This window comes from Amia ocellicauda, chromosome 23, assembly GCF_036373705.1.
Source record: "Amia ocellicauda isolate fAmiCal2 chromosome 23, fAmiCal2.hap1, whole genome shotgun sequence".
In the NCBI taxonomy this organism is placed as follows: domain Eukaryota; kingdom Metazoa; phylum Chordata; class Actinopteri; order Amiiformes; family Amiidae; genus Amia; species Amia ocellicauda.
Window position 1 is genome coordinate 20,643,780 of NC_089872.1, and position 144,179 is coordinate 20,787,958.

Genomic DNA, 144,179 nt, shown 5'->3' on the forward strand with positions numbered 1-144,179 from the left:
TTATATTTGTGTGCAGTAAACACTGCAATAAGGTGGGAGAGCTTGTCTACTTCATGTTAATGATCTTTCCTGCTCTGATCGTCAGTGCGTGACATTTCATTGAGGATCGCTCTCAAAAGCTTTTGGGCTCCAGTTCCAGAGACAGGTATGAACGTCGGAATCCAAAAGCCAACTCGACAGCTTTAATGGATCGTCCTCAGAGCAACAGTCTGCCAGGGCGAAAGAAGCCGAAATACAGAAATTCAGACAGACAGGAATGCGATCACGTTAACTGTGTGAAAATAGTGTTTGGCTTCCCCTCGCTGGAATGCACCGGGGCGGCGGCGCGGAGTCGGGGGGGCGCTCTCAGTGGGTCACCGGGGCCTCATGGGCGGGAATCCCGGCTGACCGCGCACCCCAGCAATGTCACATTTGTCCGGCAGCTGGCTCTCCTGGCCCCTCGGCCCCTAATGCAGGTTGATGTGCTTAACCTGACAAATATGAGAGTAATTTGAGGAATGGCGGCAGGAGAATGCAACGAGCGAGAACTACTGAATCGAGCAGTTAAAATAAGACTGTGATTTATGTTAAAAAATATACGTAATAGCGTCAATAAATCTCCGCCGTCTGGAGATAGACTGTTCCAGTTAGGTTTAAAGCAGCTGCTTGCTCACATATTGCCGGGGGATCTTGAAACACACAGTTTGGAAATTAATTGGAAGTTATTTGTATTTATTTAAATCGTTAAGCGAGAGGATATTTATTGAGCTATCGAATGTCTCGGTAATGACTAACGTTCGAACGCACCAGTAAACTGTCAGGGGACAAACGAGGCAGATTAAGATGTTTAATCTAATTAAAAGGCAAAATTGTTGGTTGTCTACTTCATCTGAAATAAGTACATGAACCACAAAACACATGCTAAGCAAGCCAAGTTCCCCTCGGTTTATTTATTTAATTTTATATTCTAGATGTTTTTTTTCCCCAGTGTTAAACGCCTGGGTTACCCAGACAGGCGGGGTCATATCCTTTTCTGTTTTCTTTTCGTGTATCTAATTTTACTGACTGAACAATACCATCTATTTATCTGCAGACGTCGAGATATTTCACTTTCACGTCGGCCGGCCGTGTTTGCTCAAGGAAAACACAACTTAAAGGGCAAGGGATTGTTTGTTTTGTTGTCTTTGAGACGCTCTTCACTGGGCCGACGGCTTTATCTGTGTATGACTCATAAACATGTATTTCAGTGCGCTAAACTGTCCTGTGATATCGTGAGATAATGTGTTTACTTAGCACTTTGACCTTTTAGCAGTGACAGTTTCACGGCAGATATAAATATAGGCAGGACTTAAATCACTTACTGTCACTCAAGGTAACCAGATCTGCCTGTCTGTCAGAGCTCAGCTGCGGTCACATGGCCGAGACCAGCCTAAAGGGGAACACAGATCTGCGCCAGAGATATTTTTATGGGACACTTGTTTGCGGAGATGCCATCTGTAGAGGCAATGGAAACTGGATCTCAGGCCTGCGCTAATAACTCTAAAATTGTGATAATTCATCTAATAATTATCGGGTGTTAACGCGAGGTGATTGGGTTCTCTGTTCCTCGCCGGAGGGATACCCCCGTCCCGTGCTATTCTCAGTCGAATGTGAAGACGTTTGTGTGAGAGCGTGTTTATAAAAGCGCTGCCAGGGCTGGGTGATGCAACGGCAGTGTGGTCACATGCTGCGTGTCTGTTTACACGCATGCTTGCCTGCCCGGGCACGGAGCTGAGGTGAGGTTCTGGTCTGTTTTTATTGGTGCTTCGCTGTCAACAACTGAAGTGGGGCATCGATTTACCAGTGTCACAAGAACAGTGCAGATCCCTCTACATTTACATTCACAAAGTATTTTATTCAGGAAGATTATTATTATTATTGGAATGTTCTTTATTATTGATATTTTAACTGTGCTTATTATAGAGGACGAGGTTTACAGTATAATATCTAAAGGAAGATTACAAGTGACATCCAACTTGTGTAAATAGTGCCGCCTGGCTGTAGCCCTCAGCACACCCACAACCGGACCCAACGGGGGTGTCTGCCTGCCCGCCAATCACAGTCCTGTACCTTGTCGCATTGTTATTTTTACTCTAAAGTAGGAGGGAAGTCAAAGTTTTGATCCGGTCGAGGCCCTGAACCCCTTCTGGTCTGCGTTGCTGGACTTGGAGAAGTGCAAGGGTGTGCAGAGAGACCAGCCCAGCTCAGGGTCTGAAGCCCAGGGGACCCCAGTGGCCTTCCCTCGGACTCGGACCCTCAGAGAGACCGTGGCACCGTTCCCTGGGAGTCTGGAGTCGCCAACCAGCGCCGTCACTGCATCGTGGAGATCTTTCCCCTCCCAAGAACACATTTAATTTTTTCTTGGTTTGACTGCTTTTAAAAACAGTCCCTTCCTTTCTGTGTTTGCGAGTCGCACTCATAATTTCCAGCTCAGGATTGTGAATGCCAACACTGGGCTGAACAAACAGCCGCTGCCTCCTAGTGTTCCTGTTTCCTCACAGTTTGGGTTCCTTCCCTCCCTTCGATCTTTAAACCTGGACACATTCAGGAATTAGAAACAAACAGCAATTTAAAAGAAAAAAACTCTCAGTCACTAATTTGTTCTTGCTTTACTTGAACGTTTAAAACAATATTGCTATGTCGTGTGTTTGTATGTTTGGGCTCATGTCTTAATACCGGTTAGAAAATCAATATACTATTTTAATCTGGTTTGCAGTAACAGTTTTTCTGATGTAGTCACATATTTTAAGGTCTTGCTCACGTCTTAACCGAGCTGTGACTCAGGTGGCCATGATTAATATATAGTCCTTGTGATACCCCGCATGACAGTACAGAAGTGCAGTGAAGCTTCTGCTCTGTCTGAGACTCTCCCAGCCGGCGGAGACCCACACTTCCCAGCAGAGGGCTTTGAGCTGCATCCCTCGGTGCGACTCATTCAGAGCTGCTTCACTGAGGACCAGCGACAGTGTGAACATGTTACTGTCAGGAAACCGGTGGCTTTTTTTATTTTTCTCATCATCTCTGGACTGCAGGAGGAAGCAGTTCGAAAGCCCAGGCCCTCGTAGTCTGCCGTCCTCTCGCAGATGGAGAGAGAGGTCGGGAGGCAGCAGATTCGAGAGCCCAGGCGACGGGGGGAGTGGGAGAGCTCAGATCGTCTCTGTGAGGATCGCTGGGCTCTCGAGCTCCAGGCCCGTGCCAGACAGGCCTCCGTTGTTCTCAGGGCTCCTTGTTGACCACGGATGGTTCTCCTTTTCATAAAGGAAGCCCCCCAGTCCTAAACCGCTCTCACGGGCACCCCTCTCTGCCCCCGCGGCTCTTCCCTCGCCCAGCGATCTCTCCAAACATGGCCCGGGCAGCAGATGGGAGCGGCTGCCCTCGTTGCCCCTCCCTGGGTGGTCAGGCTGGTCGCAGTGTCTCACCCCCCAGGGGCGGAGAGGGTGGAAGTCACGGAGGGTTTGCTCAGCACAGGGTGAGGCCTCTCTCAGGCTCCTCGGGCTCTTTCTCCATTGAAGAGGAAACGACAGAGAGGTAAACCCAAAATAGGAGATCACCTTCCTTTCCACACACAAAAGGAAGGCATTGTTCAACTCATTTAACCTCTTCCTGGTTTGGGTGGCTGCCATGAATACTTGGGGAGGCTGCATTGGAATAGTTGTGTTGCAGATCTGAGTCTGTGATAAAGCACTGTGATTAAGAGCCAGCTGTCAAGAGCGAAGCCGGTTACACTTGCGCCACAGTTCATTAAGTTCTCACCAGGTGTGATATTAATCAACGCCAGCGGCTTCTGCAACATAATCTCCGTCTGGCTTGCAGAGACACCTACGCCACGGCCACGGACAACGATGCCCAGAGGAGAGGGGAACAGGACCCAGGTGAGCTGGTGAAGAGAGAGCCGGATGACTTATTGTTCTGCTCGCTAGACTGATGAAGTGCCGGTCAGGATGAGTGACAGCTGAGAAGCTGGAGTTTGCACTTTCCCAGATACAGTCGTGTCCTGGCCAACCCCCGACCACGGCGTCTGCTGTCTGACAAAACCTTCACCTGCTCCTCCATCCGCTGTATTTGTGTACCGACGTGCTTTTCTCCTCCGCTGCCAGTTCCCCTCAGTGTGCGGACCTCTGCCTGATTTACCCACAGCAGAGAGCGCCAGTAACTTTCACTGTAACACATTTCTCTTGTGGAAATAAGAGAAGTATGAGCCTTTGACACTCCTGTCCCACAAGATTGACTTTGCACATTCTTCATTCTTTCCTTTTTTCATTACACAACAAACTTGGTAGTTGCATTATTTTTCAAAGATGTTTTTCTTTCTTCTTGATTTTTCAACCCCATATCCAGTTACCAAGCTGCTAGTGCCAAAACAGACAGAGAGAGAGAGATAGAGAGATCCCCTTTTTACTCTTAAAACTTTAACTTATAATCTGCAAATTACAATGGCAAACAAAACAACACCAAATCAGAGAAAGAGAGAAGCTATTCCTTGAACTACAAAGTGAGAAACAATTTCCATCCCAGCGCTGTCACATCTGTGTCTTAAACGCCTAGCGTTCTTCCTTCCCAGTCAGGTTCCTATCGGACATCATCATAGACGACAGTGCTGTCCCACACATCGGGACACGGTCTGTTCCTGGTCCACTGAACGCCGAGGCAGTGCTGGGGCACACAGACAGGCCCCGCTTTCACAGACATGGGTTCATTGGAAAATGAAGTTTTTATAAATAAAGCTATAAACCGTATTAAGTGTCCTACTATTTCAGGCCCATGACCAAATCTAAGCATCCCAGTGAGTGTATTCTGAATGCCTTGCACTTTACTGTACTGTACCCGAGTGCCACCTGATCTGCCCACCGACCTTTTTAATTGTTCTGAATCCCATGGAAGCAGCAGGAGATACAGAATGAACCGAGTTGGAACAGACTGCATATGTGTCACAGTATTTGTTTCGGGCCAAGTACATTTAATTCATTCCCTGCCCCCCAATTGTCTCAAGAACTGTCTACGGTTCTACGAATGGACAAATATGGTTGTGAACTGAGAAATAATAACAGAAAACCCCTTGAACACTTAATAGATAAAGCCTCCTATGAAAGAGGAAAAGTGATTTCTGGTCACATTCATATGATGTCACTGTCGTCTGATGTCTTTGATAAATGTTGGTCTTTTTCAAAGGCTCAAATCCGTATGGAATTCCTTTTCCTCTTCTTTTATGAATAACAGTTCATTTCTAATATCATGGAAGACATTAGTGCTGGTGTTTCCTAGACGGCCTTCCCAAACCCCACTGAGAGATTTATCTCTTGGGAGAAACATCTGCTTGCCATTGGAGAGTATTGAGGGGCTGTCAAAGCACATTTCTTTGATGAAACTGATGGGAGTTGTAATTTGAGTTAATTTGAAAGCTGCGGCTTCATCGTTACAGGAGTTCAGATACACTTTGTGATTGCTTAAAGAAAAACAAAAAAATGATTTAGAGTTTTCGTTAAATCAATCAATGAAATGGTTGTGCATTCTTAATATTCAGCATCCGCAGAAGGTTCTCGTTTCACAGAAGAGTGGCTCACGATCAGAAGTAATCTGCTTCATTGTCAAAAATTAGTTTTGCCAAGGCGTTTTTGGGCGGTATACAGACTGCACTCACCGACTCCTGAGCCCTGCAGGGCTGAGCTGGCCTGCGTACATTGTTTTCTGTGTAAGGCACTGTATCAGGTTACCAGAAGAGAAATTTAAAACTCTTCAGAAACCTTGGGAAGAGAGGAAGACATAACCGAGAGGCGGGGTTTTGCTGTCAGTGCGCAGGAGGGAGATAGGTCTAAACGCAGAGCACCGCCAGCCTCCTCTACACACGTCCAGAGGAGATGGGGGTTGGGGCGGACAGATAAAGAGAGCATGAATGGCCCAGAGCAGGAACGTCACTCGTCTGACAAGGGGAGGTTCAGCAGGAAGCGCCCACTGCCGTGTCGGCGGTGCACACAGCTTCTATTTCACAGAGACACAGACTATTCCCCGCTGACGGCCGCCTGCACTTTTCAATCCTGCACAAGATTTCCTTCTGTCTGAAAGCGTAAGTCCTGCTGCAGTCAAGCCTGTGCATGTGCCTCCCAGCTGCTCTGCTCTTTGGGGTGGCTGGAGGGGGCGGGGATCCGGTGAAGAAATAGAAAGACATTTAAAAGAACAAGAAAAGACGGATCACCCTTCACTTGCAAGCAGTCTTTTCATTTCATCATCACTGGAAAGAAATACTCACACAAACACACACAGAGAAGGAAATATTCATTCATGCATCCATTCACTCATTTGTTGAGTAAACACGGGCTGGATGTGCTCGTGTTTTCCACGCCTGTGTCCAGTACAGGTGCCTCCTGCTCTCACGGGATGCGGCGCTCAGATTTACTGCTTATTAACGGACCCAGAGCCAGCGCACTGGCGGGCTTCTCAGAGATGTTTCAGCCTGGGCAGAAAGACCCGATTACTCAGCGGCCCCACTGTGCTCATACGATGACATAAGCCCTTTCCCATGATCTCGTCCCCCTCATAGAGAAAAATTAAGAGCGTAGGGGAGGCTCGAAATGGTACCACTTCCTTCCGCACTTCACATGCTCTCATTCTCTCCGATGATCTATAAAATCACACCAGCTGAGCGAGGGAAACAAAGAGTCTCGCACAACACCAGAAGAGCTCAGCCCATTACATCCAATTAAAAGACTCAAATATATATAAAGAACTATTTGTATGTGTGTATGTGTTTGCTCACTATACCTTTCAACAAATGCAAATATTAAGAAATGTAACAAGTCAACATTAAATCACAAATGAACTATTTTTTCCTATTTTTCGTGCATAATGCTTCATTTTTGTTGACAGGCATTTTCTTGCTTAATCAATAAACTGCAAAATTCCTCCACCACCACCTCCTACTACAATCAGTATTACTACTACTACTACTACTACTAAATAAATCAATGCTTTCTTGCGATCAGATAGCGCTCTTATCAGGAGGATCTGGTGTGCGTTGGTGAGAGATGCACTGAAGCTCCTCACCCTGCGTGTTCCCAGCGTTTGCTCCAGGCGTATCCTGTTACTAATGTAATACTACTGCTGTTCTCCACTGAGCAGCCACGGCCCGAGGCCAGACACCGACTCCAGCTCTCTTTCCTTTCCTCATGAAGTTCCTTTTGTCTTAACAAGAATGTTTTAATGTAGAAAAAGCCTGTCAACATAAAATATTTACTTCCCTGGACCGCTATGCAGGAAGTTCATTTATTTTTCAAAAAGTCCTGACAAGCCTCTTGACTTTCTCACTCTCTCTGCCAACAGTGTATTGATTTGAAGGTGATACATTAATTAGGTTCCTGTTTGACACCAGTCATGCACGTAAACCAAATCCTTGATTCTGTTTTCACAATCCTGTTGATTATATTTACATTTAAACCTTGTTTTTGTTTCCCTCCTGTTAACTATAATTAACTATAAGCATGCAGCTGTGAATTATTAGTGTTCGTAATAAATGCATCACTAGTCCAAACATTTTAACTTACAGGCACAGTGGTGTGATATTGTATGTATTATATGTGTTGAATGCATTCATCTGTTGGTCAATTAATGAAAAACGATAGCTCTAACAAGATAAGCTGTAATATCCGAGATTACCAGAATGATCAACCTTTAACTGAACAAGATAATACCAGGAGGAGCGATGTGCAGTAAAGTGCTATCAAGCTAAATGAACAGGTCTCTGAATGCTACTTTAATTCCTACGAGCGCAGTAATACATGAACTACAGAGAATGTCTTTTGAGACACACGTGGGCAGGCTCAGCATTACACATCATTCAGTTTATAAAGGTGCCCTGCTGCAGGTGTTCGTCGATGTTCACTATATTTCTACAAGTCTGTGGACATGGATTCTATTATCATACCAATGAATACAAGACTGTCGTGCATTTGTTTGCAAACTTCACAGATTTCCCTTTTACAGTCCCAGCTACTGAGTAAACATGATGTTCTCCAGAGGGCCAGCGAGCCCCCCGGCCCCCTGACTGTCCTCACATTAATGCATCGCCCGCTCTCATCTTGCACCTTGGCAGGAGAGGGTCTTATCTGAACGTAACCCCAGTGCAGCGGGGGCTGGCAGCATACATACATCACAGGGTATCATGATGTCACAGCTTTTGAATAAGAGCCATCCTGGAAGGCCACGCGATCCTGTGCAGACGTTTTGCTCAGAGGGTGTGAGAGGGCAGAGTACGAGCAGCAAAAATGTCAAACTTGAATTACGAGCCAACTCCCTCAGATGGCTGAAAACGAGAGTTCTTGCAAAGCAGGGGGGTGGGCATGAGCAGCCAAGAGTGAAGTCATATATACATACATTACAGAGCCACGGGGTGACCACTGCCGCATACATGACAGAGTGGGAGGACAGAGGAGATCGTGGGCAGGTGTGACTCCCTGGTCAGATCATCGTTGGCGAGCCAGAGTGACACGGCACATGCAAGTGGACTGGAAAAAACAACAACAGAAAACTGGGAAAGCAAAGGAGAGACGCTCATATCTAAGGCTGGCCTGAGATGAACAGCACCCAGATATGTTTTAAATCCGAGGTGTTGGAGGCTTGAATGAGAACGTTTTCAGTGCCGTACTTCAGAATAAGGTGGTGAATATGCTGACAATCTCTGGTGCTGGTGATTGGGAGTGATATTTTTTTCAGGTCTCCTCATCTACACTTCACTGGCTGGACTGACCTTTGTTTATTTTCTTGATCCATATTAAAGGCCTGCCGTTCCTCAGCAGTAATCAAAGGATCTGGGACATGGTTTTTGAGTCCTACAGGCAGAAGAAAATACAGTGTGTGAGGAAGCTGTTAAGAAATAGAAGAAAGTTGATTTGGCGGAACATAAAAAAAAAAACACATCAGGGATTAAAATGGACGTCCAGGACATTTCTGGCCGGAGGAATTTCTGGCAGGTTTTGAGGTCTTTCAGTGGAATAGAGACCCAAGTTTGCTCTGGCTTTGGCCACTCTGAGTGGATGTCCATTTTGGTTTCCTCGGTCCCATTTCTGCTAACCTCGTTGTGCCAACACTCACAGGAGCTGGGATGAAGAGACCTTCACACGAAAACTCACACCTTTAGTGGCGCATCAGAAGGAAATTCCAGGCAAATTCCAGGCCAACACCTCAATGTTTGCGGTAGACAGTGCTTGGCTGAAGAAACCTCCGTAAAGGAAACACAGTAGAAAACATCCACTCCTGTACCTCTGTCTGTAGCCCTGTTTGATATAAAAGTAATAATGGTGAACTGGTGTTGGGCACAGTGGTGTTCTTTATCGCATTGAGGGCAACACACATTCCTGTTCGGTAGCTCGGTAGGGAGAGATGAGTGCCAGTGGAAACTCAGCTAGAGAATCGAGTCTGCCCCAGGGCCTGTGTGTGCTAATGGCAGGCTGGACGAGGATGTGTCGAGTCGTGAGATTGCACACCCAGCGCTGAATGCTGAGGGGCTGCAGGGACCGGGCCCAGGTGTGAACTCCAAGCCTGCATAAGAGCTTCCAAATCAGGTGACGAGGAAGCTTTACGTGCTTCAGTGTCGAGTCTGAAGAGCACGTGGTTTGGTTCCGTTTTCTACATAAAATGCTTAATCAGAAATAAAACAAAATAAAGTATGAAATAAAAACAAATAATAAAGCTTGAAACACAACAACTCTTTCATCCATTGGCTTCGGATTTAAAGCAGAAATTATCGAGACACTAATGCTTGGTTTGCAGGATCTGAGCCTGCCAGCTATTTGAGGAACTGGGCTGGGTGTCCAGGGGCAGTAGCGATCTGTCAGTGTTTAATCCTATAAAAGCTCAGATATAAAGTGGTGCCAGAGGGATCGTGTGAGCCTCTTGGCGTGTTGGCTCTGTGGTGACCCGGCGCAGGTTGGGGCGTGGGGTTGACACCTCGTCCCAATGTGCCTGTGAAAGCCGTAACCTCGCAGCTGCGCAGGCACGGCCGCAGTGAGACACTCTGGGCTCCCTTACAACTCGTCTTTTAGCGAGAAAATAATTTCACTAACCCAAAACCCTATCCAATTAGCTGATTGTGCGTGTGTGCATGTGTGTGAGAGAGAGAGAGTGTTGGTATACATTTGTAGGTACTTGCCCTCCTTCCTGTAGAGCCCTGTCCGTCGTCTGCGCTGCTCCAGCATGGGGTGTGCAGGTGTGACACACGGGGGGCCGGACTCCCGGGGCCCTTCCGAGACGCCCTCCCCTCTCACGGATCAGCTGAGACTTGCCACCTTGTAATCCCATCGTTCAGTGACCTGCCTGTCAAAGCGCTGATATTATTAAAGAGCATTTTCGACATTCTTTCCCTGACACTCTAAACCTCTTGTTTACGTATTTCATGAGAACTGTCATCCTGTCGGAGCGCTTGACGAGGCTCGAAGTCGAGTGAAACTGTCACAGACTGTTTTCTTTTTTTTTTTTTAATTTGGCATGGCCCCAAGGACTGTCTTTCGAAAGAGCCCATAAGATGCACAAAAGTAGCTATTAGATCTCCTCACAATGTCTCCCTTATTGACATGCTTAATCTGGCCAGCTAAAAGCACTTAAACATTTAAGCCCTGCATTTACAGCCTGTGTTTTTTTAAACCTGAAGTGGTTGTCAATGCCAAATTAAGGTTTTAAGGCAGATGTTCGTGTAATTCGATAATCCTGTAGTTTTTGTTTTTTGGGGTTAGATGTCAAATAATAAAAACAGGAAAAAAAAAAGTTTCTTCCTACCTGAGCAAAATCTGTACTGTGTGGAACAAGAACACCGTAGAACAATCTAGATCACATTATCGGCCAATATGACTCCTCAACAGCTACTGTAATAACCAGTGGGTAAGTGATGTGTCTCTCAATATGGAGGTCTGAAATGGGACATGAGGCAGCCAGACATCGATGATGTCACCTTGGCACAAAGAAGCTAGCAATGGCCGTCCCCACCTGAGCATCGGCAGACAGGTGTGCTCTATCAGATAGGGGGCTGTGGTTTGCTGTGCGACTTGTGATTATCAAGAATACCAAAAGTCACGGTCTTATTGCCAGATGTGTATTTATATATATACGTTGTTTATCAGTGGTCAGACAAGCTCAAACCCAGAGCAAGATCATCTTCAGGGAGGTTAAAAAGAGTCATGGATTCTGCAGGTCGAATAAAAGTGGTTTAATTTCATCCACTGCAGATTCTTTTTTGGGAGATAGAAAATATTTGTGTGGCTCTCGTGGTCAGCTTGCCTTTTTGAATCCTGTTTGATTCCATCTCTAAGTCCACACTTCGGACGAAAGCTAGTCACCCATCAGCTGCCGTTCCCTCACCTCGGCCAAGGCTCAGGTGAGCTCCTCCAACCAGCGCAAACCCACCAGAGAGCGTCGGCGCCGCAGATGGTACGTTCGAGCCGCGGTGTTGGGGAAAGTTCATGGCAGCTACAGGGGAGCGCTGCCAGGAGAGTCGTGCCTCAACACATTTTAATTGCGGAGGGGAGGAGAAAATGCCAGTGACAAGTGAGGGGTGATGATTGTGTTTGGGATGCAAACCCAACGCAGAGTGATTCCCAGAGAGAGTGAGGAAAAGCAGAGATGACTCAGCATGGCCTTCTGCTCCCATGATCCTCAGCAGCACCAAGATTCACAGGCCACCGTCTTTTCTGTCATGCATTATACAGTCCGATATTCTTGTGTGATTTTACATGGGAGAAATAATAATTAAGATACAGAGATAAAAATGAACAGTGGTTCCTTCTGAGTTAGTGGTTTAAGTGTTCTTCTGTATCATGATTATCTGAACTCAAATCTGAAGTAAGTGAATCGATTGTTTTATTTTTAACTCTGGCAAAGTAACACAAAATCAGCATTCAGTGAGCTGGGGGGGAGAAAAGAGTCGTATTTCCTTTCAGGCGGTCACATTCTTACATTCAACGGACTTGCAGAACAACTAACACCCAGAAATTTGGATTTGCAGAGAATTTTCTCACCTCATAAATCAGGACAGCTGTTGAGGCCAGTTCGTATTGTGCGCGGGCCAGGCTGTGTGAGGCGTGCCCTGCCTGCCCTCGCCCTGCGGCTCTCCCTCGGGACACAGCCTGGACCGGCCCTGCTGCACAACGTACGCAACACAACACAACACAGCGGGTCTGCTATGCATTACCCCCCACAAGAGCCCCCACTGCCAACTGCGACCATTCAGGGGGTGTAGCCTTTGACACGGAGGGAGGCTGGTTAGACTTATTCCATCGAGTCGTGGACACAGGCGCAGACCTCGCAGACACACACACACACACGCGTGTGCATGATGCTAATTCGGACGCTGGGCTGGCATGTCCCCTCTCTAGGGCTCTCCCCCTGCTGAGGTCCGCTGCATCTGAACGGCGCGCACCAACAAGCGTCTCAGTCACCGGCCCTGTGGTTTTCAAAGGCGGAGGTTGTTGTTTTTCCAGTTCCCTCAGGTGCCGGGCGGGCAGGAGCTCCATGTGAGACGTGTTGAATGAGTGGACCCTGATGGTCTCAGGCCCGGCTGGGGAGCAGCTTCGTGGAAGCGCGCCTAATGGCCCTCTCTCGGGTCGAGGAGGAATGCCATTCAGGATGCTAGGAGGCGGACAGAGGCATGCAGGGATCACAGAGGAGACGGCCTCGCAGTCTAGTCGCTCTCAGGCTCCGGCGATCCGCATAGACCGCGATTAAACCAGATCCAAAATAAAACAACAAAGCCGAAAGGCCCGACCTTGGGGAGCCGACCCACTCACTACGCCACAGACCACAGACACTTAATCGATAAAACACTGACGCCACAGAAACACAAGATACACATTCATACAGGTTTTATTTTTTATATTTCTTGTGGGACACGCATGTCAGGTTCTTCTTCTCAAAAGTAAGTTTCAGAACATTTCATACCGTGGAATGTGTTTTATCCAGGAAGGGGGGAAGTGTCTTCTATTCACGATTCATAAAGTTTAAACATTAAACCTAGGTAGTGCTATTACAGTGAGAAGTCAATTCATTTATTAAATTACAACCGTTGACAGATGTTTTAAAATACGGATACAAATAAGCAACTAAAATAATATATACAGCACAAAGAGAAACAAAGAAACCCTCAATTAATGTTACTTATTTAAAGTATTGTTTAAATGTATTTAATTAATCAGAACATCACTCCTACAGATCTTAAGTGGGTCTGTGGAGAACAAACAGCTTCCGTCTGCTTTGGACATCTGTCTTCAGCAGATGAGACTCATAGACAAACACGGCAGAGTTTAATGACCTGATAGATTGTCTCCCAGCTTCATATGTGTGTAGGAGACTCCAAGTACCTCTCCTACACACAGGGATTGTATACGTCTCCCAATCAACCACAATCCTGGAGCATAAGAACAGAGCAGGACAGTATCCATTTCAAAATAAGCCCCCTGCTTTCTTCCCCACTGCGCCGGGTTTATTTCAAAACAAACTGAGCGAACAGGAGGATCGTCTGGGGGAGACCGTGCAGTTCGTGTCTTACCTTTATGTACTGTCAGCCGCCTCATAAGTCATGGAGACCGGGCTGGCTGGCTCGACACACATCGTTTCCCTGCACAGTGGAAATGGGTGAAGGACTGATTTACAGCTAACTGCTCCACTGAGAACGAAAGGGGAAAATCAAAGGGAACGTTAAAGACATTTGGGAAGGGCCAGGTTGGGGATTTGTAGGTATGTAACTAGGTTTGCATGCATGCATGTCATTTGGGAAGATCTGAACAGTGACGCTTTGTGCAAATAAAACATCCTGCACTGAATAAGAGACGCGCAATCAACACAGATCTCTGGATTGGAGCCAGCGGTGAGTCATCAGGTACGAGGAGGTGCGTTCTACACGGGTAGGAGATAAATATTTCAACCTTACTCAGCTCTTTTTTAATATAACACTATTGCGTGTCCCTCCCTCGTACACTTCTGAACTCTGCGATTCACCCGATAAGAACGAGATGAATCCCTTTTGATAAGCGAACGCACTTATTTTCTACCACTTTTAATTCTGTAAGGGGTGATAAAGCAAAGACACTTGGGTGGACAGACTCATCCCCTCAGGCTCGGCAGTCACTCAGTGCACACACAACACCGCGCCTCGATGGCCGGCCCTGTAACTCGAGGGCCATTTGTTCATTTTGTAAACAGCGCGTTCCCATTCCACACTGACAACGAGACGGGGATCCGGCACAGGAGGAAGTATCGGGTGTCCGGCTGCGGCAGGGCGCCTCTCGGGCCCGTCCTCACCTGGAAGGCCTGGGAAAGCCGAGCCCTGACTGACGAGGCCGAGCGCGGCGAGGGGGAAGGGAGGCTGCGGGACCCCGCGGGGCCCGGCTCCCTCTGCCACCGGAGCCGCCCACGCCTGCTCAGACTCGCTCTCACCTCCGGCGACGCTCTCGGCAGCCGTTTTTTCCAATCGACACAGTTTACACCAACGCCAGGGAAAGGAAACACGGGCGTAACAGAAAACTTGTACCTGAGGGGAGAGTTTTACTCTGCTGGCATTCCTTCACCGCGTCTCTTACGGTGCTTGACTGTGAACGGGCTGAGACTCCCATGCTGCAGGCGGCTGCAGGGGGCTTTCCAGCGCCTCGAACGTGGGTTCAGATGATCACAGCCGATTGCAGGCCTTCTATCAACTCTGACGGCTGAGAGTCTTTCTCTTCGACACGACGTGGAGAGCGAGGGATGTGAATTAAAACGTTGCTATGAATATAAAGAGGCTGGATCTTTATTGATGGCAGTATTGGTTGACTTTCAGTACATTATTATTATTTTAACTAAAACTAGGAAAACCCTTGTAGCTTTAATTGTATGAGAATTTCCCAAAGACTTTCTTAACATATTATTGGTCTACGAAACCTTTTTTCTCAGTTTAAAATGTCCCCAAAACGATGACTTCTACAGGGGCAACAGAATGCCTTAACTAAGATCTCTCCATCAATCCTTATCTATGAACTATATATTCTCTATATATTAAACATGTTTAAGTACCGTTTATGTATTTTATAAAGAGGCTTGACCAACATAATCTCACGCGAGGGACATAGAGATGTACAGCGACTCAGACAAGAGGCTGTGAGACCCAAACACCCCGCAGCTCGGGGCTCAGGTTACACCCCGACACCTCCAGCTGCCCCCACAAAGGCAGTCATTATAACCCCACTGGGCAGGGAGGGCGGACTGACACCCCAGCCCTGCCCTTCACCCTCACCCCGCCGACACTCCTGGGCGCCGCGCTGCAGGTCGTGACACACATTCCTCCTCCGAGCTGCACGTCTCCACGCGGCAGAGCCGGTGCCATAACTTTTAAATGGCTTTTCCTGCCGAAGGATTATGTTCGGGTCGCTCAGGATACAAGAAAAGTAACTGAAAATATGATACTGGAAATCTCAGGCCTGTGTCGTATTAATAATACAGACAGGAAGGCACCCCCCCCCGGGCCGGTGATGGGAACGCACTTGATAAAGCCGGGGCTGGACACCGGAGCCACAGCCACCCAGATGGATACTTTTAAACTACAAATAGAGACAATTAAAATTGTATTAGCCTCACTCGTCCCCTCATCCCTCGTTCACCTTCCCTGGTGTTTTTATCTGACAACTCCTCTCTGGACACCGTGGTCAAGTGGCCGAGCTGTTCTCCCACCGATGAGGTAGTAGCCACTAAGTGACCGTTAGTATTGGTATAAGCATCTACTATATCATCGCTACCCCATCAGTGAAGCACACGACGCCTACACACAAATATTACTTCAACCGACCCACAAATCTTCGCAATTACACACATTCAACAACCTGTTATGCCAAAAATACGGACACATCCAGACAAAGCGTATTCAGATACCAGACTGGCTGGCCAATCGATCTTTCAGTCTTTCAGCGTTCGGCGCTCCAGGTTTCTCACTTCGCCGGGCAGATCGTTGTGGGACAGATTTATATCGGCCGTGTCCTGAATTGCACACGTCAGGGCCAACCCGTTCTCACATAAATACGAACTCCTTTTGGATGCAGCGCATTTCCTGGCAAACATCTCAAGTCTGGCCGTTATAAGTAGTTTTCCATGAACCGACCACAGCCTAGGCCTCTCAAGCGATCGCTTAAACCGACCCATGTCTCTCTGTGTCGCGGCGGACTTTTCTTTGGACACCTGAGGAGATTAACCCATCATAAGCCGATGCAACTACAATTATCCAGAAGTTTAATTTAGTCATGAAACCAATTCTCTGGTGAAAGAAGTTTCTAACAGATCGGCTGTAAAACAACAGTTGGTTTATCCACCCACACAGAAGCCCATCAACAGGCATCAGGCCTGAGCTCTTTAGGACGTTGTTTAAGATCTTCTAACGAGAGAGTCAGGATGGTCCTGGGCTTTGATTGTGAATCGTTAATACTAATTATTTTAGAAGGGCACTGATGAGGTCGTTGAGCGGCCAAGCACTACTTGATCTCGAAGAACAATGGCATTAACAGTGACGCCTCCTGTATTCAAGAGATCCTGGATATTTAAATACCATATGGGTTCTCTATGGACCGCCATGGCAAACAGAGGATGGCAGCACTATAACTGGAGGACCCATTTCAGCTGCTCTCACTGTCCAGAACAGCACCACAGACAAGCATCACGCGTGTCAAGGATTTCTAGAGATCCAAGTGTGATGAAAACACCTTGACCAGCCAGGCGAGGTGCACCAATCGAAGTGAAACTGCAGCCTTATTGTATTGGGGGGGGTTATGAAAGTATTAAATACCATATTGGCAGCAAGAGAGAGATAGAGAGAGAGACAGACAAAGAGACACAGAGAGAGAGAGCGCAGCAGGCTTTCCCACCCGTGTCTCTGTCCGTCCTCAGGCCTGCACTGCTTCTCTGGAGGGTTTAGTCTGCGGTGATGAAAAGTAGCTTCTCCAACCCCCACCGCAAAACCCCCAGAAGCACAATGGAGGAGAGAGCTGTGGCCAGGTGTCGAGGGACCGGCTCTGCAGTCGCATCGCACAGGAAGCAGGTCTGTGTAAACAGGTGGGCGGCTGGGTTTAACCTCAATAAACACCCAATTTGATGACAGCCGCTACTGTCCGCATCCTGCCTGGAGATCCACAGAGCCGGGCCGCGTCAATCGAGTGCATTGATATTTTAAAAGTACGAGACACAATGCGGGCAGGTCGTCCACGAACAGGCCCTCCGCTCCCAGGACCCCTTCATAACTCAACACCGGTATAGATTAATTGCCAAGAAGCACAATCCTTCAAGATTATAAGCACTTTACGCTAATTTAAGAAGTAATGGGAGCCAATGTTATCATTAAACCTTTTCCAGAGTGCTTCTAACCACTGCAGGAGTAAAGGGCCGTAACTAATGACCGCCGTGGGAGGGAGGAGTATTACACTTACACCAGGAACACTGTCAGACCCTCAGGACTGTCAGCAGTAAATGCATAATTAGCATTCTTAACGCCACTAACGAGGTTTCTTTTCGGTGTGTTTGGATTACCGAACCAAAAACTTAGAAAGGCTCTTTACGGTGATCACTAAATACAGATCTCTCAGGATAGAACAGCGCACTTTCATAGCTGAATTTTTTATACCTATAAAGTTCCACAAGCGGTCATTTGGTATACATTTAATTAAGTACTGTATTTTGTTACACAGAGCAACTCCGAATATAAAACCCCCTTTTAATGCACAGGGAAGACTTGTAGATTGACCTGAATACCTGGGATGTCTGGCATAACCAAGCTGTACCGTATTTTGAAATGCAATTAATCTGATTTGGGGTTGGATTTAAAAACAACTGTTCACGTGCGTTACTACCCAAAAAGCAGACAGACAAAACTAAAGATCCATCCATCCATTGCTTCCTTCCTTCCTTCCTTCAGATCTTGTAATCTATAGATGTTAAGCACACACCTGTAGTAGATTATTGAGTAATTAGGTAACTTCATTAAGTAATTAATTAATGAACCCCAGTGTTATCGGCACACCTGATGTGTCCCTCCCCAGCACTGTAGCGCTCAGTGTGTCGGGGGGGGAGCAGAGCGATCCGATCCGCAGACAGGTGTGTCCTCAGTCCGGCCAGCCACTCAACAGCCCCCCCAGGGCCCACCTCCACAGTCCAGACTCTACAAACCAGAGTCACACACACACACGCGGTATGCTTACATGTGTACACAGAGCATCGGCCCACGCCTTCGCCGCTTCACACTCGTCTCGTCTCTTCCTGGATGTGGTTCCCATCAGGAATCGCGCGTCGGCCAGAAGAACAGCGCCGCTCTCTGCCAGCGCTGCGAGGGCTGCGTCTGTTGGACGGCTCTGCGGCAGGATTAGGTGAAACACAGGAAATTCCAGCAACTAACCCAGATTTCATACACAGCCATTTGTGTCAAGCGTAGCTCTCGGCTATAATTCAGGCAGCAGCCCCCGGTGCAGACGGTGTGTTAACCCTCGGTGACCCACCGGCCTCAAACCGCAACGAAACAGGCGCAGGACGGACTGCAATTGATTAATTTTGTTATTATTGAACTAATTGTGATTGTTTTCTCCTTGCGTTCCCATTTTCCACCATAGCAGTGAGTGTGCTCCCCTGTGTGTGTGTGTGTGGGGGGGGGGTGAACAAACAAACCCAGGCTTATTGTCTTCCGCCACCTGCCCGGATGAATAGAGACGGGCGGTGTGTGTGAAGGAGACGATTAAACAGGGCAATATGGATCTGATTATTTCCATGCGTCGGCCTAATGTGATCTTTATATGTGAAGTACAGCGTATATATATATATGACAACACACCTGTGGGGTTTGAATGATTTGAACAGAAACCTCTGAGATTGTGCATCCTTTAAAAAAAAAAACACAAAATAACAACAAAACAAGCAGTCGCCGAGGCGCAACTCTCAATCCTGAGACTCAAAGACAGGACAGAACTGAACGCATGATCAAAAGCAGGAAAATACTGATACTGAAGGTGATGGGCAAAGTTTCTGAGGGTAAGACGAGCACCGACTCTCCTCTCGCAGCAGAGGAATGTGCCGAGAATAGGTTTCTTCCGAGACTTTGCTTCCTTGCAGATTTATTTATTTGTTCTCAGAGCTGTTTAGTATATATTTTAATTTAATATTTGTTTATATGAAACGGATCTGATTTCTGCCCGGGGCCATTTTACATCGGTTCTCTGAGGAAAATAAATAAGTTAATATTTTCATGGGAAAAAAAACAATAAACACGACTCAAAATGACTCACAGGCAAGCCAGGCAGTACCTTTTAGGATGAGTGTCACCGAACTGGGTATAATTTAATATTTGTCATTTGTTTTTGTTGTGGGAATCTGCAGCTCTGTGTACATTACCATAACCTACTGGGAGCGTCCCCAAATTCCTCCTCCGCGGAGTTTACACGAGGCCCTGATGGGAACGCGCTAACTGCATACTTTTAGGCGACAGGAAATTAAAGGTAACGACAACGCAAACGCAGGTGATCGGCTTTATAATTGGTTAATTGGCAATCAGCTTCACTACAGAGACCACAGAGGCTGGTCCAGGTCAGAATCAAGCCTCTAATGCTCCTGGGTGATTTCGACAAAGAGAGGAAGGCTGTCTTTTGTTGCGTGCGGGGGGACCCTTCAGACCAGCTGACAGTTGATGAAGACATGCCACTGAGCTGACTTCTTATCGAGGGCTGTAACTCTTTTGTGGGTCTGTAAGTCACGCACGCAGTCGCTACAACGGCCACACATTTGTCTCCGCTCCATGAGATGAAAGATAATCGCCCGAGGGGAAGGCTTTTCCTAATGTGGTGACCGCAGCGCGAGAGCTGAATGAAAGTGTCAGGGCTTTGAGAAATCTCAGGGCTTAATAAAGACCATCAGAGCACAGAGCCGGGGAAGGGGCTTCAATTAGAATCAAACGGTGACGCGATCTCCACGAGACAAAATCACGGGGGCTTCGCAGACGATTTGGCCCCTGGTACTGGTTTTGGCAAGAGATGAATTACTGCATCTCATTTGGCAGGAACGAACTCTGCGGCAGGAGTTCATCTGCTCCCCACTCCACGCTCTGCCCGAGGAGGGAGGAGAGAGGATCGCTGCCGGGGGAGGAGCGCGAGACAGGATCTCGTTTCACAACACATTATCACTTCCATCGCCTACTAGCATTTAATATCGCGCCATTAATTGAGTAACTCATTTGGATTTTTTGTTTCCTACAGGTATTTTTCTACAGTGAAATAACTGGGACAGAGAAAACAAATCAAGAACACAATAACTATAAATAATGTTGTTTAGTGTCGGGTTGTCACAGTGAGATGGCTGTGCTAGAGGGAAGTACCGGAGCGGATGAATACTTTTAGTGCGATAGATGCCTCACAGATTATATACGTATATAGGATTTATTTTGTTTAAACCCCAATATAATTCTCTGTAAGTTTGTCGTAACTCAATTTCTACTAATTTCTGTTCTCAGTTCTTGGTGTTTTAAGCGCATACTTGACAAATTGACGAGGACAAATAAAACGGTGGTTTGACGGTATTCAAAACCGGCGCAATGCTTTCATTTTATTTTCCTCCAAAACTGCTACGGCAACCCCTCCCCGGGGGAACAGACCGACATGAAAGCCTCATGTGCTGCGAAAAGCACGGGCACCAACGCTGCCGAATGATTACAAGGAAAAAGCACGCTTCTCCGAGACACTGCTGCTCTTTCAGCAACGATTTGTTTGATCCTGAAGGTCGTGCCCGGGGCCAGGAAGGAGCGCTCCCTCTCATCAGAGTCCGCTGCCTTTATAACCATGTCTCTCTCACATAAAATAACACTTCAGACTCAAAGGTTTGGCTTTTTGTTGCCCGACAAGTAAAATCTGTGAATTAAACTCTGGGGAAAGTCAACACTGGCACGATGATTGGTGTCCACAAGTCTTCGCACTTGGCACCAGATATCATATTAAACCAACGGGCCTCGGCGTAGAGCGCTTTAAATAGCATGTTATTTGAAAAACCTCATTGTGAGCCAGCACAGTGCTTTATAGTATTTGAGCATGTCATGCGTTTAAAGTTATGATATGTTACAGTGTTTCGTTTGGCCTCTGACTTGTGGAATTTTAAATAATCACACAGTATAAAAGTTTGGCGTCTTTCGCGGAACCGAACAAATGCTTTCTGGCAAACAGTAAAACTTAGAAAATATATATTTTACCCTGTCAGACATCTTTATTATATTTATTTATTTTCAATGTTTTTATTACTTCAAATGAAAGCATCGCCACACGCAATTTCACATTAAGGCACAGTTTGAACAAAGTGCCGTGAGGGATATATTTCTGGGTAGAGTCAAGCGCACCATTTTCTATATTCTGACAGGTCCCTCTGCCGAAATTGTTAACCCTCGGCTGCAGGCGTGACAAGAGGAGGACGTCACTTTTAAGAGCGGCAGTCTTACGTGGTATTCATTCACACGTCCCATTCAAAGACTTACCGAAAAGAGAAATCGTTAGAAAGCTCCCACCACGGCACTAAAACTGGGACACTTTCCTGGTTTGTTCATCGCACGCAAAGGACCTGAATCTCACGGTGCCAGTAAATAAATACACAAACAGCGACAAGAGGGAAAATGGCAGAAGGGGTCGGCTAATAACAACAGGAAAGTATGACATGAATTACCTGTTGTTCGTAGATTTCTCACCTATAAAAACATCGACTGAACGACAGCTGCGACCGTCGCTCCTGCCCCACAGCGGCGCGTGACTAAAGTGTTCAGCCCTCGACCCGGCGTTCAGCGCACCGGCCGTGATGTGTCATTATTGTCTGCCCTTGCTGACAGGCAAAGCGTTTCCCTTTCCTGAGTGAAAATTAAACGCCGCCTTCCGGGAAGACACTTATTAGGCGTTTGTCAACCCGTCTCTCAGGGCCCTGTGATACTTCAGCTAAATAAACTGCATCCTTCCTTCCTCTCCCTCCACTGAGACTCGTAGAAAATCACTGAGACCTTCCGCCCTCTTCTCTCCCTCCTGCATGAGCCACCGAGCGGTGCGGTGACCGGCAGCCGGCGGCGTCACAGAGACGTGCGATGTAAACACTTCACGGCGGACGTGGCTGAGTGCTTGGAACGGCACAGGAAGTGTTAGCCAGTGAGAAGGACGCGGCTTTCTGGGCGCCCCCAACAGCGTGAGGGTCTCGGGGACGTTGCCGTCGTCACACCAGCGAGCCGGGCCGAGGCCGAGCCGGTAGCAGTGTTAATTACAATGGAAACATTTACTTTTGTCTGAACTCTATCCTGTAGATGAGGGTTTTCTGATATTTAAACCTCCAACAGTACGATTTCTACGGGTTGCCTTTGCTCTTACATTAAACTGTACCTGCAGCAGGTGTAATCTGCTCGCCTAATTAAAACCGGAGTAATTTCCACCAGCGGATCACACTCCCCGGGGTCCTCGCTGCCGGCCGGCATGAAAGCACACAGACCCGGGGCCGGCTCTCAGGGGCCCCTGCAGGGCGAGCGCTGGTCTGCGGTGTTAATGAAACAGCAGGGACCCGTCCACCCTGGAGATCCAGATAACCACTATGGCAGCTCATTAAGCGCCCATCGCCGGAAGACGACACTGGTTATTTGATCAGGATTAATCAGTAAGCAGAAGATAAGTAAAACAAATGCAGGTTAAAGTCCCTAAGCTGAGTTACAGCTCAGTATGTAATGTTTTCTTGAAGGGAACTTTAAGCAGCTGAAGATGCGGACCTACACAGATACAGTGACAGTTTTGACGATACAGATTCGTGTCAACAGGAGGAAGTCCTTTTGGAAACACAGAGCACAGCGCGACAGAGACCAGCAATCGCGGCCGAGTGTGCGCCTGCTCTCGGCGCCACAGTCTCTTCACCGCCGGTCACAAACACAATCGCAATTAAGTGCTGCTTCTACGAGGCGAGAGGCTCTCTGATGCGCCGTGCTTCAGAGGGGAGACCTGTACCAGCCAGGGAGGCAATTCCCACATGGGTACCCAGGCACCGTCAGTCACGGCTGGCACTCAAACAGCCTGGGAGTGTCGTGATAATAGGGTGGACCATTTCTACTGTTTAGATTTGCAATCGCCTACACTACTGTTCATTATTCAGCTCTTCTGCACATGCAGTATTTTTGGCATCAGCAGGGAGATGCGTTGCAACTTGCCACCTTCCTCCTAAAGCAAGACAGACCCCTGCACACACACACGCCCACACGCCCACAGTTTGGCTGAGAGGACCAAACCCCCCTGAGCGATACGTGTCGCTTCTCATCAGAAAGATTTACCTGCAGCCGTCCAGCTCAGGATTGAGTTGTAAACGTCCGACTCGCTCAGCTGTAAATAATATCATTTTGAAAAGAGCTGTTTCAGTTCAAAATAAATGATGAATTAATCAGAGAGTGAGCAAAAGTGAAAACGTCTTTAAAAGAACAACCTGGCTGTTATTGCTTAAAAGTAATCAGTTACTGATGTGTGGTATCAGTTCACATTGACACACATCCCTAACCCAGCCATCGCGGACATGAAACAGCGCCAGGAGTCGGTTCTCTCTCAATACCCGTGCGTTTTTGTTCTCCTTTGACTCACAGGAGTCCTGACAGGAACGCTGCATGGAGCTCAATGGAGCTCAATTGGAGAACTAAGACACAGAGAGTCACAGAGCAAAAGACAGAGAAAGACACAGAGAGACAAAGAGACAGAGACAGACACAGATATATAGATACATGTAAATAAATACAGAACCAATGTTTTAAGCTTAATTTTAAGGTTGTTTTTTGCAACCTTCAGACGATTGTTGTGCACAGCGTTGGTTCGTCTCATCCGACACCGAACCCCAGGACAGGCCTGGCGGGAAGCTGTTCTCAGGAATGACACTCTTCTCTGAGGTGGACCCAGAGTTCAGAGAGCTTCTCATCACAGCCCGTTCAAACACTGTTACTGATCGTGCTTCAGCCGTTTCGGACCCGGTGACACATGACGGCCGCTTGTGAGCGGCTTGTGCATCTTTTTATGATTTCTACCAAAACTCTGGCCGAGGAGCTCCTCCGCGGTGCCGGAGAAGAGGGGGTTAAAGCGCAGTAGAATATGCACAGTGGGGTGTTTGTATACGGAGCAGAAAGTGTACGAAGATCTGATTATGCTGTTAAAGCAGTTACAGCTCCTCTGCAGAGGACTTTTAATAACCCGCGCGATCCGAGTGCCTGGGAAGAAAAAAAGCAAACACAATCCTCCCAGGACTCGCGGGGCCGTCACTCACAATTAGGCGCCGGCATCACAGATACGGCTGAGCGTCTCGGAGGCAGGAAGGGGCCGGAGGTGTAAAATTCAGATCCGACAGGGGAACGCAAATATTCGCTTCCCGGCCCTCTACCCCGCGGCACAAGACCCCCGGACCACCAGGACTGACACAGACCGGGGGGGGGCGACAGCCTCGTCCAGTCGGTCATTCAGAAATTCAGACCGCTGGGGTGCAAATCATGATTTAGTTTATTGAATGTGTGTGCCGAGGAACGTTCGACTTTGCTTCGCTCTACACATGCCAAGGTGGCGGTTTCAATATCACCCAAAACAGGAAGTCACCTCCCTTCTGAGAAGTTCAATCAGACCGTGATTAGTGTCGAACGCCGGGAGGAATCGGTTTAGGTAGCGACCGGAAATTATCGGCTGCCCTCTTCTGTTTTCGTTCGGTCCCTCTACGTGGGGGTCCTCTGCTCTCGGCTCCAGCGACAATATTTAGCCAACAAAGGCGTGCTGACGGCGAGTCATCTCCATAACTTCTTTTTTTTCTGCATAATCGGTTTAAATCCATTATCCACTTATCCTCAATGAGATGAGAGGCGGGAGGCAGGGGGAGCGAGGGGAGAAATGCAGTTATGGTAATAAAGTTACTTGGATACTCGACGCACCTCTCCTATAAGGATGTTAATGAATTTCGCAGCGTAGCGCCGGTTAGGTAAATGCGCTCCCCGATGGCTTCCTAATCAGCGGCTTATGGAGTACAGTCAATATTTTTTAATTTGTGTATCTGTATTTTTATAAGCTGTGTTAATAAGATGCTCCCCAGTGGGAAAGCCTATTTACCTGCCCCGGGGCAACAACGCACCGCCTCCCATTACTGAGAGGAGCTAAAATATGCGTGAGATTGGGGGATAGTCTCTGTGGGTGGGAGAGAGAGTGCGTGGGGGGATGGGGGCATCAGATATAGCATTTATCCAGCAGATAGAGTCATTCCAACACAGGCTGTGGGCTACGGTGGCCTGTTTGGGTTCTCTTATCCGTGTCGGACCTTCAGCCAGCCGAGACGGATAAGAGAACCCTGGCGCGTGACGCTTGAAGCCAATCACACCAAACAGGGACGAGCGACCATTGCTTTTCAAAGTCACGGAGTCCGACGTGACGGGAAACGGCGCGTCCTCTCGGCAGGAGGAGATCTGGCAGGCTGCGATCATGGGCTCGTTTTGAAACCGGTGCCAATGAAAACCGACGACTCGCTCAGAGTTAAAGTGAGCTGTATGAAGCTGTTCAGAGTATGAAGCCTCAAATTTCAATGTTTGCCGCATTCGGTTACTCTGGAAAAAGACGCTCCACAACCCCGCCGAGATGCTATAAAACGGCGTGCGAGACGTGCATCGGTGAGGACCGTGTGCATCGGTAAATTATCAGCCACGATTTCATTCGCAAAAGAGTTCTAGAGACTTGTGCTGAACTGGGTACCCATATAACCAACTATATCAATTTCTGTAGCAATGCTCTACAAAGGCCTTTAGCAGCAGTAGAGCAAGAATTCACTTCATGGGAATAAAAAATAACCCAGTGAAAGAATGCGGCGTCTGAGGTCCTACTGTCACGGCGCTCAACACAGACTTTAATAAACCTGCGGCTGTTAAATGGGGACGAAGCCTGATTTTTGTATTAAGCTCCGGTCTTTTCGAAAAACAAGTACGACTGCTTTGAATATCAAGCAAAACCCTGTTCAAACCAAAAGCAATGACTTCCAACAAACCTCAAGCACAGCCACATTTATCACACACAAAAACACGCATCTGAACATTGTCTGTGTATATTTACGTAAGGGATCCGTAACTCTTTACGTAAGTAGTTTTTGCTGCTATTTTCACATTGGGGACATTTCACATATAGTCAAATCTACGCAAGTCAGCTGTTACATAACCCAGCATTGCCTGTATATATGTGTGTGTGTATAAATATATATATGAGAGAGAGAATATTTATTAAATCAGATTTGCTATAATTTAAACTAAATCTCATTCATCCTACCAGCGAACACAAAACCCGCGCACCGAAGACAGTAAGACATGACCCAGCCGGTGCCATCGTTTAAATTAGGTCTAGATTTGTCTTTCCTTCATTTACGTAACGAAAAAACTATGTAATCGGGAAAAACTCTACTGAATCCGCACAGCAGGGGGGGTAGGCCTGGGGAGGAGAGAGGGACGCTTCAAACAACCGGGTCACTATAGTGTCTCATTTACCTAATTTACTGCGGAGAGGGACAGGTGTCAGTGGACAGACGGGTGCCGTGGACGGGTCTGAGAGCGAGATTACAATCGACCCGGCACACTGCCTCACATTGTAGTCTCAGGACAAGAATGAGGTCGTGAAGTTGATTCCTTTTAATATATAAAGACAGAATGGAAGAAAATAGACACACGTGCATATAGCTAAAAGGATAGCGGACAATCGGGGCTGCAGTCGCTGTTTCTCACACTAGCAGTAAATGAGCAAAACAGTGTTTAGTGTCAAAAGAAACGCTGCTGCAGAAAGTGACAGCTGCGTTCTGTGCCAGGAAGCAGACAAAAGACAAAGCTGATTGATGTCAAATGCTAAAAGGCATTTCTGACACTATATATCTAGGACAATGTTGCTGACGAATCTGAGAAGATGCTATTCAACAACACAATGGAAAACGCACTGAGCAATCCTCTTCCAACCAGTTGGGTCCAGAGCACAGTCTGCCCCCGTTATCTGCCTTCAATCACGGGGAGATGAATTCTCTCTCCACTCAGCCGAATTCAATCTGGTTCTGATTAAATCTACCACGGCCGTTTCTTTGTACCTGCACCCGATTTGGTTGTGCCTTATTGCGTCGATCGCATCCAATAGGCCGGGGTTAGGGCTCAGGCGCCGGGTTCACGGCAGCGAACATCAACTCACGAGATACAAACACGCACTCCCGGCTCTGACACACAACGCAGGCGAAACAAAAGGCATCCACACACATTCTGTTTGTATAATCTGAGAAAGGGACACAGCGGCGATTCGTGGATTGTTAAACACACACACACACACACCAACACTCATATTTGCTTCAATAATAATAATAATAATTAAAATGTGTATTCAATATACTCAAATTTTTATTTCACTTGATCTTATTGAAGCATCACTTTAAGAAAATAAGGACGGAGAGAAAAAAAAAAGCCACTTTCCATCTCGTTCCCCTGCAAACGAACGCCCTCCGAGACGCACGGATGAGCTGCAGGCGAGAGTTTTCTACTTCAGCGATGGTTCGCTAAATAAATATAAACAGAAGATATAATACAGTAGGGGAATATGGGATTAATTTTGAAATTGCCTGATTAGTGCATTACTATCCTCCAATAATTGCCTTTCTGTTCTCCCCAGGCCCTCGCTTTATTGCAGTCTGGCATCTGCATCTGCCCAGAGAGCCCGTCAATCACGCCTTGCAGCTGGGGCGGTCTGCGGGGACGGCAGGATTCGAATCCAGCTGGGGCGGCTTGTTAGACAAAGCAATATACACCAGGCGGGCCGAGCGCCGGCGCTTCTCCACCGGGCGGCAATTTAGTTACGGGTGATTCGGCGGTTGTGCCCGTGTGCGGCGCGGTGAATAACCCACGCCTGGTACTGCTGGGAGGAGCCTTCTATTATTTTACTGCCCGAAGACATGTCGGAGAAGAAGATGCGCGTTTCCTTTATTTACAATGATTCGCTCTCCTCTCACCCCCTCTCCTGCAGTTTGAAGAGCAAAAGCCTCGTCTTGTTGTCGCGGTTTAATTTCCAATCTCCTCGATGAGCAGATACCGGGGGAATGTTCCGTCACAAAGAAAAGGGGTCCTGGTTGTTGTTTAGTTGTGCTTTGTCAGATTTAAAGACCGATAATCGGTTCGGAAACACTTTGATGACTGTGGTTCGTTTGAAACCGTTAATTAATCAACCCAAGTTAAAAAATGATTGAAACGCTGCCTTTTTATTGAACACAAATTATGAAGCCACTGGACATCTTTGTAACAAAACTCTTAATCAATTAACAATCAAAACCACACAAAACAAACTGGGGGGCAAGAGAACGATACACAACACGTCTAACAGGCGTGCGTCACTGTGGCCACCCCGGCCTTCGATTCCCACGTGACACGGTGAAACCTGAAACCAGAGAGAACCCGTTCAGACCAGCACGGCGACACGGACACCCGCGGACACCCTGGGAGTTTCCAGCCAGTCTTTCTGGACGCCCCGGAGATATATTTAAACACCCACATCTCACACGCACGCTTGAGGGCGTAACGACGCCGGCTGGGTGACGGAGGCGCTTCCCGGTTCAGCCGTGGGACGTGCGACTTCTGTAACAGGAACCCGGATGCCCGCGGTAATTACCGACGAAAACAAGGGCTCCGGCACAGAAGTGTTGCAATCTCAGCAGAGTTTGGGCTGATCTCGGAGGCCGGGCTGCTTCTTCCAGTCGCGGCAAGTTGGAGAGGTATCAATTACAGTCCAATTAGAGTTGAAAAACACACAAGTGCCAATGTAATTATATTCACAGACAGGCAGCAGCTTTTTTTTTTCTTTTTGACAAGACACTGATTCAGATCGAGGGCTGAAACGATGGCAGCCGGGCCGTAAATCATCAGGAGATTATTGCTGCTAAGTGGAGGAGCGGCATAACTCCACGAACGCCAGGGTTTAACAACACCCGTCTGCCGAGATGACACCGGTTGCCACACTTACTGCGCAGCTGGTCGCCCACGGGTGTCAGAGAGGAAGCGGCAGGACGGGAGGCACCTCAGATTAGAGAACGCAACGGGGCGGCGGCCTGGCCGAAAACTGGCCACCGGTGCCGAACGTCGAAACAGAAGGCATATGCTTTGCCAAAGGAACCACCCTTTCAGTTCCCTTCCGCGCCCCCGTTTGCGTCCGCCGGCGCTCATCGGAGCACCCGGACGAGGTCCAGCCCGATGCGGCCGCGCTGGGCGTCCACGCTCAGCACCCGCACCTCCACGCGCTCCCCCGGGCCCAGCGCCAGGCTGCGGCGCCGCTGGTCCGGTGGCAGCTTGGCCTCGGTGATGTACTTCTTGTGGATGAGGCCCGAGCGGCCCACGCCGATGTCCACGAAGGCCCCAAACAGCGCCGTGTTCTCCACCTTGCCCGTGAGCACGGCGCCCACCCGCAGGTCGCTCATGGACACGATGCCCCGCTTGAAGTCCGGCTCCTTGAAGTCTGCGGAGACGGAGAGAGGGAGTGGGAGAGGGAGAGGTAGAGGGAGAGAACGAGCGGGCGGGGGAGGGAGGAGAGGAAGAGAGGGAAAGAAAAGTGGGAATGAGATTAAAAAAATTAAGTGGAATTGGTCAGCATGTGGAGATCAGTGTGTGTGTGTGTGTGTCTCTGTCTCTCTCTCGGTTTGTGTCTGTCTCTCTGTGTCTCTGTTTGTGTGTCTCTGTCTCTCTGTTTGTGTGTACATATATATGTACACATATTTATAGAGACAGACACATGGATACAGATATAGATGTCTTCTGTCGGTCTCTGTCGGTGTTAAGTAATGCACAGAGGTGAAAAGGACAAAGGTAACACCCCCCAGAGACGAGAGTTTCACACACTAAGGTTTCCACAAGTTCCCTTCGGGGCGCCATAAAAAAATGAATGATGTTCAGTTAAATCAAAATCTGCTCCAGCTCATTAAAGAGGGGAATATTGACCCTCGGGGCTCCATCAGTGGGCGCAGTCCCAGACCTGCGTCTCTACCGGCACTAGGATTTGGTTCATCTCTTTTCAATCACGAAACCCCCCCCCCCCCCAAAAAACATATCCGTCACGAGATCTGTCAGCTAACAAAGCCATCGTACAGGGAAGTCAAATTGTCTGTAACGCGATACGCCCAAAAAAAATTGACCTTTTGTGCTGTGGAGGCAGACTCCCACGCACGTCAAGAGAGACGAGCGCGCCTGCGAGGGGCTGGATGCCGTGTTCGGAGCGCTGTCCTTATTTAAACACTTTACTGCTCCACCAGGCGCCGTAAACCTCTCAGCTCGGCTTCTCAGTCTTTATCACAACTGCTTTTGTGTTACAAAAGGCCTCGGCACACTTAATAAAATCCAAGTTTGCTCTACGCTGAATTTCCTTTACACAAAAACAAGGCTCATGAAGCTTGTGTGTGTGTGAGTGTGTGTGTGAGTGTATAGGGGGTGGTGTTTGCATTTTTTCCACCCGCAGGTTTGTTTTCCTCACAGGCCCTCATAGTGTCGTGTTTTAAAGCGGAGATTGCGGTCGTCATCCTCAGCAGAGAGAAACTGAAGTCTCGTCTCAGACATGATGACACAACGCACACAGAGGAATCTGTCGCACCGCACTACAAAACACACACAGGAGGACCGCCTGTCTGTCCCGTCCTCCCGTTGGGACCCCGGCAGGACGGACGACTCGGACGCGGTACATTACACACACAGTACAGTGTCACACCGCCGAAGGCTGCGCCGCACTGCAGACTCGTGTTTTGCAGTATAATTTGGTGGGGAACTGGGCTGTAATTGCGGCAGTGTTGACAGGTGTGTTATAAATTTTGAGCAGAATTTAAATGTCGGGATATGCACACCACCACCTCTTCCCCAAGGAATCCAATACTGAGGAATGCACTCGACATCAATAAGTGCGTGTCTCCTCACAGCCCAGGTTTGATACTATTTATGTGTGTGTGTGTGTGTGTGTGTGTGTGTGTGTGTGTGGAGGGTGGGGTTGTTTAGCTGTCCTTTTCAACCAGACATTAGTCACCACACCCACAACAACGTTGGCGCTGGCGGCTGTATCCGTGACTCGTACCCTGACGGATGTCGAAGCCCTGGGGCTGCGTCAGGCCGTCGATGATGACCTGCAGGGTGCCGGGAGTGGTGTCCAGCGTCTGGGCCAGGCCGTCCAGTCCGCCGCGCTGCACGTGCTCCTGGACGCGGCGCCTCATCTCCGGCTGCCCGATCTCCTCCAGGCGGCCGCCGATCAGCTGCAGGAACCTGCCGGGCACAGCGTGGCACAGGGGGGCACGGTCAGACACACACCCTTCCCGGGGAGCCGAGCTCTGGGTCGGGATCGAGAGGACCGCCTGCGTGTGGCGTGTACGTGTGGCGTGTGCAATGAAGGCTGCCTTTCTAAAGTACGCTTAAACCACAGCGACACACGCCTCGGTGTTGACAGGGAGCCGATCTTTTCTTTGCACAGCGTCACCGTACTGTACTGGTCTTTATGGCGGCTGACAAAGGCTGTGTGTACCTTTGTAATATTAAACTGCCCAGAATAACCTGCCGGCTCCGTCAGCAAAGCCACGTTCATTCACCCCACTGACAGCTGAACACCGGGAGTCATTTCCAGCTGCAACTGTCGGCAGACACGGCAAACAGGGCCGCCATTCAGAGAGCAGGACGGATCCCTCGGTAAACACAGGCGCACGGCGCAACAACAATGCCCGCGATAATGAAAAGCCTCTATAAGACACATAAACACGGTCTTTGATGCGCCTGCTCGACTGCAGGGTCAGATTTCAGCGCTGTTGCTGTCATGAGTGCGAGGGAATAACAGCACAACGACTGGGTGACACCTAGAGCAGCTGTGGCCCTGTTTATTGTAATAACCCTCGTCAATTAATTAATTTGCCGTAAAATAAACAAAAGAAGAGAAGGGAGAGGAAAGGGTGGCCGTGTTGGTTGATTTTCCTTTTCTGTTCAATACGTTTAATCACAACCAAGGCTTTTCCGGATGAACATAAACACACACACACACACACACACACACACACACACACACACACACAGAGCTGTTTTCACCTGGGGGAGGAGGGTTGTGGTGTCCGGCCATGTGTGCGCGGAGGGGAATGTGCCGGGGGCCGCAGCAGCGCGGAGGAATGCGGAGCACAGCTGACGGGGGGCGCTGAGTGGCAGCGATGATGGATGGAGCCGCGCCGTGGCACAGTGACGCCAGTGACGGGCAGCAGCTGTCCGGAGGCTGACGGACGGGGCAGATGGAGGCTGACAGCCCCGCCACGCCGGGCGCTTCCTGGCTCAGGCGTACAGGTTTGCTCTGACTCCGGCAGCGGCCATGAGCTCAAACCTCGGACGCACACGCTGACCGAACCCCTCCACCGCCGAGGCCCCTGCTCTGGGAACGCACACGGCGCTGGCACGGCGCTGGAGGCGAATCATGACACTTGTGTACGAAGTGGCGGTTTCAGCTGCGACTTTGGCTTTTGCAAACTCCTTAGATCACACAGGTGACTGCGCTCAGGGGATCCCTCGCCGTTTTCGGGGTTGATGACTTTAGTGAGATGCCATTAAACATTGCACAGGACATGATGCTGTCCTGGGATTCATTTTCACTATCGAACGCCCATGGCACCCTGTTTTGGGTGAGCTTCTCAGTGGCTGTGTTTATAAGGAGCTTAAAAATCTGATAAAAATCCAGCTAACTACTCAATCAGAGAACAATCCCCTCATATAAACACCTGAGTCGGAACAGACCGATCAGATTGAGCTCCTTCCGAATGAAATGTCGATTCGAATGAAAGGGGTGGACCGCTGATAACCTGTTCAATATTGGCGTCTAACAGCGAAAGGCATCGAGTTTGAATGAAACTGACATTGCGGTACTAATTCTCATTCTCATACCTCCAACGGACTGGCTCATGTTAGTGAACTGTATTTTCAGGATCGTCCAGAATTAATTAATTCGGATTGACGAAATTCTCTGCTTGTAAATATAACTGGTGTCCGGTGGTTGGGATGAACACGTCCCCCGAACTCCACGGCCTCCACAGTCACCTTTGACCTGGAAGCGCTCCGGTCACGACCACAAACACAGACAGAAACAGAGGAATAAACCATCGCCGGTATCTGAGGAGAAGAGCTTGACGAAGGGAACTTCTGTTGCTGTTTTTTCTCTCCGATACAATATTTCTTCCCTCTCTAATGAATTTCTATATTTCTTTAGGTTAAACTTTATCACCAATAAATATCGGTAACACATCAAGAGTATCATTTCCACTTAAACAAGTGAGGCAGTGGAGGGCACTTAGCGCACAGAGCGATCGATCTGCCGCCGCACAGAGCGCGGGCAGGCACTAATGCAGCTCATCGATTGGACTATTTTTAAGAGCCATTATGAATTTCAGACCTTAATGCGTTGGCTGGAGATTTTTTATTTATTTTAGAGTTCCATTTTGGTAAAATAAATACAACAAAAATTAGGTTACGGAGGGAAGAAGAAAAAAAAAAAATCTGCTCCGTTTAAACAAGCTGCAGTTATGCGATGCTATCATATAAAAATAAAATACATTTTATATGGCTCTTGTTTGAGTGGGAGAGCTGTACATTGATTTATAAGGCCACGAGAGCGCGGCCATTACAGCCGGGGTCTCGGATTGCATGGCCCCCCACGCTGTGAGCCGCCCGTCTCCCTCGGGTTTCTGTTCGAGCTTCCTTCAGCATCGATCTCTCTGCTCCATTCGGTTTTTCCTTGCCCCCAACCAAACCCAGTCCTGGCAAACCCGGCACCCGAGTCCCACGCGCCACGACAGCCCCCCTCTTCACAGTTGCCCTCGTGGCCCCGAAACGGCCAGGCTCCTGGCACTCTGTTCATATCCTCATTCCCAGCAGCGCAGTTTAATCGGGGGTATCAGGTTCATTACATTAATGCAACACGATCCTGCATTACAGCCCCCTGCACTGCGCCACGAAAATTAATGATAATGCAACACAATCGCTCTCCACACACAACAATCGTGCATTAGCATGTGCTTTGCTGACTGAAATGTGTAATTGATTTAAGTGTGCTACCCTTCCACACAAACATAAGCCGCACAATGTCCTGGTAATGGATTATTTAGAGCTATATTTTACAGGGCACAGATGACATTGGAGGTTTTATCTTTATCTTTTTGGTTTCACGTCACGTTTGCCACATTCGGGGCTTTCTTTGCCTACGTATCGATTCCGGTTTGTGTTTTTCCTCCTACACATACACGCACGCACACATGCACACACACACACTGTAAACTAACTGTACATGCAAAAGGTTTGATCCAGGTTCCGCTTCGTTCCCGATGAGGAATGACTCCCAATAACATGGCACAGATAGACGCCACTGTTTATTTCTCATTTACCGAGGCCCGGCTAATTGCAGCATTAGGAGGCATGCGAGGGGTGTTGCCCCGGTCGGCGCTCAGTGTTGAAATGGGTTACAGATTGTTGGGAATCTTTCAGCCTTGCCATCATCATTATAAAGCAATCCCTCAGACGTCTGCGCTCGGTTCATTAATTTCGGCCTCTCTCTCCGAACGGGAGGCCCCTCGCCGGTCTACGGTGCGGCTCTGGAACCGGTTAAATCCCTTCGACTCGCATTACAAATGGTGGATGCGTACTTAGCAGAGAATACCAAAAATGCCAAACTCTCCGACATTAAATCCAGACTTTTAAACCCCACAGTGCGTCTCCAGGCAGTTCACACACAAAATAATCACTGTAGGTGGCCGTATTTATCAGCAGCTTATGTGTAACATCCAAAGTAAACACATGTCCCGCTTCGGATTGAAAACTAGTTTTGCAGGATGCTTCTATCAAACACACACTTCACACGGTCCAGTGTGGGAATAAAAAAGGGGCGATCTGGTCAAATAGAGCCACAAACAAACAGCACGGACATTTCCACCCTCAAAATTCAGGCTGCCTGATATTCTGTTCGACAAGCAGATAATTCCAGCACTCAGCATCATAAGTGGTGCTTATTAAACCAAATAACCCCAGACAGGCATAAATCGCCTTCTATGGAGCATTGAGCTACAAGTGTGGTAATTACTGGAGCATGCAGGCCTGTGTGTGTGTGTGTGTGTGTGTGTGTGTGTCGGGGGGGTGCGTCATTCAGGCCCGCCAGACAAGTGCTTTGTGAAGGGGGAGTCCAGCTGGGGGGCCGCGTTCTCTCTCGGCGAGGTAAATACGGTGGGCCCGGTTTTGTGTTACAGCCCCTCTCCCGAGGAATGCCTCTGGGGTCGGGTTTCGAGGAAGGGGGGGGAGAGAGAGAGGGAGAGATGGAGGGGGTCGAGGACGGGCGGTCAGCTGCTACTTGGGGTTACGCAACACAATGACGCTACTTACAAAAATAAAGGCCCAATTAGTGTTCTGCTCCCTGTGATATAAAGTGGACTGGGTGATCCCACAACCGCCCTTCCCCCAGCCCAGCACCCTCCCAAACACACACACTCACACACGCACGCACTCACTCACTCACTCACTCACTCACTCACTCACACACGCACGCACTCACTCACTCACACGCACGCACTCACTCACACACGCACGCACTCACTCACACACGCACGCACTCACTCGCTCGCACGCACGCACTCACTCACACATGCACGCACTCACTCACGCACGCACGCACTCGCTCGCTCGCACGCACACACTCACTCACACACGCACGCACTCACTCACTCACTCACTCACTCACACTCACTCACACGCACGCACACACACACACACACACACTCACTCACTCACTCACTCACTCACACACACACACGCACTCACACACGCACACACGCACTCACACACACACACTCACACGCACTCACACACTCACATTCACTCACACGCACGCACTCACACACACACACGCACGCACGCACGCACTCACACACACACGCACTCACACGCACTCACACACACACACACGCACTCACACGCACTCACACGCACACACTCACACTCACTCACACACACTCACTCACACGCATGCACTCACACACACTCACGCACACACACGCACTCACTCACACTTACACACACTCACGCACACACACGCACTCACTCACACACACTCACACACACACACACTCACTCACTCACTCATGCACTCAAACACACTCACTCACACGCACGTACTCACTCACACAGCTTGAACATGGACTAAGTTTCTGAAACGATAGTTATTCAGTTTGCGGTCTGAAGGAACGAGGCCGAACACACACAGGAGACCATCACAGGGCAGAGCTGACCCAGAAGACACCGAGACGTTCTAGGAGCCGTTCTCAAACTTTGAAGAGTTTAAGTACAGCACCAGGTCAAGGAAGGTCAAAGTGCGTCAATACAGTGGAAGGTCAAGGAAGGTCAAAGTGTGTCAGTACAGTATGAGGTCAAGGGAAGGAGTAACTGAAGGTCTTGGTGAAAAAACAAGAGTTTAGTGCAGGCTGGGGGAGAGAAGGACAAGACGTTTGCCAAATGAAATGCATTGCTGCTAATCAAAGCGAACACGGCGATTTCCCCATCTTCACACATCAAGACCGCGGTCATTCTAGTGCAAACGTCAACATGAGCGTCAGCTGAGGCTGTCGAAGTGCGTCTGTGCTGGTGACACACGCAGGAGAACAGAGCGAACGCTGGGGCCGAACTGCGAGGCTACACACATAGAAATACAGTCCCATCCAGGAAGCTCAGAGCAACACCAAGGCGCAGCTGAGACCTTCACCGGGAAAAAGAGCAGCAGCACTCTCTAAAGCCGTCACTCAATGAATACATCTTGTAAGATGTTTAAAAAAGAAAACAAATACTTCCAGTCAGCTTAATAAAACATTGTTTCTGGTTTTATGTATATTTTAGTCCATCCATGCTTTTTAATCTTGATTAAGCATTGCAAGCTAATATAAATGCAAGATAAGATCACAGAACAGGACTGTGCTAGACACTTCTCTGGACAGACAGATAGAGACTCAAGCCCAGGGAGAGAGAGGGAGTTACTTTCTCTCCCTTTCTTTTTAAAACAAACAAATTAATCTCCATCCCAGGGTCCCCAGGGCCTTGGGTTTAACAGGCAGCTCCTTAAAACCAGACAGTGGAAACTGTAGCTCGCTCTGCAGTGGGGCAAGAGGGAGGAGTGTGAGTGTGTGTGTGTGTGGGGGGGAGATTAGTGCAGCAGTGAACCACCCGAGCAGACGCCCTGCCAGATTGAAGCCCCTTCTCCTGTCTCTAGCACAAGGGCCCTAACTGAGGGTGTGGTCTCGAGTGTGTGGGGCAGGAGGAGGGCGTGGTTCTGAGTGTGTGAGACCGGGGGGCGTGGTTCTGATTGTGTGAGGCTGGAGGGGGGCGTGGTTCTGAGTGTGTGAGGCCGGGGGGGGACGTGGTTCTGAGTGTGTGAGGCCGGGGGGCATGGTTCTGAGTGTGTGAGGCCGGAGGGGGCGTGGTTCTGATTGTGTGAGGCTGGAGGGGGGCGTGGTTCTGAGTGTGTGAGACCGGGGGGCGTGGTTCTGATTGTGTGAGGCTGGAGGGGGGCGTGGTTCTGAGTGTGTGAGGCCGGGGGGCGTGGTTCTGATTGTGTGAGGCTGGAGGGGGGCGTGGTTCTGAGTGTGTGAGGCCGGGGGGGGACGTGGTTCTGAGTGTGTGAGGCCGGGGGGCATGGTTCTGAGTGTGTGAGGCCGGAGGGGGCGTGGTTCTGAGTGTGCGAGGTCGGGGGGCGTGGTTCTGAGTGTGTGAGGCCGGAGGGGGGCGTGGTTCTGAGTGTGTGAGGTCGGGGGGCGTGGTTCTGAGTGTGTGAGGCCGGGGGGCGTGGTTCTGATTGTGTGAGGCTGGAGGGGGGCGTGGTTCTGAGTGTGTGAGGCCGGGGGGGGACGTGGTTCTGAGTGTGTGAGGCCGGGGGGCGTGGTTCTGAGTGTGTGAGGTCGGGGGGCGTGGTTCTGAGTGTGTGAGGTCGGGGGGCGTGGTTCTGAGTGTGTGAGGCCGGAGGGGGGCGTGGTTCTGAGTGTGTGAGGCCGGAGGGGGGCGTGGTTCTGAGTGTGTGAGGTCGGGGGGCGTGGTTCTGAGTGTGTGAGGCCGGAGGGGGCGTGGTTCTGAGTGTGTGAGGTCGGGGGGCGTGGTTCTGAGTGTGTGAGGTCGGGGGGCGTGGTTCTGATTGTGTGAGGCTGGAGGGGGGCGTGGTTCTGAGTGTGTGAGGCCGGGGGGGGACGTGGTTCTGAGTGTGTGAGGCCGGGGGGCGTGGTTCTGAGTGTGTGAGGCCGGAGGGGGGCGTGGTTCTGAGTGTGTGAGGTCGGGGGGCGTGGTTCTGAGTGTGTGAGGCTGGAGGGGGGCGTGGTTCTGAGTGTGCGCGGCCGGGGGGGGACGTGGTTCTGAGTGTGTGAGGCCGGGGGGCGTGGTTCTGAGTGTGTGAGGCCGGAGGGGGGGGTGGTCTCCGGTGTTTGAGGCTGGTCTTGAGTATATGAGGCAGGAGGGGGCATGGTTTTGATGCCAGCTTGGGGCGTGGTCTTGGTGTGTGTGGGAAGGGTGAGACGTGGTCCCGAGTGGGAGGGCAGGAGGAGGGCATGGTCTCGAGTGTGGGGACACTATAGGCATGGAGGGCCCGTAGTTCATGTCTCTCACCTCTCGGTGATGCCGTACGACTCGGGGTGGATGCAGGTCTGGTCCAGGGGGTTGAGCTGTGGTGTGCCGCCGCCAGCCGCTTTGCCCCTGCTCTTCTTATTGGCTGGTTTCTGAGCCGCCGGCTCCTCTGCCACAGCGCCCTGATCACTGCTGCAGGAGACAGGAGAGAGAGGAGGACAGTGAGGACTCCTGTGACCAGGCCCTGGCCTTCCAGAGACGCAGATGCCCGGGCAGGGGGACTGGTCAGGTGTTGGAGGGGCCTGGCATTCGGAGATCTGTGTTTTTTTTACTCAGACCCCGTGGTGTCTCTCTCTCTCTCTCTCTCTCTCTACAAAATCTTGTGAACGAGGCGACGTCTCCGGGGAACCGGTCCAGGCTTTGCTAAATATAAAGGCACGTCTTGATCAGCGCTTAATTGCTGTGTTACATTTTCATGGCTTCCACTGGGGAATAAATTATATCAAAACCCCTCGAATGTGTTTGTGTTTCGACTGCTTCTGAAGAGGAGATTTTTGTTTTCCAATGTTTTCTTCTTCATTCTGCAGCCCCCCCGGGACGCCCCCTCTGTGGTGATTTTCACACATTGACTCTAACTGCGCTACTTACACCTCATTAGACGGCCTCTGTTGTATTCCTAATCACTTTGGCTCCACTTCCACGCCTCTGGGGGCGAGTGTGAGACCCTCTCCTCTCCTAGCATGCCTAACAACACTGAAACACTGCCCACTATCACAGGGGGGCACGGCTACTATACTATACTATACTATGCTTGATGCAGAAAGGGCAACTTAATTGCCAATTAAGTGGGAGCAATTACTATGCAGGGCAGGTGCGTCTCCGAGTGACTGGTTAAAAGCAAAGTAGATTAATATGAACTAAATAAATCAGCTGATTCCCCTTTTCCTTTCTTTATCAATTCACTTATTCTTCAACACCACCCTGTGCATAGATTATACACTCCGCCCCCCCGGCTCATCACACGGCCTAGACCCCTGGACCGCCTACCTGGCCGCGCTCCGCACGTTCTCCGGGTTGACGCGGATGAAGCCGGCGCACTGCTGGAAGCTCTTGGGTCCGAGGCCTTTGACCTGCTTCAGATGCTCCCGGTTCACGAAGGGCCCGTTCTTCTCACGCCACTCCACGATGCTCTTCGCCCGGCTGGCGTTGAGTCCCGCCACGTGCCTGTCGGGGGAGGAAACGGGCGGCTGCATCACCACGGACTCACCGGCAGCGAGGAGACACTAAACGACGCGACTCCCTCGGGCACAGAGAGATGCTTCTCTTCCAGATTTCTTGTTTAGTTTGGTTGTGTTTAAATTGCCTCCCCATCCCCACGGGCTGGCGTTTCAAAGCCAGGAAATCAGGCAAAAGCTTTTTCTGTGATTAATAAAACTGTACTTCCTTATTAACAAGTTATCGCACATAAACCCTGGACGATGTTTAGGACAAGTACAAAATATTGAAGTATTTGTAAAGAAATATCTACCCCTATATATAAGTCATAGAGAACTAAAGACTAACTGAAAAGCAAATCTAAATATCGTTTCATTCGGGTAAACACATGACAGGACGGCATGCCTTAACACACAGCCATTAAAAAGCAGATGAAAAAGGTTCATTAACCCGCTGCCACAATTCGACACCTCGAACAACATCTTATTTTATTAGCTTGGGCTGTTTTTCAAGTTATTTTTTTTTATCCTTCTCTCAAAGCAACCAAACATGCTGTAATTATTCAGATTTTTTCCCTCCACTTCCTCTGACTCGAGAGCCCTGATTAGAGGGGTCCGGCGCGGAGTCCGGACCGCCCGTCTGCGCGTGTCACTCTCTGGCGCTGCATCGGCACAACACTGGGCCCATTCGTCCCAGCTGGGCTCGGGGCTGGGATGGCAGACTAAACACAGAGGCCTTGTGATCCGCCGCCACGCCATGACTGCTGGTGGAAAGTATTCGGCCTACCTCATCAGGGTCTCGGAGCAGATGTTGATATCCACCCCCACAAAGCTCACGCACTCCTCCACCACGCCGGCCAGCGCGGCCTTCAGCAGGACCTGAGACACGTCGTGCTGCGGGACAGAAGAGACGGTTAAGACAGTTTTATATGTGTGTGTGCATTCAGGGGACTGAAAACACACCCTGACTTCACTGTGTAATTGCTGCCATAAATATGTGATTGACAACCCCACCCGCCCCCCCCCAACCTCACCTCTCAGGGTTTGTAGCCAACAGCTGAGGAGGCAGGATGGACAGGATTGTAACAAGTTGAAGAAATTATGGTTTAAGAAAAGAAAAAAAACATGCTTTTTCTTTGTACATATGTTACAACTACATTTCAGAGCATTAAGAGTGGAAATTAAAGTCACTTGCTCTGAGCACCCCTCGCCCACTTAGACACCGGGGACATTCAGGACCAGAGCGTGGATGTCCAGGTCAGGCATCAGCTCTGGACACCTTTGAGGTTGACGGGCCCGTTTACAAATATCTGCAGCACACAAGCAGACTGCTCACAAGCGGGGACACCGGAGGACGCATACGGCACACACACCAGAGCACACACACTAGAGCACGCACACCAGAGCATGCATACGGCACACACACAAGAGCAAATAACTCATCTCACAGATGTAGTCCCAAGTGTGACTTCAAATACACTCTTCCTTGAAATTAAACAAGTATCAGAATATGTATAACTAAATACTGGTGTACGAACACTGCTCAGTGTGACAATGCTCAGGATTGAGCTGACCCCTATTGACTGAAACTATTCTATCAAATCAGCTTGCTCTGAGCGGCCTGCTCTGGGGGTGCTGTACTTGGTGTGAAATGCCTGCACACGATTAGCTCAAATCCTCTGACTCCGCGGCCCCAGGGCCCAGCACTTCCTGCTTCTGCTGAATTGGGGGGGGACATACTGGGAGACCCCTCACCCTGATAGAGTCCTGGCCCACAGCAGGAGAACCGGCCCAGCGGACACCACTGTCCAGCACCAGGCTGGGTCACCGTCCCAAGGGGGGTCCCTACCGTACCATTAACACTGCGTCTCTGTGGCTCTGGAGGGACGACAGATTGTCGGTCGAGAGACAATTTAGGTTAGCACACAGCAACTGAGCGGTGGAGGGTCTGATAATTCAGCAGGGACGGGTGGCGCTGTGCCAAGGTGTTGGTGGTCGGGGCAGCGCCACGGTCCCGCCGGCACCGCGTGTCACCGACTGTCTTTGAGCTCAATCGGCAGAGCGCCGGCTCGAACGAGGCCCAACAGCACTCGTAGCGCGAGGAAAGGCTGGGAAAGTCAGGGTTATTTTCATTGGAAGGGAGCAAGAACACTTCAAAGTCACCTCACAGAGGTTTCAAATTATGGAGGGGGGATTGATAAAGTTAATCCAGACGAACTTCTCACACTTTCGAACGGTTCAAAAAAAGAAACCAGAGAAAAAGAAAAAAAAACATAACGGGACAAAGTCCAAAAATGACAAAATCAGGGAATTTTGACTAGTCTGAGACGCTTCACACAAAGGCCAATAACCATATGGAATACGTTACAGCGGAGCCCACAGTAAAAGTGGGTTCGGCAGAGTGGGGGATCGGTTTCCTGAGGGCCGAGACGGAGGGGCAGGCGAGGGGACAGGAAGCCCGGGATGAGATCACACTCTCGGTGGGGCTGGTGGCCTTTTCCTGATCCCACCTCCACTGCGGGGCTCCTGCCTCGCACACCGTGTCACAACCGAAGACCCGCCGCACTCCAGAAAGGATCAGGCTTTCACAGTGACGACCACTAAACCCCCCGCCTCATATTCGACGGCGCAAGAGAAAAAGAAAATCCAACTTCTGGTGCACAAGAGTGAGATTTAAACGTATTTATGTATGTATGCCCCTCAAGTCCGGACAGAGCATGCATCTGCAAGAAGAAGAAAACGAAAACAAAAGATGTTCCTCGGCCCAGATTCAGCGCCATCGAGCTCCTGCGCAAGTCCGTCAGCGAAAGCAACACCACATGCGTCTGTCGTGCGTCTCTTCGCTGTCCTTCGGCAGACTCCAGGCCTGCGCGCTCTGATTGGTTCAGAGCAACACTTCAATCACAGACCGCACACAAGCAGGCCGCGTCACCCGATCCGCCTGGTGCGGCCGACCTGCAGCCTCATCTGTTAGTCATTCTGCCGTCAGCAGGACTGAATTCAGCACAACAGATTTAATCATCGGTTCGCCTGAAAAAGTTGCCCCAAATTACCCCGGGTCTGTGCCAGGCGGTGTTTACGGTAGAGGGTGGAAGAGGGCATGTAGCATGAGCACCCCCCTATCAGATCAATCACACATATCAAGATAAACGAGCAAACGGCTTCGTAATGAGCAGGATTATTACAAAAGGCTTGGAAACGCGTCCCAGCCCCGCGGCCAGCCTGGAAACTCCCCGTGTCTGTTTTAAAGCATTTCAGCCGAACACTTCGGTTTAACAGTTGACTGATATTTCAAACAGCTGTTGCCGGATTAGTTTATATAAGAAGAGGAAAGGGTTTTGATATTCCCAATGACAAGGTTACGATAAATGAAGCCGAGTCAAATTCAATTTACACATGGCTATAGAAACCTTTTTTTTTTTTTTTTTGAAGGCATCGTAGCTGCACACATTTACTAGCAAACACAATCGGCGCACAAGCACACATTGTGCATGCAGAGTCTCTCTAACACACACACAGACACACACACACACACACAGGCACACTTGTAAAAGAAAAAAGAAACTTGCAGGGTTCCAAGTTTCTTCTTACACATAATAAAGCAGCGATGCCGCCAGTCAGAATATCCATTACAGTCGCCCGACTTCAGATAAAGAAGTGAAAATCCTTTTTATTAGCAGGACAAGTTTAATTTGAATTCTTCCTGTGTTGCATAATAATCGCTGTATCTGTGTGGCTCTCGCGTGACCTCTGAATCAAATTAAACCCGTGCCTGCGATAAGAGTTACGGCTACAGGTACAGAGAGAGAGGTTTAAAAGCCGAACGCGTAAAACCCTCGATAGATCTCGGAAAATCCCTTTCAATTAGACTCTATCAGAGCAAAGACAGCTGCCTGTGAAGTCTGATAAAAGGGCCATCAGTTTAATAGCGGCTGTTTGAAGATCGGGTGGGGGTTTACTGTGTGGTCTCTTTGTTGTCATTCGAACTCGTCTTTGAAATTCTTCCACTGACTATTATTGCTATTCTTCTTCTTCCTTCTCTCATTAAGAACTCGAGCTTCGTCTGTCTTTAGTAATGAAGCTCAGAGGCGACCTGAAGCCGATTACACACCGGCCATCGCTGGGGAAGCGCGCATCTCCGCAGTCCCTGCACTGTGACGCACTGTGGGTTCCCTCCTGAGGTGCGAAGGGCGTGTTTTATAGAGCCCAGACGTGCCACAGACACCAGAGGTTGAGCCAATATTAAATATCGCCCCCGTTCCTCTGCCTCATCCATAAACACAGGCCTTCATTCGCCCACTCAAAGCAAGTCTGCAACCCGATCCGCCAAAACCAACAGTTCTGTAAACTAAAAACAGGTAAACATAAAAATAAAAGCCACAAATAATGTCCCTTATCGGCCGTATATTTGCAGTTGTCTCCAAATAAGAACGGAGCTTAAAAAACGCATCCGACTGACAGTGCTGTGCCGAGTCTTCGCGGCTGCCCTCATCAGAGTGATCGGTCCAATCAGATCCAGTCAATGCACCGGAAAATTATGTGATGAACCTAAACCCAGAAACTCGATCTTCTCGGTGCTGCCTCACTGCGACACCCGCACTGTGGAAGTTCAGAGAGCACTTGTGTGTGTGAAAATAGCAATAACGTCTCTTAGATTTCTGTTTCGCTAGCAGAGCCGACGCGCCCCGAACGTCCCCACAAACAGTATGAATGCCACTCGGTAACGTTAAGGATCTCACAGAGTTTCGTTTCATATCTAATGCATGGAAAATGACGCCTACAGAGGAATTAAATCTTACTTTTGAATCAAAATGCTCTGTTATGCCTTTAATATCATCCATCTGGAACTACAGAGCTCAGAATTAAAAACAAGAATAAAATAATTAATGAACAGCAAATGTGTGCGAGTGTTGGCTGAACTCAAGACACACGCAACCGGGAGACCGAGAGTGCCAACCGTGCCGCAGACTGGCAGCTGGCAAACGGGTCGGTCCTGGAACCAGGAACCAGTTCTGTAACTCTGGAACGTTTCTTAAAATTCCAGTTCTGGTTCCGACTCCAGCTCCACAACTGAATTGGGATCGACCAATGTCTCCCACCAGCGTGAACACGATGACGGAGGGACGCAGGATGGTGCCAACTCACAGCCCCCCGCACATCAACAACAGTCCGAGTGCCCCCGTGTTCGATTTGACTGCCGCTTCGCCACAGGGAGATGTTAAGGAGGGAATCTGTGCTGTTTTAAGAAGGAATTAATAATAAACCGACTAATATTTCACTCAGGATGTCACACTCCTCCTCCCCCACTTTGTCCTCTTATTCATCAGCGGAAAAACACTGCTGTCTTCACACCTGAAACCTGCAACTGTCCACCCTGCTGACAAGCTCTGACCTGGGGGTTAATTTTCCCCTTATCTGCCTCCATCCCCCCGTTTCCCTTCGTGCTGGAGGCGCACGGATGAGGTCCCGGACCACAGCGTCCCTCTCCCAGCTCGGTGGAAGACGGCCGTGGCTGGGTTTGATTGACAGGCGGCAGGCAGGAGAAGTCACCGGGGGTTAGCATGTGCCGAGTGACCCGTGACGGACCGAAGACTGACAGGGCCACAGGAAGCCATTGAAATAACAGAGCAGTGTGAGCCACAGTATCGCTGTCAGTCGAACACCGAGTCCAGGATATCGCAGCGTCCATTGTGTCCGTGAGACCCGAGGGGAACCTCCGCGGCCTCCGGCAACATCCTGGTTATTCCGATTATATATTTATTTGACTTGTTATGATTGTTGTCGCAGTGGTAGTGATATACTGCAGTCGTGGTCCATCTTCGTCAGTGCATAAGACATGAAAAGGGAACTGGTTTTCTTTATAAGAGAAAGAAAAACGAAACCCCCGGTACCAGGTTTCTAAAGTAATGATTTCGTGTCTGTGCGCCGCATTCATCACACATTTCCATCAGCTTATCGCTCATGAGAATGTTTTCAATCACAAGGAAGCGCGAGAGGAAAACAGACGAGCCGATGAGTGATCGGATAACCCCGCCGGGCGAACGCAGACCCCCGAGCTGCGCTCTGGCTGTTGTTTCGATAACCTGCGGCACCGCGGCCAATTCTCCGGCAGGCACCGTGCGGGCACCTTTGACACTGTTACACCAAAACAAAACAGAGCAAACTGATTTAGTTTATTTCACTGAACTGAGAAACGGGTTTGAAGCCGTGCAATTTCACAGTGTGAACGGCTATTCCGATTATCTAAACAAATCTGGAGATATACCCACTAACAGACAACATCTCCGCTGGCCTCACAATCCCAAGCTACACAAGGTTACGCCCTTCAATTGCATCAAAGTAGAATACAGTGTTGAAAAGGATGCTAACACACTGCAGGGGGCGGCTGTCTCTGTGGTTTCACAGTGAAGTCATACAGCTCATGCCTCACCGCCTGGAAGTGTGTGTGCATCAGAGCGACCTCCCTCAACAACTACACAACACACTGTGGAAAACAATGAGGAAACGCATGAATGGGGTCCAGCTTTCGGGATTCTGCGAACGGTGACCAACACCGCCCCTAGTGGCAACACTGGAGAACAACTGGAGCCGTTCTCACACACTCCTACACCGAGCAAAGACAACCTTAAAGCCATTGAGAGAAGACATGCCACTATTAAGGGAAACCTGTCATAGATCTCTCATGATAATATATTTTTCTGCACTTCTTCCTATAAAGCTGGTGAGGAAATGAACTGTATCTTCTGTCATTCACACCAACAAACCTTTATTGAAGCATTTCCGCAATCCGATTGTATATTTTTATGTGTGAAATAAGGGCAGGACCGTTGAGATTTATAGTATCTATCTGTGTATCTATATAAGAGGAAAAGACTGTGTAGAACAATGTTTAAATACAATGTTTGCATAGGAACTGACCAAAATCTCGAGAATAACATGCAAATCTTTCATTCGGAGATATCAATTTCTCTTTCTTGTTTTTTTCTTAACCAAATACCTGTTACAACCAAAAAGTAAACGGCGCAACATGATAACCGAAAGCAGGATTTCCTTTTTGATTAAAAACACGGCTGTTGTTTTCCCACGGCTCGGCTCAAACCCGCGCTGGGGATTCACGCCGAGATGCAGCGAGAGTATCGAGTGAAAGATAATAAGGAGGACACCTTCAAACTGTCCCCGTTGGGCAGGTTCACACTCAGTGCAGGAATGCGTGTTCATTAACTCGCCATCAATCACCGGCGGACTATTTTTAAAACCGTGCAAGGCTCTTTTACCGAGCCCGAGGCGCTGTGGTGATTTACCAGGGTGTGCTGATTCATGACGTAGTGCCGGCCCACTCTGAGGATCTTTAAGATCAATGAGGGCAGGAGGACAAAAGCAGCACGGAGACGGCGATCGAATGATGATCCTCTCACCTGCAGGAGACGGTGTGGGATTGAGAGAATTAATAATGTACCGAAGATATAAATACTGTACACCGTGTGAAGGGCTGTGTTTCTTCATGATTACTATTATTATTATTAAGAACATAAGAAAGTGTCCAGTCAAGAGGAGCCCATTCGCCCCATCATGCTCGTTTGGTGTCCATTAATAACTAAGTGATCAAGGGTCCTATCCAGTCTGTTTTTGAATGTTCCCACATTGTCTCTTCAGCCACATCGCTGGGGAGTTTGTTCAGATTGTGAAGCCTCTCTGTGTGAAGAAGTGTCTCCTGTTTTCTGTCTTGAATGCCTTGAAGCCCAATTTCCATTTGTGTCGGTTCTTGCGCCACACAAACCAAACTTCGTGCCGCGATTCTGCTGGACTACTGGCACTTTTTACTGGATATGATCGATAATTATAGTTTTTAAAATGCCATTGGTGGAAGGCTCAGAACATCACAGGGCGGATTGTGACGTTCAACAGACGTTCGATTTATTGAAAACTATAATTAGGTAAAGATCATACTTTGTCTAGCCCATGGACTTCATTATTGTCTTAGACACACAAGTACACATCAAAAATTATAATAAAAGAAGTCACAAGGCCTCCCATTCGAAGCCGAACAACCCACACTTTTCAATCATTCATATTATTATTTTCCGAACCATTTGGAGATAATCAAAGCCATTCCCGTAGCCCGATCTATAATTAAATAAGGGGACGTGTTTACGAGCACCTGACACTTCTCGTTCGCCCCCGCCGGACCCCCGGTGCTGAGCGCCGTAAGTGGGACTGACAGCTGCGCCGTGACATGTTAATTCAGACTGTCAGGAGAGAGACAAAACACAGAAAAACCAATTACAGTAATCACGACCCAAGGAGAGGGTCCCGCAGTGGATTGTGCCCCGGCTCAGTCTGTAAACACCGCAGAGCGCAGCAGTCCGGGACGACGCTCTCTCCTCCCGCTCCCAGCGCTTCTATTAGATTCAGGTGCAAGGTCCTGTTTGCGTTGGACGGGCCCCAGCAGCAGAACAAAGTGCGTCTGTCTCTGCTCCACAACCCAGTAAACGGGCCTCTGTGAAACGCTGCCATTTTGAGATGTCAATCAGGGCCCGGGCCGAGAGAGGGAACTCCGGCGGGGTAACCAGCTGCAGGCTTGCAAAACACATTTCAGCGAGAGGGGAAACACAAAAGATGTTTGAACGGGATCCCTTTACTGCCGCCGAAACCCGAGACGCAACTTTAAAGCCCGAAAACACAGGGCAGGGGTTGCAAATAACGTCTTGAAAGACCCATTTGCGGTGGCGTTGAATGATGCCGGATCATAATGGCAACAGTTTCCCCCGCCGAAGGGCCGGGCTGTAGGGAGCGCTGGGACCCTATCTCCCATCTACAGCAAACAAAGAGCCGCCCCCCGGGACGTGCCGCAGATATCACCGGCAGACTGGAATCTGTTCCTGTTAACGGCGAATCAGACAGAGTTTTCAGACCCGGCTTCTGGCTACATTCCTTTGCCACAATCATGTTTTTCACCAAATACAGGGCAGGTTTGACTTGGGTGTGAAGTGCGTGACATAGTGGGAACTGTGTGCCTACTGCAGACACACACAGCGACTAGTTACACACCATGCACAGCGAGGGCGCATAGAGGCGCAGCATCGCTCGAACATCACCTCCTGAAGTGAACACACTTTGTGACTTTGTGCATTGCATCTCCGCACCCGAAAAATGAGCACAAAGGCCTTTTCAGAGACACAAAGTACAGGGAAGACAGGCAGACTGTTTGAGAGTAAACCACTCAAACAGGGACAACCTCATAAGCCATTTCTGATGTCACTTCTTCCCATCAATATGCCTGATATTACGAAGATAAACACTGATGCAATTTCTTTCTGAGCGCATTTCTCACGTTCTCCGGGAGTCACCGGGGCAGAAATGCTGCCGAGCTCCACCGTGTGCATTTCACAGCTAATCCGGGGACAATTAAAAACAAGTCTGCTCACTGCGGTCTGACAAGTGTTAATTGGCCTGTTACAACACTGCAGGCGAGGCAGTAAACGAGATTTATGGTCTCGGAGACGCCGTGCGCGAGTCGGCACCGTGAAGGGCGCTGGTTAATCGCTCCTGAAGAGTCATTAACGCTCGGCCAGGGATCATGTCGGTGTCATGTCATCGAGCGCCCGCCTGACCTCGATGCCTGCGCCACGCCCGAACATACCGGACGCACCGCAACGCGCAACGCCCCAACGAGAGCATGGAAACACGCACCGCGGCGCACTGTCAATCCCGGGAACACAGACGGGGGAATGAAAGTGAAACAGAAAAACAACAATAGCCACAGACAGGGAGGGAAACTAAGCTTGGTGCCGCCAGGAAAAAACCTGTAATGTCAGTTAAGGTGATGTGGAGAAAACTAATTAAGGCGTTATTTATTTCACTGTAACCCGATCTCTGTGTCGTGTTGGTTCACGATTGAGGAAGTCAACGGCTGAACTTGAGCAAGAGCTGGAATCAGGTCCGAAATTAGGAATCAGGTCTCGTGTCTGTTCTCGGAGATGAACACACACACTGGCAGCGTCTTCCTGAGTGGAGACGGAAATATATTATGTTCATAAGCGACACACATGGCTGTGAGAGTCGGGGGGGCTTTAATATCCTGGACGTTTGCACTGCAGCTGGGTAAATACTCTCCCCGGTGTCACTTATCTGACTCGCAGCTGGACAAATCAGCGCCAGGAATCTCTTCTGTTTCGCTGCTTAAATAAGATTTCGAGTGGCTGTTTTAGTAGCCCTTCTATAGAGGCTTTCGCCCATCAGTGCAGGCCACGGCGCGGCATTCAACCACCGGCCGAGGGGATTAAGGCCAGCACCTAAAATATGTCCGAATGAGAATCAGGTGGGGGTCGGGCAGGAGATACGAACACAGGGGCTTCAGTCCGGGACTAAAGAGACACTTCCTTCATTCACATCGGAGTCAAGTCGAGGGGAAAGTCAAACTCGACGTCCCCCCGTGTTCAGGCCGAGAGAGGAGCCGCACCACGTCTACACAACAGCACAATTATCTGGTCTCTCCTCCCCAGAAGCACACCCTGCCATGTGTTTGTTCTCTCTCTCACACAGGCTTTGTGCGTCTTTAACAAGAACACTTTAATATACTATAGCAACTTATTCCACTGGGCCTTTTTTTATAATTTTGTGTTTTGGCTCACTCGGGACACGCTACATGTGTTGTTCCTCATTGGGTGAAAACATGTTTGAAAGCTTTTATTTATTTACAAGGTGCCAAGGCTTCGCAGTCTGTCTGGAGTCCACGGACGCTTTCAACCACATACCGAACGCACGAGGAGCCAAAGCCGTCTCTACACAACTTGACACGGACTTTCAAGTAGCGCGTTAGACAGCAAATGAACAAACAAACATGGGGTTTCTCTCTTTAAATTAAATACTGGGAAGAAAGGAAACAAAACACCAGCAGAACACGAGAATTTCAATCAAAGCCCGAGAGGTGTGGCTTTCTTTCTCCGGCTCTGAGTAATCACAGATGGTTTGCTCAAACAACGGGGCACCCCCCCACCCCGAGAGAGAGGAGCATCCCCGCCCGGGAGGCCTGCGATCTGATATTGTGATATTAAACCAGCAGCGTCGCCACACTCACCGGCACACGCCGCGACGGAGACCTGAGGACAATTAGCGCCGCGTTTGTTTGTTTTCGTGACTCGTTCAGCGCGGACACCAGACACGGACCGACGGAGGAAACACACAGCCGCCTCTCAGACACGGAGAGAGGCTACTGCTGGAGATGGCAGCGGCAGCTGAAAGAGTTAACCGGCGCTACGGCATACGGGCAAGACCAGGTCTTAATTAACGTCCGAAATCAGCGCCCGACGCATTCATTGTCCGTGTCAATCTGAAGTTCTCAATTTGAACACGAGTCTCCGATAAACGAGGGTTTTACAAGTGCACTGTTCTCCCCCGCAGGACTGAGAGCTCAGCGAACAGCGATCTGTGAAAGTTTTCCAGCGGGGCCCCGAGCCCAGAGCGCTGACCTCCGAGGAGAGGCTTGGCAGAGGCAGACTCCGAGGTCTCGGCGAGACATGTGGTTCGAGTTAGACGTCCTGAAAAAATAGCCCCCGAACTGTGGGGACTGGTATTGAATGAGCTCCGGCTACACCAGGGGGAGAAGGCCTTGGATCCGCCACACACAGGAGAGGCGTGTGTGTGTGGGGGGGTGTGTGTGTGTGTGTGTGTGTGTGGGGGTGTGTTGTGTGTGGGGGCGCCGCGGCTCTGAGGTCACTGGGAGACCGACTGATGCGCTTCTGTGTATTGTGTCCCTCCGGTCGTCGGCTCACGACAATGTTGGGGTGTTCTCCACACCTCTGGTGCTTTTAAAGCTGATTAAAATAGTTTTTAAAAGTGTCAAGAGCTACGCGGTTGGAAAGCAGAGACCGTACTAGCATGCATTTTGTAATAAAAAAACGAAATTAAAAAAAAAACGTTCAACTTTCCTCATAAGACTCGACTTTACGAACACTACGAACCGCTGAAAACTTTTCCACAAAGTCTACGGCAGCTCTTTTTTGAACACTACTGCTGATCAAGGTAGAGAGACTTGTTTGTTTTTTAATTGCCTTGAACTCTCGATGTTACAGAATAAAAATACAGTTTTCTATTTTCTTTTTTAACCTCCCTTGTAAAAGCAATAAACTGCATTAAGCTCTGTAATCTGAATTTATTTTGACTTAAGGTCCTCCAAAGTTGAAGCCAGCGAATCCACAGAACAATATTAAACTCTCCTCAGCGCAGTGTCAACAGATGATGCTACCGGGAACGGTAATTGAATTAATTTTGCTAGGGAAATTAATTACTCGTGACATATAGCTGAAACAGCAAACAGAGAAAGGCAACACTGGATTAGTGCCTTTTAATGTCTTTGCGGTCGAGTAATTAATTTGATTTGAATAACTCGTCGTGTGTCATGGAAATCTGAATCAAAATTAAACAGAAGAAAGAAGAAAAGAATAACAGACTGAAGGTGACATTAAGCAACGCAGTTCAGAGACGTTGAGGTAACCAGCTGACCCAACAAACAGTCTGTTATTTATTCTTTACACACACAAATCACCCTGTCACTCACTCCCTCAAACACACACACACACACACAGGCAGAAAGACACACACAGACACACAGACTAACACACAAACCCGAAGCCACGGGCCCCGTCTCAGACCCCACCCAAGACTCGGCTCGGGGGGCATTGGTTGGCCGCCACAGACGAGCCGTTCCCTCGCACCCGTGCACGAGAGCAGCCAAAAAGAGGTCCGGATCACGAAACACCCCCCCCCCCCGTCACCGCTGTGCTGGGCCTGGTCCGTCTCTGTGCTCGTGAAGTCAGATTGCATTGCACTGTGTGTGGGAGGAGGTCGTTCCCCCGCTGGTTCGCGGGGAAAAGCGCTGTGCACACACAGAAGGACAGATGCGGACAGTCTGAACGCGGGCCGGGCCGAGACGCAGGCGGTTACCTGGTACGTTCCGATGCCGATGTGCTTGGGGTCGATCTTCACCAGCTCCGCCAGCGGGTCTTGGACACGTCTCCCGATGGACACTGCGAACAGAAGCAGAGAACAAGGCGGCCTGAGATACAAATGTGTGCGTTTCATTTCTCTGCATGGGTTTAATATATATAGCGTCATGCACACACACCGAGGAGAAAGGCCAAGATGTTAAGATCAGACCCACTTATCAAGAAGAAAACTACAATAAATTCCACCCAGCCGCCTGTAATGTAATCCTAATTAAACCACAACTGATCACTGACATTAAAGAGAGACGCAAAACCACACTTCTTTCAGCTTTAGGTTCTTAATTAACAGTTTGATATCAAAGGTTGGGAACGACTTTATCAAAGATGGACCGAGGGAGATATCAAATGGATCCCAAGAGATGAAAACAGACCTAGAAGGCGACCACATGAAAGATGGGAAGATGAAATGATACACTTAGGCGTAACAGAGACCCCCGTAGTCACCTGACAACATGCCGTCTCTAAAGCGCAAATCCCACTTTTCATACGCGATGCTCTCATCGGCATCACACACAGATCCACAAGCATCGACTTAAAATGAGCGACACTCATCCGAACGACTGATTTGTAACGACACGGACTATATCGTGCGTATTCGTGATTCAGGTGAACAGATCCCGTCCCAAAACCGCACCCTGCATCTCTGAACTTCCGACCTCTCGCGCGTATGTGATTTCGTGAATCACACACTCCTAAAATTACCCGGTGACTAACCCCCCGTTCAAGACGCTGCACGTTTCTCTCGGCGGACGGCGGTTAATGTTACAGAGCCAGAAAAACACATTCGGATCCTGTGAATCAGCGGCTCGGGGATGCATTTACATCTTGTATCAGTTGTGCTCAAACTTTATAAGCATGCCAAGGGAAAATGTCAAAACTGTGACCCCACTCTGTTCGTGGAAACAAAACATCTCCAGATAACAGCCCGAAACGCCAATGATAACAGTCTGATGAGAGAGCGCTCTTTGGCCCCGGTTTCGATTTTAACATGCGCTATGAAAGAGGAAGTACTCTGTTTCGGGGTGCAGGATAGGAAGGCCAGGAAGCCACACACGCAGGCGGCGCTGTGAGGTGCGTCTCGGAGCGGCACGCGGCGCTGTGCGGGTCCAGGCCCAGGCGCTGCGATCGGCTGTGTTCTCCGCGTCAAAAACAACAACGCGCTTCCAGCTCCAGTTCCAGTTGTAAGGAATACCGAGGGGAAACTCCCCTGATTCCAGGAACATGACGGGGCTGAGGTCGAGGCGCGGGACCGAGGAGAAGGTTTCTGTGCTGACTCAGAGAGCGGGCAGGAAGCGGTTGCGCTCGATTCTCGGCATTCAGAACCCGTCGGCCTCACCGATAAAGACAACGATTCAAATGCTTTGCTCACCAGCCCTACCCAAACTCACCAATATAATCCAGCCACTTTGACACATGAATGATGTGTGTGTGTGTGTGTGTGTGTGTGTGAGAGAGAGAGAGAGAGAGAGAGAGAGAGAGGCAGAGAGAGACAGAAGTAGAGAGAGAGACAGAGAGAGACAGACAGAGACAGACAGAGAAAGAGAGACAGAGACAGAAGTAGAGAGAGAGATAGAGGCAAAGACAGAGACAGAAGCAGACTTGGACACACTGACGAGATGCCGAAAAGACACCAAAATAACCACTGGTTAAAAATCTAGCGAAGGCAACAGTCCACCCTGTGTTTTATCTGCTCTTCCTGATGCAACACAATACTCCCTGCAAAAGTGTTTAATGAATTTACGATTCATATCGGCTGAGCATCCAGCGACAAGGACAGGGATACGGACGACTGGATAAATACATACACTTTAAATTCATTGAGTTTGTAGTCGGGCAAAATGTCGTGCATCGGAAGGTTGATATTTGTGTTTTTCTTAATGCAAACTATAAACATAAAGAATATACACTGTGTGTGAATCGCAGCTCAAACACAAAGCAGACCCGTCTACAGTCACAGCAATATAAAAACACAGCACGGCCTCCTGACATATAGAGATGTGCTGGGTCTCCACTAGGGGTCAGTGTCGGTACTGCGCACAGAAGAGAAAACATCACAGAGATGATGACATCCAAGCATCCTGATCAGGGAACTGAACCTTTTCACCCTGGAACAGAGGAGACTACGTGGGGACTTGATCCAAGTCTTCAAAATCATGAAAGGCATCGACCACATCAAACCAGAGGAGCTTTTCCAGATCAGCAGGGACACACGCACCCGGGGACACAAATGGAAATTGGGCTTCAGGGCATTCAAGACAGAAAACAGGAGACACTTCTTCACACAGAGAGGCGTCACAATCTGAACAAACTCCCCAGCGATGTGGGTGAAGAGACAATTTGGGAACATTCAAAAACAGACTGGATAGGATCCTTGATCACTTAGTTATTAATGGACACCAAACGAGCACCATGGGGCGAATGGCCTCCTCTCCATTGGACACTTTCTTATGTACTTATGAATGTGAAAAATACCTACATAATACCTGGTTTCCCTCTTTAATGCTTTGGGAACAATCTTACTACTATTATTATTATATAGATATCTTTCACTCTTCACAGTGAGGAGTTTGGTGTGTAGACAAGCAGAACTCATTGAAATGCACAAAATTCTGAGCCCCCCTGACACTGACAACATGTGAGAAAAGCTCAAGGAACCGTCTGTATTGAAACACGTGCACTTTCCACGTTAGTAAACATCCGTCACGAGCCGCCATGTGACCTGAAACGTGATCCACTAATGCTGGGATGAGCTGCCCACAGGTGATAACCTCTCCTGTAAGTAATTTGCCCGGCGAGGGGAAAGCTCGGCTCAGAGCCATCCCGAGTGATCGATCGCTCCGATTTCCTCTCGTCTATCGACCTCCCGCCGAACCCTCCTGGCAGAAGACACCGCGGGAGGAGAGCAGCCCCATCCGTCTTCGGCCGCAGCCTCCCGGGGTCTGGACTCGGGACGCCGCGCTCCCGTCCTCATCCATCACGACGGCGCTGTCGAGAACGCGAGAGATTCTTCAGGAGCCGCAGCCAACGGGAGCCCGTATCGAGAGCCATTTCAATTCCTCACTCGCAGACCCCCCCGGCACCTGCAGCTTTAAGTCAGCCGGGTCGAGGCCACGGCCTCCCCAGGGCTGGTGAGCAGATTCACACATGGCTCTGGGTCGACGGACGTCCGCAGGTGCTGTAAAGGAGTGGAGGTTCCTCTCGGGGCAACATTGTGAGAAATCGAAACCCACCGTAATAACACTATGACGGGAAGAAAAGACAGAGGCAGAGAGAGAGAAAGAGAGAGTGAGAGAGAGACTGAGTCAGACGGACAGACAGAGAGAGAGAGAGTGAGAGAGAGAGAGGCAGAGAGAGAGACAGACAGAGAGAGCATATATCAAGAGTGAAACCCTATTGAAATTGTCAATCTGCACGAAAACGTTCTCTCCCCAGACGATCAGTGCGAAAACTCATGTCAGGTCTGTAGAAGCAACTCCTGTGCCAAACAGCTGCGGCTGGGTAAACAAATCTATTATAATAATAATACTATTAAAAATATTTTTATACATTTTGTAAGTAGATATTGTGAAGAAGAGACAATCCTGTGCTCTTTGTACAGCAGCACCATTTCTAAAGCCATAAATCACTTGATACTGTAATTTAAATCACCTTCAACAACCTCCTTTCCTGGCGCTCCGTGGCATCGCAGGGTTAAATCTCCTCTAAACGCACATCATTCTCTCCTTCACTCCTCCACTCCAATCTCTCTCACAGGCCAACATAACCCCAAAAATGTCTTCTGTGAAACACGCAGAGAAACAGGAAAACCATGTGATTTATCACCAGGCAGGATTTTCCTAGAGGCCGTCAGAATTCTATTTTCGAGTGGAAACCCGTTTCCCAGTGTCTTTGAAGTGCCTCTGTTTGCGATGGCTCGGGCCCGGGACCGGTCTTGTGTGGTCTGGCCCGGCCTGTGGTCCTGGGGAAGGTTTGCGTAATGTTCAGACTGTACAATGCACTAGTTAGAGCTCATCTGGATACTGTGTGCAGTTCTGGGCTCCACACTTCAAGAAAGATATCGCTGCTCTAGAGGCAGTTCAGAGGAGAGCAACCAGACTTATTCCAGGTCTGAAGGGAATGTCCTACTGAGAGACTGAGGAACTGAACCTTTTCACCCTGGAACAGAGGAGACTACGTGGGGACTTGATCCAAGTCTTCAAAATCATGAAAGGCATCGACCACATCAAACCAGAGGAGCTTTTCCAGATCAGCAGGGACACACGCACCCGGGGACACAAATGGAAATTGGGCTTCAAGGCATTCAAGACAGAAAACAGGAGACACTTCTTCACACAGAGAGGCGTCACAATCTGAACAAACTCCCCAGCGATGTGGCTGAAGAGACAATTTGGGAACATTCAGAAACAGACTGGATAGGATCCTTGATCACTTAGTTATTAATGGACACCAAACGAGCACGATGGGGCGAATGGCCTCCTCTCGCTTGGACACTGTCTTATGTTCTATGCAGAGGCAGCTAAAACACCAACAAACAGAAACAACAATAGATATATCCTGTATAAACTGTATACAGAATCTACAATATCAGTCCAATTCAGTCTTACTCTCTCTTCAGCTGAAACAGGTATTCGTTTTAAACTTTGTTTCACAAAAGCCTCATAACTGTTTCCCCCCCCCGATCGAAAGGTGCAGCTGTGAGGCCCAGGTGAGGAAAGCCTTTGACCTTTGGAAGCAGCCGAGGGGAAGCGGTGCTCTTTAGTGGCACCAGCACCACCGTGAGGAGGAAGCCGGGCCGCGTCGGCTTCCTTTAACCATGTTGCGGTGACAGGCTACAGCTGTCACTCTAAAGGACACGGGCCCCGGGGGTCCGGCCCCAGCGGCGCCACGCTGCTCACGTACCTGAGCTCCACGGCACCGCGCACAGGTACTGGAGCTGCACTCGGCTCGGCCCCGAGGGGAGAGACCGACCAGATGGGACTTGACAAAGCTGGGAAAGAGGCTGTGACCTTTCAGTGCCAGGCACTCCTCCTGCCGAGGTTGCCGTCTGGGCTGCCGCTCACACACGCCTGTCTGTCCGTCACCCGTCTGCTGCCCGCCCGATGTTGACAGGCAGAACCGCCGTCAAGGGCTGCCATCAACTCGCATCAGAGCTCCTCCAGAGACGAGAGCACCGGTTATTTATAAAGGCGGTTTATACACAAGTAAACGTTTACGTCAGGCCTGGTTTTATTCATCAGCCCATCAAATTGTATCGGAAATGTTTATTACAGATTAGATTTTTCAGGAGGATTAATTAAAACTGAAAAGCCACTTCAAGGGTCTACGAGCGCCGATCCCTGTGTGTGTCCTGTCTGTAAATGTCACTCAACCCAGAACAGGTTCTTGCCACTAAAATATTATTAATGGATCTATTCAGCCACGTTTAAGAAAACTCCCGCAGGACACCTGGTCCGGCCCAGTCCAGCAGTGAGGGTCCGGTTCTGCGCGGCAGTGAGGAGTCAACTGGAGGTCCTACCTGCGCTCCTGACATTGGGGTCCAGCGTTGGCATCTCCTTCACCGCCTCCTGGCTGACGCTGTAGATCGACGCGCCGGCCTCACTGGTGATGCTGTGGACGACAGAGAGACACGCTGAGGGGAAGGACGCCGCCGAGGGGCGTCCACACGTGTTCTACAGCACCGGAGTCGTAAGCATACATCAAAATGTCGTTGGGAAGAGAGGGATTTTAGTTTTAAAAACCCACATAAGGTAAAGAATGAAAACTCTTCCCCCATAATGGAAACTTTGTGATCCGCACTATAGTACATTTCATTTTCACGTTTGAAACATATGGGATTCAAATAGCCTCCCATCTCGGCCTAATAACAGGAAAACGCTCGTTTCCAAACCTCCCAAAAGATCGGTGCTGGTTATGGTCAGGTAATACGAACGTCAGCCATTCGGGACGTCAAAAGGAGGAGGTTTTCTGGTTTTAATTGCCCCTCATTTTAATCGGCACAATTTGCAGCCGAGGAATGAGAGGCAGCTTTTGTCAGTCATGTGAACGCCACACCAGGCCGGCGCTCAGTGATTATGAACATCACGTTTCTCAAGTGGATAATAAGAAGCGATTGGAGCAGGTTAACATTTTGTTTCCTCTTTAACGCTTTTCCGATTTCCTCGTCATCAAGAAGACTATTCATAGCCGCGCAGCTCGGCAGCGACAACAACTCAGATCTGTCTGGAGCCGAGAGAGATCTACGGATTGAGCAAAACCCACAGTTACGTTATACTTGTCCAAATTGTAGCGCCAAGGAGAGAGAAAAGGGCTTTTTCTCATTTCTACATCTCCTCTGCCCTGTTCATCTCATCAAGACTATGAAATTTAAATTTTTTGTATGGTTTTAGGTCTTAATTCAAAATTTCTCAATGCAATTAGGCGGCTCCTCCACAAAAAACATTTTAAAAATGCCATGAAACCACTAGCGAAAGAAGAAACGGCACACAGTCTTTGGGGGATGAAACCGAACACAATCCGCACATGATTACGAGTCCTATAGGAACAGGAGAAATTAATACGATCAACCACACAATCGCTAGAGAAAGGAGTTTCCAAAACAGAAAGTCAAGTCAAAACTGAGTTTCTTCTTCTAGGCTGGAGTTCCATGAAGAATAATTTGTTTGCATTTATTATTATTGAATATAATTGTATTTTATTGACAATTGTCTCACTTTTCTTTTTTGCTGTGGTATAAAGTGTGGAGTGGTGTATTGTGGTGAAAACATGATAAAGTGTTGTGTTGAATTAAATTCTCTCTCTCTCTGCTTAAGATCCCATAGTCACCACAATCTGTATATAGCCATGGTACACCAATGTATCATTTGTAACATATTTGTACCATGGTAAACTATACTTTACCACGTTTACCATGCTACACCACATGCCTTACTGTTTTTTTTGCACAGTGCATGACACTACAGTTTTTACAGCCTCAGATTGGGCCCACGTTCCCGTATGACACTTTTAAGCTGCCCCTCTGTCTTTACCCTATTGGGCTCATATTCGCACATTATAAAGAGTTCATTTTACTCTTCTTAGCACTGGAACTTTACATGTTCCTGCTCATACTGTACTCGATGTGTCTTGAAATATAAATATCCTGTGACGACTGCGTCAGGGCATCATAAATATATAAATCAAACCAAGAAAAACACAAACTTACACAAAAAGCTTGTTCTGTTTTTTGTAGTCGCTGCAGGCCACACCCCTGAACGGCAAAAACCACTAATGATGTCACGGGCGTGTCCCCCGATTTCCTTCCCAGGGCGCCCACGGGGGTCCCCACTAACTTTGAAAAGGAACAGGTCGGCGTGCCGTCCACACAACCACAGCCCTCGCTACCACAAACGGGCTCCGCGTCTATTGAGCTCTGCAGACCCCGTCATTGTGTATTTTTTTCCTGCGATCTATTCTCAGGGCTGCTGCGCGGTGCCAGTTCAGACACGGGGGGGGGCGGGGGCGACGAGTTTCGGTGCATTAGGTAAACCGTTGCGCACTTAAAAGTAAATTAGTTTATTAATAATGAATGGCGCTCTTATTTGCGGGGAATAACTCTTAAAGTGTGTCATTTCAAATGCTGTTTACTTTGGCCGATCGGGCCGAGCTTTGAAGTCCTCGTCACTAGCCAACTCGTTAAGTGGTGAAAGATAGTTTAAATATTTACTGAGTCTGCGCTGGATTCTTGGGACCCCCGAAGCCGCCCATCCCTGCCCATCTCTGCGTTAAACAGGTGTTGTAAGTGAGCAACCGATGCTGCTATTCACACAAGACTAAATGAAACAACAACAGTGATCATCAGCAGGCCGTAGAACATCACTCCTGTAACATCTGTACTGGAACATCTGCAATGCTGTCACTGGCTTCCACATGGGAGAAGGAAGACAGAAACCCCGACTCTCAGAGGGTCTTCCTGCATCTCCTGTGAGACGGACGACACGGACCACGCACAGCTACATAAACCACACCACCGACCCTCCCAAAGCACGGTTGCAGCACGAGGGCCAGGCGTTATTTCGTAAGGCTGCAAAACTGTCAAGATCTACAGACTGCGGTCGACATTACAACACTGCCATCTAGGGTGAGTCTCCTGCACGACTCCCGCAGAGATCAGCTGTTTCTGACACGAGGAGGTCAGCCGAGTGTCAGAATATTAATAAAGAGGTACAAAGGGAGCGATAGCCCAAAAACTATAATAAATACATCAACACAGCCACGGCAGATATGTAAAACACATCGAGGCAAACAGCGGTCGCTTTTCTCCTCAGCACTAATTGAAATCCCCCGTTTCACCTGGGCTTTGGCCACAGAGGGGTTTCATTGGCCGACTGAATAGCCGGAGAATGTCAGGAATGCACAGTCCTGATTGGCTGGACCACAACACAGAAGAGTCCGTGAATGTTCGATTTCTCTCTTTATGGATGAATAAATGTCCAATTATCAGCGTGATTTTATTTTATTTCCTACGCTGCGTGGCTCGAATTTAAAGTTTCAGTCAAGGTCATTTAGATTTTATTATTACCATTGTTTCACAGAGAAAACTAGTCATTTCCACTTAATCTTGATTGTCCCCCAACGTCCATCAACGCTGGTACAAAAAACAACAGCAGAACCACTCATCTTCTAATAGTGTGGAGGAACACAGTTGCGTTTCCTGAAGGTGCCAGCGTCTCCTAAGGCCAATTCACCTTCTCCTGATCTGACCCTCAAGGGAAAAGCTCAACACGTATTCCTCTCTGTTCTCTGGCTGCCCGGGCTACACCTACGTGCCGGGAAGTGGGGCTCCTTCCGCAGCATGGGGAAATGTCAGTTTGAGCGCCCAGTCTCCTGCAACCTTGCCAATCGCTGACATTCACTCAAAGACGGTCTGCAGAAGCCTTCTGACAAGAATCAGATTTTAAATGAACTCCCTCCCCCCACTCCTCGGCTCCCTCCTCCCCCGAGAGGGTTAACCGTCGACAGCGGACATGTCAGGCCGAAGAAACCTCGGAACGTAAGTCAATTAATCAAGTCTGGCACATGACCTTCAGCTAGTCAAATGAGACCGCGGTGGCAGCAGGGACGGGTAATTAAGATGATATTGTAACACATTAACAGGCAGCGGAGGAGAACACGGACACCAGGCGAGGACGGGTGGTTGGGGAACGTGAGATCACGCCTGGTGTTGCTGGAGACCGACCCTGGCACAGGCACCGAGCTGCCAGAACCGGGTTAGGAAACGCTGAGACTTGGAAAATGACACCGCGGGATGCGTCGTGTCCCCGGGGCGTCTCCGGGATCTCTTCAGTCTGCGAGGGGAGCGGGCCACCGGCTCCCCAGGTTCTCCCCTGTCATCTCCCACCCCAGCCCCCAGAGCTACGGGTGTCACACACACACGCATGCTCTTAACACGGTCAAGACAGAAACATATGACGGCCAGCAATCACCAAGCAGGTCGCCTCCTGTGTGAACGGTGTGCCAAACACTGCCTCGTCTTCAGGGTAATGATCTCTGAAGGCCAGGGTTGGACAATGACAGTCTGAGACAGCGACTCCAAACGCATTTATGTCCCCCACGCACTGGTGCCACATTTCACCTCCTGTGATTTACCTACTCGATATCGGCATTTGTTTGGGAAACGGCATCCAATGGGGTTTTCGGCAAAATGCTTGTCTTTTTTACAGAACTGATACAAAAATGCTTTAATTCACAACAGACACAACTTATATGATATATTAAGTGCAAATTCAATGTGTATAAGGATGTGTGTGTGTTTTGTACGCACATACATACAAGCTATATAATGCGTGTGTGTGTATACATTTCTTTCATGCATTTAAGTCACGGTCTGTTCTTAATTAATCCTCGAATGATAACCCTCGATGTCCTTCAGGAGAATTCAATGCTTTAATTCGGCCACACCGTGGGGGCGAGAGGATGGATCCACTGCGATCACAGTCCCTGATTATGTCTCCTTCAATTATCACATTTGCTCTGACTCTAGGGTAGAGACCCTATGGACAAAGCTGAACTGATACGAGAGCCGAGCGCAGAACGCCAGCGTCTCCCCGGCCTTGACAGGAGTTATAACACGTCTGCTCATCTCCCACAGTGTCACAAACAACGGGGGACTATAAATAACCGGGGAGTTCACTAAATATTTCACTGAGAAATTAGTCACTTAGAGTCCCGACGTGGGGACGAGGTGCCGAGGACCATTGTGCCGCCAGATAACAATCACAGTCCCCAACAGACAGCTGAGTGGGCTGCGCCATAATCGCTGCTTTCAGGATATGGATTCCAGAGAATGAGATTCATGCCAGAACAAAGGGAAAGTGATCAAAATAGATGTGAGAAAACAATCACAATTGCAATAATCTAAACGCAGAAACTAGACAAAGTGTGTTTGGGCCTCTTTCAAAATGACATGACGACACAAGCGGTTTTAAAAATAGACGACCGCCAGAGCCTTTCCACGCCAGTGATGTCACTGCGACTCCTAGCCGGCGTCGTTCGGCGCGTCTAGGCACTGGTTTCCATTCGCCCGTCGGATCAGGCGTCCCAGTCCGTCATTGCTGCTCAGATGGAGCTGTGCTAAACTCGAGATGCTCTCCACCTTCGCCGGGTGTCTGCTAAACAGGGGTCACGGTGACACGGCTCGTCAGATGAAACACAGCCTGTCCCGTCCCCCCCCCCCGCCCCCGCGCCAAGACCACTGTCACAGCCTATCAGTCCCTGCCGGCGGCTCCCCCGACATGCCTGCCAGGACCAAGAGCTGCTGACGCCCGAATGTGGGAGAAGTTCCAAAGAGGACATCTTGCGTTTCAAAGCGAGGCTCCCAAGTGATAACCCACCCCAACCCCCTGTCCTCTCCCATTTTACCGTGCGCCAGATCCATCTCCTACGGTCAACCACATGAGCGGCTGTAATGCGATACCAGTTCGGTTAGCAGAGGAGGGGATGGACACCCTACGAACAAATGTGTGGCTTATTTGTTTTGGTTATTTATTTTGTTAATGTCGTTCTTCCACACAAAATGCACCCTTCCTGTTTGGCCGGCACCACAGTTACAGTTAGAGGATCACACAGAACAAACGCCTCGGGTATAATTTGTAAAACAGGCTGTGCGTTTGATTGACGCTACTTGCCTGACCTGCCGGTGCACCGAGACGCATCTGTACACACTGGGACGCAACCGGGGGCCTATTAGTACTGAGCTCCTAAACAGGAACTAAATATGTAGTGTGATAATATTGACCTTCAGCACGTGGCCAAACACGCGTGTATCACAGACGAGGCGTTCAAATAGTGTACGGCTACTGTAAGACACGTTCCTCTTTCTATCATTAAGAAACTCAATTCAGAACGAATATAAAAAGACACACATTGTGCCGCCAACAGTGCGTTTAGTTCGGCAGTCCTTCAAATGAAGAACAGATCATTTATCAGTAATTAATAAAGCGGCGTACGTGTCGTTAATAGCGTGATGAGATTTCACCACTAAACGTGCCGCCGGTCCTTTAACCACAGGCCCGAAAAAAGGGAAAAATGCTTAATCCTATTAATAAATTATGCAGTCAATATACATCTGAATCTGACCTAATTACATTGTGAGCTTGACAGTACCCATTCAGATAAATGACTCCCATTGTTTTTTGAAGTTATCCCGGCGCTCGATTCGCTCCCCGGCACGTTCCCCCGCATCAGATAAGCGGTGCGGCTTCAGAAGCACGGAGCGGCCGCTTAAATCCGCCAGCTGTTGCGACGGGCGCAAACACAATCCCATAAAAGAGAGTTTTCCTGTGTTTTTTCAATGGCTGTTAATTAAGAGGAGGCGGAGGCGCCGGCGTCGGGGCTGCACTTAATTAAAATTATCAATCCTGGAGACGGTGATAAGTGAGAAAGGACTTGCAGCTCCGCAATCTCTCGCCGAGGAACCCTTTTGTGATCGCTTTAATATCGAGATTAGGCGAGAGAGCCTGCTTACAACAGGAAACGCTGCGGCTGCGTCTGAACGGCCCCGATTTCAATCTCCTTGACTTTCTGCAACCCTCGACTAAATTACATTCGCCGCCCGTTGCCGTTGCCAGACTCTCGTCCCCCAGCTCCGGCCTGCGCAGGTCGGCCGCAAAATAATCTGCTTCTCTGCAGCACCTGGCGCGGTGCGGACCTGTTGAACCCGGTTAAGCTGTCCTTATCTCGGCCGCGCACTACTGCAGCGGACTGAGTGGTGGCTCCGGCAGCGCAGCCCGGGACTCGCTCAGCTGTGAAACGCGACCTCGGGACCCCGGTGGGGGAAAAGAATGATCAGATATCTGTCTTCATCTTGTCTGAAAATTATGACATTTTTCAGTAAGAAAAGGGTCCAAATGGCAGGTGTCAAAGAGCCTTAGCTTCACACGTGCAGCTAGGAGGCAGGGAAGGCGAAGTCAGCGTGTGGCCATGTCAAAGCCACACTCTGGCTGCCATGAAAGTGCATATCTGAAAAGAGCAAACCTCACAGCCTGTTACATCAATCTGGTGCCAGACGCTGTTATCAGGACAAAAGCTGGCGCTGTGGAGACGATGCCCCCGGGAGGGACGAGCTGCGCGAGTCACCGGCGAGTGCAGCGGAGTGAGCTGGCACCTCCGCTCGGCTCTGACAGCCACCTGTGTGTGAGTCCGCTGTGTCACAGCCTCCTGCGCGCGCATGTGTGAGTGTGTGCGTGTGCACCAGATACACTTTATCACGGCCGCCCAGCACCATGGAGAAGCAGCAGGAGCCGGAGAGCACAGGGGCTGCAGCTGTACAGCAGAGCGTCTCAATAAACACTCGATCTTGCATAAGGGCTGGGTTTGATTATTTGTTTGATTTGTTTGATTAAATAATTATTTACTATGTACATTTAATGTCCCTGGTCCACTTTCAGTTATGTGTAAAATACTGGCACTCAATCTGCTGCATTGCAGTGCCGTGTGTGCGATTCTTTTTTCTGGTAATCAAACCCATCAAAAATCTCCTGAAACTGCAACTCATTATAAATACTTCCAGTGACTTTTCGGTGAAATCAGATATGAAGACAGTGGTGAATTACAAATGGAGGTATAAGACGTTTAGGCTGATCTTTATTCAATTTCAGATCCACGCAATAGGTCAAAGTCTCAGAACCTTGTTTCATTACACGCGAGACAGAAAAACTATAACAGCAGGGGCACACGCACCCGGGACACAAATGGAAATTGGGCTTCAAGGCATTCAAGACAGGAGACACTTCTTCACACAGAGAGGCGTCACAATCTGAACAAACTCCCCAGGGATGTGGCTGAAGAGACAAGGTGGGAACATTCAAAAACACTGGATAGGATCCTTGATCACTTAGTTATTAATGGACACCAAACGAGCACGATGGGGCCAATGGCCTCCTCTTGATTGGACACTTTCTTATGTTCTAATATCTAACTGACAAAAAATGAGCAAAGCCACTTCATACACAACCAGGGCTCGGATCAAGGGTCACGCCATGTGAGGGTGGTCTTGCACGCCAGCCCAGGAAGCCCAGCACGGCCCCCCAACATGGGAACCTTGGACAGCATCCCCTCACCGCGGTCACCAAGAGTCTCGCAGTCCGAGGCCGCCTCTTGACCACGTCCTCTGCCGAACACACTTTGCACGGGGGCACTCTCTGATTGCAGCAGCGCTTCCTGCAGGCCCTAATGCTTCCCACATCCTTGTACCTTGGTCAAAGACTTGAGGCGTCCGTGACTCAGTTGAGTAACCTTCACCAAGACGCTAGCTGAGGGCCTGTCTGTGGGTCGCCCGCTAATTACCCATCTCCCTTTCACTGCATTTATCTGCCTTTCAAATGCGCTCATGCCCCTAATTGTCCTCGGCTGCGTCTCTCCTCCTCGGCTGGCTCTTCTCCTGTGCCCAGATCGGATCACTTTCGGTTAGTTTTTCTTCAAATGACTCTCAAGGCCATTCCAGGGGTCCTCAAGGAGCCATCTTTACCTACTTATAGAGCCCAGCACTGAGAAGAGTCCAACAGCAAAACCACACGATATCTCTCTACCCCACAGTGCGGACGGTACCACCATGTTCTCCTCAGATCTACTCGACCTAGTGAAGGACTTCTGCGTTGGCGTGGGATGCTGGGAAGGGCTCCGATTCTAGACTATCACTGTCGGGCCTCAGCCTGACCTGCTGACAGCCGTGCCGCGGTGAGAGAGAACACATGCCAGTAACTGCACCCCCGACACCACCCTCTATCGGGTTCACATGTCAGAGCCAGTCCGTCAAACCCTCACAGCCCCGATGCGTGAAGGCACAGGTCGTCGCACTAACAGGACGTCTGAGCTGCCGGGTCTCACAAATTCCACGAAATCCAAATAAAACGCACAAGAGAGAGAGAAGAAGGACACAGGGTCAAAGTCTTCATGGTTTTGACCTGAACTTTTCTTTTTTTTATATATATATCTGTGAGTGGCTTGTTTTTCTTTCGGAGCAATGATGCAAAGACCTTGAAACAATGTGCCAAAATACGGGCTCGCCGAATAAATCATCCCAATTCCATCGCGCTCGTGCGGTCTGAACGCTGCGGACAGCGACCGACACAAACATTCGGCGACGGCAGCTATTTTCGGCGTATCTTGCAGATGCCGGTAAATGCATTCTGATCGCCTTGCAAGCTTAGCCAACACAAACACACACAAATAAAAAACACTGATCTCCGCTCATCAAAAATGTTCATAGATCATAACGTTTCTCCCGTCTGATCGGTGGTGACTGGCCCGGCCGAGCGGCGCTATCGGTCAGCCTGACTGTCCGCTATTAGAAAAGTGACAGATAACCAAAGATGCCAAGCCTGACCGGTCCCTGTTCTGGGCATTAGATCATGCAAAACCACCCCGGAGAAAGAGGGGAAAGAGTGCCAGTCTACATATCAGTCCAGGGGTCTCGTAAAGTCCCAATGATCGCATCTTAATTTAGATAATCTGCAATTATCAGGCTGTACCTCGGGCACGAACCACACAAATAATCAGAGTACGGGCAAATAATATTGGTGTCGAGAGTTCACCAGGTTATCATGTTTTATTTTGTGGTTTTTGTTCTGCTTTTATGGCCAACACTTCCACCTTTGGGCTCGGGTCACTGAAAGGTTTACAAAGCACCTATAGAGACAAAGTAAATGCTAATTCCAGCAGGAAAGCCATGACTCTTGCACGTGTAGGGAAACAGATACGTAAGAAAAGTGAAATGCCGATCTTCGAAGACAATTAACACGGGGAAAAATAATAACACTTCCTAACAGTTAAATCCACTGTAATGTATTTACTCAGTCACTTGAATGCACAGTCTTGCACCTGCTTTTCCGATCTCCTCCAACGTGTGCAGGAACGAGGAAACTAAGCATCCCCCCCCCCCACCGCCACAAACAAACTGTTTCCAAATATATATAAAAGCGCTCCAAACCAAATCGCTGTTATTTCACTTTGGGGAAACATGCAACAAAAAGCGTGACCTTTCTAAGTCAGTGCTGTCAGCCGGGTCAACCTACTGTCAACATAATTGCCCGTCTTCCAGGATATCCCCCGAAATAACGTTATCGAATGTAAATTCACCAGAGCTCGAGGTCTCTCTCTTCTTTCCGGGCCTTGTTTTGCGCAGAACGAAAGGGCGCCGTTCAGAACTAGTGAGCCGCGTTGCTTAACCTGAAGAGCACTCTGATTCTTCGCAGAGACGTCCTGAAATGAAGGGCTCTGTGCTCCCAGGGTGCACTGCCTAGGCCGGTTGGAGACGGTGTGCGCTGCTGACAGGCGGTTTACACATCTGCTCTATGAAGACTGTCACAAAGGAGACGGGGACTGATTTCAAAAGGTGTCAGGAAGCAGAAAAGTAGTGGGAACATTTGATTTCACCACCAGCTGGATATCAGTCAATACTAAATCACTTTCAATTCATTTTTGGTATCGGAGTACGACTTTCCCTAGAAACAAGCAGCTTTATTGGTCTCTCTGAATAAAATACGTGTGTAATCTTAAAAATGAATGCATATGAATACAGATTACTACTTTAGCATTAAAACAAATCATTAAAAACATTATTTGGATTTCACAAACATGATAGATAAGAGACGGGAAAATAACATTTCTCCCCCTGAGATTCCTAAACCCCTCCCAGTGGATTGACTAAACCCGGCTCCACACCGCTTGTGTGCGATTTCCCTTCCGCACCTTAATTAATACACTATAATTTCTCAAACAATTAAGCCCCGACTTCCTGAAAACAATCATTTATTTGTCTGCCATGATAATGAAACCTGGCAATTTAAATTAATAATTAAATAAAAACACAACAGCAATTAGCAGCAGGGTCTCGGAATCAAATGCTCCAGAAAAGTGTAATTATTCACCGCGCAGACGTCAGCGAAGGGCTCGCTTCCAACGGAGGTTCAGAGACGAGGAAAGAAACACAAAAATGAAAACCAAGACGGCAGCAGGACCGGCACTCGGCAGTCACACACACACCGCCCATAGGGAACATACAGGTTTGCTATCTGGTAGACATGCGTGATCTTTACATTACCCATACGCCAAAAGTAACACATTTTTCGTATATTTAAAACAAAGGGAAGGGCATTTAAAAACAATCTCTACTCCATACATCATTTTATAGTTTGAAAAATGGCGAGGTTAATCTCTACAAAATATTTTCTATATAAAATACATGTAGGAGTTACAGAACAGATATTTTAAATACATCCCTTCTGTTTAATAAAACAAGAAAGGGGCTATTTTTGGTGTATGAAAATATCAAATATGAAAAGTATGTCTACCACAAAGTAAAAATATATATCTGTTCTGTATGGGTAGAAAAATCTCACAATGTATTGAGTTTTCAATCCACAGCATAAACTGTCCAGAGAGACAATTTTCCCTGGGGTTCCAGAATGCCCACAGCGAAGCAAAACTGTTCTGTCCCAACAGCAATTTTATTACAATTACTATAAAATTACTTCTAATGAAGTCATTTCAATATATATATATATATATATATATATATACATAAATCACCCCCCTCACAGCACATATAGTAGCACCCAATTGACTCCAGATTCCTGCCGGCTTCATTAATTCTCCTTTCATCACAGACCTCCCTCATCACAGCCCTGAGAGACGGCCCTCACCTTCACAATCACAATCACGGAGGGGCTTTTCTCCTCCTGACTGACGGCGGCCCCCGCTCTCTAACTCTCTATCTCCGACCGTACCGCGCCGGTAAGCGCCCTCACACGGCTACCACATCCCGATAAACCGGAGCAGCGCTAGAGGTTACGGCATCGCTCAATACCGTCCCCGTTCTCCCCTCACACCGGCACGGAGGACCGAAGGACTCCGACACACGTCTCCGCTGACAGACAACTAACAAGATTCGATGTCCGTTCTCCGAGTGAATGTGGAGCACCAGCCATCGCAGTCGAAAGACATTAACCCCAGTGGACGGTGAAGTGTCGCACTCTGGGCACCACGATTTCAAACACCAAGGTTCCCTTCAAGCTTTCTGCGGCCGCAACATTGTGAACAATACGAATCTCACCGCTACAAACACACAAGAATAGACGGCCTGAGTCAATTCCACACAGAACGCATGATATATATTTTAAACGCCACTGAAGATTGTATTACTGTCTGGAGAGAGCGGTTCTGTTCACCCGACGCTTCACAATTGTCGAATAATCATAATTATGATGATGATGATAATAATAAACTGCGGCATGATTAGAACTAGATCAAACAGATTTTTAATAATACTAAAAAGCTTGCAATTAAGGTACCTTACATTGGAAAGAAAATTAATGAATACCTGCATATAAAATCCACACAAAAATCTACCCTAAGTGCAGAAAACGTGTGTGTGTGTGTATATGTATGTACATGCAGCTTCTTAAAAACATGTCTCTCCTAAAAGCCACCTGCGCGAGGCGTTTCTCAGGCATCTCAGAGGGACGGGGGGCCGCCGCCAGGGTCAGACGGGGGGCTTCAAATACCAGAGGGAAGCACATTAAGCACTTACTTTTTAAAAGGGACTTTGATATCACCCCTCTACCGTGCGCCCCTCTCACGGCACATTAATAACCGTGAAGAAAGAGAAAGATAGACAGATAGAAAAAGGAGAGGACAGATGAGCGCGGGGGTAAATGCAAAGGGGTCAGAGTGTCAAATTACCATCGAGCAGGTAGCTGCTGAGAACGGGGGTTATTTAGCGATAAATAAATAACGTTCACTCAACAGGCAACCTCTCTCTCTCCCCCCCTCCCTCCGCTATAAAACACAACTCCGAGCTCCTCCGACCTCCCCTCCTGTAACTCGCCCTGCCTCCTCCTCATCCGTCCCGGGGGCTCATTATAACAACCCGGCCGCCCGCGCCCCTGTCAGGCCCGGTGCTCGGCGGAGCGGAAGAGGAGCGAGCGCAGAGCTGGGGGGGACATCGGAGAGGCCGGGGACGAGGCGCCCATCAGACTCAACGGCGGAGAGACAGATACCAGACGGTCCGCATGAGGCCGATGGTTTAATTGACTTGTGGGACTTGAACGTCTCAAATAAATTAGCGGCGGCTGCCTCTCCAGAGGACGCGGACCATACGCCCAAAGTCATCTCAGTTATTTGCATGTTTTCTTTCCTTTAGTCCATTATTTTGTATTTTCAGTCCCCTTACAACCCTAGAAAGTCATTATAACTGAACGCCACACTGTTTTATTTACTTATTTTTAATCCAGAGCTGGTTTAATAGTGTATTTAGTAGTGTATTCTTCAAACAGAAAATATATATCTACACCTTGCCTCAATGTATAAAACCCAAGGAACTAGTCAGGAAGTCAACAATAACAAAAAACAGACCATGAGGTTAAAGAAAGAAAAGGCAGACGAGATTAATTTTCCACACATTAGAAAAAGGCAACATTTATCACGAGAAAACCAAACTGTTTAGCTGTTGGCAGCTCCTCCTGCTCTGAACATGGTTTCGCTCGCTCTGTGATCGTACGCCTGTGTTTTTGTGGGAACGCGGCACGTTAAACACAGACTTCCTGCTCGGCTGCTTTCTTCAGCTCGTTTTCCTGCTAATTAGCCCCGTTGTAAACACTGGGCTGTGAAGATTGGGTTGGCTCCGAATTCTTCCGGGCTTTTGCCTCTTTAAACCGATTCTGCAAGGAGAGGACCGTCACCCACTTTAACCCGGGTCAAACGGAGGTCACAGTGAGGTCACGTGATTCAGGTGCCGCTGAGATGACAGGAAATTGAGTTCTTTAGAGGCGAGAGGGGATTTGGTCACACCTCCAATAGGGCGAAAATAAAAACCCTCTCCCTCCGCTGAGCGTACGGACTGCCCTGGCTGAACTCGAGGTCACGCAGCCGAAGACGAATATTTCTCGGAACCGCGGCCGTAACTCCGCACGGAGACGCGCGTGACTTTGCTTCTCCGAGTCTTTTCAAAATGTAAGAGTGTCAACCTTTCCATCGGGCGGATTCCAGAAGCGAGAGGCTTGACGTGACTGTGAAGGACAGCGCCAAGCTCAAGGGTGTTTTGATGTAAAATATCGAGAACTCTGCTGAGGTTTGGAAATCTTCCAGGAAGGGAAGGTAGCGCCGCTTGTCACTGGAGGCTGATTAGCAGCCGGCCGGACGCAGCCATAACCACCGGGACCATCTGACAGACTGTTTCCCATGATCCCCTGGTGATTTTAAAAGCACACAAGTCCTGGGAAGCTGCCGCGTTACAACCAGAGCTGAATTCAGGTTGAAAATTCATTTTACACGTCGTTAAAGGCCAACTGCGACTCAATTAAAGGACCTGACCCAAAACATAGGAGAACTCCATTCTTTTAAATACAAAAAAAAACATCAGTTTCTCAGATTCAATTAAACAAAACACTTGTTCCGTCTGAACATCTGCTCCAGTTAAAGGCGTCCTGCATCTTTGGCAAGACACGCATCGAAAGACTAACAAAAACAGCCTCGGCCCCCCCGGACCCGCCGATGACGCCGATCTGTAACCGAAAACCGTACGGCCACTTCTGACTGGTTCTGGGCTGCGCTCCAGTCCTGACCCCGAGTCAATAAACACAGGTCCGCGAGAGAAACTATAAAAAGTCCCGCAGTTATTTAGGTTGGACTCCAGCTATTAAAGCTGCGTTGGTTAGAGGAACAGAACGAGATATTTGTTTTTAATTAGAGACTGTCAAACAAGGTCCAGATGGTATTTAAAAAACCCCGAGAATTACACATTCCTGACGGCGGCCATTTCCTCTCGCCCTCCTCCCCGTCTTATTTTCTTACCTTCCACAAAGCCGCAGAGTTTATTAATAAAGTTCTCCGCAATAATAACTTTCTATTTGTTTTTTAAATTGCGCTGGAATGGCAGAGCGCCGGCCAGCGAGAGACCGGATCACCAAAAACAAGCGCTCAGCAAGTTCCTAGCGGTCTGTATCAGTTTGGGACAAACGATCGAAGAGCTGCATCATCAAGCTGCCTGCCGTCATGCGGATGTCACAGCCGGGCCCGACAGTCAGTGACTCGGCAGCAGACAACACTACCGGCACCGGCGGTCCAAACCCACGGGTCCACACCCTGCCGGCCACCGCTTGGCGAGGCTGTGGTGGAGAGAGAGGGGCCGAGGGAGCGAGGGCCGCGGCGAGAACATGGTGCAGAGCGGTCTTACCAGTACGAGATGTCCAGGGGCTGGAAGTACTTCCTGGCGATGAGGTCAGAAAAGAAGGACTCGGTCTCCCGGCAAGCGGTGCCGTTGCCGATCACCACCGTGGAGCAGCTGAACAAGGATTAAAGCGACAGATCCGTACATTAGAATGATGATTTATTTATCGGCAGGCGGCTACACCCAGTTGGGTATCACAGCAGTTGATATAAGCAGCAAAATCCATTACATAATACAGGAGAATACAAAATACAGTGAAGCCTAGTAGATATGAACTGAAACAAGTACAAAATACAGTTACACACTCACACACACACACAATTAAACACGGCACCACAGTTGAATTTATAGAATATATAGTAAGATGACTGACTTGTATTTCATCATCAGATGTCGCAGCTTCTCGGCTTCACGGCCCCCTCCCCCGGAGTGCAGGTACACCACGTCCGTGTGCAGGATCTGGCCTGAGACAGAAGCAGCGTCACACCAGCAGCGGGGAGGAAAGGCCTATCCCGCCCCCCCTGCTCGGCAGGAACCGCCACGGAAGGAGGACACGGACGACCAGGACAGACACCGCACGGAACGAGACTCACGCGGCGAACGCCCCCGTGAAGCCGACAGCAGCTTCTCGACTCGCAAAACAACACGATCGCGTCTGACACGGCCCGGTGAGAGCGGCGCACTGTGCGGTGAAGGCAACACGCAGCGCAGAGTGACACCGTTTAACACACAGCTTGAGCCGTGCAGTAATGGAGCTGTGTGCAATAGGGGAGTTGTGCGTTTGTTGTATAGCCAACCTTGAGATGACCGGCCTTGAGGAGTGCGTCGGGGTGTCAGGGTGTCAGGGTGTCAGTGCGTCGGGGTGTCGGTGTGTGGGGGTGTCAGTGCGTCTGGGTGTCAATAGGTCAGGTGTCGGGGTGTCGGGGTGTCGGGGTGCTGGGGTGGCAGTGCGTCGGCTCTTACTCGTGGGCGAAAGGATGGCCAGCTTGCAGCCGTGTCGGTAGCCGGGGTCCACGCCCATGACCACACGCCCGCGAACCGGACACACCAGCAGACGCTGCCGGAGGTTCCTCACAAACATGGCGATGGACTCCTTCTCCGCACTGACCGTCAGACTGGACCTGAGAGAGAGGGAGGGAGGGAGGGAGAGGGAGAATAAGAGAGAGAAACAGCGGGGTACAAAGGGAGCGCAAACCTAAGAACCTTAAAGTAATTGGTTACACGTGAGAACAGGCCAGGGTTCTGGAATTCAGCTAAAGTATCAAACTCAATAGGCCTTTTTAACGACAGGAAAGAGATAAACTAACTCTGTCATCTAATAAAGGCTTTCATTTTAGTTAATTGTTAGTCACCTACTATTGTTTTACTAAAACTTCAGTACTTCATTAACAAAAATGCCTAATTAAAGAAACCTTTAGCCTAACGTGAATCTAAATACACAATGAAATGCTGAGTGCACCGACCTGTAGGCCCTGCACAGCAGCGGCTGTAGTAGCCTCTTGTAGGAGTCGTCCACGGCCTCGCGCAGGATCTTCATGTGCTCTTCCCTCGCATAGCCCTTGGGTCTCCACCTGCCACCCCAGAGACACAACGACAATCACCCTCCGGTCACAGAGGAAACACACAGCAGGGACAAGCAAGCGGCAGTAGTGCATTCCTCTTACACAAATAAATCCCTCCATCCGCGAATCGACTCGTAGGGAACACAGTCTGGCGGCAAACCGGACACTGAACACACATCGTCACACACAACAGAACAAGGGCCAGGTCGAACTGGTGGAAAGATCACACTGTGGAGGATCGGGGTGCGTATCGGGGCAGTGGGGCAATGGGACGGTGAGACGGGGGTGATACTGGAGTTTTAACTCCCCAGAGGGCATCTCGATTCAATCACAGCACACATTTCCTCCCTGCGCTTTTCTCCTCTGAGCCCCAATGGCGTTTTCAGCACAAAACACCGGAGTTCATTTACATTATTCATTAAACGCTTTCCTAGCTTAGCTCAGGGGGATTTTTCTACTCGTGTGAGATGAATGGATGAGATATTTTCATAGAGTGTACATACGTAAAACAATGTCCATTTCTCACGTGTAATTAAATAAATAACATCTTCGAAATGTGATGCACAGTAAACAAAAACTATATCTATATATACACATATAAATATATCTATACACACACACATATATATATATACACAAACAAACACACGGCTAATAGATTTTGTTCTTAAATTTGACAGTTTTATTTATGATAGTACTTTTTTATATTGGTGAAGGGAAAACAGTTAATATTCCCATTTTGAGGATGATTTAACAGATTTCCCCTCAGTCTCTCTCACCCTGGACCACTGCGCTGGATTTCCACAGCGCTCTGCAGTGCGTAATTCAGTGCATAACTCAGTGTTCAGAGCAGGCCTTCAGGATTTCAACACAAGCACAGATCAGGGGGAACTGATAATGTTGTCTGATTATTACAACCTCCGGTAATTGCGCTGTGGATTCCAGTTAGGCCGTTTAATTTAATACATTCCGGCACATTTATAAGCCGAGACGGGAATTAATGTAACAATCAGAAACCGCCCGCTTCTAACGAGAACAGCGATCTGATGTGGTTTGTGTTTTGTGGCGGAGGATTACACACAGGGCAGCTGTAATTAAACACACGGCAACAATCAAAAGAACATTAGTACGCGGAAAAAGTCATAATGATAGCACTAATTAGCTTAGATTTAATTTTCAAGCTTTGTTTAATATATCTGTTTTTTCCTGTCAATCCAGAATCACAATGTGTTCTTAAGGAGAGATCTTAAAATGTGCGAACAGTTTCACATTATTCAACAATGAACGCACATCTCAAAGGCTAATTAAAGGGTTTACCTTGTCCTTAAATAATACCTACAATTACACCTGCAGCAGAAATGAAATACTTCCCTTACATTAATTAAACTGAAACACCTCTCTTTTGTCTGAAATCCACATTTTTATTCATTAACACAATTCATACTGCGTAGATTCATCAAATGTACATTTATATAGTAGACTCCAGCAGGGATTCTTTATAATATCGCTTTAGATTGATCACAGTGAAATGATGTAGGTTGTTATGGGTCTGAATGAATCAGCAATAGGAGCATTATATTTTGAGAGCGTGTAATAGTCCTCAATAGTTAAATAATTACTCATATACACACAAACAATCACATTTAAATATAAATAGTCAAATACACAATTGTTTATCAATATTTTACCGCCTGTGATGGAGTGAACCCACACTACTCATTGCTGGTTTAGTGTGACGCCTTTTTAAAAGTTATTAATGGTGGTAATTTGTTGTATTAAAAAAGGGGCATGGTTGGTATTGATAACTCACTTATGAACTTACCTGCTGTGGAGGGAAAGGGGGAGCTGGGCTGGAGTTGTTGGGGTTGGCGTGTGGGCGGCCATGTTGGTGAAGGTTAAAAGTGGTTACTGAGGCCATGATGGAGAAGTGCAATATATGCTTGGCTATTACCATATTTATTGTATTAAGGTAGCCACTCTTAATTCTGTGGCCACAAGGGAAGGGTTCAAGTAGTTGTAAGAAAGGGGTGTCTGCAATAATGTTTTGTTTTATTGTCTTTGTACTAATGTTGGTTTGTTTATGGTATTATGGTATTATATATAATTCATTTGAGAGTGGGTAATGTACTGTATTTGTGTTTATACTTTTAGATATTGAGGTATTTATATTTTATGAATGGTCTGTTCTGGGGGGAGGAGTTCTAGACCTTGGGGTATAAAAACGGAGTGTGAGAACTGCTCAGCTGGAAGGTTGGGTTCCTCCAAGGAGGTGGTTAGTATAGAGGGTAGCTCTTGTTTTCCCTGCTCTCAGGAGTTTTTGTGTTCTCTTGGGAAGGGATAGATTTGCTACAATCATTCTGTTCAGCTATTTGTTTTTTTTTGTTAGATAGGAAACTGAATTAAATTACTTTCTGCTGGAGAACTGTCTATCTGGTCCTACGTGTTCCCTGCATTATAACACCTGACCCTGGGTCCGCAACACCGCCGATCAATATTTTACTACCTATCAGCGGACACAGGAGCGGGGACAGAGACGGTGACAGGGATGGGCACAGAGATGGGGACGGGCAGAGAAGGTGATGGGGATGGGCACAAAGACAGAGAGGGGGCAGGCACAGAGACGGTGTGGGAGCGGGTACAGAGACAGGCACTGGGACGGCGCGGGGGTGGGCACCCACCTGACGTTGAGGCACCACCTACAGAACTCGTTCTTCACCCTGTCAGGGATGTTGACCTTCACCGTGAGGATCTTCAGACTCTCCCCTCGGTTAATGGCCAGGATCTGGATGGAGACATAAATGGTGGCGACAGATGACACGCACAGAAGAGGAGCGCGCTCAGTGCATCTTGTGGACTGGCCGGGCCGACGACCTGCACAGAAACACGCTTCTCAGAGTGACATACGTTGAGCAAAAGTGCGTGACCTTTCCCCAACACGGGTTTCCAAAATGCTCGGGAAATAAATAAAAAAGGATGTCAATCTGAGCGGATTTGTGTATCGACTGATTTATTTACAGAAGACATTGTCCAAACGGGGGACAACGCTGCCCGTCTCCCCTGATTGACCAGAGCCCGGCGAAATGACGCTTCGAAGGGAGACCGCCGCGGATGTTGACAGCTACCTGACCCTGCACCGCCAGAACCGGCTGCTCCTTTCATCCCCGTGTGTGATACGCTCAACACACAGCCGGGTGCACAGCGAAGCACGGGCACCGGCAGAGAGAGGGCTCTCTGCGGAGACGGATAGGATAGCTCTTTTCTGTCTGTCGTGAATAGTGATGAATATTGATGGAGAAAACAGAGAAATTCCCCTTCAGAGAAGAGTCTCGCTGCCCAAACCCATCAGTGTTACTCACACAGGTACTCAGCACCCCCAGCTGTCCCAGTTCCAGCCCCGTCCGCAGAGTCACTGTGATTAGCGTTTCATTTAGTGGGTAGAAGACGCAGCCGATTCGTATCAGATGTAATAGTGAGGATTTCACTTGGACATTCGATATTGCCAAGGCAGGTTTCGTGACTATAGAGAAGACCTGAGGAACCGATCATCTCAGAGTACAAACGATAAAGCGGAACAGGGTCCCAGTCGAAAATCGAGTTGAAAATCAACACATTAATCAAATAAACAAACACTGGAATGTTCCTCAGGCCGTCGTTAATTAAGAATCGGGAGGGTCTGACACGAAACGAATAGTAAAATCGCAGTAAAGCACTTCATAACTGAGCCGTGTAATAATAACCATCATTAATACATCAGGCACTTCAGACCCCAGAATAAACAAGCGGTCACACACAAACACACGGACAAGCGCACACGTACATCAGCCATAACCTACAGACTGCCACCTCCTCACACACACAGAACTCGGAAACCGTTTCAGATCCGGAGACCAGTTCCGTGTTTGAAACCCCCCCGTCGAAGAACCGCCCCGAGCCGCGGCGCTGCGTCTGCACAAACACTGGCTAGCATACGTGACACACCTGCGTTAAGAACTGCGTAAAAAAAATCAGGGCAAAGTGACATTAAGTGACATAAAATCTGCAAAATCCACATAAAAACCACGTGCGGATCAGAGCTGCTCCCCGTCCGGCATGTTCCCGGCCACCAGCCCTGTCATCGCGGAGCAGAGCGCGTCAATCACGGGGCCTAATTCAATCACTGGCTAATTCGGACATGTCACATATGTTAAACACAATGGCTGGCAATGACTGGCAATGACTGGGGGACGTGTGTGCGATTAATGCTGTGCAGCACCCCCATCCACTCACAACCCCCCCGGCGCTGACAGAGCCCCTGTGACACGAGGCCCCGCGACGCGGAGAGACACGGAGAGAGACAGACACGGAGAAAAACATGGAGAGAGCCACAGACACGGAGAGAGACACAGAGAGAGAGACACAGAGAGATACAAACACGGAGAGAGACACACAGAGAGATACAAACACGGAGAGAGACACACAGAGAGAGACACAGAGAGAGACACAGACACGGAGAGAGACACACAGAGAGAGAGACACAGAGAGATACAAACACGGAGAGAGACACAGACACGGAGAGAGACACACAGAGAGAGAGACACAGAGAGATACAAACACGGAGAGAGACACAGAGAGAGAGAGACACACAGAGATACAAACACGGAGAGAGACACAGACACGGAGAGAGACACACAGAGAGAGACACAGAGAGATACAAACACGGAGAGAGACACAGACACGGAGAGAGACACACAGAGAGAGACACAGAGATACAAACACGGATAGAGACACAGACACGGAGAGAGACACACAGGGAGAGAGACACAGAGAGATACAAACACGGAGAGAGACACAGAGAGAGACACAGACACGGAGAGAGACAAACAGAGAGAGAGACACAGAGAGATACAAACACGGAGAGAGACACAGACACGGAGAGAGACACACAGAGAGAGAGACACAGAGAGATACAAACACGGAGAGAGACACAGAGAGAGAGAGACACACAGAGATACAAACACGGAGAGAGACACAGACACGGAGAGAGACACACAGAGAGAGACACAGAGAGATACAAACACGGAGAGAGACACAGACACGGAGAGAGACACACAGAGAGAGACACAGAGATACAAACACGGATAGAGACACAGACACGGAGAGAGACACACAGGGAGAGAGACACAGAGAGATACAAACACGGAGAGAGACACAGACACGGAGAGAGACACACAGAGAGAGAGACACAGAGATACAAACACGGAGAGAGACACAGACACGGAGAGAGACACACAGGGAGAGACACACGGGGAGAGACACAGAGAGCCACGTGGAGAGAGACACACAGAGAGAGACACAGAGAGCCACGTGGAGAGAGACATGGAGAAAAACACACGAAAAGAGACACAGACAGAGCCCGGGGAGAGAGACACAGACACGGAGAGAGCCACACAGGGAGAGACAGACGGGGAGAGACACAGAGAGCCACGTGGAGAGAGAGACATGGAGAAAAACACACGAAAAGAGACACAGGGAGAGACACACGGGGAGAGAGACACAGACACGGAGAGAGCCACAGAGAGCCACATGGAGAGAGAGACACAGACACGGAGAGAGACACACAGGGAGAGACACATGGAGAGAGAGACACGGAGAGAAACACATGGACAGAGACACAGACACGGACAGAGCCATGGAGAGAGAGACACAGGGAGAGAGACACACGATACTAACCTTGAATCGAACACATATGTCTCTAACACTAAATTATACATATATATAGATAGATATATACATACATAGATAAATAGATATATAGCAATATATAGATAAATAGATAATAGAGAGAGAGACCTAGATCATCTATAATTAAGATATATAGATTATGTATCTATAGAGAGATTATATATAGAGAGATCAGATTAAATTACTTAATTGAACCCTTAATTGAACTCATGATTTCCTAAATCAGAGCCTTTTAATTATTTGAAACAGGAGGGGTTTAAAGTTAAGTATAGCATTTTATAAGGACATTATTAAGGAACCACCTTTTTATCAGTTACATAATATAAAGAATCAAATGTAAATTAAATTACTTCAATTAACTGGGACCGGGGGTGTTAGACAGAAGGACAATCAATCCCAGTGCAACATGGTTTCAGCTGGAGGCTGTGTTTACGGTCAGCTGCTCTATCCTTGTATAAATATGGGCAGGTCAAGTGGCCTTGTGGCCCCTCAGGGCCTCTCAGGGGCCCTGTCTCACCTGGTGGTGCTGTACACGGTTGACGTAGGCGGTGAAGTCCAGGTACAGGTTGAACTTGTCGATGTCCTTGGGCTTCCCCGCCGCCTCGTCCTTCTGCTCCTTCTCCTTCAGCGCAGCCTTCGACACGGCGGAGTGGATCGTCACCGGGCTCTGGTCAGAGCTGCACGACGACACGGAGCAGACAGCACAGAGCAGACACGCAGATCAACACGCGCAGATCCAACACAGATCAGACACACGTGGAGTGGTGGTTAGGGCTCTGGACTCATTACTGGAAGGTTGTGGGTGCTGTTGTACCCTTGAGCAGGTACTTCACTTAGGTTGCTCCAGTAAAATGCCCAGCTGTATAAATGGGTACAAATGTAAGTCGCCCTGGATAAGAGCGTCTGCTAGATGACAAATAATGTAATGTAATGTCACGTAATGTAATGTAATGTCACGTAATGTAAGGTAATGTAAGGTAATGTAATGTGCTCATGAGGGTGAAATCAGTTCCCTGGGCGCTCGTCTCACACACACTTTATCAAACACATTTTTATTCCTTCCGCCCCAAGTTTGTTTCTGAGGAGACAGGGAGAGAGAGAGAGAGAGGTGTAAATATTGTGTACATACACTTTGCGCACAAACTCCAGCGTCTCCTTGTCCTTGGCGATCATGTCGGCCAGGATCTGCTGCACCCCCGACTCCACCTCCGCCAGCGAGGCCAGCCCTGCGGCACACAGGGGGTTAACGCTGCTCCTCGTGTCTGCGTTCAATTCTTTATCACAGCGCGGCCCTGAGCTGCTGTACGGCCAACAGGACAGAGTAGGAGGCAGGACACTCTCACAAACAGACACACACACACACACACACACACACAGCAGTATGCTAGCTGTTCTGTTTATAAAGTGCTGTCTGCGAGATTTTAACGCCACAAACAGCTGGAACCGCTGATATAAAAGACATCGCTGCCCTCTAGTGCTCAGACCGAGACATACACGCAGAATAACAAATGTGATTAAAAAACACTCCAGAACTGCTGTGAATCCCGATTGGGCCACAAAAACAGACACGACTCGTGTGTGTTTGTTTTGTGACTGGAAAGACGCCCGTCCAGTAGGAGCCTGGGGTGGCGGTCAGAGGGTGCAGGGGCCCCGTGAGAGCGCAGGACAGTACCTTCAGTCTGGGGCTGGACGAAGGCCATCAGGTCCAGCGCCTGCGGGTTCTGCAGCAGAGTCAGCGCCGGCGGCTCCAGGCCCAGCTGCTTCGCCCGGCGGGCCTTGGACAGCTTGCTGCCCTTCTTATAGGGGGCGAACTGAGGAGACGGAGAGGGAGAGAGGGCGGAGAGTGAAGAGCAGGGGACTCGCGCGGCACACAGAGACGGAGCCGGGCCCCGGCGCTCACCACGTGCTCCAGCTCCTCGGCCGTCCTGCAGCCGCGCAGGCTCTCCTCCAGGGCGCCGGTCAGAACCCCGTCCTTCTTCAGCGCCTGCACGTGGGACTGCGCCTTCTTTGCCACGTTTCTGTCCAATGCAAAAGAAAGCACTCGTTGTCATCGTTATCCTTCTTCAGTTACTTCACACACATATCCCAGCGGGGCCCCGGGCTCTCACGGGGGCCCTGACTCACCGCAGCTCCTCCAGGACCAGCTGCACGTCCCGCACTGCGTCGGCGTCCAGGTGGTTGATGAGCTCCTTCCTGTAACGCACGATGAAGGGGATGGTGTTCTCCTCCCGGAAGAGCGCCACGATGTTGGCGCACACCCAGGGCTCCACACCGGTCATCTGGGACAGCACCTAGGCGGGGCGGGGGCCACAGGTTAACCACACTGGCACCGAGGGGGCCACTGCTACGCCAGCACGGCTCTCCGGAGTCAGAGGGCACTGTGAGAACACTTACTTACAGGACTAGTTACTGGTGTAAATGTTGACATTTCTGAGGGGCTTGTGAAGGAAAAGCCCTCTATGAAATCGGTTAATGATGGTAAAGTACACACCATGGCAAGCTTGGAGACAAACTCCGACGCCCTCCACAACGGTGCGGACCGGCGCCACCCTGCCACCGGACCACCACGTACCTGCACCAGGTCCCAGCTCATGTGCAGCTCCTCCCCCGGACCCGTCTTCTGCCCGGGGACGTTCACCGTCACCCCCCTGGGGCCGTCGCCTGTCCTCAGCTTCTTTGTGGGCGGCTCGTCGAAGGTGTAGTCCTCATCGGGCGGCTCCTCCTTCTTCACCCCGGGCGGCCGGTGGCTGGAGGACGGCTCCCCCGAGGGGTCTGCGCCGGCCACGGGGGGCCCCTGCGGCACGATGAAAGACAGCCTCTGCGGAAAGAAAGTACGAGGAACAATAAAGCGGATAAATCGTCTGCAGGACACGAAACACACAAACACACGTTCTCTCCTGATAGGAGTCTGTGTTGTAACTATCACCCACCTCTTCCTTGACCTCAGCCGGGGGCCCCACTGTCCCCTCAGGCTCGGCCGTGCCCTTCTTCGCCCGGGGAGCTCTGGGCTTCCGCTCGGCCGGTTTGCGTGGAGGCTTCTCCTTCGGCACCTTCGGCTCTTTCGGCGCCTTTGGAACCTTCGGCGCTTTTGGAACCTTTGGAACCTTTGGAACCTTTGGAACCTTTGGAACCTTTGGCTTGGCCTCCTTTCTCACGGCAGGCTCCGCTTTCTTCCTCGGTGGGGCCTTGCTCTTCGTCTTCGGCTTCCACTCCTCCTCCTCCTCCTCCTCCTCCTCCTCGTCCACATCGTCCTCCTCCTGTTCTGAAAAGCTAACAACACAGAGAAGAAGCGGACCATAAGGGAGGGCGGGTTCCAGCAGTCTGACCCGAACACGCACCCGGGGACGAATTGGCCCTGATGGGTCCATTTTCAGGGATCAGGTGCAGGAAAGAAAAATCTGAAGCACACAGACAGTGCGATTTAAACCACAATCAGTGGCGTTTCAGGGGAAGGATGTCGCCTGTTTGGGCTGAAACACAAGAAGGATCTAGAAGCTCAAATTCATCTAGAAATTCCACAAAAAGACATTTAGAGCAAGTTCGCCATCTATTGGGCTGAACTGAGAGCTGCACTGCAGGAGGATACAATCACTGTAGTGCTCTAAAACATGAACCACACAAACCCAGGCGTGTGTGTGTGTGTGTGTGTGTGTGTGTGTGTGTGCGTGCGTGCGTGTGCGTGTATATAACTCACAGATTGTCCATTTTCTGATCCTGGTCATCAGAGTTCTGCTTCTGGCACACTCGAGTCCTCCTCTGCATCTGAAAACACACAACAACGACACACCGTCACCGACCTCCAGCTGCCACGGCGTGTTGTAACTCTTTTGCCACTGTCTCACTGGGTGCGTTTGATCCGGATCAGAGGTGTAGCGTCTACACAGCCTACATATCACAATGTATGCAGCTTTATTTCCAATTGGCAAAATATGCATGATTTATGTTTAAACTACCTGTAAATGGATGCAAATAATCCACCTTTTCCATGTAATAAAGCATGAATAGTCATAAAGGTGAAAAGTCATGAATGTACAATTCTCCTTCGACTGCTCATGGGCAATCAGTCAGGCTGAATGTTGGTCCTGATGGGACACCACTGATCAGGATCAAATCCAGATGATGGACTTAGGAGTCTACGTGGACTCCTCACTTTCTCCATCCAAACAATGTGGGGAAGCAATAAAAAAGGCAAACACAATGCTGGGGTATATTGTCAAAAGTGTAGAGTTGAGAACAAGGGCAGTGATGTTCAGACTGTGCAATGCACTAGTTAGAGCTCATCTGGATACTGTGGACAGTTCTGGGCTCCACACTTCAAGAAAGATATCGCTGCTCTAGAGGCAGTTCAGAGGAGAGCAACCAGACTTATTCCAGGTCTGAAGGGAATGTCCTACTGAGAGACTGAGGACCTGAACCTTTTCACCCTGGAACAGAGGAGACTACGTGGGGACTTGATCCAAGTCTTCAACATCATGAAAGGCATCGACCACATCAAACCAGAGGAGCTTTGGAAATGGAACTGGGCTTCAAGGCATTCAAGACAGAAAACAGGAGACACTTCTTCACACAGAGAGGCGTCACAATCTGAACAAACTCCCCAGCGATGTGGCTGAAGAGACAATTTGGGAACATTCAAAAACAGACTGGATAGGATCCTTGGATCACTTAGTTATTAATGGACACCAAACGAGCGCGATGGGGCGAATGGGCTCCTCTCGACTGGACACTGTCTTATGTTCTAAATGTACCGATGCATTTGATCCGGATCAGAAATGGCAGTTCAAACTTGCGTCTTTTCTTTGCGTCACCAGTCAATTCTTGAAGCCGTGCACGTCACAGGAGCAGGCAATACCCAACCAGCTGCTCAAAGTGGAGATATAACTGAGCAATGTGCAAATTGTAAAGGCGCTACAAAGAACTTACTATGAAACATTTTATGAAATATTTTATTTATTTTGCACAGGGCTCTTCCTTGCACGCCAGCCATCCGCCATGGACACAAACAGGGGTCCCACTGAACCCTCAGATGGCCCCCGGTGTTGCCCCTGTAGTATGTCTATGGTATGTTTGGAGTAGTATGCAACCACTCTGGTGCCCTTGCATTGAATGTGTTTTTGTCTGTTTGATCTCCAGAGATGCCTCAGCTGCCACATCAGACCCACAGAGGGCAATTATTATTATCCTGGCCATCCAGACCTCCAGCTCATGTAAAGTCGGGGACGTTAACGCATGAACTACGCCTGGTCCATATTGTGCGTCCAGCCGCTGACGTGTCATTGCGTCACGTATATTATACATCTTATGGGCGCTCATCAACACCCGCGGCTGATGCATATAATGACCCCATAAAGAGCGATGGGTGTTGGGGTCACAACTGTCTGCACAAACCCCTATTCAAATTTAGCGCGTCGGCCGGGTCTGTATATATATATCCTACATAAGAAACACGTGTCGGCCGCAGTTCACCGCAGTTCAAACACTGAAACAGGCAGAGTACAGCCGCACACCCCCGGTACTCACGGTTGCTCTGTGTCGGGGCTTGAGCCGGTGTTGAAATCAGAAGATGCTGAGCGGGGCGGCAACACGGACACCATTCACACACACACAAGCACAGGGAGAGCCACTTCCTGCTTCCGCCCACACCGGAAACACGTCATTAAAAGGGTCCTGCCCCTAAAAGCGTCCGCATAAACTGCACTTCTTCGGTGGCAGTGTATTTTCTCGAGTATCTGTTAATATTACAATTAATAAAATGGATGTTGTGACGTGATGTGTATAACTAATTTACCCTCCAAGCGGGCGCTTTGATTTAACGAGACAGTACGAAAGGAAAGTCATACAAGTTTGAGGGAGGACCCGGGCGGCCATCTTGAATGATAATAATACCGCCGTGTGTGCAAATACGAAACAGAAATAACACATTAATATAATGATGTCAATCCATATCTTGACCAATTCTCCAAATGTGTCCATGCAGCTGCAGTAAAGAATAATGTAGCAGTTACAGATTCAGACACTGTGGTTGAGAACATCTTATTAGATTGTGGAATTATACAAAAGCACAATATGACATTATCTATACGTTAACCACTGGTTGCACCGACCCTGGTTAGCTCTGTTGATTTAGGTCAATTAGTCTAAGTATTTGAAATTACCTACATACTTTGATGATAGATACATAATCAACATCTTTGTAATCATATAAAACATATAATATCATATTTTTAAAAATGTGTTCCCTATCTCGAACTATTCCTCAAATCTCTGCTGGTCCTGTTGTCTACATGTGGATGCCGTGTAAGCGCACTGCACACCTGGATGCCTGTTCTGTCACCATGTAGTTACAAAGTCAGCCAAAGCTATAAAAGAGCAACATTATTTTACAATTTTCATCATCATTTTGCTACATTACCACTCTATAAACATGTGTTTTCAGCTGTTTTCCTTTCAACCCCAATATCCTTTGATCCCAGTATTCATACCTGCAAGTTATATCTCAACTGTGACTACAAAGTTAATTAATAAATCCTGTTCAATTGTTCTTTTCTTTTGTTAGATTGTTCTTTGGATTGAAGTACAACTTTCTCCATGGGGACTCTAATAAAGGAGTTGATCATCTTCTTACCCTTACAGCCACGGTGTGCAGAACTGCAGGTTAGCAGTGCAGTATCGACAGTAATATACTTGGAAATGTGTGTGACAACAGAGAGCATAAATGCTCATAAAGTCATACAGTTCGGATAATACCAAACCACAGGATAGAAAATCACGAGACGTCAGACAGCGATGGATGCCGGTCATTGCTGCTAATACCTGGAACAAGTGGTAATTCAGAGCAATTAAGTTAATCAGTGAATCGATTAATTTAATTTAATTAAGGGGCTGTGGTGTCTGTGGCACTCCAGGACCAGGGTTGCCTACCCCCGCCGCATAACATATTGTTTTAAAAAAGTATCTTATATGTACAGTAATTGCACTACTTGTTTTTGTACTCAGTTATATGTATTAAAATGAACCTCATATTTGAATTTTACTGTCAGACTATGTTTTAAGGGGAACATTTACTGTTATTATTTTCTTTATTTTATTAATTTATTCATATTATTAATGTTGCCCCGTCTCTGTCTCAGGTTAATTGTTTCTTGGATGGCACACAGCTTTTGTCTTTTCATTATTTCAATCAGCTATTGCCTTTAGGTTAATTCATTCAGCCACGACCTTCTAGGTTATTCAATCAGCTAAACCTGTTAAACAGTTTGGATATTGTATGTTTTTGGGGCGCAGGTATTTGATTAAGGACTTAAAGATCTACCATTTCATGTTTAATAGCATGGTTTCATTTTTAAATGTTAATAACAACCTCAAAACCAAGGCAACCTCAAAACCTTTATTATAAGTTTATTTATAAGTTGGTAACAAGAATAAGCTCAGTCGCCCAAATGTTGCAGCCTGATTACGGTTCTCATGAATTCTGGAAGTTGTTTTGTCAGTTCTTCTTCCAGATGATTCACAGACGCAATGACTATCGGCTGAAAGAGAGACTATTTTGGAGCCCAGCCCATGAGTTACACTGGCAATGATGTTCATACATGGAGCGAGGGGTCTGCCTGCTTCATCCAAGAACGTTCGAGGACAAATTGAAAATGTAATATATATTAAATGAGAATAACACTTATTACAATGTGTTTGATTATGCAGAGCAGTTATCCTCTTTCCTGCTCCTGGAAATCCACAGCCCTGCAGGTCTGGAGGCCTGGAAACAAGCTGTCATTTGACCAATCATTTCAATAATTCGTTCAGTGCAGTCATCAAGACGAGACGAGACGAGACCTCCACTGAGCCGACGGGTCCTGGGGAGGAAGGGAGCGTCCGTGAGCGAGAGCAGCTGCCGGGGAGTGAGTGCAGTGAGTTGCGTGTGAGAGTGCGTGTGATAGGCGTGTCGCTCCAGCCAAGCTCTTTGTGTCGAACCCTGCTTCCCTCCATGATTGCTGCCATCAGTGGCGAACGTGACGGGCCACACTCCTTCACCTCCCACTGTCAAGCCACGGCGCTGAGGAGACGGACAGACGGAGTTATTTAAAAATGTTTGCGCTCTTCAGAGTTTGCTGCGACTTCGGTCTGCTTTTACAGGAGCTTTTACTTCTCTATGGAGGTAAGTGTCCGGCAGCATCTCGCTCGGAGACGACTTCGGCCCCTCTATAGGAAATCTGCTGTATGATTCGTACCTCCTGCTCCATTTCCTTACAGAAACTAAGGTGGATAAAGAGAGGAGAGAGAGGGCTGTGTTAGCCTGCAAGAGCGGCTGTCTGCGGGTAGCAGGATCGACCCCTCATACACCACGACCCACGAGGAAGAGGAGGACGCCATGGCCAGCCAGCAGCGTATGCTCAACACTATGTGTTACACCACATACTCCATCGCCCCTCTCCCACCGCCACCACCGCCCGAGGAGGCTCTCTCACACGGCGCCACAGTCGGACATCTCCGATCTCACGTCTCTGGGGGGAGAGACAGAGGAGGCGGGCTCAGTGGCCGAACACTTCACTGGCCTGAGTGCCGAATTCAAGGCGCTGGTGAGGAGAGCGAAGGACGCGGTGGAGATCCCCTGCTCCCCTCATGAGGGAGAGAGCCTCTGAGCCCTTAGAAGCCCTGACCCTCTTTGAGGATTATGTGGACATTGTTCAGTCCACTTGGACTCACCCAGCATCTGTTCCTCCCAGGGCCTGGGACCCTTCCCAACGACTGGGGCTCGTAGAAGCCAACGCACTGCTGGGCAAGGAGCCGCTTTGCTCCAACGGGCAATGTAAGGACCACTGACGAGATGCTTCGGAAAGCATATGCGGCAGAGACTTCGGCGACCCGGGCGGCTAATGCGCAGGCCATCCTGGTCCTGCACATGGGGCATCTGGCACAGAGGCTGCGAGAGCGACCCTCTGTAGGAGACACGGAGGACCTGGAGGTGGTGACGGCCTACTTGTCCGACCTACGGCGTGAGGGAGGGCAGCCCGATGCCGCCTCTGGCTTACGCAGGGCAAGCTCCAGGACACAGAGTGGGTCCTGCTGGATGCTCCCATCACTCGAGATTTCTGCAATGCGAGAGAAACGAGCGATACGACTTGTGGAGGCAGGGGTCTACTTGGGATATTTCCTAGTGCCAAAGAAGGACGGATTCTTCAGGCCCATTCTCGACCTGAGGGGCCTCAACATGTCCCTGAAGAAAATAAACGTCTGCTCCAGTCTGTCCGGCCGGGCGATTGTGTCATGTCAATCTTCAGGGACGCCTACTTTCACGTCCCCATCCTACGAGCGCACAGGAATGATCTACCATCTGCCCGCTAGGGCCAGGCGTGCGAGATCTGCAAAAACTGTGGTAGAAGACAGCTTCAAAGTGATAATTTGACAAGTTGTACAATAAAATATGCCATTAAAATAGAGGTGGCATGTTTATGTTTGTTCATGTGATGTTTATTTAATTGTATCCACACTTCTAGCCGTCTCGTTCAATACAGTAGTCCTGCCGGGTCCTGGACAGTTGTAGTACAATACACACTAGCATATATACAGTTATTGTCACTTGTTTAGCTTCCCTGTAAACCTACTGCATCCCGTCGTCTCCTCTGTTCACTGCAACGCATATTTAATACATGAATGAATGTAAATATATTCAAAACTAACTTCAGAGCTATGGAGACATGGCTCACATTGTCCACACGATGGCGTGATAATCCAGCGCAGCACAAGCAAGAGGAAGGAAAGCTATGATGTCAGACTCTCATTGCACTGCAGATGGAAAGTGGTGCAAAGCCGATTCACACTGTATCCAGAACGCAGGCTGGTGTCCCTACAGCCGTCACACCGGGGCTCACCTCCTGACTTGCAGTGCAATGAAAGAAAACCACGACATTTGTTATTGAGTATCATAGGATAGATGGATATAGAGCCATGCAGACATACAGATAGATTGACATGCATATAAACCTGGGTTTTCATTTCAAAACACGTCTTTAATAATCATAATAATAATATAATTGACACTGGTTTTGGAGTTGTTTTGTTGTCAGCGACAGCAGGCGAACCGCAGATAATCTCCCTGTGATGAGTGATGGACCCTCGCCGAGGCCGTTGCGCGCGTCTATGCACAGCTTGCGTGGCGCTGCTAAGCGTAAGATCTCGCCCAATTAAAAGCACGTTTCATCTCACGTACAGGACGGTTCGTATGATGCAAACCGTGTGTTGGGTTTGATTAAAAGCAGCGGGTTGATCGCGCAGCCTGTGGTCGCCAAACTAAACCACCGTGCTGTCTCTGCATTTGCATTTGCTAACTGTCTGCTGGCATAGCGCACTACTACTGCCTTACACCGACACACGCTATAGCATGCTGTGTGGTGACATGCACATATGTGACACACGTTATTTCAACAAAGGCCACTGTTAACATTTCTACAACCGCACTGCTCTGTAGGTGACGACTGAAACGGTCTATACACCATGTATAGTAACCACGCCGCGCCGCGCCGCGCAGGCGCCCTTCTGAGCCGTGTCAACACTGGTTATATGGCGACTTTGTGTGTGTGTGTACCTCCAGGTATTGCCTGAAGTGTTTATTTGACCTGTATTCCCAATGCACGGCATGCTCTTCTTTAAACGCCATTGATGCAATTGCAGGACATGGTCTATATAAAAGGAAAGGGCGCTATATGGGCTGCGTCTCTGACAGATTGCAACAATAATAACCATCTCGGCTTCGTGTAGCTGTTACTCTTGTAGCTCCTATTATTCACAAGAATGCATGTAGTGAGGACAGTGATGACACCGTGGGGTGTCTGGCCAGGCCTCGTCTGTGGGCCCTGGTGCTTTGTGTGTCGCTGAGCTGGACGGACACACACGGGCCTCCTTCACCCCGGGAGCGGCGCACCAGCGCGTCTCTGCCCGCCCGAGGGAGCGGGGGCACGGGCTGCGGCCCCTGGTCCTGCCCCGCCGCGCCACACCCCCCGTCCTGGGCGGGTGAGGACACGCACAGCCCGGCTCCCATCCCGGCTCCCTCTCGCCGCTCCGGCCCGCCCTCTCTCCCTCTCCCTCTCCCCCTCTCTCTCTCCCCCGCCCGGCGGACTAGCGCAGCTCCGAGAGACTGACGTGTTTTGCGCATTTCCTGCACCAGCGCCACAGAGAAAGGAGGTGGGCTGCAGGAAACCGAGCGACCGCGGCGACAGACACGGCAGCCCGGGAGCTGCACAGGCGCCCACAGCCACCCAACCGCGACCCCGCCGGCCCCCACGGTTGCCCTTCGGAGGTGTCCACGTCCAGCGGGGGGCAGAGGACCGATGCACCGCGGGCCAGCAGGCTCCGTGCCCCCGGCCGACTCGCAGAGGAAGCCGAGCAGCTAGAGCCCCGAGCGGGCGCTGGAGAGCAGCAGCCTGGGCTTGTGCGCCTGTCTGTGGAGGAGAGAGACGGGCTCACGTCGGAGGAGTGATTTAATGTGTGTGTGTTCAGTGTGTGTGTGTGTGTGTGTGTGTGTGTTGAGTGTGTGTTCAGTGTGTGTTCAGTGTGTGTGTTGAGTGTGTGTGTGTGTTGATCCTCCACTCCGGCGAGGAAGGGAATCTGCTTTTCCTCTGGACACAAACAAGCCTCCACAGCCGCACATGTTGGCGACAGCGGCTCGGGAAAACACCGCGTTTGCGCCGAGGCGGCAGCTCCGTGCCGGCGGCTCCTCCGCATGTGATTTGTGTGGGTGATGCGAGCGGGTGAAGCCGGACTGCCGCCGCTGGTTCCCGTTATCCGATCGCCCGGGATCATCCATAGTCACTGGGTGTCGCAAGAGCAGCAGCAAGACCAGCCCCTGCCTCCACGGACTCGCCCTCCGGGGAAGGGAACCCATCCTAACGCGTATTGACTCATCGATCACCCAACTGGAGTGGCCAGACGCGGCCATTGTGATACAACCAGTGCGGCCACCACACAGCACCAGCACCGGGACCAGTTGATCCCCGCGAACCCCCTCCACCATGGTGGTCTTCAACGGGTTGCTGAAGATCAAGATCTGCGAGGCGCTGGACCTGAAGCCCACCCCCTGGTCGCTGAGGCACGCCGTGGGACCCCGGACCCAGACCTTCCTGCTGGACACGTACATCGCCCTGAACGTGGACGACTCCCGGGTGGGCCAGACCTGCACCAAGCAGAAGACCAACAGCCCGGCCTGGCACGACGAGTTCGTGACGGAGGTGCGGGACGGCAGGAAGATCGAGCTGGCCGTGTTTCACGACGCGCCCATCGGATACGACGACTTTGTGGCCAACTGCATCATCCAGTTCGAGGACCTGCTGCAGAACGGCAGCCGGCACTTCGAGGACTGGGTATGTGCGTCTCTGTGTTTGCGATCATGGCCGTGATGGGGGTGCAGTGGGTCCCTCCACACCTGATTGTGTGTGCAGTGCTGAGCCACAAAAAGCATGGCAGATGGGTGGATGAAAGCCTGCTCTCTGGGCCAGGTCTTGCCACTTCAGAGCTGTGGTGGAAGTGCGACCAGCTCTGTTAGCAACATTTGTGTAATAAATGATGACAAAAATCCAGTGCGATTGATAACCAGTGACCTAACAAAAACAGCAGATGCCAGTGACTCTACACACATATTGACACGTGGGCAGATGATGTGGTTGCATATGAGCACAGATGAGGGACGGGCGCAGAGCGTGTCATAAAGACGGTGACCACAGTGGCACGTCAAGGGGGCCGCGTTGTGAGGGTCTTATGTAAGCAGGCGGCCTCTCTGTGTTGCACCCTGAGGTCACACAGCAGGCGGATCGCTATCCATACAGATGGCGTGTCTGTGAAGCGGACTGTAGAGCCTCCAGTATTCATACACGCGTCCTTATCTGCCCTTGTGTGGTAGAGGACAGCGGGTGGACAGTGACCGGTCCTTCAGGTGACTGACTCCTTCATATGCAGCTCAGATCTCATAAACTGGAGGAAATTGAGTGAAATGCTGATTATGTTGTGATGTTTGCTATGAGGGGAGCTGGTGGGATTCCTCTTCTTATCAGTTTTTAATGTAAAGCTTTCGTTCTTGAGAAACAAACGCAATACCAGCTGTCTGACCGCTCAGGAAGGTAGAGTTTCACGGGGAGAGTTTAATTTTGTTAATCAAAAACGACCCCTTCCTTAATCAGTACATTTACAAGCTGTTCTACGATGTCACAGAGCAAAAAAATAAAGTGTATTTAGATGCATATGAACCCAGTTTGTTGTAATGTGAAATAAATCCCAAGCTTTCTTCAGCGGCATGAGTTTGTAACCTAAAATATTCTGGGTAGGTGGTTATCTGGCCGTGATCTACAGTTTGATTGAGGTCTCTGAGGAGGGGGGAAGGCTGACATGCAGAAAACACTCCACATGAGGTTGAGATCTCCTGGGATTCCTTGTGTGTCTGACTGCTGTGACACCCGAACAGAACGTGTGACAATGAAGTCGGGGTAGCGCAAAGCAGCGCTGGAGTGGGGTTTGTGGTTTTCTTCCTTTAAAAGTGTCCCCACTGTGATCCCTGGCGGTCCCAGTCAAACAGACCACATAGTGCGTCCTCCCCAGAACCCGGCCAAGGTACAAATAGTTAGTGCGTAACGCGACGCCTGACGGACAGAGCACGAGCATTACTCCATCACTGAGGAATGATGACTGTTTAAGGGAGGCCTGTGGACGAGAGTGGCTTTATTTCAGAAGGCATTGTAATAAAAATACTCCGAATATGTGGGATGAAGTCATCGGAGGCGACGGTGCGAGACCGGCGGGAATCCGGGGGCTTCGGCGTTACGTTGACCACAGTGTGTGCGTCTGTTGATCTCTCCCATCCCGACACCGGTCTCTGGAAGTAAGCTGTAGCGCGTTTGTTTCGCACGCCGACGTTTCTCGCGACCACGTGGGCCTAGACTGCAGTTCTTGTGGGTGTCTGTGCTCCAGGGGGTCCCGGCACACCCCCCCGCCGCCCCGGCCAGCCGGAGAGCCGTCTGCCTGCGTCTGCGGAGGCTCCTGCGCCGACCGGGCGGCCCACACATTCCAGACGGAACTGGCACGGAACCTTAAATGGCCATTATGTAACTGCAAAGTGATTCAGCAGTGGCCTTTTCTGCCGCCACTCGGAGACCGGCAGGGCTGGTGCGACTGGATTGTGACAGCGGCCGTCGCTTGTTTGTCTGCCTGCCTGTTTTTAATGTACGTGCGCGTTGGAATAGTGGTGCCGGTGGCAGGTGGGGGGAGTGGAGATCCCAGGGCAGGGCAAAAACACGGCACACGTGTCTTATCCTGTGAACCGTAGCGTGTGTGTTTATGTTGCGTTTAGCTTAATGATAAGTGATAGTTCTCTCCCACTAGAGCGAGTTCTGGTCGCCTCTTTTATAAAACCCGCCTGCCGTGGTGTGTAATCGGTACCAGTCACCGGGACGGGTGGGCCGTGGATTGTGAAGAGCGAGAGGCCTGTTGCTTTGAAGACATTTTGTTTTATGTGTTGGGGAAAGCTGTGCTCTTTACTATCGTAAAAGTAAGATATCGTTCTCTGTACGTTTGTGGCAAACGTGACTCTGCCCGTCCGTGGCCGGCGACCGACTCCAGAGCCGGAGAGTTCATGTTCTTTCTCCCCGAGCGGCAGCACAAGCGTTTTCAATAATTCATGCCCATCCACCCGATCTCCATTACCGACCGGTGGGTTTCATCTTTGCTCAGAATGTCATTAGCTGTTGTCGAGGCATTATTCCCGGCCCTCATTATCATCACAAAGCATTGTAAAGATTCTTATCGGTTTCCTCATCTAACCTGATTACCGCAGACTTCTCCCCTTCAGAGCACCTGCCCCTGGCCGGACAGGAAGTTGTTTTTTCTTTCTGTCCTTCGGTGGACTGAGCCGTTATGCCCAGTTCTTTTGTACCTCGACTAAGTTTTTGCGATTTTTTTTTAAGGCAAATCCACAAACCTAAGACCCACAACTCGGTCCCGTTTACGCGGGAGATGACAACAGGAGAGCAAATCTAGCCAGAGCTTTTTTTATTGTAGAAATGTGTAATATCTCAAAATATCATTATAACAAAGGTTTCTGTTTGTCAGGACTACATGAGTTAATAAAGGTTAATGTCACTTTAATAACGACTTTATTACTTCCTATTTTATTTCACCGAGAGAGAGATTGTGGGGCCTCCGTGGCCCCCCGAGGCCGCTCCAGGACTCTGCCTGTGCCCACGCCGTCTTATCCCCTGACTTGTCATTAACCTACTCTACAAGTAGGGCAGCCGTAGCTCAGGACAGGATCGGCTCCCTCCCCGTCCGCGCGCCAGGCCCACAGAGCCGTCCCTCCCCGGGGCCGCCGACCCGGCAGCACAACAAGTCTGGCAGGAGAGTTTTAAAACCGTTGACCCTTTCCTGCCTGGAATCTGCGGCTGGTGCGGCAGCGCCTCCCCCGCTGGGATTACTGAGCAGCTTGTGCGGCGGAGTTTGTCCAGTAAAGCCGAGCCTCGATGTGTCGGTCTCTTTTCAGGGCTTTGATTTGTGATCTATAGAGCGAGGGAAGTCACATCCGATCATCAGGTCTATGCGACTGTTTTCAGTTCCCGTTTTTCACACCCGTGTCCAGATTCCCATTCCAGTTCCCATGGTTTCTGCCTGTGACATCACCGGCTGGAATGGGAGTTGGATTGAAACGGGAATTACAAAAGGGATTGGAATGGAAAGCCTGGGAGTGACCCCAACCCCCCCCTCCAGTCCTGGGGGGCCGCAGTGTCTGTTGGTTTTTATTCGAGCAGGGGCTCTCAATTACTTAACTAATGTCAGTATTTACTCGGGTAGGCTTATCTAAAACTGTCATAGCCTCTGCCTTATAATTGATGAAAACATAGAACCCACAGAACATTCCAGAGTCTGGAGAGAAGGGTTCAATTAATCCAGTTAATTGTTTAATTAGACCAATTAAGGAGCCAAGAGCTGGGCTGGAACTCTGCGGTAGACTGGTTCTACTGACAATGTGTAGTATCTTATCTTGTAGGTTCGATTGTAGTTATGGGCAAACTGGCTTGATTTTATCGTGGCTTTATTAACCAGTTTCCCGTCTGGACGGCTGCTCTCGTTGGGGTCGATGGCTGCGCTGTACGCCTCGCTGCTGTGGAGGACAGTTGGCCTTTATGTAACGTATGGAAGCCCAACCCATGGGAACTGGCTTTTTTTTTCTTTTTTCTCGAGTGACTCACTGAAGTGTCTCAACATGCTCTCAGGGAAGCTCTTAGAGCACAATACACAGATCCTTTCTTCTCCACGATTACAAGAAACCTTTTCCCGAAAGCTTCCAGCGGAGAGGTGCTTGCCGCCGCGCCGCCACACCTTGTTAGCGATGGGAATCGTCTCTCAGTGAAGCGGGCCAGAAATCTGTCGCCGTGTGGCTACATGTTGTTAGCTCCCCTTATCAGAAAATTAATTTCTGCTTTGGTCCTTCGTTCCGTTTTTAAATACTGTCCGAGGATCTGAAGGTAATCCACACTTTGATCCAAACATCCGTCAGGAAAAGAGCCGTTTCAATCCAACACCACCAGCACACGCTACGCAGAAGCGGCTTTGTGCAGGGCTGTGTGTGTGTGTGCGTGCGTGTGCTCTGTGTGGGTGTTGTGTGTGTGTGCGTGTGTGTTGTGCGTGCGCTCTGTGTGTGCGTGTGTGTTGTGCGTGCGCTCTGTGTGTGTGTGTGCGTGCGCGTGCGTGCGCTCTGTGTGGGTGTTGTGTGTGTGTGCGTGTGTGTTGTGCGTGCGCTCTGTGTGTGTGCGTGTGTGTTGTGCGTGCGCTCTGTGTGTGTGTGTGTGTGTGTGTGTGTTGTGCGTGCACACGCTCTGTGTTTGTGTGCTGGAAAGCAGTGGAAATGTAAAATTCATGCTTAAACTAAAGCTGCTTCTCCTGGAGTTCACAGCTGTGGACAAGGCCGAGATAATCTGCGCTGATCTCTTGTGGGGGGCTGAGGCCGTGGAAGTGGGGAGATGGTGACACTATCCCGGTTTAGCCTGGTAAAGGTGTGGAAATGACACTTGGCCCCTCTGTGCCGGAGCCAGTGGGGACACTGTCCGGGTCCGGTGGCTCGGCTTGCGTTTACTAGTCCGGAGAGCTGAACGAACGCCTGCGATTGTTTTCAATAAAAAATGAAACCGCTGGCAGGTGGGAAACGAGTGTCTGTGGTGAAACTCATAGGCAGTTAGGCTTCAGTAGCTGAAAGCGCAGAGGGTGGAGGAGAGCGCGACTGTGCCAAGAGGTCGGTTGAGGCTCTTGAACACACTCACACACTCACACATGGCTGTTGGCTGCCCAGCATTGTCTCTCACAGTGTTTTAACGGCAGGGTAGGGTTGCAAGCTTTCACCGAGCCGAACAAGAATAATAAAATGAACACTCCCAGAAGCAGGAGGATTGTCCAGCTTGCCAGCCCCTTCAGCTCTGGGTGGCTGTGACAGATGTGCGCTTATGAATGCGTAAGTCTCTCGCACACGTGATTTCGAAGAGCAACGTGCCTTACCGCGTGTCCGTCGAGCGTGATCTGTGTGAGAGCGAGGGAGATGGTGGAGGACTCTCTCTGTCACATACATGTTTGCAGGGGCAGGGGAGCAGCACCTCTCAATGGGATGCGCTCTAGGGAGACGGAGGTCAGGGAGACGGGCTGGTGACTCTTAATAACCAGCGCTGGAGCTTGTTCTTCAGCCGGCCAGCCTTCAGTGGAGATGATCTCTGACCGTGAGGGACTGGGAGCCCATGAGACCAGTGTGAGATTGGACCTGGGTCTCTAGATACTGGGGGATTTGTTCTGCCTGGGCTGACCTCCCGCCCCCTCGGGTTTAGGGCTCTCGCACCCCAGGACCCCGACAGGTCACCACCCCGAATAACGCGTCCCAACGGGATCCCATCGCAGTCCGGCGGTGGCAGCTGGGCGGAGTAAAGTCCCGGCCACTGGTATTTTGGGAACCCGAGCTGCCTGGCAATCAATGAGCAGTGAATGTGCGTGTGTTTGTTTGTGGACGTGCATGCATGTGTGTATCCAGTTCATGTCTGACCCAGTTCTGGCCTCCATCTGGAATGAGTTAAACCTCCAACAACCTGTAGCGTGTGAAGCTGTGGATGCACGGCTGTCAGAGTTCTCGATATAAAAACCTGCCACCTGATGTTCTCCGCCACTGTGGAGGTGATTTTCTGCGGTGGCGGAGTGTCACCCTTCCTGTGTGAATGTCAAAGTGTGTTATACTGCAGGTGAGGGTGTGTAACTGTGTGTGTGTGTGTGTGTGTGTGCGTGCGTGTGAGAGCCCGTGTGAGCAGGGGGGGACGTGTCTCGGCGCTGGCAGACTCCAACGGCAGTGGTCAGGAAAGTGTGGGTGTGAGTCTAAGACATGTCTAACCACCACATCATCTGCGACGCGATAGAGCGAGGCCGTAGTCCGAACCACAAAGCTGTTGACATTGTCTCTGCAGCGCTCGGGTTAGTTTCAGAGGTTGGCTGTTAAGAGGGTTTTTTTTTTCTTTTTTTGGTTGAAAACAACATTTTTAGTTGTGACCGTGAGACTGGAGCCCACCCAGGGACACAGCTCTCAGAGGGATGTGAAATGGTGTTAAAATCCTGGCTTTAATTATCTTAAAAAGGGAAAAAAAAGGGGGTTTAATTCTGTCATTAGTTTAAAAGCCCGTTCCTCTTTATTTAAGGCTCCCCAAAGCCGTGTTTGAACTGTAGTGATTCACCTGACAATCCCAGATAAGGATTACGGTGCGTTAGAGAGCCGCTCACAGCAGACATCCTGCCTCGGCTCAAGCGCACAACATCAAACGGACTTTGATTCCTTCAGGAGTGTGCGACTCTTGTATCGAAGTATTTCACAGACACACTTTTAATATTGTGACTCTCTGGCGTGTATCACACCCTCTTGTAACAGATGCTCCACTCGCAAGCCAGACGACGAGGCCGTTGGGGGGGGAAAAAGTGTGGATGCCCGAGCAAGGGGATTCGGAATCGGAGGGAGGAGATGAGTCAGTTGCTCGGCAGTTCAATATGGGAGAAATGGTGGTTGCTCTAGAATCTCTCCCTGTAAACCCATTTATGTCGGCAGCTTTTCCCTTGTGCTAAACACATTGAGTGCTGCTCAACTGTGCTGGTCTGCTCTGTGGTCGAGGGGAGACGTCCGCTGTGTCAGGACATCCCTGTCAACGTGTCCCGTGTGGTATCTTTCCTGTTTCCTGTTTCCTGTGTCGTCGTCCCCCCAACCACCCTGCTCTGACACCCTGCAGTGGCAGTGCGTCGTTAGGCTGCGCTGGATTCATTTGATCTCGGGATTTCCATAAAACAATCTCTGTAGTGGCATATTCTGCCTCGGTGTTTCATTCAGTCATTTAGTGGCACAAGCGATGGGGATCGCAGTCGAGGAGCTGTAGCGCTCGGTCACTTCAGCCGATGCGTTTGTTTACCTTCAACCGGTGTGTGAAGAAGCTGACTGTGTAGCACGGCTGCTGCGGCCGCGTCTTCGCTCATGAATGAGATGTGCTGATGTGTGCTGTGCTCTGTGGTTTCCCAGCAGCGGGGATGGGATGGTCGGGACATATTTGCAGGACCCGTTAAATAAAATAAAATGAATCTTGGTTTCTGAGGCCTCGATCGCACAAAGGGACAGGAGAGTGTCTTTAAACCCAGCCCGATGCAGTGAGCTGCAGAGAGGACCAGTGCTTCTTTCTGGTATTGCGCTCTTGTTTAGTGGTGTGTTCAGGGGGCGGGGGGCTTGGCCCTGGGGGGGATTAGCACGCCAAACTGCAGCGGTGCGAGTGGGTGGGGAGAGGATGGGAGATCTCTCACGCAGACCCTCCGTGTGCCTTCAGCGCCTCCCGCTTGTTGGCGCTGGTCCAATGCAAATCGGTTTTAATTACAGGAGGAATTTAGACTCGGTTGTGTAACTGGAATAACCTGTCACTGGCTCGTCCTCGGGAAAATCACTGCGTAAACCGTCCCGCTCCGTCACTCGGAGCTCCTTGTGAACTAAACCTGAGCAGTGATTTCACACACTACGGCGCTTAATTGCAGCTCTCCTTTAGTGCAGGGGGTTTCAGGGGCTTTTATTTTGCGTTTGTACAGGCCCTAGGGACAACCGTGGTTTTGTGTGTTGCACGGAGCAGGAAAGCCCCCTCAGCGTCCCGTACGACAGGTGGATCTCACCAACGAGACTGTTCGTGCAGAAGTATTTTCGGCTGTTCTTGGGGAAGTTTTCTCAGGGAGCCTCCCAGTGACTTAATTGGTCTTGTTAGCCAATCACCAGGATGAATTTCATACTTGTCTCCATCCTGTGAATGGTCTTGTATGTAGTGCCTCCTGAAGCAAGACTACAATCAAAGTAAAAGGAGAATACAGCGTTACAGGCCGGGGGGCTTCGCAGGGTGAGATCAGGGCTCTGCAGCCAGGCCTCTCTCTGCCTCTTCACAGCGCCGTGGTTATCAATTAGCTCAGCGCTGCACGGCTTTTATCAGGCCAGACAGCAGGCTGCACACATGGCCTCCCCCCTCGGCACACTCTCTCTCGCTCTATCTCTCTCTCCCAACGCGGCCGCTTCCTGTGCAATTTGGAGAATCGAACGTCTAGATTTTGTAAAATAAATAATTCAGGGAGGAGGAGGAGGAGCTGATTTGAGAGCTGGCAGCCTCTCAGTGTCTGCGGTGTAGAGGCGGGCTGAGGCACTGTTCCTGTTGAGTAGCCGGGCCTCAGTGAGGTAGATCTGTCCGGATTCGCTCAGCCACGTGACTGTGTTGTTCTCGGGGTGCCTGCCTCTGAATCGGACCCCCTGTGCGGGACGATCTTGTCCGTGTTCCTGTGTTCCTCCTGCCATGCATGGAAGCAGTGGGCAGTGTCTGCAGATCGGGTTTCAGTGTGAAGAACAGAACCGCACACGTACGCTTTCAGAGTCAGTCGCCAGTCAGCCAGTCGGTATCGCCTCTTCCCCCGTTTGTAGAGAGGCGCTATCCTGACGCCGCGGCCCTGAAAATGGTGGACGGGCCCCGGAGGGGGGCAGCTGGACGCGGTGTTGACGATTGCCAGTGTGCGGTTTGTCGGGGGGTGTTTAAAATGTCTCGAGCCATAAACAGGTCCGGGCTGTTGCGAACGGTTTGACTTTCAGCGCGAGAGCCTAAACAGAGACGCCGAGCCGGAGACTTTATGAGACGGAGACCCGGGAGTGTCTCGGACTGTTTGGTGGGGTGACTTGCTTCTGGTTTGTGCGGGGGGAGCAGTACAAGACAAAAAACAGTTGCCTGCCAGGCCGGTGCCACTGAACCCTGGCCGTTTGTCCGGTGTGGGACTGTGACGGACAGACGCACACTCGCGCACAAACACAAACTTGGACCGAGTCTCTCATCTGCCCAGACAGGTAGACCACAGGCGGTGAGATCACGGGCTTGGAGAGCGGCACTAAATCACACCGTTTTTTTTCGTTGCTGTGAGGAATAGCGAGCATTGTGTTATTGCCTGTTTAGGTAATCTCTGTGTTGACCGAGAGTGTGTGCATGGAGTATCTCCTAAACTAGGACGAAAACCCAAACAAACCTTGAGGAAACGAGGGTTTACACACAAACACTGTGTTAACGCTTATGGGAGCTGCTCTCTTTGTTTTTTATTATTAATATGATGTCATTTTTTTGTTTTAGTTTTTTGGGGCCTGCAAGATACAGATCCTATATGTGGGATGTATTAAATAAATATAATGAATCTAAATGGGTTGGAGGAAGCCTTTTCAGCTCCGAGACACAGGGAGACGGTTCCATCTGTCTCTAACGACCTATAATGAGCTGAGCGGTGTGCCTCCCTCTCTGTGCAGCCCAGCGCGGCACGGTGTGGCCGTCAGGGAGTCGGGGGCCCGTGTGGTGGGGCTCTGTTAGCAGGTCTTCACCGTCGGGGCAGAGAGGGCGCCGACAGGGCCGCTTCGGCTGTCAGTGGCGTTCGGCATGGCTGCCCGCCTGTTGTAGTGGCGGCTGCTGCGATCGCCTGTTTCGGTCAATTCGCCTTCACCCTTGCGTACACAGGCGCTCTCCATGCTGTCAACACGGGGGCAGACACGTGCTGCATGCCTGCACTCACACACACACGCACACACAGGGGAACATGCATGCACCGCCAGGCACGCAGACTCTCGTGCGCATGGGGAGATGGCACAGAGCTGAGTGGGAGACAGGTGGCACACAGGAGACCGTTGGCGGCTGAAGAAGCTGTTGTCCTCCGATACGCAGAGTTCAGCTGAAAATATCTGTAGCGTTTCAGCAGATAGTCAGTGACTTGGTTTCAGAGCAGTGCCAGGGCCTGCAGGTGGATATGGGTACACAGATAGTGTGTCTGTGTGTGTGTGTGTGGCATTTGTTCCCAATGACCCAGTTTTAGCTCAGTGTCGAGGGCCGCAAAGTCAGTCATTGCGTCAGCTGAAAGCACCACTGAAAACTCCAGTGCTGTGGGCATGGCGATTATATTGGTATTTATTCATCCATTCGCAGACTTATCAAAAGAACTATCATGGTCAAGTCTCGTGTCTTGTCCTGTATCTTCGCTGCCCAGCAAATGGGTCGAAAGACGGCGGCTGCGGAGAGGAGTGAGACGAAGGGGCGCGAGAGAGTGTGACCGCGGACTGGGCTAACCCCATGGTCCTCAAAGTACTCGGGTGTCAGACGTGCCCTAGATACACTTTAATAAATAGTCCCGTGCTTTGGTGCCGGCCTGATCCCTGCTCTCCGACGGGACCCTTTTCCAAAACGCAACCTACTTCTCTCCGCTCCGTAGCGCCGGCCTCGGTCAGAGGACAGCGCACACGCGGGGCCGGGAGGATGCAAGCTGCTCCCGCGGCTAAAAATACCAGCGGTGTGCCTGAGCGGGAGAGAGAAACGGCAGCAGTCACACGGTGGGCTCCGCTTCCTGTTTTCACTTGTGATTCCCCAGACTGCAACGCTTTCCCAGGGAGTGAGAGACGGCCCCGTCCCGGCTCTGGGATGCATTAACACATTACTGCACGGCCTTTAATAACGCATACAGCGCATTGTGAGGCCGTAATGGATCTGTATCGGCAATGAAATCTCTGGCTCGTCAGGCGTTCAGGGGAACAGAGCGCAGATTAAATATGCCCTCGCTCTCTCCTGTAGGTCACCTGTAGTGCGGCTGACAGGGGACGAAGGGCCCGTAAGCCATCGCAGGAAGACAGAGCCCGTGTGTTCCAGAGGGCTCGTTTTGTCGCAGTTCATCATTTACGGGCCTCTCTTTCTTGGCCCGTGTTTTGTGCTGCCGGGGTGGGGTGGCAGAGGTCTATTGTAGGTGTCTGGGTGTTTGCCATTTTTCCCTTTCCAATTATATAGCTGCAAGGAGTGGGCGGCCGCAGACAAAAGATGGAATGCAAACAAGACTCCATAAATCGCCAGAACCGTGTTAACCGCACCGGGCTACGCTGTACCCCTGGGTTTGCAGCGCTGCAGAACTGTATACTTATAGGACTGGAGCTGTAGTTGCACATGTGATAAGGGGTTCAATAGCTTCTCGGGTAGAGGTGAAAGCTCCATCCCGGCGTGTGTGTCCTGACGGGGAGGAAGCTGCCGGCCTGTATGTATAATTGATGTGCAGGCAGATGCTTGTGCTCTGTCGAGTGCTTTGTGAAGGGAGAGTGGATGTGATATGGGTCTATTGCATTGCTCTCACACTCACACACACACAAAAGGTTCAGGAACTGAAAGTGTCCTTCAGACTTTTCCTTCAGGTTTAACGTATCGCACACTGGCTGTGTGGGCTGATACCGAGGCAGTGCTTTGTGATAAAACACACGCATGAAAATAACAGTAGGTGACACTGAAGCAAAGCCGAAATGTAGCTCTCAGATTGGTGTCCGTCAGTCGGTGGGCCTCGTGGCATCCTCTGATCCCGGCCGCAGCAGCGAAAGATGCTCGTGTTTTTTGTTTTCCGGTTTTGGAGTCCAAACTCTGAACGGAAATGCATCCTCTGGTCACCGCCAACAGAAGCGTGTGGAAAATATGTTGGCACAAGCATGTGGCACCACCACCCCGTTCAGAGGGGTTGAAATGCAGCGAGAACAGGGGGTGGGTGGGAGGAGAAGGGATTGGGAATGTGGGGGACATGTGCTCTGCCTGCCAGGGAGCGTCTGCAGGGGAGAAAGCGGACAGGAGGCAGGAAGGGCGAGGGTCAGCGGCCGAGCTGCAGGGCTGTGCCTTTCCCAGGGAAGCGGCGGCTCAGAGACCCAGAGCGGAGAGGCGTGTGTCACTGCAGCATGTGACTCCCGTGTGCGCCCGGCTCATGTGATGCGGCCTCTCGAGATGCATGTTATTAATTCGAAATGCTCCCCTCCTCTCGCGGACGCGGCGGATCCTATTCGAGACGCCCGGCCTCATTGACACATAATTACAGGCAGGGGAAACCAAAAAAAACAGCTGGCAGATCTGTGGTCGAGGGATTCGCTGTCTCCTGTGTTTGTTTGTTGATCGTTATTATCTTTTAATATGAAGCACACACTTTAACATGCTTTTCAGAGTCGCTCAATTGCATCACCTTGCTGTTAAACAGCTCTTAGCCATATTTGAGCAAAACCAAAGTGCTGGAATTGTGTTTTGCTCGAATGCAGAGACTTTCTGGATCTGAATGTATTTATTGTGTTGTATTTAGGTTTGGTGTGTCTTTGTGCCTGCCCTTCATCTCCTCTCTCTCTCTCTCTCTGTCTCTCTCTGTCTCTGTCCCTCTCTGTGTCTCTCTCTCTCTTTCTGTCTGTCTGTCCTGTTTGAACATGTTGTCACAGAGGGTCATCTGCCAAGTGGTTCTGGTTGTGAATACCAGAGCCTCTATCCCTAGGTAAAACAATAATGGGCTCATGTTTCGGAGATATAAATACAGCGGAACGGCATGCCCTGGTATGCGCGGCATTGCCCTGCGTGTGCCATCGGCTTCGCACGTTCCTCTCTCCCTTGTCTTTCTCTAAAACGGCAGCAGCAAGAAAAGCAACACACAGCTGCACAGGGAGATCTAAACGAAGCCCTTGGTGACGTGCTTTCCTCAGTGGAGTGTTTCACACAATATTTGTTGCCCGTGGCATGCGTAGGGGGGCAGGTCGGGGGCTCTTCTGGTTTCTGTTGCCTTTCTCTGAGCCGCACCGTCGGGCTCTTGTTCGCAAAATCGATTTATTCTCTCCAGCTCCCTTTTTTCAGGAGCGCACGGCTGTGGGGGAAGGGGACGGACGAACCCTCTTGTGGCTCGGGAAGAGCTGCTCTTGCTTATAATTGAATTCCAGTTGGGCCCCCCTCAGTTTATCCATGATAAATTATGCACATGTAGTTTGCATTTGATGTTTTATGTATTAATTTATTTCACAGGGACGTAAATGTTGTGCAGACAGGCCACGATGTGCATTGTGTGCTTCTTTTCTCTGTTAGTCCCCAGACTAAGCAGTTGGTCGATTGGGAGACGGGGGCAGAGTTTGGTTTGGTGTGACTCCGGGGACGATGTCATAGTGGCCACAGGGCCCGCTGTGTCAGGCTCTCTGCAGGGCTACAGAAATGTGCGGCGGCACAGATGTTGCAGGATGTGAGTGCACCGGTTTGTTCCTGTGTAGATCGGTGGCAATGCATGCTGGGAAGCTGGTTTGTGGTCAAGATCTGGCAAGATCTGACACAGATGCCGCCAGGCCTGCGAATAATGAACAGTAATTGTACGAGAGTTTCAGTCTGCCCCCAGCTTCCCAACTGTTTATTTATTTAACCAGGTGCACCTTGGCATTGGAATAAAACTGGTATGATCATCAACAATAACAAATACAAATATTTTGTCCCCTGCCCAAAACAGAAGCCGACCCGCGCGTGCGCACACACACACACACACACACTACCGCTGTTAATTATACAGTATGTTGAACAATAATTGGTATGTATATTCAATTTGGTTATGTTCTGGCCAACCCTTTTAGTTTTCTGGTGAAAGCTGCCTGTGGGACATTAAAATAATAACTCACTGGGCAGCGAACAGAGCCACCAGTCTCCTCAACACGCTGGCTTCCCAGGAGACAGCAGAGGTGTGTGTTCGGCGCTGTGCCGACGAGAGGAAGTGACCCACCCCCACCCCATCATGCCTCGCGCCGCTAATCGTCCCCGAGGGTGGGAGCGAAGGAGGGTCTGGACGCCGCCGGGGCGATTACAGCACCGGAGAGTGAGAGAGTGCTGAACCGCCGGTAATTAGGCCTGCCAGCCTCAGAGGAGCGCCCCACTTCCCTCGGTTCCCGCACAGGGAGCGGATCGGATTAAATAAGCGTGCAGTGTTTAAAAATTGTGTTAACGGACTTAATTGATTAATGAATGAAAGAAAAAAGGCAGCAGCTGTAAGGAAGCTGATGAACGTGGAGGGTCTCGCTGAGGCTGCAGTTTGGTCGGGTCAGTAATTAAGTCGGTAACATCCTAATAGGAAGGGTCTGTTTCAATCACCACCAAACGAAGACGGCCTGGGCTGTGTAACCCTCAGCGGTGTCGTCTCTCCTGGTTGCTCTGACGGACGGCGTTTGCAAGCGAGATGCCTCACCCTGCGCGGTGGCGAGGCCTGCTCTTCCTCACTCTCTCCTCCCTACGAGATGCCTTCTGCAGGGCTGCTCCTCAGACGCCCGTTTAGTTGCTTCAGTAACGTCTGCAGTCGTCCCAGGCGCAGGCGTCTCTTATCGCCCCCCTGCAGAGTTTTGTGGCTCCGTTAGCCAATCGCATGACGGTTTAGAATCAGAGCGTCGATCCGGATCTTCGAACGCTTTCCTGCGTCTCTGCCACGGGCCTCGATTTGTCCCCGAAATGCGTTACTCTGCCCACGTAACTCTCAATCAATTGGAGAGGTTTGATCGGTAATCTATGAGTGAAAGACATGATCTTTTATACATACACACATTTACAGACGTGTGTGTGTGATATACATTACATCAACAGTATTCAATTTTAAACAACCCAGCTCTACTGCTGCGCTTCTCTTTTCCCGCAAGATGAAGTCACGTCTCCCCCTCGTCCCCATTGTCGATTTAAGAGGCTTTTGCGCGCCCCTCGGTGAGTGGGATAATCTGACACGTCGTGTATGATTTAAAACGCTCCTGTCATGCGAAGGAGCGCACACACGCTGCGCGGCACAGGCTGTGGTGTGAACGCTGTGGGCTGAGAATTAGAACTGTTGCGCTTTCTGCCGGTGATAAAGAACATGCCGTTCTCGCTTCAGCTTTCAGATTTCCTGTTCTCTTCATCTTTTTTTTTTCTCTCCGGAGAGGGGGTGTGAAGGCTGTGCCGGGCTGCCGGGCCTCGGGCATCTCCTGTGTGAGAGGAGGCCCCAACCTCTCAGCTCTTGTCGTTTGGATCAGTCTGTGAGCGTTTCCACCGAGTTCCCAGCAGTTGGGATGAACACGGGCCGGTCCTGGCCTTCGATTCGCCGGGTACCCTCCCGGTGGCCGGAGATGGCCCAGTGTCCCTGCCTTTGGATCGGATGATAGATGTAGTTTACGAATTGAAAGCGTCGGTCGATCTATAAAGTCACCGGCCGCTCCTGCCTGCCAGGATTTATCTTCCAGGGCTAAGAGGTTTTATTGACTGTTTTAATGCAGGTCCAACAGAAGCCATTACTTATTTATTTAATTTCCTTTCCAGCCGCAGCGTTGATTCCGCTTTGTGTTGCATGACAGGCTGGCCCTGCTGTTTGTTGGTTAGTTGTTGAATTCAGAGGATGATGTGTATTCTCTGTCTCTCTGACCTGTGTTTGTTTGTTTATGAAAAAAATCTTATGAGATTTGGGTTTCAGAGTGAAGTTATTTGTAAGATTTTATTGATGAAATCCGCCCCCTTCTCTCTCGGCACAGCAGCCCGGTGTTGCTATAAGATTCATGCTGAGCAGGGCTAAGTGCTTTGCGTTCAATTATTGTTGATTATGATATACGATTATTGTTATTGTTTATTATGATTATTGTGCAGTGAATACACAGACCCTCACAGACGCAGATTAAAGTCATATTAAAGTGTCTCCGTTCACAATTCCTCTGTTTGGCACTGGAAATTGGATATTCAGCAGCAGAATTGCCGTACAAATTAAAATACATATTTGCATCACTTCCCCGCTTTGTTTTCAGATTTGTTTTCGGCGTTTTGGCGGCAGTGGAGGCAGCCGTCCGTCGCCAGCGCCAGACACAGCTATTCTCCGGCCGGTGTGCATTGCATAAGCAGATCGGGAGCCGCGGCGCAGATTATCCCGTGATTTAAGAGCACTCTCTGGCCCAGATATCAGCGCCTGGCCTGACATTATATAATGCAATATGATTTGAAAGAGGGAATGCATTCTGAACCCGCAGAGGCACTCGGAGGCATCCGTGGGCCGTCGGAGGAATTAAAACCCCCGGCTCTAGTTACGTGGATTGTGTCCTATTTCGGCAATTAAAAATAACAGCGGAAGGATTTCTGAGAGAGAGAGGGAGAGAGAGAGGGAGAGAGAGAGGGAGAGAGAGAGGGAGAGAGAGAGAGAGAGAGAGAGAGAGAGTTTTTTTTTTCCCTGTCCTTCCCGTCTCTTCTCTGTTTCACACTCTCCCTTTTTCTCGCCCACCCCGAGCCCAGCAGCTCAGAGACGCAGCGTTTTTTCCCCCCACGACGATCACGCGGAGACGAGGTCCGGCGGTGTGTCGGGCTCTGGTTCTGTATCTGTTACCGAGTGTGTGTTTGGACTCCCGTGGCTTTCACACATCGACCGTGAACGGCGTCCTTCTCCGATCACAAAGGACGTCAATGTTTTTGCATCTTCGGTATTTAAAACTGGAGACGTTTTTGATTAGGCGAGATATCTGGTACCTTTTAAAAACAACCGTGTGTGTGTAGTGATGCAGAAAACTGTCTGAGGGTTCACATATTCGGTCCGACTGTCCCTCAGTCTTCCTGTCTGTCAGTCCTTGTTTATTTATTTGTAAATATATTAATTTCTGAAGTGTCTCCCCTTGGACTCGGGCAGGACAAAGCAGTCCAATCTCACGGGCCTGACACAATAAGATATAGGTACAGATACAGGTTTCATGCTTCTGCCCCTTTCCGAAAATGGATCTAGTTCCACTTTCGTCCGTCTGGGAGAGACTCTCTTCGGTTTAAGTGAGTGTGCGGCCCTCAGAGGTTTTAATTATCACCGATCCGTGGCCGTGTTAATGAAGTTCTTGGTATATTTACAGAACACTGTGTTCATTTACTCCCTCCCTCGCTATCCCCTTTTAAAAAAGAAAAAAAATCCCTCTGCCGTTGCTCATGAAAGGAGTCCATTATGTCTCCTCTCCTGCTAATAAAGACCGCTTGGCAGTCCGGCTGCGCTCTGTGTTCGAGATTAAAGCCGCGGCCTGCTGGGAGAGAGGACAGGACACGCTTTTGCTTTGCTGCCAGCCACTGATCCCTGTTGACGTTTTGATGTCGGGCGTCTCGGCGGGCCTCTCCGGTGCAAACTGAAGGCCGGTCCATGGCCGTGGATGGTGCAGAAACCTCACATCCACTGCCCGGCCTTCAGTTTGCACCGGACTCATGAATCCCACTTTAAAAAATACAACAACAGATCTAATGAAATGAATATCGATCTGAGCTGTCGGCGCCTCTCATCTCATACGGATGGAGTTGTCAGTTTTTCCGGGGGTGTTTGCCGGGGATCAGATTTACCATCATCCCGCGACACCGGTTCCCATGCAGGGGGCTGTGCCGTTGTGCGTCGTGGGTTCCTAGAAAACCGACGAAGGCCTCTCTGATAAACTCCTCCGCCGGCTGCCCGTGTTTGTTCTTTGTTTTACTTTTGGAGCTGTTTACCTAAAGGCCATGTGCACTTATGTAAATACTTGGGTGCTAAATATAAAGTCTTTAAAAGAGCCCTTCACTCTGTGTTTTTCCGTCACGCAGAGCCCTCGATGCAGAGCAAAAAAAAGAGGTGCGAGTGTGAGTGTGTGAGAGAGAGAGAGAGAGAGAGAGAGAGAGAGAGGAGACGAGAGGAGAGGGGAGGAACCTTGTGGTGTGGTGGGTTGGTGGTTGGCCACTCTGGCCCAGCTGCTGTGTCTGTCCTGTGACCGCTGTGAGACTACAGGGGGAAGTGAAGGTATGCGGAGCCTCCGCCGACAGACCGTCCATCCGCGGCAGAGCGGGCCGCATGAAGCGCCGGGGGTCGGCCGCCTTGGGGGCTGGGGGGCGAGGCCGACACCCTGGGAATGTGTTTTCCGTCTGCCGGGCGGTCGTTTCCCGGCTCGGCGCTGTAAAGGGGTCGTCGGGGCGCACCTGTGTCCTGCGGTGCTGTCCGTCCCGAACATTGGGGCCGGGAGCGATCGGCGTGGCCCAGGCGAGGGACAGGACGTGCGCCCGTGTTGGTGTGCTGATCCCGGCCTCCTGCGACGGGGAGCTGCCCTCGATTGCGGTCTTTCACTCCGGTCCCCGGGGTCCCAATTGGTTTGGTGTTGACCCCGGGCATCACACAAACTGGGGTTACTGGACCAGGGATGGACCCCACGGCTCGGGTGTAGAGAGTGCCGTGTGTCATGTGTGCAGTTCTTGACTTTATTAGGGGGGTTGGCTTTTAATTTATGCTCTGAATTGTGAGAAATAAAAGCAGTCCTTATCTGACACATCCTCAGTGTATCTCTTGTTATGTAAAGCAGCCCCTGACGTATTTAAGATGCTCAACTCCTCGGAGATCCTGCAGCAGCGCGGTTACACCAGCTATCACAGTACTTGTTTATCCAGCTTTTTTTTCTCTTTTTTTCCTTTTTTTATTGGCCGTTACTCAGCAGAAGTGACGCAGACCGAAAATAACCCCTTCCACGACGGCGGGAGAGAAGAAAGGACTTTTCTCTTTCATTCCTTTTCTTCTTTTGGTTGGGGCTGCGGCAGCAGATTAGAATCGCATTCCTGAATCTCCCGGCGCTGGCGTTCCCATGCCCGGGGCCTGGCTCTCGGAGAGGAGGTCTGTGGAGGGCCTGGCAATCGGGGCAACTTACAGCACCACGTCGTCCTACGCCAACACCCTTGTAAGGCCAATCTGTTGGATTAGTGCGACACACTTTCCCTGTCCTGGGCTCGGTGCTCCCCGGTGCCCCTCACCAGTTAATAAATATGTCCAGGCGGGGGTCCGGCATGATTCCCATCCGTCCTTCTGGACGAGAATCTGCACCAGCCACTTTTATGTTTTAGATGCATCTCCCCGAGTTTGACCTGCCTCTCAGCACCATCGTGTGAGGAACAGGTCCGCGGGACACACCGGGGCAGGGCTCCAGCTGTGCGGTAATATCCCGGTACGAGTTTCATACTCTTTGTAAACGACTGGGATAAACATGTTGTTAAGGGATTAGGTGGCCAGATGTTTTGGAGATAACTGCAGACACTCGACGCGCTCGCCGGCGTGGTTTTAATGTTCTTTTCGGAGAGTTCTCCTCCACCGCCGGGGCCGAGCCGGCAGGTGACGGCCTTGTTTGGCGCAGCGCCCCCCGCAGCGCTGCCTCTCCCCTCCGCCAGCGAGTGAGGATTAGGGCCATGTGGTTTTGATTCTGCAGCGAGCGCATGATGTAATGCGACATGCCTGTGCTGTAATAGTGAAAGTAACTGAGGTATGAGATTGAGGGCAGCAGGCGCTGGCCTGTTCAGTGTGTTGTTGTTTTTCGTTGTCTTTTCCTTGGAAATTAAAGAGAGAAACCTCGATCTATGCGTTTTTACTTTCGCTCTGTCCCTCTTTCTGTTGTTGCACAGAAAGGTGTCCTCAGAGACAATGAGAGAGACCCCCCTGCCGTCGACTCCCACAGATCCCCTCCATGAGATTCCCCCGCAAGGACTGGAGAATGTGAAAGGATTGCGTTTCCTGCTCAAACGCTGCTCCCGGCCCAGGGAATCCTTCAGAAACATGTTTACAACTACGGGGCGCTGCTATAGCTTCTGTTGCTGCTGAGGAGAGGACCCCAAAGACCACCTGACCACTCTGTGAGGTCAGAGGTCTAGAGTTTGAGCTGTTAAAAGACCAGAAGAGAGCAGCCCGAGTGAAGGTCACTCCAGCGGGCAGATTATGCGACACCACTCCCCGATTCTCTGTAATTTGGGTCACATCGGGCATATTTATAGCTGCTTTGTTCGAAGCTGCACAAAGCGCTTATAACCCACATTGTGCTCAATATTAATCACCCCTGCAGCACCAAGAGCAGATCATGCACTGCAGCTAATGGCTGCGCAGGTGCCCTCTCCAGCTGGTGTGGTGGCATTTGGTGACCAGGTGACCGGACCCTCAATAGGGGCCATCTGCTGTTACACTAGGGAGCAGGGGGTCTTTCACTGCCCCCCATAAGTGATTCTTTATATAAGAACATAAGAAAGTGTCCAATCGAGAGGAGGCCATTCGCCCCATCCTGCTCGTTTGGTGTCCATTAATAACTAAGTGATCAAGGATCCTATCCAGTCTGTTTCTGAATGTTCCCAAATTGTCTCTTCAGCCACATCGCTGGGGAGTTTGTTCAGGTTGTGACGCCTCTCTGTGTGAAGAAGTGTCTCTTGTTTTCTGTCTTGAATGCCTTGAAGCCCAATTTCCATTTGTGTCCCGGGTGCGTGTGTCCCTGCTGATCTGGAAAAGCTCCTCTGGTTTGATGTGGTCGATGCCTTTCATGATGTTGAAGACTTGGATCAAGTCCCCACGTAGTCTCCTCTGTTCCAGGGTGAAAAAGTTCAGTCCCTCAGTCCCTCAGTCTCTCAGTAGGACATTCCCTTCAGACCTGGAATAAGTCTGGTTGCTCTCCTCTGGACGGCCGGTGTGTAACGAACAAGGCCTTACTGTGGCTGCGTGTGAGTTGAGCCAGAAGACGTTTCTTAAGAACAGAGAAGAGGTTCTGCTGAATGTCAGAACAGCAGAGAGATGCTTTGTTTGGTGCCGGCGCTGGCAGGGACGGGAGACATCGATCGCACCTTATCTGGGCGGCGGCGGTGGCTCTGACATCTGGGGCTGGAGTTACTGGAGCTGAATACCGGCGGGGGACAGGGGGGAAGGCTATTTTCAGCTTTATTTATTTATAGATGTATTTATTTATGTTGAAGTATAACAGGTTTTTACAAGAGATTCAAAATAATCACAGTGTAGCCCACCGAGGCTGAAAATAATTAACTCGGATTCAAAATACGAATACGCAAGATGCACAAGATTCAAATACACAAAAATGCACGCTTCAGCATGCACATGCATGCATGAACGCACACACACACACACACACACACACTTACTCTCTCTCACACACACAGTTTCACACACACGCACACACACACACACACACACACACACACACACTTCCTGCCCACTCTAATTGTAGTTGGCTGCTGCACCTGTGAGACTCCATGGCCCCCGAAGGCAGATCATGAATGGAAGCTCGTGACATCACAGGAAGGCGGGGGGGGTGCGTGTTGGGATAACAAACACGTCTCCTCTCTGTCAGCGTGCTGCGCGACATCGCCGCCTGCGGGGGCGGCTGGGGGGGGATCGTGCATCCGAGCACAGCCTTCCTGCCCCCGTGCTGTGGGGGCGGAGGGGCTCTGGTCCCGGTGGTCTGTGTGCAGTGTGCAGTAACTCGCACTGCAGTGTCTGCCGTTTCCTCTTCCAGGCTGAGTCGCGGCCTTTTTTAAATCTGTTCGTGTGTTTGTTTCAAGGTTTCTCTGAGGATATCGGCGGAGAAATTCTGTATCGATCCTTGTCCTCCAACACAGTAACACTTTCCCTGTTGTATTCAATCCGCAGAACTTTATTGAACTATTTTATTGTTACTTGGTGGAACGTTGTGTAGACGCACAGATTCCTATCTCTGGGTGTTGCGATGTTGTTGCAAAAGGGAAATGTTCAAATGACTCAAAGTGAAAATCGCTACACAGTTTTCATGCGACACCAGACGAAAATGTGGCTGTTGTTGTGCAGTAGTGAACCTTACTGGGAATTTCACAAATCTTGCCACCCGCCGGGGACTGCGGGGTGCGAGTCGGGGGTGCTGGGGCTGTAACTGTCGGGCGCAGTGCGGTGCAGGAATGAGTCACCATCGTGCTGCAGGGAATTGGGTGCATTTCTTGAAAACGCACCTTAAGGGAAAAACTGGCTGCAGGTAGAGTCAGTGTGTTTGTCGAGTTGCGTGGTGTTGTGCGAGTGTGCCGCTCTCCTTTTGTTGTCATTTTCCCACTCAGTCCTGCTCACAAAATCACGCTTAGGAAAGGAAGCGTGGACTCGAGAGGGTTAATGTGTCTGCAGCGTTTTCCTTGTCAGGTGTGGTAGAATCCCCCACTTCCAGTGACAGGTGTCTCTCTCTGGTAGTGGTGCGGTGGCCGTGCCGAGTCCGGCGGTGAGGTGTGGTGCAGCGTCTGCCTCTCCCTGCCACGCGCCGGAAACCGCCTCCTCTCTCGCCAGGGCCAGTCCGGAGACAGAGGCTTGCAGGCCAGCCTGTATCACAGCAGGCTTTGTGCCGGGCTTCCTCCTCCTCTCTCCGCACGGCGCCTTCCCCTGCCTCCGTGTCAGACCCTCATCTGCGGATTGGCCTGCAGACACCAGGGGGATGCCAGAACGCCAGTGAAATCCACCTGGCAGCGGGACAGGCTCGAGGTCTTTGTGTTCAGGCCTGTCGTATGGACCGGGGATCTGTCCCCCAGGCCCTGCTGGTGCTGCCCGGAACAGAGAGGCCATGTCGATGCTGGAGCCAGTGGACTGACGCGCCCGTCCCACTCCCTCTCCACTCTCTCGTTGACGCTTTTATGACCAATCTTGCCGGCGTCCCACTCTGTAAACGGTGAGCTGCTTTTCCGTGGAAGGTGGGAGAGGGGCTCGCTTCCTGTCAGGTGACGCCAGTGTGTCCCCTTCTGTCTCCCCCCATCGCCTGCACACCAGTCCCACGAGTTCCTGATTTCAAACACAATATTTCAACACACAGGGCAGTTCTAATCCGCAGCCTTGCGAATACTCATGCGTTTTCTCTGTTGTTAACTAGTCTGGTCGCTTCAACTAGTCCTACTAATTATAAAAGGACCGCAGTGTTATTGATTCAATGAACCACTTGTGCATTTCACACAACAGCGCCGGCGCTGCGATTCCTGAGCCCCAGGCCCAGTGGGCGGCCCTCGAACGGGCTTGCCTGTGCTCGGTCTCCGAGAGCAAAGTTTTACTGTATGTGCACAAGGTCATTAACCTTCAGATTATTTGCAATAAAACACTTTGTTAAATGTCAGCCTCGCAGTACATTAAACACATTGGCTGGGATGATAAACACGTCTCTAAAGCCTCGGCTCTTATCAATGTTAAACAGGGAGATGAGGATTTAATCAGAGGGATGATCCTCTGCCAGGTATGGCTTCTGTAAACGGTTCTGTTCCCGTGCAGATGTTTCTGGACACAGCGGCACAAACACCGCCGGCAGCGAGAGTGAGAGCGAATTGTCTGTTGTTTTTTTTTCCAGCTTTACCCCACCTCGCCTCTCGCTTTCAGACCTCCCGTACAGAGCGCCGGGGTAAACCGGTGAACCGGTAACCTTCTTACAGGAGCAGACTTAAGCCAGAGTCCGAGTGATCCTTCTAATAAAGATTGATCTGTTTTTCTGTATGTCAGCCGGGCCACGAACCTGTGCCTCCGCCCCCTGCCTTTAAAACAGTCTTGCCAAGGTTATTGTATTGAGTTCATCCAGTTTATTAATGTCTGCAATTTATTTAGTTGATTAATGAGAAGGACGGGCACCTTACACACCCTGGAGGGAAGACGCGGCATACTGTCTTTTGTCCTTCCTGTTGACCGAAGCGAGAGCCGCACATTTTGAAGACCAGGCAGTTTGGGGGCTGTAGGCGGGGTGTGCCGAATCGTCAGCTCGGGTACCGATGTGCCGTGGCGCAGTTTAGCGCTGGCTGTTAATGAGCTGGGACGGTGGGAGGCCGTGGTGTAATGAAATGGCAGCGGCGCTGAGCAGCAGGCCCCCGGTAATGAAGATGCAAACACTTCAGCTCGGGGTGCGAACGGGACGAAAACAGACGCTCTCACCCACAGCAAGAGAGCCGTCTTCTCCTCGGCACCTCCCACGGTCATTTAAATGAGCTGCAGTAACGTGTCAGGATGGGCCTGGCACGATCCCGATGCGGGGCTGGCTGTACGGAGGCCATGTCTTTGGAAAATATTGTTTTTGTTGCTAGATAGAGCGCCATCTTCTCGGGTTTGCCCCATGGTCCTCCCAGGTCACGCCAAGACCTGCCGAGGAAGCCCCTCCTTGCCTAAATCTGCCCAGAGTGAGACTGTTAAAGTAGGAGCTGAGCAGGACGGACTGGGGATTGGCATTGCTTAACCAGGCCTGTAAATCACTCCCATCCCGAGTGCGATGTTGGTGCTGGAGATGGTTAGCCACGAAGCCGACCTAGGGAAGTGTCTCCACTCTGCTGTTTCCTTCAGGTGTGTGTGGCCCCCTTGCCCTCAATCCCTCTTGGTATCTCTCTCCAGACTCTTGAGTGCATCGCCCGGATTGATCAGTCAGCGCATTTCTAAGTATCCCGTTTAATAATGCATATCGAATCGCATTCAACCTCTCCGATCCTGCTTTTGTTTTTTCCTCTCCCTTTCCTTCTCCCTGTTCGAATTAGAGGGCTGCACTGCGGCCCGTGTGAGTGCGTGCGCCGCCGGCTCCTCCGATACCGCAGAACAGATCGCCGCCCCCGAGAACGGTCCCGGCGTGGTTTTCAATCCGAAAAAAGCCGCGGCTTGGAGATATTAGCGCTGTGAGCCAAGCGGTGTCGTGGGCGGATGCTTTCCTTCGCCAGCGCGGTGGTTGAAAGCACATGAAGATCCTCCGCATCCACAAGAAAAGCCCGTTCTGTAAATCCCCACCTGAATTCAGCGCCTGGTCAGAGTCTGTTTAAGCAGCTGCATCCTTCACTTTTCTCGTCCACACATTAAGAACACAACAAAGAACGAGAGATGGGCGTCCCTGTAGCCGTTCTCACTGCTACGCCCGCGTCTCCGGGAGTTTCGGCAAGTGCTCCCTTTGCCAGTCAGCGTACATGGAGGCTAAAATATCGCCCTTCAGGGATAAACCGTTCTAATCGCACTTTATGCTCAAATAGCTGTTTTAATGTCCGCCTGCTTCCGCACACTTAAAAACAACAACACCAAATCAACTGCCAAATCCCAGAAGATATTTTCTAATTATAACTCGTTCCAACCGATGCTTTTATTAATAAGTCACTCCTCGTCTCTCCGGTCTTCTGTAATCCCTCTTCCCAACTCGAGCACGAGGCGCTGGGCTGACTTACCATCTCCATTGAGCGCCGAGACACGGCCTGAAACATGAAAGATGCTCAGTGTGACGTCTCTGCTTTCCACACCCGGGGAGAGTCGCCGTTCCTCAGGCCGTGGATTACAGGGACGGGTTAGATGTGCTGATTGTTAACCCTTCTCTCTCTCTCTCTGTTTGAATTGCAGGTAGACTTGGAGCCTGAAGGCAAAGTATTCGTAATCATCGACCTCTCGGGATCCTCTAGCGAAGGTAAGGACTCGCCGGCGTGGCTCGCTGGGTCACTGTGAGAGTGTCTAGGTGTCCGTAGATGTGTTAGATCAAGGGACGTTTGGTTGGCTGCCATCTGCAGGGGGGGGATGTTTTACTGATAAACGTGGTTGTGACAGCGGTGTAGGAGGTGCCAGAGCCTTTAAGAAGAAGAGCATAACACAGTGTCCAACCGAGAGGAGGCCATTGGCCCCATCGTGCTCGTTTGGTGTCCATTAATAACTAAGTGATCAAGGATCCTATCCAGTCTGTTTTTGAATGTTCCCAAATTGTCTCTTCAGCCACATCGCTGGGGAGTTTGTTCAGATTGTGACGCCTCTCTGTGTGAAGAAGTGTCTCCTGTTTTCTGTCTTGAATGCCTTGAAGCCCAATTTCCATTTGTGTCCCGGGTGCGTGTGTCCCTGCTGATCTGGAAAAGCTTCTCTGGTTTGATGTGGTCGATGCCTTTCATGATTTTGAAGACTTGGATCAAGTCCCCACGTAGTCTCCTCTGTTCCAGGGTGAAAAGGTTCAGTTCCTCAGTCTCTCAGTAGGACATTCCCTTCAGACCTGGAATAAGTCTGGTTGCTCTCCTCTGAACTGCCTCAGCGATATCTTTCTTGAAGTGTGGAGCCCAGAACTGTCCACAGTATCCAGATGAGCTCTAACTAGTGCATTGTACAGTCTGAACATCACTGCCCTTGTTCTCAATTCTACACTTTTGACAATATACCCCAGCATTGTGTTTGCATTTTTTATTGCTTCCCCACATTGCTTGGATGGAGAAAGTGAGGAGTCCACATAGACTCCTAGGTCTTTCTCATGCATTACTTCATCCAGTTCTATTCCTCCCATAGTGTAATTATAGTAGAGTTTTTTGTTACCTGCATGTAATACCTTGCACTTGTCCACATTGAATTTCATCTGCCAGGTGTCGGCCCACAACTGAATATCATCTAAGTCCCTTTAAAAGAGGATTTATCCCAACTCGCCCTCCTAAAGCTGCGCCAAAGCCGTGTTGTGGCCGGGAGCTGTAAATCTGCTTTTGTCGTGGCAGCAGTCAAGCGTGTTTCACTCGGCGCTGGTCATGTTTTATTCCGTGTTTGAACAGCAATTACAGACAGAGAGACTAGAGATAAGAATTGCTGAGATGACATGACCGAATCGGCGTTAAATTGGTGTAATTTTTATTATATGTGCCAAAGATAACATGGAAAAACATCTACAAGTAGATCTGCGTCTGTGTCTCGAGACCTCTTTTAATCGCAGCCTTCAGCACAGTCTAGTGTGGGGTGGAGTAAGCGATTTGAGAAGCCAGCGAGGAAAGTGACCCCGTGGAGCAGAACTACGAGGCGTCTCTGAGTTTGCAAGGACTTTGCCTAGCAGACCTACTTTCCACGTGCTTCATGTGGGTCAGGGTGCCCTACTTTCCGCGGCGCCGACGCATCCTTGGTCAGCCATGTCCTGGAGACTGCATGCCGGGAGTTGGGCGCGTCATGGGACCCACCGGGGGGCCCTTAGTGGAGGACAGGAGGAGCGGTCGGAGCGCCTGGTCGGCCCGTGTCCCCTTTCGGACGGCCTCTTCCCGTTTGTCGCAGATTTTGGTTCCTCCTTTCTAACCCGCCTCTCGTTTTGCCGGCGTTTGAACCCGTTTACTCCCTGTCAGGCGCTGTCGGCACGCTATTGTTCCCTGCCGTCATGGTACGTGTGTGATTGTTTTATGGTCATGTGACTCTGGGCTGCAGTGTCCTTCGGTCCACAGTCTGGTGCAGAATTAAACGTGTGCGCGATCACGTGCGTTTTTACATTTCCTGCAGCTATATATATATTTTTTCTTCTTCTCAATAGCGTGTAATTAAATCTGTTTGAATAATCGAGATCAGGATCATCCCTGCTACCTCTCATCGCTGTCCCGCGTGTCTCGGCGTGAGTTTAATTAGCTCTCGTGGAAATAAATGGGGCCTCGCTGGCAATGCCTTCTCAATCGCGCGGCTCTGAAACCAGGCCTTGGGAAATCCCTGGCCGTCGCGATGCCATCGATCCGAGCCGAGGACGAGTGGGTTCAGCAGGAATCAGCAGCGCCTGAAAGACACCTGATCACAACTGTGTGTGGTGGTGGTAGGGAGGAAGAGAGAGAGGGTGAAGGAGAGGGAGGGACGGGGGGAGTGATAGAAAGGGAGAGGCATGGAGAGGGAGGGCTGCAGCCGGGTGCCGGGGGTGTGCTGGTCGGGTCCAACAGGTGACACGCCTGCATTGTCCTGGAGCAGCTGTTGCACAGATGTTAGAGTGACGTGCAAGTTCTTTACAATAGTTTTTAATTGGATTGTATTTTCAAATGCTCCTAGCTGCGTGTCGTGCGTGTTTTCGCTCATGCCCGCCTGCCTGGCTCTTCAGAACCGCAGAGTGGCAGCGGTACTCAAATGTAAAGTGTGCCGATCGGCTGATTACGTCACCTGACCTCAAACTGACCGCACTGAGATGACGGGAGGGGAGGGAAGCATTTTGCATAATTTTTTCATTTCTTCAGGGAGAAGAGGGTTCTTCTGAATATTATATATTGTAATGAAAGGCCTTTGCCCCCGACATGGGAACCTTTTACACGGCATCCTGTCAGAGAAGCTTTCAGTGGTGCCAGTCAGAGGAGAGAACCAGACGGGCAGCGTCTTAAAAGCCAGCAAATTGAGTTGTAGCCGCCGTGTGAAGGATAGCACAGCAGCAAATGGCCGCCCAGCCCTGGGAATCGCACTCACAGCAGCAGCCGTCAAACACACTGTCTCTCGGCCCGCTGTGGCACAGAGCTGGAGTGGACGGGGACAGATTAGGCCTCCGCAGTTTGGTTTACGGCCCCTACTGAGCACATGGCAGGGAAAGGAGCTTCTAGGTCATTATAGCTCATTACAGGGGATCTTGGATAAACTGTCTGGGACAAAGCCGTGCCGTATGACAGGCACCTCCCACACAGAGAGCCGTGTCGGGACGGCAGGGTGTGTGACCTGTACGGCCACTGGAGACAACGTCACTTGTTAAAAAGACACCCACCTCGCCTCTGACGGTTATTTCAGATTGACGGCTCTGCAGCGGTCCTGGTGCCTTTTGGGAGAGTCTCAGTGAAAGGGAGACAAGTGGGTCAGGACGGGGATAAAGAGGGGCTGGGTTTGTGGCTGGGGCTGGGGCCGTGGTTGGGGAGATGTGGTTTGGGTCGGGGTTGGGGCTGTGGTCGGGAACCATGAAAGCCACGTTGGGACAAAAGAGCATTCAAAGGAACGTGAGGCGGTGGATGTGGAACCGGCGAGAGACAATGAGGTTCGGGTCAAAACGGGGACGAGGGCTGCTCTCCCCGTATTGTCAGAACCGCCTGACGGACAGCGAGGCGTGCCGGAGGGGTGGGGGAGGGAAACCTGCAGTTTGTGGCAGAACCCCAGCTCCAGTCGATCTCCACGGTCCTTGCACAACATCATTGTTTTTGGATTTCTACGATGGCTTCGGTTGATTGGATTGGGTCGGGGTCGGGGCGGTTTGCCACTTTCTTGGCCGATCAAAACAAAAGCGAAGATGATTCTATTGTGAAGTTTCTATTCAGTTTTTACTCCTGGCACAGATACTCGGATAGAGAGGACTCAATCCTGCCTCTGATCATAATTGAGTCACACAGATGGGAAGACCAGAAAGATTACAAACAAAACAACAATCATACATTTGCAAGACTCACAGATTTACTTTATATATCCAGCCTGCTTCAAGTACTCCTCAATAATTAATCAAATCCTCCGCCCTCCCATACCGGGTCACGCCTTTACGCAGGGTTTTAATTGACGTGAGTGTGTGTGTGTTTGTTGTTGTTGTCGTATTAACGCAGCCGCTGCTCAGATCGAGCCCACCGCGCCGCAGCTCGTCCAAACAGTTGTTTTCGGTTGATTTTCCATCCGACGGTGCCAAGACACAAAGCCCCAGTGTGCATGTATTAACTTTGTTTATGTTCATACATTACAGTGCGAAACCACATTAGTGTGACTCGCCGAGCGACACGCATCAGTTTGAGCCTTTCTATTCGGCCAGGGGGAAAAGAACCGATCTCTCCCGGCCTTTCATCTCCTACCTCTTTGATTTCATCTTGAAATGCGTTTCTTTTCAAAGGCCCCTAGTGAAACAATAGAATTGTTTCGGAAACAAACAAAAAACCAAAGAGGCAGTGTTTTATTTTGCACAAAGCAGATCATTGAATATGACTGTAGCTTGTTTTTCTTACTCAATTTGAAGTGGAAATTCATTTTAATAAGCTTAGGTGTCATCACAAATAGATTGACAGTGACTCGGTGTGTTGAGCTGAGGTGGAGGTGCAGACATGTCCTTTAAATATTATGCACAGCTCAGCGTATGCTTCTGCACCTCACTATCATTCACTATCACAATGGCACAATCCTGCCTTTTGGGAACATGCGTCTCTTCTTCGCGGTCTTTGTGCGACTCCCCAGGGATGCGGCTATCAGTCTTGCTGTGGAGTGGCACGGGCTATTGTCTCCCCGGCGCTATAAATAACTCCCTGACTTCCCACCAGCGACCGTAGGCCTTGCCGTGAAGCCCGCGTTCTGCACTACGAAGACCTTGAGTCTAGCAATAGTTAAACAGGAAGGGAGGGTTAAGAGGCCTTTGTCATGGTGCTGGCCAGAATAGACCATTGTTGTAAAAATAAAAAGATAAAGACGGAGGAGAAAATGTCCAGCGAGTGTAAGACAGGGAATCTGCCTGGCCCGGTCACAGGGTTCCGGATCTCACTGCGCCAGGCCCGGCCACCCGCTCCCTCCCTCGCTCACCGCCTTTTAGATCACGGATTCCTCAAATCAATAATCATTACAATACAATAAATCTGCTCCCAAATCCCCCTCTGAAGTGAGCTCTTCCTGTATTTATTTCTGGACGTCTAAAAAAAGACCCTAATCCGTAAACATCTGGGCCGGGTGATGCAGGCGTGTGTGTAACTCGGCAGCGACACTTCTGTGAGAACCTGTAGTGACTTATTCTCTGGCCCATTTGAAAAACTTGAATAAAGAAATGCATTAACATGTTATTAACATGATCATTAATAATAATAATAGTAATTGGAGTGTTGGCAGGTGAAAATATGCTAGATCTTCGGCACAACAACATCCATTCCCAAATCACAGCCCAGAGAGGCCGGCTAACCACACAGCCTCCACACGTAGTCTCCACGCGCAGCCAACAGGGGCCAGGCGTCGCACGAGAAGCTGTCCCGCCGAGATCCACTCTTCTGAGGCAGAGCTCTGGCTGCTGTGGATAAACCGTGCCGTCGACGGTTGGACCGTCTCCAGCACCGCACTGTTGCCCGACTGAAGTTCCAGCCCCCGTTTGACAGGAGGGGTAATTAACCAACCAGTGCCTCTATGGTGGGGGGGTGGCTTTCCTCCTTGGCTGTGCCGCTGCAGTAACGAGCGATTATACCGTTTGCGCCGCCCGCTGTGATGCGTCAGCCAGCGACTCCGCTCTCTGCCTCCCGAGGTTTAATTTGTGTTGTCTGTGTGCTTGTGGAAACAGACAATTACTGCGCGTCTGCAGGCTCTGTTTGCACACAGTGCTCCGCGTTCGAGTGGCACGTCAGATGTTCGTTTAGGGAGGTTGAGAGTGAGGCTGCAGGTTTACAAATGAGCTCATGCATACATACATAGAGACACACGTGTGCATGTAGCACGCTGCTGTAGGGTTGTGCAGCCGCTCTGTGGACGGGCCGTGCAGGATGGAGTCACGCTGTTGTGTGCTGGCAGCGCTGCTGGACACGTTTACAAAACAAACAGAGCTTGACTCGGGAGCAACATGTGTCCCAGCCCGCCAGCAGACCCGTGTGCCGTGAAGTGACGACAGGAGATGCACGAGGACATCGGCAAACCCGAGTGTGGCTCACGCTCCATCCATAACCTGGGCCTTCATCTGGGATCACTTTAAACGCACTTTCCACCTGCAGTTGTGCGTTTGTGCGTTTGCTATTTTGTCACTGGTCCTTCTGGTGTGTGAGCACGCCAGGGGTGGGGGGGGGAGAGAGCTGCGGCCTCTCGGCGCAGGGCTCTCTGGTCGCTATCGCCTGCAGGAAGTCATCCAAGAAACGACAGGAAAACGAGAGTTGCTTTTCTTTTTTTTTTTTTTCTTTTTTTTTTTGAAACGTGGTCAGCACTGGTCTTCTCTGGGAAACCGAAAGCAAAACAGAGCGGAGGAAGTGCTTCTCTTGGCAGCCGTGTTGGAGCTGCTGTACACAGAGGCCTGAACACGGGGCAGGGGGGCAGAAACACCCTTCGTGCGCTCACACCACTGCTTTCAGTTCTCTCGGTTGTGAGCAGCCCGATCCATTCATTCAGTCACCGTATGAGCAAACCTTGAGCTTACCATGAGCCGCGAGTGGGCAACCCTTTCAGAGAGACAGACCGACTGATCGATAACACGGGTCACTATCTGTTCAACGATCTAACCTAGTTTGTCATTTTGCCGAAGCAACATGAAGGTACGGGAAATCAAAGCATTGTTTCCCGAGGCGCCCCTTTGTGTTAGTCAGTGAGTTAGTGAGTGCAGATCAGACATTGTGTGCAGGCGAAGGAGAAGCCCAGCGCTGTCTCTTGAACAAAGATCATAAATAATGTAACGAGACGCACCAACGAGCCCTTTGAAGTCCCACGGAGCCAGCTGGCCACCCCGGACGCCCCTAGCGAGAGAGAGGAGAGCGCTAATGAGGGGATCTGAGGAGCGTGCCGTAATCAGCTTCAATGGCATTCATCTCATGCCGGCAACGTGGGCAGCACCGCCTGTTCAGGGGTACGCGTCGCTCCGGTGCCTCTCGGACCCCCGTGCCCTCCGCCTCACCCCCGGTTGTTGTCTGTCACTGCCCAAGAAAACGCACACGTTCAAAATCAGCCGAGACAGAGCACTGGGATGTGAGCAGGAAGAGTTAAAACCACGGGGGCTGCAGCTGCTCGTGCTTTATTTATTTATTTATTTATTTATTTGTTTGTTTGTTTGTTTGTTTGTGTATTTTAAATTTATAAAGAGCTTTTCATTAAAAATACAGTAAGCGTTGTGCGGCACAAAATGAACAAACGGTAAAAGACGCAAAGCACAGTGAAAGAAGCTCATGATGAAACGAACAAGACCGTAAAAGACTAAACATTTCAAATGCCTTACTGGTCTTTTATGTGAGATTGAAAGAGTAGACCCTGTGATGTCATACTGTCCGCAGAGGTATAGGGAGGTAAACGTGTTGTGCCAACACCTGCGCCATGTTTGGAGTAAACAGTCTGCGTGTGCTGGAGCTTTTCCACTCTTGAAAAAGTAGAGTAGAGGGAACGCAACCGGGAAAAATCCGACGACAAAGAAATCGGACTTTGGAGTGGTTTCAGTGCTTTTCAGTTCCCCTTTTCACACGACTGCGGGTGATAAGGTTAGAGTAGAAGAGCGTCGGGTTTTGGCTTGAAGAACAGTGCAGGCACAGTCGCGAGGGACTCATTGTAGCGACACACTTCCACGCCGTCCGGTCAAAAAACTTGAAAACGCCGTGTCTGTAAAACAATCTCCCTAAAATAGCAGCAGCGGGAGAGACGCGCCGTCCTCGGCTCCTGCGCAGAGCTATTTCCATCGGCCCCTCTGGCTGGAGAGGCAGGAATAGCACACACTCCCCCCACCCCAGCACCGCAGTGCCTCGCACGGCCACGGCGGACCGCTGGACCAGCTCCAGGGCCGCCTGCTAATCAAGGACGCGCTAGAGGGACGCAGGGCAGACACCTGTCTTCGAGAGCGGCTTCCCGTGCGTGAGATTCCCCGCCGTCGGCTGCTGCCCCGGATGTGCCTCTGGCTGAGCCGCTTGGACCCCTTCCCAGAATTCCTTTCCCCACCGTTACTAAACCTGTCCCGCTTTCTGCGTCTCACACCTCGACTGTCCAGGTAAACCGTTGGACACACACTCCCTATACCTCTCATAAGGGCAGAAAGTTGCTCAAGTCCTGTATCTCTCGCAAGCATGTGTTCGTCACATCAGTATCTATTGGTGTTTGTTCTTAAACGTTTGGTTTTAAAACCGTTTTCAGCTGCGTGTTTCCCACAGTGTCTGTATCGAGAGCGCGGACATGTTCTTTAATTCTCGGTGTCAAACGTCTGAGCTTCTCCCCAGAGGAAGTCCTTGTTTAGTGTCCGTTTTTGGCAGCCGTCCCGAGCTGGATATCGCAGGCCGTGAGCTGGCGTAGTTTACCGAGTCCTAAAAAGTGCTCTGGGGAGTCAATCTGCTCTCCCTCTGCAGAATAACTGGTCTTCCGGCTCAGTGCGGAGCCGGGCCTGCATGAGATAATGTATTTATATTGGTAGTGCTTCGCTGGCCTTCAGCTCCGACGCGCCAGTGCAGGAACAGGAAGCCGGGAGTCTTGACAGTCAGCAGGCCCTCGCTCGGGAAACGGAGAGAGTGAGAGGCAGGCGGAGAAGGAGAGAGCGGGAGAGAGTGGGCAGGAGAGGGGGAGACGCGGTGACGCGTAGCTGCTCTGGGATCCCGGGCCGCGCCGCGCCGGTTCATTGGGCTCGATCCGTGATGGTTATCTCCAGACTGGTCACGGCCGCGGCCGCTGTCCCTCTCTTGGGACAGAAAGCACTTTCTCGAAAAGCAGGCCAACGCCACTTTCTCAGAGTTCAGTCTAGCGCAGGTCATTCTGGAGGAGAGAGAGAGAGCGTGTGTGTCTCTCTGTGTCTGTGTTTCTGTGTGTGTGTGTGTGTGTCTCTCTCTCTTTGTGCGTCTCTGTGTGTGTGTGTGTGTGTGTGTGTGTGTGTGTGTGTGTGTGTGTGTGTGTGTGTGTGTGTGTGTGTGTGTGTGAGAGAGAGAGAGTGACGGGAAGAGAGAGAGAGAGAGAGAGAGAGAGAGAGAGAGTGAACCAGCAGATGATATTTGCTAAAATATTTCAGAATAGCTTTTATTTTTTTTCATTAGTAGGCGATTTAACTCCTGTTGATCAGTCAAATTAAATGATAAAACTCATCCAAAAGGTATCCATCCCTGGCGCCTGTTTATTTAAGTATTCTTTTATAGAAGAAATACCTCCAGTGCTAAAATAAATAAATACAGAACAGCACTTCTGTCCCGGCTAGACAGCTCGATGCAGCTGGATTCGGACCAGCTGTCTCCACGGCACGCTGTGAGGGTCATTTAAACCACCACCGCCCCGCAAAGCCAAGCCCCTTGTGTTCTTGGTGTTCAAACCGCACAATGAGTGTGTGAAGTGGTGCATGCATATTCCTGTCTGATCATTCAGGAGGGGCTATAGACATTAAAGCTCCGCCCCGTGTCTGCAGTGCAGCCCGTCCCCTGGGGAGATGCGTCTCCCCCGCCCAAACTTCGGGGATCCGCCTTCCCTCCGGGTTCTGCTGAGAGACCCTTTCACACTCGCCCAGGTCTACGGGCCGCTAGCTTTTTTTTTTTTTTTCTCGTGACTAGTTCTGCTGCAGTCCGGTACTTTTCACTCGAGGAATTAACCGCTCGGCTGGATCAGAGAACCGGAGATATGCGGGCCAGTCCTGCACAGCCCAGATTCGTCCCCAGGGGTCAGCAGCTGACCAGCAGCGTGTAGCGGGATCCCAGTGAGTTTATTCTCTCTAGACCCTGCAACCCTGTGCTAAATATTTAATATGCAGGAAGCCGGAGGTGCCGAGAGGACATTTATAGCGTTGTAATTCCTGGCAGACGCGACGTAAAACTGTCACAAAGCTCTGGAAACGGGTAACACTCTGACTAGCAGGTCTCCTAGAACGTATGAAAACATGAGTATCTATGTAGGAAAGAGAAATGAGATGCTGTCCTCGAACTGCGACCCTTCCTCCCCGACTACTGCACACTGCTCTCGTGCAGAATCTTGTGCCCCTGCGTTCGAGGGATAAATAGTTTCTTTTTGCAAACTGATGAAATCTCTCCGCGTGCCTCGCTCATGTGAGCATCGCCGCAGCTGCGGGGAGCGAACGCACGCCCGCAAGGGATTTCCGAGGCCCCGCTGCCGCGTCTGTGCAGTCGAGTCCGATAGAGCCGTGGGCGCACGGTGGACCGATTTGCAGCTGGTCTGAGGCGGCGCGGGCCCGTAGCCCAGGCCGTGGAAAGCTGGGTCCGGAGCCACGGTCTCCGCAGCATGTCTGCAAGGCTGGCTTTCATATGCCAGCAAGGCTGCAGTCTTTTCTCTCTCTCCCTCTATCTCTCTCTTCCCTTCCAGCTCTCTTGACTTCCCCGAGAGAACATCACTCGCCTCTCCCCCGCTCGGCCGTGTCGCACGCGGGGGTCCCAGAGTTAGATAACCGGCTGATGAACGCTCCTTGGTCCCCCCCCACATCCTGGAGTCCGGGCTTGTCTTTTGGCTGGGCTTGGTCATGCTTTTAAACCCGAGATCAATGAATTCCTTATGTCCGTTATCCTGGTTAGAATCCTAACATGTCATAGTTTCATCCTCAAGAAATATCGCCTCCCTTTAGAATGATCTAGAGGTATAGAGTATAGCTTGTATTTCTATAAGCTGAAGTTTATTTATATATAGATAGATATACAGCAACAGACGGGGTACTGTATTCCACAGAACCGGGTCAACCGGGTTTCCAGAACATCCCCGTCTCCCGGTCGGCTCACCGAGCTGCGGCCGCGCGGCGGAGTGAATCGGTATTTTTAGCCCTTCCCTGAGTGCGAGGCAGAATCCGGCACCATCTGCTCCGCGGGCCGCCGCTACCCCTCGCTCCCTGGCGCCGCGCCGCGCACACGTTAACTGGCAGTAACTTCGTTTTCTCAGAAATCTTGTGGCCGTGTTATTTTACATGCTGCAGCCGGTAGCTATGGAAACGGGCTGATGACCTCACAGTCCTCCGTGGGATGGAGTGTGTGAGAGAGAGAGAGGGAGGGAGGGAGAGAGAGAGAGAGAGGTTGCTTCCAACAGACGAGCGAAAGAGAGAGGGGATGAGTGATGGAGAGAAGGAGAGGGAGAGCAAAGAAGAATGTTCCTGGGGGGTGGTCATGTATGTATGTATGGGGGGGGCACAGAGTGTTTATTTTCCACTGCCTCCGGGAGAGAAGGGAGAGAGGACCCCTCCGCACATCGAGCTCTCGCAGGTGTTTCTCTGCACCCGGTCTTCCCTCTCTCTCTCGCTCCAGACGCTCCCATCGCGGACACGTTTTCACCGCCGACTCTCGACGCCAGGGGGGTGGGGGGGCGTTGGTTTCCAGATCCGTGTACCACCATCCGTGCCCAGGAAAGCATCTGCAAAGAGGCACGTCTCCAAACTCTGCCAACAATGCTGGGCCTCCATTAGTGGAATAGGCACTGTTTCTCCCCTAATTATTGTGATTAGTCGCCGTCCTCCCGATATTCCCAGTCTGGGTCGTAGCCTCGTGTCCCGGCAGGAGGCAGAGAGAGCCGTCCGTCGCTCTGTCCGGCTGCCGAGAGCCCCCTCTGTCTCCAGGGACAGCCCAGCCCACCGCGGCAGCTCCTGGCAGTCGTGGCGTTGTAGCAGATGGCTGGTTAGATAACCCACGCTGCCTGCTGTATACTTTCTGCATTGCAGACCCAACCCCGCACCCCCCCCCCGGCAGGGACTGGTTTCCATTTATTCTCTTGCCCTGCACTATAAAGCACTGTTTCACGGCTGAGTTATGGGCACAGCCTTAATCTCAGCTGGTTTGTTTCTTCTCTCGGGTCTCTGACCTGCTCCGCTCGCCCGGAGGAAGCCGAGGTGAATGCAGATTATAGTGTAACCTGTTAAAACTGGTTAAACTTTAACCACGTTTCCGCCAGCCGGCTGGGTAACGCAGTCGATGATTGACCGGGCCGTTATAGGTTTCCCTTGGGGATGCGGTGTCTCTGCTCATGGTGCCGAAGACTCGAGCGTGACCTTAAGATCTCCACCCTATTGAACAGCCCATTGATTGCTGATCGGACGGGTTGAGTAGTAATAGAAAAGTGTAACGCATTATGATCTGTGTGTCGGGGGCTCAGGGCACAAAGCCTGTCTCTTCTCCGTCTCCGTTCTCTTTCTGTTCGGTGGCATTTTGTCCTGTTCTCTCCTGGCCTGAAACACAATCCCTCACAATTTGCACTGGGAAAACGCCATCTGAAAAGGCTTGACGATCGCGGCCGATACACCTCTGAAGGGCCATCCACGCCGGCGCTGATGAGCCTCCCTGACTCGGTCTGCCATCGATACCGCCGATGCGGCTCGCTCCCCCCTGTTGAACTCCCTCACAAACGCGGCGCCGGGCTCCTCTCCCGCCTCGACAGCGGCTCCCGGGCGGCCGCGGCGCTCAAGTGCCTCGTAGTGCTGCTGTTTATCTGCCGAGAGAGCAAACTCGATGAGCTGTCTTTTCCTGTTCTGTTTTTAAATGAAATGCTCACTTCTCTGGTCTGCAGCGGCCGACGTGGAAACCAGGATGAACCGGCAATGAAGTGCTGTGAGATGCTGAATCTGTCGAGCCTCTGGGTTGACGGGGGCAGATTTGGTGGCCTGGGTGTAGAGGACACTGGTCTGAGTGCCCTGCCTCTCTCTGTCTCTCTCTGTCTCATGTTTCGGTGGCCACGGTGTCATACGGCTGCATTGATGCTGGTTGCCAGTTTGAGGGGCTGTTTCCTGAGAGGATACTTTGCCACCCAGGCTGTGCCGGCTCCTAACCGCTCAATGCAACCGCACTGTGGAATGGGGCTTTGTCCAGATGTCTAAGGAGGCTGAGCGGATACTGGCGGGGGATACCCCGGGGACACACTCCGCGTCTGGTTTGCGTTTCGCTCGTCTTTTCCCCCGAGAGTGAACAGTCTGCTTCGCCTCGCTCCCTGTCCTTCTCCAGTGAGGGACGTTCTTGTCGTTCTTTTGACCCAGAATTTGTCAGTCCAACCCACAAAGCCCTCCTCTCGTGTCCCGCTGCTGCATTAAACCCTTGTCTTCCTGCGAGTCCATACTTCCTGTGCAACAGATATGTCCCCCCACATCCTGTCTTGTTCCCACGGCCGTCTCTGAAGGATTCCTTTACTGCAATTGAGAAGTGAAATTAAATGGTTAAACTGAGGGATTTTAAACTATTGCAGAAATTTGAATATTTGACTATGCACTGTTGTCTGTGTTTTGATCCCTCGGCCTCTGTCTGCAGTGCTGTAAGATGTTCAGAGAGAGTTTGCCTGTGGATTATAGTCCAGAATTAACATTATCTTGGTTAATTTCAGCCCTTTATCCATTGTAAAATGTGCCCAAATCGAGGATAGTGTCAAGCCTCCCATCGATCCGGGAGCTTTTGCCTGCCGCCCGTCACAGTGAATTAATGCTGCACTTTCTGTTTGTTTTATCTGAGATCAATAACTGCACTGAACACACTCTGTCCAGGAAAAAGAAATAGAAAGAAATTGAGCTCATTCTGCACGAAAGGAAAGGAGATTTAATCTCGTATCTTACATGCAAACTATAACGGCTGCCGAGTCTGAGTGTCAGTGCGAGTGTGTGTGCGTCTGTGTCAGTGTGAGTGTGAGTGTGTGTGTGTCTGTATCTGTGAGTGTGTGTGTGTGTATCTGTCTGTGTCAGTGTGTGTGTGTCAGTGTGTGTGTGTGTGTGTGTGTGTGTGTGTGTGTCTGTGTATCTGTGTGTGTGTGTGTGTGTGTGTGTGTGTGTGTGTGTGTCTGTATCTGTGAGTGTGTGTGTGTGTCTGTGTATCTGTCTGTGTCAGTGTGTGTGTGTGTGTGTGAGTGTGTGTGTGTGTCTGTGTATCTGTGTCAGTGTGAGTGTGTGTGTGTGAGTTTGTGTATCTGTGTATCTGTCAGTGTGTGTGTGTGTCTGTGTATCTGTGTCAGTGTGTGTGTGTGTGTCTGTGTATCTGTCAGTGTGAGTGTGTGTGTGTGTGTGTGTGTGTGTGTCAGTGTGAGTGTGTGTGTGTGTCTGTGTATCTGTCAGTGTGTGTGTATCTGTGTCTGTGTATCTGTGTCAGTGTGTAGTTGTGTGTGCGTCTGTGTGAGTGTGTGTAGTTGTGTGTCAGTGATAGAGATCAGAAACTCTGAGCCCACACTTGCAGTGATCTGTGCAGCGCTGTGATGCACAGACTCCTGCAGAAGTACCGTCAGCTGATCAGAGGAGGATGTCAGTCAGTCTGAGCTCCAACCCAGCTGTGCCCCCCCACCACCCTGTCAATGCATGGGTATTGGCCCGGCGGCACCGTGGACTGCTCTCTCCCCCGGCGCCGCCCAGCCTCCGTTGCCTGGCCCGAGCGCAGCGGCCTCCTCAGGGGTACGGTTACAGGGTGCTAGGCAGCCCACGCGCGTTGCCAGGAGACTCTTGGGTGACGTGGCGCTCCGGGGAAAGAGTGAGGACAGCGGAGGAGAAGACACTGAGTGTGTGTCCCTCGTCCGTCAGGTTGGTTGTTTCACACATCTGCACACATCTGCATTAGGAGCCTGTCTCTCTCTCATGCAGATGTGTGGCACGTCTGTACTGCAGTGTGTGAGGTCTGGGGCTGTTCATCGCAGGGCTGTAGGGAGAGTTTGTGTGTTTTCTGTGCCCAGTGAGAGGTGTGTGTTTAAGAGGTTGTGCTGACCTGTGAGTTGTTGCTCCTGGGAGCTGTCGCTACTGCTGTTAATGAGCTCTGTGCATGAAACCCCCCTCAGATGAGTGTGTGTGTGTGTGTATGTGTGCGTGACAGTGTCTGTGTGTGTTTGTTCGTGAGTGTCTGTGTCTCTGTCTGCTTGTGTGTGCGTGTGCGTGTGCGTGCATGTGTTTTAGATGCACTAACGGATGGATTGTATTTGCTCTGAGCTGTGTCAGGTGAACCCATGAGTTTACACTTAATTATTTGCACCTTCTGTGTGTCTCTTTAAGGAGCTCCACAGGAAAACGAGAACCGGTGGCATAAAAACCCTTAACAACGAGCAGTTAACCATTAGCGAGAGCGGTTTCTGCACCCAGAGCGCTACAGAGCCGTGTTGTGCGGCACCTTGAACTCCAGGAACTCACAATTATCATCACAAGAGAAACGGGGTGAGTTCACAGACACAACTTCATGTGTTCTGTGAACTCACACACCGGTGGCAGACAGATGCTGCTCACCATCAGGGGTCTGGCGCTGCAGCCGTCTCTCACTGCCGGCTGCACATCTGAACCGAGAGGCATGAGCTCGATTACCTCGGAGATCATGTTGAATAAAATACAATTAAACGCAGTCACTACAGTCTCGTCAGCATGAGCAGAGGCAGATCCCAGTCATGTGCTCGGCCGGGGACGGGGGGCTGGAGACGGGCCAGGGATCCCGCTGCCTCGGCTCCCACCTGGTGGCGATATCTGAGAAGAACAGAAGAGTGTTCAATCGAGAGGAGCCCATTCGCCCCATCGTGCTTGTTTGGTGTTTATTAATAACTAAGTGATCAAGGATCCTATCCAGTCTGTTTTTGAATGTTTTTGAATATTATCCAAGTCCCTTTGAATAGCCTGTGCTGCCGAGATTGTATCTGCTGAGCCGCCTATTTCAGTATCATCTGGGAAAAGACCGAAGGAATAGTAGAGGGAAAGCCAAGATAAAGTCCACAGAAAGGACCCGAGTTGAGCTTCAATTTGTCGACTGGTTACAGGACACGTTTATTTGCTGCACACGTCTCTGCGTTCCAGAAACTCACTCGCACTGAGCATCTTATTAGACGAATGTGTTTGTTTGTTGACTTGTTGAAATAAGGTCTTGTATTCGCATCACATTGAATGCTGGCACACAATTCTCAGGGCTCTGTGAATCTGAGACGAGGGGACGGCCTGACACCACACAGATATCACGTCGCGCTGTTTCTGAAGGCAGTGCTCGTGTTGTTTAAGGACAGTATCTAGGCTGCCTCCGATTAAAAAAAAAAAAAAAGTAATTAAAAAAGGCTCGGTTTAAAATCTCCCCTCAGGGCAGCAGGGCCTCCGTGGGCCGCCGGTGCGATGTGGTGTTCCCGAGTCGTCTCCGCCGCCGGCTGAAGCACCGCCACGCTGAGGAGCATCCACACTGAGGGTGGGGGGCGGCGGGGAATATCCTCGCTCAATTACGAGTCTCACTCCCTCTGGAGAGGCTCTCGCTAACGCTGGCAGGCAGGAGGAGATCCAGCACAGGACACCCCATCCCCCCACCCCTGTGGAAATTACTCACAGCGCCGGGAGACACTCGAGTCTAATTAACGGAGCGCGAGCGCCAGGGGAGGCGTGGGGGGGCGGCTGCAGGAATGCGCATGGTGCGGTGCCGCAGCAATGCCGGACTGGAGGCACCGTGGGTCTGCGCTCGGCTCGGTGGTAAAGGCCTGCGCTGTGTGGTGGTCTGGGGATTGGAGCAGACCTCAGGCCTTCTGGGGGTTTGGGTTCGGTACAGGCTGGGGTCCTGCTGGCACAGGTCGGTTGGGAGACCGGCTGGGAGGATCCGTTCTGTATGTTATCTTGGGATGATACGGCCGACTGACACCGCGTAAGGTTTTGCTTTATTAAAATGTAAAGCATCGTAACACAGTGGGTATGAATCGCCATGGTTTTCACAACACACACAACAGACAAAAGGGGGACAACAATTAAAAGTTGAAACAGACATTCCACTTATTAAAAAGAAAGACAATTTCAAAACACAATTTGAAGGCTCTTGGCAGCAGTTGATGTGGTCTCGTCCTTTTAACTGGGAATGTCATTTGCCTGTTGTGTAGTCCCTGCGTTGTGTAGTGGAGTGGAGGGCTGGAGCCATCAGAGAGCGTCTCCTGGGTTTCTGTGGGATGCAGGTGTTGCCTTATTTTCCCACAGAGGTCCCGTTCACACTGCACTTTTATACACCCATCCTTTTTCATCTGTGCGTGGAAAAACCCGTCAAAACACAAACCAAGCCAGTCCATTAATACCATTAACTGCGTCGTTGTCTTAAAGAGGGTGACCTTAAGGAGGCGGGCGCAGTTCTGTGCCCTGCGGTTTACGTTGGCAAAGTAAACGGTTGTATTGGGCGCACGCTCGTGATTGTAGTTTCAGACAAAGTGCCCTTCACACGCTCGCTGACGGCCAACAACGGTGGCATTGTGTGTGTGGCGCACGATAGGCGTCGAGCAGAGAGAGAGAGAGTGTCAACGGGAAACGAAGACGCCTACACGGTTTTCATCAAATGCCACGGAGCCGCTGCACCACAGTGGACCAGCACTGAAGACAATGGCCAGAGCAACAGGAGGCCAATGGGAGGATAAGAACATAAGAAAGTGTCCAATTGAGAGGAGGCCATTCGCCCCATCCTGCTCGTTTGGTGTCCATTAATAACTAAGTGATCAAGGATCCTATCCAGTCTGTTTTTGAATGATCCCACATTGTCTCTTCAGCCACATCGCTGGGGAGTTTGTTCAGATTGTGACGCCTCTCTGTGTGAAGAAGTGTCTCCTGTTTTCTGTCTTGAATGCCTTGAAGCCCAATTTCCATTTGTGTCCCCGGGTGCGTGTGTCCCTGCTGATCTGGAAAAGCTCCTCTGGTTTGATGTGGTCGATGCCTTTCATGATTTTGAAGACTTGAAGACCTTTGAAAGTCTTTTCTGTTCCAACCTGTTGTCTTTCGGAGATGGAGGAATGGATGGTGGGTGGGTGTGAAGCTTCTCCTCAGGGTTACAGTCACACTTCACCCCCACTCCGCTTGCTGCCCGTTTCCACGGTCCGTTCGCACGTGTGCAGACCGAGAGGCCCGTAACTAATCGGTGTGTGCTCTCCATTTTCAGTGAGGGAGTTTTCTGTTGCACAGTTTTCTGTCATGTGACGCCCCTGTCCTGAGAGATAGTGAGTACAGCAGATATGCCTGAGAGAGAGAGACAGAGAGAGAGAGACGGAGAGAGAGACAGAGACGGAGAATTTCAGGGAACCGCAGTGTCTCTCAGTTCTCACAGGTTTGGAATGAAGACGGTCTACAATTTTATTCTATCCTGCGTTGCCTGTGGCTGCATGACTGTTGTTGTTGACACTCGATTAAACGCTTTACTACAGGCTGTGTGAAAACAACACTGACACCCCCCACCACCCCGGCTCTACCCTGCAGTGTCTGTGTACAGGTGTGTGGTCTCGCCCCAGGTGCCAAACCCACGCTGTCCTCCGGCCGGCAATATGAGAGCAGAGAGCCGTCCCTCCCCAGCCGGGTCCTACAGCATCGCATCGTGTTAACTCGGGTGTCACTCGGAGCAGCTGCTCCTCGGCGGTCCCTGCCCTTCACGTCACCTTCTCTTCCGCGGCATTGGGCACCCGGGTCGGGCTGACAGTTCTCCGATAGAGTCGATTTATTGATACTGTATATGGCTGCAGCGAGCGAGTGAGAGAGAGAGGGGAAAACGAGAGAGAAGGGCTTCGTGCTGGAGGGAGCGTGTATTCAGAGTTGTACTGACCCAGAAGTCATTATATATAGAGCACAGATATCACACCTGCCCGTCACGGGGAAAACACCCTCGTCTCGCAGGCAGAACGGCAGTAAATGGAGCTACACACATACTGTTCCTTCATTCAGCTTAAATGGGAGTTAACGATGAATAATAAAGATGACGCACGTTATTTGTGTATATAATGTGTGTGTGTGTGTTAGGATCATGTCTGCGCTCAGCTCCTGCGTGCCACAGCGTGCCGTGGGGGGAGTGGGCGTCCGCCGGCTGGTCAGCGCTGCTCGGCCCACAGGCGTCCAGATGGAGGCTGGCAGGCGCTGTAAACACAGACGCTCTGCAAACAGGAACTCCCCCTTCAGGGCCGGCTGTGCGGAGGAGGGCCGGGGACGCCAGTGCGGTGTGGGCGCCATCTAGTGGCTCCTCTGTGGCAGAAAGGTCGCATTTTTGGTGTTTGTTTCTTCCGAGGACGGGCTGCCGAGAACCCGTTTGAACCAGCAGAGCCCAGTGAAACGGATGGTGCGCATTAAACCGGTCCTTTACAACGACACCGTTCTTACAAGGAGATTAGTTTCAAAGCCCTGTGTTGTATCAGGGGGTCTGAGTTCCTCATGTGTAATAAAACTCCAGGAAGTTCTCCAGTGGGAGAGGAGCTCCACTTCTCCTGTAATGAACGGCAGTTAATTTTTCCAAAGCTGCGTTAATGATTAACAAAATATTAATGATGTCTGCTTCTCCGTTCCCATGCCGGCGCTCTGCTGGGTTTTCACCTGACATTACCCTGAACCGAGACAGTCGTCCAGGGTGTTATACTGCGGTCTCTGCGTTTTATGTGTGTGTTCAGATGTGGAAGGAGTGGGATTTCAGGTCCCGGCGATGGTGTCACTTGGCGTGGCTCTCAGTCCTGTGTCTGTGTGTCGGACTGGCTGTGGCGCAGTGACCTAATTCCCATTAAGACTCCGTGTCCGCGGCGCGGGGAAGTGACCTACTTGTCCTGTGAGTGAGCATCGACAGCAGCGGCCTGGGCGCTATAAATACCATCAGGTATTAGACCGGCTGCTTCCCACGGTCGAGTCGCACACTGCAGAGAAGTTGACTCCTGAGACAGCACACTATGTTCATAGGGACTCTGTGTCCTACTGTTTGTGCCATGCAGTGTAGGTATTAGTAGGGTACAGTATAGAGATGCTGACATAAGAACATGAGAGAGTGTCCAGTTGAGAGGAGCTCATTCGCCCCATCGCGCTCGTTTGGTGTCCATTAATAACTAAGTGATCAAGGATCCTATCCAGTCTGTTTTTGAATGTTCCCAAATTGTCTCTTCAGCCACATCGCTGGGGAGTTTGTTCAGATTGTGACGCCTCTCTGTGTGAAGAAGTGTCTCCTGTTTTCTGTCTCGAATGCCTTGAAGCCCAATTTCCATTTGTGTCCCCGCGTGCGTGTGTCCCTGCTGATCTGGAAAAGCTCCTCTGGTTTGATGTGGTCGATGCCTTTCATGATTTGAAGACTTGGATCAAGTCCCCACGTAGTCTCCTCTGTTCCAGGGTGAAAAGGTTCAGGTCCTCAGTCTCTCAGTAGGACATTCCCTTCAGACCTGGAATAAGTCTGGTTGCTCTCCTCTGAACTGAGCAGCAATTTCGGCCCTTGGAAACGGTCCTTCAGACTGCGCATTAACAGCGTCTCTCTCTCCCTGTCTGTCTCTCTCTCCCTGTCTACGCAGCCTCGGCATCCAATGAAAATGAGGAGCGTGTGTTCAGGGAGCGGATGCGCCCCCGGAAGCGCCAGGGCGCCGTGCGCAGACGGGTCCACCAAGTCAATGGGCACAAGTTTATGGCCACCTACCTGCGGCAGCCCACCTACTGCTCCCACTGCAGGGACTTCATCTGGTGAGTCGGGGGTCCGAGGGTCTGGCACTCTCCTCCTCTCCGTGAAATTGCACCCTTAAACTTTTACTCGGTTACTTAGGCAGAAAAAGGGGCCTGTCTGCTGGGTTTTGTTCCAACAGGAGATCCCAATTACTTAATTACCCAGGACGTGCACAGACGGCAGAGTGGCCGAGTTTTATCCAGAACTGGTTCTGTCAGAGCCCAGTGAAGTCCGCTGTGCTGTGGGGGGGCAGGTGGGCGGCGTGATGGGGCCCCACAGTCCCGAGACGGCGAGAGAGAGGCCTGCGTCTGTCCTCGGCTGACCCGAGCGCCGCAGGAAGTGCTGTGGGGAGATGGGCGGAGGGGCGGTGGGCCGGGGATTGTTACGGATGGCTCTCCTTTGTGTTTACCGCGGCTATATTGGGAAGAAGAAAAAAAGCTGGAAGCTGGAAGTGACACGATCACCAACAATAGCTGTTTATTTAACATCTGCTGAAGCGATTCGACGCGGCGCTGCTCAGCCGTGCCTGCCTGCGCCGAGGTGCCGGTCCGAGCCACGCGTCTGCGGATGAGTCAGGGCGCCGTGGGGGAACCTGGCAGCGCTCTCTCTCTCTCTATCGCTTTCTCTCCCCCCCACAGGACAGCGCCTCTGAAACTCCTGATTAAAAACACACAGATGCACAACAGCATTTCCCAGCCCGCCTCGCTGTGCCAGCTTAGCCTCGGCAGTTTCACTAAACCAGTCCCCCTGTCATCAGACACACGAGCGCCGCCTGCCGATCTGTGATCCCGCTCTCCGGCCCGAGGGATTAAACTTTTAATGTGTTATTAATCACTTTCCATTCCGGTGAAAGGAAATTAAATCGCAATGCTCTTAAATGACAGAGGCTGATGGCCCGGCGTTCATTTTCACTCCCCACACATCGCCGCTGTGGACAAGACCCCGACAAAGCAAGGGGAGTCGCTTTTAAAGTAGAAAACAAACACACAAATCCAACAAATCTCTGATTGTCCGCTGATGTCGATGGTGTTAGTTGTGCCTCCCTCTGCTGGCCACTTCTGATATCACAGGTGTTTGGAAACTCATCCCAGGACAAGCAGAATTCAAAAACTCTATTCTTCAGCACAATCCACGTTGATTAATTAGTGTTCCTGTTAATTAAACTATGGTTTTGTGTTTCCCACAGGGGGGTAATAGGAAAGCAAGGCTACCAGTGTCAAGGTGAGTGCCGCCCGCCCGTCTCTCTCGCAGGTGAAGGTCATGTGACCAGCCTGACCCTAATCAGCTCAGTGATGAAGGAGTTGTATTTACAGCTGCTATTCAAGAACCGTGAAATACTGTACGTCTGATGTGGTGTTGCCAGATAAACCACACTAGTCCTTATGGTTGGTTTGATTGGTCCCATACAATAAAGGAAGTAGACACTTTTGTTTCTATAGTATTACTGTTTGTGTTTATTGTATGTATTGTATTGTTTTGCTTGTCCTGGTTAAAGTGTGTTAACCGTTAACCCCCTGAACGTCCCTCTCGCAGTCTGTACCTGTGTGGTGCACAAACGATGCCACGAGCTCATCATCACGAAGTGCGCCGGGCTGAAGAAGCAGGAGGCGACGCCGGATGAGGTAATGCAGTGACGTGTGCGCGAGCGGGGGGCCGGGGGGGCCGGGGCTGGGGAACTGGGAGCGTTCCAGATCTCTGACAGGGCTGCGGACCACACACGGTGCAGCGGGGGTGTCAGGGCAGGAGACGCACAGAAACGGAAAATAATTGAATAATTGAAGTTTGCAAAATGCACAAGCTTTGCTCTGACGCACCTGATTGAGCTGGTGAAACCAATCGTCTTGAGAAGTCACGTGATTAGTTGAGTGGAGTCCAGCTCTGGGCAGTGAAGGTGAGTCACATGATTTCAGGTTCAATACACCCGTCTCTGGGAGGTCCCACAGTCGGTACAATTCCTAACAAAAAACTACACGGAGATGAAGGAACATTCAAATCAAATCTGGAATAAGGTTCTTCAGAAGCGCCAATCAGGGGTCGGATATAAGAACATCTCCAAGGCATTGAATCTCCCCGGAGCAGTAAAGTCCATTATTAAGACATGGAGAGAATACGGCACAACTGTGAATCTGCCTAAGAACAGCATCCCTACCGTGAAGCGTGTGTCAGGGCCTGGAAACCTTCTAAAGACAGAGGGCAGGATGTACACAGAGTACAGAGAAATGCTGCAAGAAAACCTGCTGACGTCTGCAAGAGACCTGGGACTTGGGAGAAGATTAATCTTCCAGCAGGGCAATGACCCCAAACACACAGTCAAAGCCACACTGGAGTGTGAAAAACAAAAAGCCCAATGTCCTGGAGTGGCCCAGTCACGGACCTCAATCCAATTGAGAAGACGCAGAGACGGGGTTTGGTGCAGTTGTGCACGTCCCCGTGCGTGTGTGTAACATCGTGTTGTCGTTCGCAGGTGGGCTCTCAGCGCTTCAGTGTGAACATGCCACACAAGTTCAGCATCCACAACTACAAGGTCCCCACGTTCTGTGACCACTGCGGCTCGCTGCTCTGGGGTCTCCTCCGGCAAGGGCTGCAGTGTAAAGGTAGGGCTTCCTCCCCTGTCTGCCGTGCTGCATTCTGGGATACGGCACAGTTCTGCACAGGCAGTAGCATAGGAGTGCCTCTGCACAGCTGCTCTGCGTGGCCATGTCTCCCATTGGCCACACGATGGCAGTGCTGCCTTTGTTTTAGTGTCACTATAGCTCACGTAGGATATCGTGTACAAGAAAGTATACAAGGATAGAATATGAGCACGATTTTCCCTTTTTTTTTTGTACCTTTCTTCTAAAATTGACGCCTAATTCTCCCTCCTCTTGTTTTCTGACTTTTCTTACCCTTTTTCCTTCCTCCTCGGTGTGTTTTTAGTGTGACAGCTCCGATCTCCCCCTGCCCTTCCTGTTTCACTAGTACAGAACTAGGTACAGAACTAAAAGTCTAGCCGGCCCGACACGCTGGCTGCCGTTTGTTTATTCATCTTTTTGTTTTGTTGTCGTGTTGTGCGTCTTCTTTCCTCTCCCCGGCAGTTTGCAAGATGAATGTACACAGACGCTGTGAAACCAACGTGGCCCCGAACTGCGGGGTGGACGCCCGCGGCATTGCCAAGGTGCTGTCGGACCTGGGCGTCACTCCGGACAAGATCACCAACAGCGGCCTGCGGAGGAAAAAGGCAAGTGGGCTGAACCACCGACCTGTGCAGCCCAAGACCCGCAACGTGGCCTTAATCCGACACAAAGCGGCGTCTCTGTGTGAGACTCTAAGCAGCTTAAGAGCCGGGCCCAAAGTCCACTTTTAAACAGTCCTGACCGAACGCAGCGCCGTGTCTCAGATGAACAGACCCCCCTTTGTACGGAAACGGTGTCGCGGTTTTGAAACGCGATCGTGAGGGATCAGCAGGGGTTTGTTCTTTAGCTGCAGCTCCAGTTTATTGGCAAACACGCTCTGTTCTTCTTGGTTTCAGAGGCGATTTAGTCAGCAAATAGAAGTTTGTCGTCTCAGGTGTTCAGAAGGAGCGCTTCTGTCTCGTGTGTTTATTAGAGACGATTAGATCTGGCCTGGCGTGCCTCGATGCCACATCAGAGCAGGGAGATAAGGCCGGGGAGGTCTGGCGCCGCTGGAGAGACTCACGGTGACTCTTGAAAGGAGAAAAGACAGCGGACAGGAGAGGAGGCACGTAGGGGCGCAGAAGAGCCACTCGGGGCCGGGGGGGGGGCTTTTCATTAGGCACAGACAGGAGGACAGGGGACGGAGATCGTTTTATCCCTTTGTAAACAGGGCGGCAGAACCTGTCCGGTTTCTCGTCACTGGAGGACTGGCTCTGATGGCTGGCTTGTGTCAAGACCCTGTGTCCCCGGCCCTTTGTCCTCAGCCCCTTGTCCCGTGTAAGTCTCACGTAAGCACTGGCCTTGTGCGTTTCCTCCAGCTGAACCAGCTGTAGCTCCAGCAGCCCCTATAGCTCAGACCTCTCAGATCTCTGCCCCCAGAGATTTCAGTGTCTGGCCGTCCCAGCGGAGTCGTGAGGACGGACAGGAAGAGCTCCGAGTCCGACACCCAGGGCCGGGGCAGACTCGGCCGCTCTGGGTCCGTGGTGAGAGCCCTCGACTGCAGTCCCAGTGTTACTCTGAAACCATGTGCGGTGTCAGGGTTTTAACCAGAGCTGTGTGCTGTTCCCACCTTCCTCCTGCAGCTCAATCCAGGCGCAGACCCCCAGCAGTCCATCCCAGGGACCCCCCAGACAGAAGAGGACCGCTCCAAGTCTGCCCCCACCTCCCCCTGCGATCAGGGTGAGTCTCACTGGGACGGGTGTCCAAACGCAGCCTGCAGCGGACCGTTAGACATTTTATGTTTGTGTTTTGAAGACGATGGTCAGTTATTTGTTTTGATGCAGTACCTGACTTCTAATATGTGTCTGTGTAGAAATTAAAGAACTTGAAAACATCCGGAAGGCGCTGTCCTTCGACCACCGCGGCGAGGAGCACAAGAGCGCATCGTCCACCTCCTCGGACAGCCAGGGCCGGAGCTGTGAGGGCCGGGAGAACGGGGAGGTCAAGGGCGTACAGACCAAGAGGATGAGCCTGGAGGACTTTGTCTTCATCAAGGTCCTGGGCAAGGGCAGCTTTGGCAAGGTGGGCAGATACTCGGCACCGGGGTGGCGTGGGGTGGCGGTGTACCCTGGGCAGCCATATCACATCCCTGTTTTGTCCCAGGTGATGCTGGCGGAGCTGAAAGGTACGGACGAAGTGTACGCTGTGAAGGTCCTCAAGAAAGACGTCATCCTTCAGGACGATGATGTCGACTGCACGCTGACGGAGAAGAGGATCCTGGCGCTGGCCCGGAGGCACCCCTACCTGACCCAGCTCTTCTGCTGCTTCCAGACCAAGGTACTGCCCACCTGTGTGGCACGGGCTGGAGCTGCGCTGCCAGCAGCTGTAAACCACGAATCCATCACCGATAGGCAGCCATGTTTGAAGGCACCACCAGGTGGCAGCACAGCCATGGGGATGAAACACGCTTTCTTACGGTCAGGCAGTGTTCAGTGTTCAATGTTCAGCAGTGTTGGTCTCAACAGAATACAGGTCCAAGTCTGAGGAACGTTGTAGAACAGGGATCTGTAGCATCATGGAGGTGACGGGCGTTATCAGCCAACCCCCGCTGAGCGAGAAGTGAGCCACGTGTTCTTGTCTACCCCAGGGAGAAAGACAACCTGTGTTTGCCTCGGGCCGCAGGGCAGCGCTGGGGGGTTGTCCGGCTCTGTTCTCCGCTCGGGGCTCTTTTGATCACCAGCCCAGCGTGAAGGGAGGCAGAAGGGCGGGGAGCAGGTGCGGTGCCGCCCGGCGCTGCCCTCAATGGGGATCAGTCAGCGCCGGCACAGAGCGGGCCGGGAGAGCGGGGGCGTCTGGGAGGGGAGAGACTGCTCAGTCCTCCAGCTTGAGATCAAATGATCATTTATCACGATATCAAGTAAACGCTTCCATTCGTGGTGTTGTTGTTGTTGTAGTTGTAGTTTTATTTTGATTTCTTGATCTGACACCGTGTGTGAAAGACGCTGTGGTCGGGCGGAGAAGACCTGAAAGCGGCCCGGAGCGCT

The 144,179-nt window shown here is 50.4% G+C and overlaps 2 protein-coding genes across 2 annotated transcripts in view; one reads left to right on the plus strand and one right to left on the minus strand.

Moving 5' to 3' along the window:
- Positions 1 to 28,230: 28,230 nt before the first annotated feature.
- srbd1 (S1 RNA binding domain 1) lies at positions 28,231 to 86,419 on the minus strand. The gene is made up of 21 exons (XM_066696857.1): positions 86,337 to 86,419; positions 84,511 to 84,578; positions 83,747 to 84,086; positions 83,389 to 83,634; positions 82,941 to 83,107; positions 82,717 to 82,834; positions 82,489 to 82,627; positions 81,946 to 82,042; positions 81,334 to 81,493; positions 77,774 to 77,877; positions 74,997 to 75,104; positions 74,497 to 74,654; positions 73,907 to 73,997; positions 73,540 to 73,647; positions 58,348 to 58,439; positions 52,771 to 52,853; positions 40,616 to 40,722; positions 39,662 to 39,838; positions 38,657 to 38,806; positions 31,095 to 31,279; positions 28,231 to 29,498 (listed from the first exon to the last, which is right to left on the minus strand). The coding sequence occupies exons 2-21, from the start codon at positions 84,576 to 84,578 to the stop codon at positions 29,206 to 29,208; spliced, it is 2,991 nt and encodes a 996-aa protein (XP_066552954.1). The 5' UTR covers positions 86,337 to 86,419; the 3' UTR covers positions 28,231 to 29,205.
- Positions 86,420 to 91,911: 5,492 nt separating this feature from the next.
- Positions 91,912 to 144,179, plus strand: part of LOC136719272 (protein kinase C epsilon type) — an 84,142-nt gene continuing 31,874 nt past the window's right edge. Inside the window, exons 1-10 of the mRNA XM_066697147.1 lie at positions 91,912 to 93,166; positions 118,263 to 118,326; positions 138,399 to 138,564; positions 139,731 to 139,765; positions 140,078 to 140,166; positions 141,009 to 141,138; positions 141,619 to 141,761; positions 142,779 to 142,875; positions 143,009 to 143,217; positions 143,299 to 143,472. Of these exons, the coding sequence (XP_066553244.1) occupies positions 92,819 to 93,166; positions 118,263 to 118,326; positions 138,399 to 138,564; positions 139,731 to 139,765; positions 140,078 to 140,166; positions 141,009 to 141,138; positions 141,619 to 141,761; positions 142,779 to 142,875; positions 143,009 to 143,217; positions 143,299 to 143,472 (1,455 nt within the window). The 5' untranslated portion in view covers positions 91,912 to 92,818. The remainder of the gene's footprint in view (positions 93,167 to 118,262; positions 118,327 to 138,398; positions 138,565 to 139,730; positions 139,766 to 140,077; positions 140,167 to 141,008; positions 141,139 to 141,618; positions 141,762 to 142,778; positions 142,876 to 143,008; positions 143,218 to 143,298; positions 143,473 to 144,179) is intronic.

What these genes read in the sequence shown, in the direction of transcription:
- srbd1 (XM_066696857.1), bottom strand. Translation starts at nt 84,578, where the DNA reads ATGCAGAGGAGGACTCGAGTGTGCCAGAAGCAGAACTCTGATGACCAG. An exon ending in CTGGTCCTGGAGGAGCTGCG is followed by an intron (nt 82,835 to 82,940) that starts GTGAGTCAGGGC and finishes TGCATTGGACAG; the next exon opens with AAACGTGGCAAAGAAGGCGC. An exon ending in ACCGTGTACAGCACCACCAG is followed by an intron (nt 77,878 to 81,333) that starts GTGAGACAGGGC and finishes GTCTCCATCCAG; the next exon opens with ATCCTGGCCATTAACCGAGG.